Source organism: Diceros bicornis, chromosome 4, assembly GCF_020826845.1.
Source record: "Diceros bicornis minor isolate mBicDic1 chromosome 4, mDicBic1.mat.cur, whole genome shotgun sequence".
In the NCBI taxonomy this organism is placed as follows: domain Eukaryota; kingdom Metazoa; phylum Chordata; class Mammalia; order Perissodactyla; family Rhinocerotidae; genus Diceros; species Diceros bicornis.
The window spans coordinates 48241537-48385715 of record NC_080743.1 but is presented as its reverse complement, the minus strand read 5'-3'; the positions used below and the strand labels follow the sequence as shown (position 1 = coordinate 48385715).

The window sequence follows — 144179 nt, the reverse complement described above, 5'->3', positions numbered from 1 at the left end:
CCAAAGTATAGGAACAGAAATCAGATCAGTGGTTGTCTGAGGCTGGGTGTGGATAAAAGGATTGGCTACTAAGGGGTACAGGGAACTATTTAGGGTGATAAAAATGTTCTATATTTTTATTGTGATTGTTACATGAATGTATACATTTGTCAAATTCATAGAACTGAACCACTCTGAAGGTGAATTTTACTGTATATAAATTATACTTCAATGAACGTTTAAAAAAAATAAGCATCCAAAACATGAAAGCAAACCTTTTAAGTTTTTCAGTGATGCTCAAAATCATGCCATACTCAATCTTTGAAACATTTCACTAAATATAACAACAAAAGTTTAGAAGCCTTTTTTGAGGTTTCTTATTTTATAGCAAAAGCCAACCACTCTTGAGGAAAAAGCTGAAATAGTACGCAGAAACCAATAAGGTGAGAAACTACATGCATTCCTGTCAGCAGATTCTGTTGATAGACACCTGAGAAACACTGCTGAAGATCTGAAAAAACAAGTATTAGACCAATTTACATAGTGTTGGAAGTTTGCTATTTAGTCGGATGAAAGAATAGCAGCTATTTTTAACATGTTTCAGCTCATGGTGCTTTCTAGATTCTGTTTCAATAATGAAATACATGAAGAACTTCCCTTTTAAAGGGGGCATTAAAGGCAAAATGTATGGGAGAAGATATACACACAACTAAAATGATCTTTAATAAAAGAATGATTTATGGAAAATTGTGGGGGTATAACCACTAAGGAAATGGCTGCTTTAACGCAAATAAATACCATCACAAACAAAATTTATTCACTAAATAACTCCTATGAAAGATTTTCCATAAGGAAGTTGAAGCAGAAGTGTACAGGAAGCACCCATGTAGGTAGTTTTAGAAATATGAGTCCTTTAAAATATCGTTGACTCAATAAATTAAACTGGAAGAGACCGTGAAATTCTGCTGTCCCGCAAGGAGATATGCTGGTTAGCACGTGGCAAAGCACTTAAAGAGTTGTTCAACTTTAAGATAAGTGTTCCAAATTTATTTTTCTTTGATGTCAAAGGGCTGTCAATAGTATGCTACTAGCAGATTAAAAATAAATGCAAGCACACTCAATGTGTCTTTTAAAGTAAAGTACATATTTTTAAAAGAGTTAAATGGTAACTTTTTCAAAAGAATTTGTGCTATGGAGAAGGCATTTTGAAAAGAAATATTTGGAAATTTTTCTATTATTATGTGATTTTTGCTGCCCCAAATAATGGAAATATGCCACATATTAAAATATATTTGAACACTTAAAACACTTGGAAATAGAAATTTCTAAACTGTTAAAAAAAATTTCCAAATAAACAGTTTCAGGGATTTGAACTCATTTGTTAAAAATAATCACTAATTCACATTAGAAGGAAATTTGCTAACCAAATTTCAACAAAACTTTGGTATATTTGGTAGATAGGATAGAAAAGTGAGAATCATAATTTAGTTAACACAATCAATGATGAACTTCTATTTAGAACTTTGAATTTTTGCATTACATCTTTTTCTGCTTTGTTAGCTAAGAAAACCAGATTCTAAATAAATTGAGTGCAAAACCAGACCATCACATTATGGTACCACAAATGGTTAAGCAATGATTGTAATAAAATGAAGCTCATTGCCCTCAAAAACTATATATTATCAATAACACTTTGTGCTGTTAATAGGTTTTTGTACGTTAATAAATAAAATTAGTTGATAAATATTATTAATTTTATGTTTATCATCATTTTAAAATGTCTTTTTGTGTATGCTTTATAATTATAGAATATGTTAGTAGAGTAGTACATGTATAAAGTTTGTTAATAATAAACATACACTAGATATGTATGCTCAAAATTTTTACTGATGGGGTACAAAATTTAAGCAAATAGATTGGAAACAGCTATCTAGTGGAATTAAAAAATAATTATAAAGCCTTTGTTGTCCAACAGCATCTGCCAAAACGCTCGATACACAGTGAATATTTAAAACCATGTTGACTCACTGACCACCTTTGAATGCAAAAGGTGGTAATTTATATACATTTTGTGTGTATGTATATTTTTCTCTCAGAATATGCATTTCATTTGATGAATCTCTTCTGCATGAGTCTATTTGTGTAGGATACCGTGACCATAGAAGCAGCATATGTAGTGGTTGCAGTTTCTGAATTTAGACCACCTTTGTCTAATCTTGGCCCCCTCATAATTTATTAGCCATGTGAGCTTGAATAGATTACCATCTTCTCCGTGTCCCAGTTTCCTTATATGCTAAATTGGGGCAACAATGGAAACTACCTCATAGCTTTGTGGTGAAGATAAAAATGCGCTCATGTGTAAAGTGTGAGAGAATGCATGTGTGTGAGTGTGAATCCATGTTTGTGACCACGACCATGTGTCTAGGCACATATATATATACAAACACACACACACAATCTGTGAGTATACTGGATATGGCTATATTTCGTGTAATTTCATTTATATTTCTGGTTCTCAATATGTATTTATATTATATAATAGCAATAATATTGTTGACAATATTAATAGCCAATACTTATTGCATGAGTTCTAGGTATTAGTTTAAGCACTTCACACAGATTATCTTGCTCATCTTTGGAAAAAACATATGATATAATATAACAATGTAACATATTTTTGATATTCCCATTTTACAGTTTAGAAAACTGAGGTCCAGAAAGGCTAAGTAACTCAGGTAAATTCACACAGCTAGCATATGATAGAGCCAGGAAGTCTGACTTTTTAAATCACTGCTTACTTTTTCCCCACTGATTTAATAATACTATTTAATATTCCTCCTAATATTCCATATCTGTATTTGTATGGTGCTTAGTATCTTCTAAAATACTTTCACATACAGTGAGTCTCATAACCACCAGTGAAGTGAGTAGACCAGGATTATTATCCTCACTTTTATAGGAGAGAAAATTGGTACAACTGAAACCCTGAGTGTCTTTTAGTGGAAGTGTTTCTGTGTTACAAATACCCTGGGTGCCTCTGTACACAAGGGGGTCATGCACCATAAATATACTGAGTACTTATAATGTGTCAAACTCAGACATCAGTGCTGAGGGATGAGCTACAGACCTCCCCTGAAGTGCCACAGCCTAGTGGAGACACAGACATGGAAACCAAGAATCATCGTCCACAATATGTAGTCTCTAAGGGAGAGATGGAAAGAGCGCTTATGCAGCACAGAAGGAGGGACCATCTGTGCCAGGAAGGTCTTAGAAAAGGCAAAGGTGGCATTTGGGGAGGGGGAGGCTTTCCTGGAAGAGACAATGCATATGTGTGAGTGTGAGTCCATGTGTGTGACTATGACCGTGTGTCTAGGCATGGATATATATGGGTCTGCGTGTGTACCTGTTTACATGGGCTTACTCGAAAATTAATCTATCCACACGCAGTCTGTAAGCATGGAATCAGAAAGTCGGAATGTAAAAGAAGATGTCTGGATCCACACACACCATAGCAGAATCTGACCTGCCCTGGTATGTCCCTCATTTCCCCTTCCTGCCCCCAACACCAGGGTAACCAGAGGTACCATTTGCTTCCCATCCTAGTGGCTGCCTCGTGAACTATAGTAATTAGATTCCACCAGGTTTTTCAAGCTGTCAGTCTGACCGTGTAATGGTGTAACAGAGCCAGCCAGCTTGTGTGGGTAATGGGGGTGAAGAGTACAGGTATCTGTGGGTGTACATCTGTGTGCACACTTCTGGCTATGTGTGAGTGCTTAGCATTGGCTGCTGCTCACCAGACTGGGAAAATCTCCCTTCTCTCTTCATCTTCACTGCCTTGGGGAGTTCTTCCAATCACCTGTTTCTGTTGCCACCTGAATGTGGCTGGTCTGCCTCCACTTCGATGTCCTGGGGATATGTAAATATACTTCTGCGCTGGGGCTGGCAGAGGCAAGGCTGGAAAGAGCTGGCGCCCATTTTCTGTGGAGGCACTCCTTGATCACCCTCACCCTCAACTCCATTCTGGTCCAGGAATCTCCCCTAGGATGAAAAATGTGTGCAAAGGCAAATAGGACTGGTGGCAGCCATGAGGAACTCAAAGGGTCACTCCCAGGGGTGGGCTGATCAACTCCCTCCCCTGATGATGAAACCTGTGTTTGGGCAAAATTGATCAAGCAGGGAAAGTGAGGACTCCTCTCTCCACATATGTTCCCCCAGAGATTGGGGAGGTGTGGGGTAAGGCTACGATACTCTGTTTCTTTTAAGCTTGTACAATCAAAGAAGCTAAAATGATTGCAAATAATACATAAAATGATGGTAACAGTATCTCTATAAAGTGGCAAAATAATTGAACTAGATTTTCCCTTTTGTTATAAGGTATATAAATTCAGGGCCATGGGGTCGTGTAAGGCAAAGGCATTATGTGCTGGAATACACTGGTGATTTGTGTGTGTTTACATCCTGGTTCAATGCACTGCCACACAGCTAAATATTCGCATGTTAAAACAAGCAAGAATGAACTGCAATAATCAACACATGCAGTATGCCATATTTTAAGTTGAATGAATGAGTGGGTGGGTGAAGAGAAAAACAAACATATTCAGAAAGGTAGAATGGTTTCTTAGAATGATCCTTGAAATTACAATGCCTGGATTCTGTTCCCAGTTCCACCAATGACTTAATCTATTGAAAGGTTTTTATCAGATATTGGAAAATTAGTCCAGTGGCAGCCTATGTCTCAAAAGATGAATATGCTTAATCAAGCCTTGTTGAAGTGTTTTTTAAAATGTAAATGATAACTAATAAATGTTAGCTGTTGCATAGAATGTATATATACTATATATTTCCATGTTCTGGACACAAATATTTTCCTAAACATTAAGGAAATATACTAGTTTTATAATAAGCCAGGAGAATTTTTCCATAGTCAATATGCTGTTTATTTGCACTTAAATACTGCATCAATAATCTGAAAAAGAGAAATAGTCTGATTATGGCTAGAGATTCTGTTTAGAGGCTAAGGTTTCTATCATGGACTGCTTTCAACTGTTATATTTTATGGCACTGATTCAGTGGGAATCTGATCTGCTAAAATATTTGGGCTGTGAAAACTCCCACACTGTGACAGATGTCAAGTCCAATTAAGTGACTCATGTCCAGGTTTCTGTCCAATAGGATTTCCCATTAAATATCAATTTAGGGAAAAAAATTCCATCCCCCTTCTTAAGCCTTTATCTCTTCCACCATCTCCAGGCTGAATCAATTGGTACCAGGAGAGCCAAGAAGCCACACAGGCACCTCTGCCTCTTTGCTCTGGCTCTCCCACCCTCTCCAGTCTTTCTCCGCTTCCCTGTCACTGTTACTCCGGGAGACGTTCACTTTTCGCCAACCTTTCTCCAAGCATCTCCAAGCCACTGACTAGGTATATTTTGCTCCGAGGTAAAGAGAGGAGGGGTTGGGGGTGGGAGATGTAACCAAGCCTTGAAAGACTTTGAAACTGGAAATAGGTGTCTGTTTATACAACATACAAGTAAATGAGGGAAGAGGAAAAGGCAAGCTTAGCCCCGAGTTACAGTATTGTGTTCCTGGGAACTGGGGAGACATCAGCGGAACAAAGCCTTATCTCAAAAAAAAAAAAAATCACTTCTGAGCAAGATCGCATCTCTCCCTTGCACTTCCCAGTTTCTGCTCAGCCGTATTGAGGGAAGGAAAGGAGTCCTACAGGAGCGGAACCTTATCTTAACCATCGTTCTCATTGATTCTTCCGCTATTAGAAAGTGGAGGAATCAGCCCTTTGATGTGCTTGTGTTTATCTCTGCATCTCTTTTGTTATTTATAGAGACCTAGAAGAGGAAAAAAAGGCACGAGACTTTTCAACACATCCTTTAAAAAAAAAAACCAACAACGAATTTCCCGAAATGTTTGAGAACAATTAAAAGGAAAAGGCGTTTTTGATCTATACACTAAGTGAACAATCATTCATCTCGTCCACATCCCGAGATATTATCGGACACCAGCGAGATGACAGCTGCTTTTTCATTTTCGAATGTAATAAATATTTGCTGCTTTTAATATATTTCGGAATTTCTCTCCGCTATTCTCTGGAATTTTAAACTCTGAAAGATTGGAGAAAAGATTATCGAAAGGGCTTTCACAAGGTAAGGCTCCTTTAAATAATTTTTTTCCAGCTTGGAACTAAGTTCGATTATTCATGTTGCATTTATAGATGTGTATCGGTTCATTGTTAAAGAAATAAAATGCATACACCACATGCTATTTATGAATATTTTAAAAAGATGTCGGGAGGAGAATTTAACATGCTTTGAGGGCAACCCAGGAACTTTTTAGCCGAACTACAACTATGTTGTGGCTTATTGTGATTTTCCGTTGCTCGCCTATTTATTCATGCCCTTTCAAGCCGAATGTGTAGGTGCAAGTTGTTCCACTTATAAACGTTTCAGTGAAAGCCCGTGGGGAGTCACATGTAGCTCACTCGGAGCATTTGTTTTTATTTTGCCTTAGAGGACCTCTTTTTCTCGCAGAGAAATGAAAGCCGTCTTGGTGCCAAATGCGCTCCTAAGCAAGTGCGGTGCTAGGCACGGATTGCATATCCGCTGCTTTTGTTTCTCCAGGAGCAAACCCTCCTCCTACACGGCGCCGTTTTCTCCCGCGGCGAGCGTCGCTCGGGCTGCACACGCGGGGCCCGGGGCTCACAGCCTGGTCCTTCCTCTCGGCGCCCGCGGTCGGCGCGCGCTGCACCCGCAGGTGCCTTCCCCTCCGGCTGGCCCTTTTCTGGAAGCCGGAATTGCCCCGAAGCCCAGCGATTGAGAGCGGCCTCCTTCCAGAAGGCACGCGGTCGGGGGCCGATCCTCCAGGTGCCCAGGAGGAGCCGGGCCAGGAGGCCCTTCCAGGAGGGCACCGTTAGAGGAGAGCTAAGGCCAGACTAGCGCGGCCTTGGCCAGGCCGCCCGGGGGCAGCAGGCTCCCGATTCCGGCCCCCCCCCCCCCGGGGCACGCGAACTTTGCCCGCGGAGATGCAGCTCGGGCCGGAGCCCCACGCGCGGCGCCCGCCTCCTCCTGGCCCTTCCCTTCCCTCCCCAGCCTCTCCTCCCGCAGCGCCCCGGCCGCCGGCATTTTCCCGTGAGGTGGTCGGCAGACTGCCGGGCGCATTGTTTTCTCCCAAGTCTCCGCGTCCCTAGGTCCCCGATGTGTGTGGCTGTCTGCGTGACAGATGGTGCTTTGGGAGCCGGACAGGGCAGAAGAGTCAATTTTCTGTTGAAAGGAGCCTCCACGTTTGTTTAGTCGTTTCTTTATTATCCTGGAGAAGCGCGAGGGGGACGAGGAGGCCTGCCCGCTCCGGGCCGCTCGCTCTCTGTGCGCGCTCAGGGCGGGGGTTCCTCTCCAGCGCGGGGCGCCCTTCGCCGCCCGGCCGCTCCCCGCGCCCCAGGCCAGCGCGAGGCCCGCGGGCCCCGCGGCTCACCGGCTGCCTCCGCCGAGGCCCTCGGGGCGGGAAGGGCTCTCCGCGTCTCCCCGCCCCCCGTAAAACCCAGAAGTATTCGTTGTTCGGCGTCATTCATTTGTCAGGGAAGGAGACGTGCGGGAGGCAGAATGGCGATGTTGATATTTGGTCAGAGAAGGAGGCACAAACCCAGGCGCGGCCTGGCAGGCCTGCGGCCTCCCCGCCGGACCAGACCCACAGGCCGGTCTTGGCTTCCTGCAGGCCGAGGTGTCAGGTCCAGAATGCGTCCTGGGCCGAGCCCAGACCTCGCTCTCTCCGGCGCCCTGCGGAGGCGCGGGCCTCGGGCCCTCGGGCCTGCGCCTCTCGGCGCGCCCCCTGCCCGCGGTGCCAGTTCCGCAGAGCGCGCTGGCCTGGGGTGGGGAGGGCCCGGGACGCGCGGAGGCCCGGCGTGGTAGGCCCTTGTCCGCCCTCCCTCACATCAAAAGAAGACCCCGATTCCTTTTATTGATTGATTTTCTGACTCCCCCTCAGCCTCCAAAATGATGCTGAGTCCAGACCAAGCCGCCGACTCGGACCACCCCAGCTCGGCGCACTCGGACCCGGAGTCGCTGGGCGGCGCGGACGCCAAGGTGCTGGGCAGCGTGTCGGACCTGGAGCCGGTGGAGGAGGCCGAGGGCGACGGCAAGGGCGGCAGCCGGGCCGCGCTGTACCCGCACCCGCAGCAGCTGAGCCGGGAGGAGAAGCGCCGGCGCCGGCGCGCCACGGCCAAGTACCGCTCGGCCCACGCCACCCGCGAGCGCATCCGCGTGGAGGCCTTCAACCTGGCCTTCGCCGAGCTCCGCAAACTGCTGCCCACGCTGCCCCCGGACAAGAAGCTCTCCAAGATCGAGATCCTGCGCCTGGCCATCTGCTACATCTCCTATCTCAACCACGTCCTGGACGTGTAGGGCGGGGGGCGCCGCGGGAGGCCGCCTGGGCGCAAGTCGGGGAAAGGCCACCGACCCGGGCGGCCGCCTCGGGGATGGCGGCGGAGGGGCGGCCCAGCGGGGCGGCCGCCGCGAGAAACTGGGATGGGGGAAGAAGCTCGCCACCTGTTCCCTCCGGGCAGCAGGGCGACGAGGGAAGGTTTCCGACTCTGGAAGGTGGGGTTGTGTGGGGAGCCCTGGGGCTTGCAGGGGGTGTTTTCCAGGCCAAGAGAACCTCCTGGAGGCACCCGAGATGAGCCGCTTCCAGGCCTCCTCTCCGTGTGTTAGGATCCCTTTAAGGGTTGTTGCTTTAGCTCACTGGAGACTTCGAGTTCTCCTATATTTGTCTCCCACGGAGCTTGATGTTTTGAAAGAATGAGGGCAGAAGCTCAGAGTATATATAGGCTCATAGCTTAAGACGATCTGGAATTTTTCTAATTGACAAATCACCAAACATTCGGAGGGGAGGGGAGGGCATCTCCTCCAGCGTAGAGATTTAAGGCACAGAAAGGTGGAAGAGGAAACTCTCCGTTCCATTGTGAAAAGAAAGATTATATTAGAATCCAAATAAAACAGACAAACCCTACGGATTTGGTAAGGTTAAAAAGATACATTGAGAACAAACAGACACATTGTGGGAAGATTTGAACCTGGTGAGATATTAACCCCAAGGTATGACACTAATGTAGACAGGAAAATCCATATTTAAATGGAAAATTTAATGTCTGATTGCTTTTTCAGGCGAAGTGCCCCTTTATATATCCAAAAACATCTATTTGTGACCTTAAACATGTGGACCCATAGGTGCAGTTAGAAAAAGACAACCTATTTTTATTTATGTTAGAAGGAGTAGAGTATTTTTTTCAAGACATTTATTTTTCAGAGTGGTGATAATTTTACTTTGGATACTCTGTGCCAATTTATTTATAGTCGAGTGTTTACACTTTCTCCTGTGGAACAATTACGTCTAACTTTTTACGTGTTTGTTGAGATTCTACTGTGGTCTTTCTTTTTGCTCTAATTATATTGCACTTGTATAACAAATGTCCCACTTCTCCCTGTTTCTAAACATATTTTATATATTAAGACGTTTGTTCTTGAAAGGCTCTTTTGTTGTGAGATCAGCAACACTAGCACTTCACTATTATAGTTTTTTTCAAAAAAGTAAATGTTGTTATTCTTATCTGTAGTTATGTCTGAAGAGTACTTTACAAACTGTTTATAAGGAGAGTAGCTTCTTTGTGTGTGTGTGTGATGTTTGTGCGTGGGATGATTTTAGGAAATTAAGTTATTTTCCTAAGAAAAAAAAAAGAATTCAGAACTGCTTTCCTCTGTGACAACCAAAAAGAAAAGTCTATAACCTGAAAATGTTTCATGTTCTCAGCTGTGAAACTCTTAGAACAAGGAGTGTATTTTAGAGACAAGGGAAAAAAAAACCACATCTGCTATCCAAAGATTTTAGTCTTTTTCAGGGTTTTTGTGTGTCTCTGTTGCTTTATATAATGCAATATTTTGTAGTGAAAATAGATATAATCTGGTTTCTATCTGACAAATTTTTCATATCTCATGAATGGTGAGCTGTTTTGCATATAAATAAAGGTATCAAATAAAGTCCTCTCCTTTATTTTAAGCATGCTGTCTAAAAATAATGAACATAACTGGCTGAGCATGAAATATCTTAATGGACACAATTCCTCAGAAAGGAACTAGTAAAAAAAAACTTTAACATATTTATGTACTAAGATATTTGATGCTCTTCATAAACTCAGATGCTGATCAGTCTATAAATAGCTGCCCCATATATGATGGTGACAGAGATCATGTTTCTCTCAATGAGGAAAAAATTATAGTGTTTATTTACAAATATTACTTGAATCATAGATTCTTTTGCTCTAAAAGGAAGCTTAGTAACTAACCCAACCTCTTCAAATTAGAGTTGGGCAACTGAGGCACAGGGAGTTTAAGTGCCTTGCACTGAGTCACACAGCTACTAAATGGCTGTGCGGAGACCCGTGGTGTGATGACGCTCAGTCCTCATGGCATTTATTAAGAACAATGTGTATATTGTAGCTCTCAAACATCTAATCATCAGGACATAGATTCAGGACATGATACCTGCCAACAAGAAAAAAAAATTAAGTCCTGGACCAACCTTGGGATATGAAGAATGTCATCTACAAAAGCCTATAATTAGTATAAAAATGTGAAATAGTCTTTCTATAAGGAGAAGACATGAATAACTTTAAAACTATATATACGCACATATGTAGAGTATTATGAACTATAAGTCTGTATTACACCAAATCTCTGCTTGGTTTTATGTCTATAAAATATCTGGGATTATGAGCATTTTTTACTTTTCACCCAGGTATCTTGTAGTCAGGTTCATAGATCCCTAATAAGTGGGACTTCATTCTCTTCTTCACATGGAGGTGCTTAGTAGGAAAACACTTCGCAGGACATGAAAAAGAATGGTACATTCTTCGGCCTTGTATCTGGACCGAGTCCTGCCCGCTGCAGCGGTGGCTGGTTACTCCTGCCTGCAGGCACACGCTGTCTTTGGACTGAGAGTTTGCAGGTCTTCCCACCTCTGGGAGTTGGGAGAGATGGCTGCTCCTGGTCCTGATAGCACTTCTCCATGATAGGACAGAAAAATCGCCCCTGCTCCTGTGCGAGGGAAACAAAGTTAACTCTAACCTCTAGAAACCTTCCGAGGGCCTCCCTTTTCCTGGTTTATGAGCCAAATTTCCAACTGACCAACACAGTGCTCCCATTGACATCTAGGAGGGACCTATTAACTCACCTGCCTAGACTAAGGCCCCCACCCTTGGAGTTAACATAAGATGGACATGGACAAAGGACAGTATCCCTGCCCAGCCACACAGCCCATGTGATCCCAGGAGGGATCTCTGCAATGTCATTTCAAATCTGAGGCTGCTGAGCACCCTCCCAAGAGAAAGGCAGCACTGCGGCTCCTGCTGGACTGGAGGGTGACTGACTCATCCTTGGCGTGTAGCACGGACTCAGTGGCTGTTCAGCCGTGGGCAAGGGGGTAATGATTCTTCTCTGAGTAATGATGATGGTGATCATTCAGTCTTACATTCAACAAATATTTATTGAAGACCTACTGTGTGCCAGGCATTGTTCTAGATGCTGAAAATAGAACAACAAATGAGTCAGTCTAATGGAGAAGAGCAGTACACTGACAACAAATAAATAAACAATATTTAATTTCAGGTATTGCTAAATGCTGTGAAGAGAAATAAAGCAGGTTAAGGAAATAGAGCACGGCAGCAGGAATGCTGGTGGGGGATGATTTTAGGTAGAGCTGTTCCAGAAGGCCTCTCGGAGGAGGTGACCTCTGGGTAGAGACCTAGATCTGCCTAACCAGCAGCCTCCATGATTGCTGCCACTTGTAGAGCCCTTTCTTCTCACATCCTGTTAACACGTCCTGTGCTCATGCCACCACAACAGCCCAAGCCGATCACTGGCCATTTGCGCAAGTGGTGGCCTCATCCTTCACCCCCAGCTTGCTCTCTCTGTAGACAGACCTGGGAGCACAGTTCCTCCTGCTCTCCTGTCACCTCTGCTCTCTGCCCTCAGCTGCCCAACAACTGGCCCAGACATTGCTGCTCCCCAGAAAACCTAGTCCCACCTGGCCCAGCCGACAAGACCACCTGTGCTAAATATTTCTATGCCCAGATGGCCGCCTCACTTCTGCCACCATCCAGAAACATCCAGAGAAAAGGAGTAAAAGTCCTGGGCAAAAAAATCTTCCCTTGCAGGGAAAGGGCAAGGGGAGGATCAATGTTTGAGAATGTGGGTGGTGGGACGGATCAGGAAAGGAAGAGCAGACTGAGGACAGGGGAAGTGGGTATGGAAAGAAATGAGGCTGGGATGGAGGTAGAGGACTGGGGCAGGGAACGCCTACTTCCCATATGACCCCTGCTCTTGGGGCTTCTTCCAGTGGCCCTGCCCTAGGAGCAGGTGTCACTGGACTGCCATGATGAGGTAAGTAGACAGAGTCAACCTCTGTAATGCCATGATTTATCCAGTTCCCATCACTGCTATCAGTCTCTGAATGACAGTCTTCCTCCCACCAAGGTTTGGGGTGGCAGGGGTTAAGGGGGAGGGGACAGCGAACTTAAGTGCATACATAGTCAATACCCTTTTCCAGGCCTAGAAGGGCTCTCTTTTATTGTTGGTATAGTAGAAATATTGATAGCTAACATGTATTCAGTGTGTACTATATACTTACTGAGTTAAGTGCTTTGTGTACATTATCTCATTTAATTCTCACAACAACCCACTGAAATAGATACTTTTATTATCACCATTTAACGGATGAAGAAATTGAGGCTTAGAGAAATTAAATAACTTGCCCAGGGTCATGGAGCCATGTTTGTTTATCAAAACGCCTGCCTTTACCGGTCATACTCAGTGGTTTTCTTTTGCTAGAGGGGCAGCCATGCCATGCACACACATCCTACCCCTGGCCCCTGCACCCTTTCTCTCCATCCATGTGCTTGAGGGAAGCTTCGGCTCAGGAAATGCCTAAGGAGTACAGGATCTGCAGTGCACAGGGTCCCCCTAACCAAGGGGACCTGTGGAGGCTAAGCTGAGCCTGTGCTCCATTAACAGATCTAGAGTGTGCCCTGGCTGGGGGCTGAACTGTTGGAGGCAGGGGAGCCTCTTTCCACTTTGCAGGAAGACAGGCTAGTGGTGGCCCTGGATCAGCCCCTCCTGAAGGAGACTGGCGCTGACCTGACACTGTCCACGGCATTACTGTTCACCACCACGTGGGTGGGTCTGGCTCCTCAGTGTCCCCCACCCACACTGCTTAGCAAGTGGAGGCCCATTCTCACACTGCCTACAAACCACCTTTTAAAGTGGTGGGGAGAAGAAGGAGACACCCTCCGGAACTGACTCTGGAGCTGCGATATCTGGTGCACTGATGAAAAATAACAAAGGCTGGAGACCGTTCCGTGAACAGCGGGAGGGGAGCCGCGCTGCAGGTGGAGGTCTGCGTTGAGGGGGGGTTCGCCTCAGTTCAGGTGTGAGTCGATCCGGGCCTGGTGAGTAAAAATCAATGAGCATGAATTTTCTGAGCAACTGTACTTAAAAAACAGTCTTATGGAAAATTTAGGAACATCTACAAAAGCCCAGGGAATAGTCAACTGGATTCTAATATCCTTGATAGTTCATTTATACTCTATCCACGCTCTCCTTCTACCCCTTTGGGCTATTTGAAGCAAATCCCAAACATCACATCATCTTATCTACAAACGCATCAGTAAGTATCTCTAACAGATAGAGGACTCTGTTAAAAAAACAAAAAGTAATTAAAATACCATTATTACAGTGAAACTAATGAACAGTATTTTCTGAACGTCATCAGTGAGCACCCACATTTTTGAGGGGAATTTCACAGCTGGTCAACCCACCTTTCCCCATTATCTTTTTCCTCCGGTCAGTTGGCTCTTTTCTCTGGTAGTTCTCCTTCTGTTTTAAAAATTCACCCCCGTCCTCCTCACTTTGGCACGTTCTCTTACACTCATGTTGGACGTGATCGCCCCACCCGTCACCCTCCCCCCTGGCCTGTCATGGGCGAACATGCCTGAGAACTGGCTGCTTCAGCACAGAAGGCCCTTCCACAGTCCAAAGCCGCTGTGTGGGGTGTGCTGGGGTAGCTAGTGGTTGGCGGCCGGCCCACTACAGCCCAGGGTAAGGGAGAAGGGAGAAGGCAGCACCAGGACACGATAAGTGGGCGGAGCCCAACTTAGGCAGATTCAAAGATTGAAAGACAAAAGATCAGGTTGATTCTCTTAGCTGTTAGTCAGGAACCGGGGTGAGGAGGTGACCTGAAGTAGGAAGCTCGCTAGGGACTTGTGAGTGAAGACCAGCCAGCCTTCCCTGACAGTAGCACCTATGGAGGCCTGAAGGTCATTGACTACAGTAACAAGTGCCCCTAGCATGGTCCTTTCAGTTCACAAAGTCTGTCACTTGGGCTATCTCTGTAAGTCCCTCAGGTCCCTCGTACAGGGGGTATGACGGACACTCTGAGTGGGTAAGTGGCCCACCCACAGTCTCACACCTTGTCAGCAGCAACCCACCTCTAAGTCTTTGACACCAATCCCGTGCTCATTCCACACATAGACCCCACGCTGGCACCTTTGGTAGTAGCCTGGCGACTAATAACAACATCAGCAAAAACAACTGCACAGATAGAGCACTCACCCTGTGCCAGGCACTTCCCATTATTAACTCGCTCAATCCTCCAACAACTCAGTGAGGTAGAAGCTCTTTTTGTTCCTACATTACGCACAAAAACACAGAGAAGTTAAGTAAAATACCCAGGGTTACCCTGCTAGTAAGGACTTGAATGGGAAAATGAAGCTGAAAGGCAGTAAAACTCGAAAGCTTATACTTTGGAAAAAAGGGAAAAAATGCAAAAGTTTCTCTTGTGTGTAAAAACGAAACAAAACTACAACAATTGAAAGAAGAAATTTTCTCCTTTAAGCAGCCTGGGCCCTGGGCTAGACACTGGCCCGATTCATTGGACTTGTCCTCTCATGTTGAGAGACCACAGCATCACACAGAAGTGAAACAGGTGACTAAGGCATAGAGGTGGGGGTGGGTCCGAGTCTGGCCTTAGAAGTTTCTGTGTTGCCAACGTCGTGCCTTATTGCTCCGTATCAAGCCTCAGGAGGATCCGGAATGAGTCACTCTCACAGGATGGCCCTGAAAACACGCAGACTTTGGGGAAATGTTCAGAAAGGGTTAGTGGCTAGTTAGTGGCCCTGTATAATTCTAAATAAATGGAAAAAGAAATGAGTGTTGTTCTTACTAGAGAGGCTGTGTGTGGGCACTGAAGGCTTTACGCAAGGAAAATGAGCCCATCCGGGATTGCACATCTATTGTGTTATCCATGTGACAGACGCCACGGGCCTACAGCTGTCACACACACACCTGCATATCTCAGCTCACCTTGTTCTTTATACCTAGCTCTATTTTTGAATTTTATTATCAGTACCACCTAATGCCAGACAATTTGTTTTATTGTTCTGTGGTGTGAGTGAGAGGAGATATTACTATAATAGCTAATTAGTAATAAAAAAATAAAACCTTGAAAACCAAATTAAAGTTTTGGGTGATTTTAGTAGTTTGAACTTCAAGAGGTATTTGACTGTCTTGGTTTGTGGGCAGGATTGGAGCGAGGGCTGTGGCTGTGCTGTGTTCCTCTCCCCGTCGTATTTGCATGTGGGCCCGGATTTGTCTTTGGCTTCTTGTATGGTTTGGGATGAGACCCTCACGTCCCATGGGAGGGGGGCAGGTGTTGCTCCAGTCGAGCGAATGGAACCAAATTACAGGCCCGTCTGTCACCTCCTCTGGGAGAAGGTGGAGGGAGGGAGGAGGGCAGCAGGGAGGAAGGGGAAAGAAGGCGGGGGAGGGGAGAGGCCCTCTGCCAGGAGAACAGAAAGCCCAGAATCCTGCTCATGCCCGTGGGAGCCTCCTTGGCCTGAAGAGGACGGCCGGCAGGAGACACCCACTACGCGGGCCCGCGCCACTGTAGATGTGGAGCAGGGACAACACAGCCGCCCTGGGGGACACAGCGTGGACCTACGACCCCAGGGCTCTTCACTGACCCGCTGTGATCTGCAGCCACTTAGGCGCGTCTACGTGGCGCCAGCAAACACTCACACTGGAATTGGCTTTCACTAAATTGACTGATATATTTTCTGACTGCACTGACTGGGGGCTGTGTCTCTATTCCACCAAATCTACTGAAAACAGAAACATCCAACGGATCCATTCCCTTAATCTTTTGGTCTATAATAACGGCTTGCTCACACACATAATACACACACACAATTAAGTCACACCAATTTGCACGTGTAGACACGGATGCACCACTATGATTGTAGCCCCGGGTGGGCAAAGCCACGCACTTCTGCTGGGATTTGTCCTTCTGCGAGGGAGTTAATGCTGACACTACCGTGGTGACGATGTCCTGCAGCTTCATTAACGTTTGGAAGTTACTTTGAGGCTGCCAGATAGAGCCAGAGGTAACAATGAACACTCTGCTGTCTGCGACAGCCTCTAGGGATCATCCTTCTACTGAAGGCCCCAGTGGGGCAGAGCAGTGTTATTCTAAGCTACCTGAGAAAAATACAAGCAGATAATACGGGCCTTTTGTGGAACACAGAGGACGAGAATAATAAATTGCCATCATTTTGCTCTCTCTTGTAAATAGAGTGGTACAAAGAATATAAGAGAGAATGAGGGGGGAAAAGATCTCAGACCAGATAGAGTGGTTCTAATAAGAAACAAGTTCTTGTCAAATTCTCCAGACTTGCGTGGAGAAAACAGTGTTTCACACGCCTTATTCTTTCTCCCTGCCTCTGGGGTGGGAAAGGTTAAAGAAATTGTCAGTTCCTACTAGCTCTTTCAATAAGAAAAGAACTGAGGCATAGAGTGATGATGTACTGTGAGCCCAAGAAGAGACATATTTCTTCCTCTTTTCTTCGACAATAAAATGATTGACAGAGATAATTCCCCATGTGAGAGGAAAAAAGAATCGCTAGCAGATAATGGGCCATGCTTAGATTGTGACTGGTAAGACTCTGTCCATCTAATGTCAAGTGATGACTGAAAAGTGAAAAATTAATTCCATTATCCAGCTGTTGTTGCTGCTGGGTGCCAACCTATCCAGATGTTTCCAAACATCTGTGTATTTGACAGCATGTTTTTACCATCTATCCAGATGCTTGGTATTGTGTGGACAAAGGCCAAGCCTAGTCATGGAGAAGAAAAATAACTGACTGGGAAGAGAGAAGCCAAGAGTTGGCTAAGACAACAGTAAGAAGGAGGATTGAGTGATGATGGGGGAAGAAAAGGAGAAATTAAAGAAAACAGCATATGTGAAAAGAGGTAAAAAGTAGAAGCAAGTAAATGATCACAAAGAGCCCACACCTTGCCTTCGCTCTTCCCTGCTGTCATGAAAAGCATTTCTGCTTGTCCCTGTCTGGGTGCTAGGGGAAGGGTACAAGAGTGTCCTGGAAGTCACCCATAAGGAGACCTAGAGAAGCAGTCTGGGCCCAGACATACCCAGGGCGGGTGGCTGTGTGTCTCTAAAGAGTAGAGACTAGAAAGTGGAAAACTGATTAATATATTGAGAGAAGTGGTTATCACACACAGGAATGAAAAGTCAAAATTCCAGTCAAGGCTGTCCACGTTAAGCAATGCATTGAAATGTCCTGATTAGTCAACTTGGTTTCCAGTGGTCAACCAGGATGATGAGCTTCGTATAGACAGAACCACTGATGGTGTAACAGAAGGAAAACGGTAATTGACCGGGGAAAGGTTGTGCAGTTTGGTGACAGATTTAGAGGAGGGGACATGATGTGATTGAGGTGATGGTGGGAGTAAGTGTTAGGCTTTCAAAACAGCTCACAAAGCCTCCTGTAATTCCCAAGCTGTCTGTTATCTATGAAATGCAAATCAGGAGGGGAGTGACATCATGTCGGATTATGGCCACAGGGAGTAATTATTTAGACATTAAAGGCTACTGAAGGGAGTGGTTGACAATATTAATGATGTCCAGATGGACAGTGTGATGCTAAAATTATTTTCTAGTACAAAGAACAAGGGAATTTTTATCGGGTTTTCTCTTCTATTGGACAGTCTGTATCTCTTGGAGGTTCACCCCTCAAAGAGATGGTGACACTGAGAGATGGCCTCTGGAACCAAAGCACCATGGGGTTTGCAGAGGGAGTCAGTCTCCAGCTCCTTGGAGGAAAGGCACAATCAATACGTGAAACATTCAATAATTATGACTATTGACTATAAAAAGACGAAATAAGCTCAAGATGGTGTATGTAACAAGCTGGTGTTTGGAAACCCTTCTCTCTCAACACTCGCCCCAGCCATTCCACCTTTCTTACCCAAATACAGCAGCATCCAGCAACTTGTTGCTCTTCATGGCACTCTGCCCTCCCCTCCCCCTGCAATACCAACTCTAGTATAGACACCTTGGCCATGAATACTGATACTAACTTCATAATCACAGGTAATGGTATTCTCAGCCATTGATAAACATGAGAGCCTGGCTAAGACCGCAGTGTGAACAAAAAAAAGGAGGAAGCCACACCCTGAGATCCAAATTGGGAAAGATGCATAGGCAATGGCAGGTTAAAGAAAACCAGTTTCAAGAAGATCCAGAGACAGAGTTTGTTGATCTGCACTGTAGACTTGACAGTGCTGCCTGGAGTCCTGCTCTCTTCCAAAGCAGGCAGTGAGATTTGAATGGAAATTCACCAGGGTTCCAAACTGTCTGCTCATCTTGCTGACCAATGTGAGAGGGAATGATGCAGCCAGAAAAAACCAAAATGTGTCTCTTGTATATGGGGAGTTTCTGCATAAAATTAAAGGGATCAGCGGCACAGGTGATGTTTTAGCCTCTTACATTTGAAAGTCATTAAATGGGTAAAGAGGAGGATTCAGAAAGTGAATAGATAACTCCGAAGATGGTTTCAAAGATTCCCCTCATCTCTGCCTTCCAGAGGTAATGGCTTACAATACCAAAAATGCAAGAATTTTGGCAAGGGTCAGCTTAAATAGATCATGAGTCCCCTAAGTAAGGAACCTTGTAAATGCTCCCGTTACACCTTGTACCAGCCTCTATATTACACTGATGTCGCTGCACTGTTCTGGCCTGTTTATTTTTTTGACTCCTCCCCTAGGTTATGAGCTCCTTGAAGGCAGGCAATCTGACTTACTGGCCATTGAATCCTCAGCACCTGGGATGTGCCTGGTATACAACAAGCCCTCAATTGATATTTGAATCATGAACTGCAAGAACATCATGGCAAACTTTGCAAACTGTTCAGGAGAGTTTACATAGAAACCTGACAGAGAGGAAGACAAATGTTTATGAAATCATTAAATCCACTGTTATGGAGGGCATAATAAATCCAGTATTAGGGAGGACATAATAAACCCACTATTACAGAGGACGTGTAAAGAACAACAACAGTGGAGAAAGTACCTAGTAATTACTAAGAGAAAATAGCTGGGCAGGGGAATAGGAATGGAGTGTGTTGTCTCATCCATATGCCGATTCAATTCAGTTATTTGTTTTCAATTCAACAGGTATTTACTGAGTACCCATATGCTATCGTGCACCATGTACAGTATGAGTAATTGCAAAAAGAATATACAATTTCAAGACAAGAAGATAAATATTTTGCAGAAAGTGCTTAAGACTTTGGTGTTTGGGGACCTATGAATGGCAAGCGTCAGTGGTTCAAAGGGAAGGCAGTACAGTATCACGGTTTAGGTTAAGGGCCAGAAATACTCGTGATGTGAAAATGATATGAAATTCATATTTCAGCCTACATAAATAAAATTTTATTGGAACACACCACACCCATTTGTTTTCTTGTTGTTCATGAGCACCCTTGAGCTACAGTGGCAGAGTCAAGTAGTTGCAACAGAGACTTTATGGTCCATAAAACCTAAAATAGTTACTATTTGGCTCCTTACAGAAAGTTTGCAAACCACTGGTTTAAAGCAAGAGGTCTAAAATTAAAATGACTGGTTTCAAATCCCAGTGCCACCACCACTTGCTAGTCAGGAGACTTTGGGTAAATTACTTAACTTTTCTGTACCTTGGTTCCATCATCCATAAAATGGATATAATAATAGCTACCTTCTTCAAGGGACTGTTGAAAGAAGTAAAGTATGTAGAATGATGTTTAGAATGTATCTAAAATATATTAAGAGTTCTCAAAACTCAACAAGATAGCATGGAACCCAATTAAAAACCAGGCAAAAGATTTAAACAGCCACTTCACCAAAGAGATGTGGATAGCAAATAGCACATGTGGGGATGCTTCATGTCATTAGTTATTAGGGAAATGAAAATTAAATCCATGATGCAATATCATTGCACAACTATTAGAACAACTTAAACAAAAACAAAAAAACCAAAAAGTCACAATATCAAGTGCTGACAAGGATGTTGAGCAACTGGAACTCTTATCTATTTCTAGTGGGGGTGTAAAATGGTACAGACACTTTGGAAAACAATTTGGCAGTCTCTTATAGAGTTAAACATACACTTACAAACAATGCAGCAATTCCACTCCTAGGTATTTATTCAAATGAAATGAAAGCACATGTTTACACAAAGACATATACATGAATATGCATAGCAACTTTGTTCATAATAGTCCTAAAGTGGAAAGGACCCAAATGTCCATCAAACAATGAATGGATAAATAAATTACAGTGCATCCATGTAATGGAACAGTACACGGCAATCAAAAGGAATGAACTATTGATACACAAATTAACAGAGATGATTCTCAAGAGTATAATGCTAAGAAATCAGACACAACAGGCCACATACTGTATTGGTCCATAAATATAACATTTTAGAAAAGGCAAAAATATAGGGACAGAAATCAGACCAGGGCTTGCTAGGATTTGGGATGGGTCTAGGGATTGACTACAAAAAAGTATGAGGGAACGTTTTGGGATGATGGAATATTCTGTATCTTGACTGTGGTAGTTATGTGACTATATATTTATAAAAACTCAACAAACTATATATCTAAAAAGAGTAAATATTATAGAATGTAAATTGTATCTCTAAATCCAACTTTCAAAAATTAGCATCCTGAAAAAATTTCTGGAAAACTGAAGATTTGTTATAGATAAATTTTCCAGAATCATGAAGGGAAATACACAAATACTTTGTGTCCAGCACAAAGTAGGAGCTGGACAAATTTTTAACAAGAAAATTCTTATGTTATAGAATGACCAATGTGATACAAAGTCCCAATTAAAATTAAAAATCTATTACAGTCGTGTGTTGCTTAATGACAGGGATATGTTCTGAAAAATGCATTGATAGGTGATTTTGTCATTGTGTGAACATCATAGAGTGTACTTACACAAACCTAGATGGTATAGCCTACTACCCTCCTAGGCCATATGGTACTAATCTTATGGGACCACCATTGTATATGCAGTCCATCATTGACAAAAATGTCGTTATGTGGCACATAACTGGTATATAATACATGGTCTCAGAATGCTGGGAAAGGAAATATTATTCACAAAAGCTGATATAGTTTCAATAATAATAAGCCATGTAAAAGTAACTTTGATTTATTTTTTTCATAGGCTTGTTTTTGGATGTACTCATTGAAAGAAATCATCATCTAGACTGGGTCATTGCTTCATCCACCTCTCTAACAGATTCATACCAGAAGAAAATCAACATCTTTCCTATATTGATACCTTCAAGTTAGAGGACCACCTAAATTAAGCTAAATGGATTATCAAATTGACAAAAAAATGATTCCAAGTCTAAGTGTGACTGAGTCCTGGGATGCTTGATGACCTCCAGGTATACTGAGGAGCCAAGGCTTCTGCCCCCTCCCACTACTGGGGAGGAAGATGTATTAACTAAGCTAACACCCACCTTTCCTGCCCCCTCCCCCTCCCGCACCCCTCCCCTTCCCCTCCCCTCTCCTCCTCCTTCCCTCCCATTATGTGAGTGGCAAATCTTAAGCTCTACACTTTGGAAAGTCTCACATGTTAATAAGTGTAGGAAATATTTCTTACCATTCTAATAGGGATTATTTAAAGTTGGAGGGTAGAATTTTAAAAAGTAAGAGAGATTTTGGTCTATAAATGGATATTTTTCTCTACAGAACTTTTTCCTCTGCTTAAGAGAAAAACTAATAAAATAATGTTTCAAGTGTAGATATTGAGTATATTTTAGCTCAGAATGAGTCATGGAGCCACCAGTTTAAAACGGCAGACTGCTCCCACGTCTTATCTCCTCTCCCCTCCAAGTCCTCGTTAGAATTACAGTAAAGGAGTAAAAATAGGTATAAGCTCAGAACCATGGAGAAAACAGTAGGAGGTATCAACAAAAGAATGATCTCAACACATTTTGAGAGAAAGTGGCAGCATGTTGACAGATGAGCAGAACTGGGGAAGCTCCAGCCTAAACTACATGCTGAGGGGACTTCATCAGAGGACGTGTCCTGCAAACCCTGAGAATTTCGGGTCATGGATGGCAGATACAACGAAGATTGGGACTGAGAAGTGGGGTTGGAAATTGAGGAAGTATTTGAAGACTTATATATGCAATAGATGAACTTGTCTGCCATTCCCACCCTCATTCCTACCGCATGTGAAAAGGCAGATAGACATTTACTTTTACGCAAAAAATAGGATTCTTCTCAATTTCTTTAGAAAAGAACTACATAGCATGGGTGCCAAAAGCCCACGTAAATACTCCTTGTTTTGTCATTTATGGGGCCAAATAGTTCAAATTTAATGTAATATTAAATTCCCACCACTTTATTCTGAAATAAAGCCCAGCAATCAACCGATATCACCCACATGTATAGACCTCACGTTTAACCCTTTTATTTCCTCATTTAAAAATATACAAAAGCAACGAAATACCACCAGGCCTTTGAAGGACATCTACAGCATAAAAGAGAAACACTAAGATAAATAAATCTGATATTGGAATTAACAAAGATAATTCATAAAATAATAATAACTTTTAAAATATTTCTGAGTAGTATCCTTGAGAGATTATATTAATAAAGGTATCATATTCATTAAAAGAACAGGAAAATATAGGAAAAAGGAAAATGAGAGAACAACATAACTTTTTGGAGTAAAACAATATAATTGCTGAAGGAAAAATAAGTAGAAGGATTAGAAAATAAAGACAAGGAAATCTCTCATGGCAATGAACAAAAATATGGAAAATATGGAAAATATAAGAGAAAAGATAAATCATAGATTCATTTCAGGAGATCTAAAATAATTCTAGAAAGAAAAAATGAAAAAAATGGAAGGGAGAAAATTATAAAGAAGTAATACAATTAAATTTTCCACGGGTGAAAGGATACATCATTATTTTAATTGAAAGGGCCTTGTTATATAGCCTCTCTCTGCTTCCATTTTCTCATATGTAAAGTGGGAGAAATAATAATACCTACTTCACAGGGTTGTTGTGTGTGGTAACGCATAGAAAGCACTTTCAAAAATCCCTGACATATAATAAGTGCTTGGTAAATTTTATTTCATTGTAATTATTATGTTATTAAGTGTTGAGCAAGATAAATGTAGAAACACCACTCCAAGTACATCATTGGGAAATTTTAGATCTTTAAAGATATAGAGAAAATGCCAGGAGTTTCCAGGGAAAAGAAGAGATGTCCTATAAAAGAACAAGATTTGTATTGGTATCAGCATATATTATGTCAAAGAAAATAAAGCAATACTTTCAAAGACTTGAGGGAAAAATTATTTTCTTGTTTTTGTTTTGTTTTTTTGCTGAGGAAGGTTTGCCCTGAGCTAACATCCACTGCCAATCTTCCTCTTTTTGTATGTGAGCCCCCACCACAGCATGGCCACTGATAGATGAGTGGCGTAGGTCTGCACCCAGGAACCGGGCCTGGGCTGCTGAAGTGGAGTGCACTGAACTTAAGCACTAGGCCACCAGGGCTGGCCCGAAAAATGACTTTGAAATTGGAATTTTATACCCAGCCAAGTTATCAATCAAGCATAAAGACAGAAGGAAACCTTTTTTAAACATCAGAAAGTCTGCCTTCCACATATCCTTTCTTAGTAAAGTATTTGAATCCATACTGCAGGAAAAATGAGGGCTTAAACCAAAAAACAAAATAATATGAAACAAAGAGTAGGTCCTATTTAGGAGAGCAAAGAAAAGTCCAGATGACAATGGTACAGCTAACCTAGAAAGCAAATAAATAGCCCAGTGTGGAGCAGAAAAGGTGGAAGGTATCAGGATGGAGGTCTCTGATTATAAAAGGGACTCTGTGTGCTTGATATTAGGGGAAAAATAAACTTGAGGCTATACTGAAACAATTATAAAAGTCATTAGAAACATCAAAAAATAGAAAATTCCCAGATGGCCAACAGGCACATGAAAAGATGTTCAACATCATTAACTATCAGGGAAATGCAAATCAAAACTACAATGAGATATCGCCTCACGCCCGTCAGAATGGTTATAATTAACAACACAGGAAACAACATGTGTTGGAGAGGATGTGGAAAGAAGGGAACTCTCATACACTGCTGGTGGGAGTGCAAACTGGTGCAGCCACTATGGAAAACAGTATGGAGATTCCTCAAAAAATCAAGGATAGAACTACCATATGATCCAGCTATTCCACTGCTGGGTATTTATCCAAAGAACTTGAAAACACCAATGCATAAAGATACATGCACCCCTGTGTTCATTGCAGCGTTATTCACAATAGCCAAGACTTGGAAGCAACCTAAGTGGCCATCAAGGGACGAATTGATAAAGAGGATGTGGTATATATACACAATGGAATACCACTCAGCCATAAGAAACGATGAAATCCAGCCATTTGTGACAACATGGATGGACATTGACGGTATTATGCAAAGGGAAATAAGTCAGAGGGAGAAGGTCAAATACCATATGATCTCCCTCATTAAGTAGTAGATAATAACAACAACAAACACACAGAGACAGAGATTGGATTGGTGGTTACCAGAGGGGAAGGGGGGAGGGAGGAGGGCAAAAGGGATAATTCAGCACATGTGTGTGGTGATGAGTTGTAATTAGTATTTGGGTGGTGAACATGATGTAATCTATGCAGAAATAGAAGTATAATGATGTACACCTGAAATTTATACAATGTTATAAACCATTGTTACTGCAATAAACAAAAAATCTAAAAAAAAAAAAAATAGAAAATTTCATAAAAATGTCAAAGTTCAAATACAAAGCAAACAGTCCAAATATGAACAAGAAGTCAGTGGACTTCAAGAAGAAAACTGGACTCTATTCTGAAAGGTGAAATGTGTAGGAAAGGCATGGCGCAGATATGAAACACTAAAATATTGAACAATTAGTAAATTGTAAGAAAGGAGCATCTATTTATGTTTGTATTTATGTTTGTATCTATTACATTTTTTTGATATTACAAACATTGAAGAGACACAGAGACTTGGAACCATAGCACACTTCTCAACTTTGATGGGAATAATATTTTCATGGTGATAAAATGTAAATGTTGTTTGTAGTTTGTTTTTCTTTTTTTTTTTTATGGAAAATTCAGAACACATATAAAAATATTGTATAGTATAATGAACCCATAACATCACCCAGCCTCAGTGGTGATCCACCTCATGGCCGGTTTCATTTCATTTATATTTCCCACTCACTTTCTCTCCCCACCTCCTGTGTTGTTTGCAAATATATCCAAGTCATTATATCATTATATACATTAATAGTTCAGTTTTTAGCTCTAAATGATAAACACTTTTTCAAATAAGCTCTATACTTTGGTTGATATGCCCCTTAAGTCTCTTTTATCTGTAGGATCTCTCTCCATCCTTGCATTTTTAAAAATTTACTATTTTTTCTTTTGCAAAAACCAGATTGCTTTTCCTATTGAGTTTCTCATAGTTTGGATTTTTTTAAATTTATTTTATTTTATTTTATTTTTGTGAGGAAGATCAGCCCTGAGCTAACATCCATGCCAATCCTCCTCTTTTTGCTAAGGAAGACTGGCCCTGGGCTAACGTCTGTGCCCATCTTCCTCCACTTTATGTGGGACGCCGCCACAGAATGGCCTGACAAGTGGTTCGTCGGTCCGCGCCCGGAATCCAAACCCAGGCCGCCAGCAGCGGAGCACGTGCTCTTAATCGCTATGCCACAGGGCCAGTCCGCTAGTTTGGATTTTTCTAATTAAATCTCCACTGTGGTCCTTTGTCCTTTGTATTTTCTATAAATTAGTAATTAGGTCCAGAAGCTTGACTAGATTCAGGTTTGAATTTTTGGCAAGCCTACTTCTTAGGCAGTGGTGTATACTTCCATCAGGAGGCTCAAAATCTTTAGTGGGTCTCTTTTTTTGTGGTATTAGCAGCCATTAATGAACAGCCTACGTTCATTAACTCATTAGCCATTGTAAATTGGGTTTTCTAATTCTATCTTTCCTTCTTCAGTTACTATTTGGGACACTTCTATAAAGATAAACTTCTTGTTACCAACTATTTGGTTAACTTGAGGTATAGCTCAAATAGGAAAGACAGGATAAATTGTTGTTTCTTTCACTTTATTTACCAGGTTTCCTTAATGAGTTAATTCTTTAGCATCCTACAAAGATGACTAATAAGATTTTTTAATGTGTTTTTTTTAAATAAAATCATGGATTAAAGTAGTTGGTATATTTTCATCCATTGCATTTATTATCCTTATTAATCCTCAAATTGTCCCACCCTTGGCCAAAAAGAGCTTTTTCAGGTTGGCTTCTAGATCCTTTTGACATGATCTCAGTGTTTCACAATATTCGTGCTTTTGATATGACAAAATGTTCCAGATCTTGAACCGGCCATTTCTCTGAGATGCTCTGGTTCTCTTTAGTGCACAGTGGTGCTTATAGACAACAATCTGGTTACAGGGATTCTTGTCACTACTGGCTTGATCATTGTTACTGCACTTTTTCAATTTAAAGAGCTAGGAAATATTTTTGTTTTGCTTGTTTTGCTTTAGGATAAATGATTACTTCTAATTCAAATTTAAGACTACAGGGCTTTGAGTTGCTCTTTTTTATTTTATATCTCTATCTCCTTTTTTTCCAGGCTGAATATGCCAGTTCTCAATGACACCAATACAATTACTTATTTATTTGCCTTATCCTAGGTAAAAACACAATAAAATCTTAGAATAACAGGACCAGCGTTACTATGAAAAATATCACTGAAACAATCTAAGATTTTTTTTCCGGCAATTCTTTTTGTCTTAGAGTATATACCACTAGAGATACACAGCCACATATATTGTAGTTGAAAGTTACTTAAAACAGTCTCACTCTATGTGGAACACCACCAACTGGATTTGTAGTGGGATCATTTGTTTCATTTTGCTTTCAATTTTCCAAAATTGCTTCTTTAAATTTAATTTTGTTTTAGAATTATGTAGACTTATCTCAAAAACCATATCTATAGCATTGGATATATTTAAAGAATCAACTTTATATTCCCATCAACACCTCCACTCTATTTTCTCCCTTTCCCCACAGAAAACTTATTTTTATGGTTTATCCTTCAATTTTTTATGTAAGCAAATATATGTAAAAGAAAAATATATATATAAGTACAGAAATATAGATAGACAGATATCATATCTTTCAATTCCTTAAATGGTGGCATACTATGTATACTTCCTTTCATGTTGTGTTTTCATTTAATATTTCCTGGAAATCACTCCATCACAACATCTAGAAATATTCATATTCCTTTAAAAATATTTTTAAAGCTATAATTGAAAGATAATAATAAACTGCAAACGTTTAAAGTGTGAATTTTATCCATTTTGACACCACAACCAAGTTAACAAGCACTTCTACTACTGCCAGAAGTGTCCCTGTACCTCCTTGTAATTCATTCCTCCATCTACCCTTGTCCCCAGCCAATTTCTGATCTGCTTTCTGTCACTATAGATTTGATTTCACTTTCCAGAATTTTATGTAAATGGAATCAGATAATATGCATTCTTTTTTCACTTGCTTATCTCACTCTGCACAATGATTTTAAGATTCACTCATGTTGTTACATGTATCAGTAGTTTGTTCTTTTTTATTGCTGAGTAGTATTCCATTGAATGGATATACCACATTTTTACTCATTCACCTACTTATGGATATTTGGGTTATCTCCAGTTTTTGGCTATTACACATAAAGCTGTTATGAATATTCATGTGCCAGTATTTGTATGGACATATCTTGTTGGTTTCTTCTGCATAATACTCTGTTGTGTAGCTGTACCATAGTCTATAGGACAGCTCCCTATTGATGGACATTAAGGTTGGTTTTAGTCTTTTACTATTACAAATAGCACTACAATATATAATCTTGTGCATATATCTTTTGGTATTTTTGCCAGTGTATATTTAGGGCAGATTCCTAGAAGTTGGATTTTTACTCCAATTTTTCCAGAAGGAGCTGGTAAGCAGAGAAATCATTTAGTCCTGTACATTCTCATAGTGATTGGATTCTAGAAACTTATCAGAGTAGAATCCAAAAGTGAACCCAAAATATCTGAAATTGCAGTCAACTGCCTCCTAGTGCAAATGATGGCAAGATCAAAGAGAGAAGTGCTTTAAAATCAAAGTGCCAATAGGTTAAAAGCAAAAGGAGGGAAAACGGTGTACTATGCAAACAGGGATCATAAGAAATCTGATGTGGCTATGTTAATATCAGACAAAGTAGAATTTAAGACAAGAAGTATTACCACAGATGAAGAGGAAAACTTCATAATGATAAGAAAGTCAATTTACCAATAAGGCATAATTCTAAATGTGCATTCACCTAATAACAGAATTTTTCCTTAACCACATATTAAATTTCCATGTGCAATTGAACGTGGCTGGATTTCATAAAATCTTTTTCCATTGTTCTGTCTGCTCATGGGCAAATAGCATCCTGTCTTCATTATGGCTTAGAGAAGCTTTGCTGTGTGCTTTAATATCTGGTAGGTCTAGGCCCTCAACCCTGCCCCACTTCTCTTCTTCTCAGAGGTTTTTCTAGCTATTCTTGCTTGTTTTTTCCCCTCCAAATGAACTTTATAATCAACTTATCTAGCTCCAGGAAAAAAAAAAAGTCTGGTGGTATTTTTATTGTATTATATTAAATTTATAAACTAACTTAGGAAGAAAAGGTCTTTATGATGTTGAGTCTTCCTATTCAAGAACACATATTTTTTCATTGATTTGAGTCTATTTTGTTTATCAATTTTTAACCTATAGAATAAAGCTATTGATGAATTATGGCAGGCTTAATAATAGCTATAAAACAGAATGTTATCAATCTTGGAAATGCAAAAGAAAAAGCATAGCTGATTGTAGTTGAGGAGAGGAGGAGAGGTGGAAAGAAGCGTAGGGCTTCTAATATCCTTAACTTACAAAGTTAGAAATCAGAGTTGATAAAACAAGAAAGAGGGGTTTACATATTTTTGCTGAAGTTAGAGAAATTTAAAAATAGTTATGCTACTATGTTGTGGTAAGGAAGAAGGGCTGAGAAGGTGTACAGAGCTAAAGCATTGTCCACCTTAACAGGAGTTAACAGGTGATGTCTAATGGTGATAACCCGATGACTTAGCAATGTGGAAGAAACCATCATGAGAATTAACAACACAAACCATCAAAAGTGGTTGCCTCTGGAGAGCAGAGTTGGGTGGAGGGGCAAGGGCTTATGACATTTCATTATAAACACCTTTTTGTACTATTTGATTTCTTAACTATTTGGTTAGGTAAAAAAATTAAATAATTTTAATGCATCACAAATTAAAAGAAAGCTTTACATTGGTCAACTACAAGAAAAATATTTTGGTTTGTTAATTTATTTCCCCAAGTAAGAGAAAGTAGCTGAGTTAATAGTAACTAGACATCTCTTCTGCCTGGATATTAGGAGACAACAGCCAATTAAAGATAAGCCCCCCACTTCTGATATACTAGTCTTCATGAGGGAGCCAGACCATGGGAATATGATTATTTAATGGACAGTTATGGAAAGAAGGACACCCTTAAAGATTTGATCCCTGTTCTCAAACTTGGGTTGCTGCCACTTATGTTGCTTTCTTTTCATCAGGCAGACACCTGTAGACCCAACCCTATTTTGGATGTTTTCCGCCTAACAACAAAGATAGGAAGTTGCTCACCAATTCATGTGCAATAATCCCCAACCCTAGGGGAAGCCTGCCAGGGCCAGGGGTGGGGAAACAAGAACCAAATAATGGCTGTCTTTCTGTCTTTCTCATCTGATCCCTGTGCCCCAAGGGGGACTTTTTTTCTTTTTATTATGTTCCAGGAGTTAATTGATTCGATTACTCACGCATACTAGGGAAAAGTAAGTAGGCTACAAATTACTGAAGTGACTTTGCTGAATTCAGCACAATCACAATCTACAATCACAGGCAGTGATTTGGGCAAGTAGATGATGGGGTACAAGGATGAGGCTCCCTCAGTTAGGGCTTCAAAAAATCCCAGGCTCAATCACACCACCAGCCCCTAAATCCTTCCATGATCTCTCAGCAAAGCTTCTCCCCACTCCCACCTGATCCCCTCTGGCCAAGGGTTACTCTTCTATGCCTTTGATTTTTACCCTTTAGGGTTATCCATTTATTCATTTAGATAAAAATACATGGACTGGTGGGGACAGGGAGGGGGCCAAGGAACATGAGACAGAGTATGTAGTACTATCTGTTTCCAGTCTTATATCATTTCCCCTTTCTCTCCTAAGTCACAACCCAAGTTTTAAATTTATCATGAGGAATATGATTATTACGTAGCCTGGATTCTCAAGTCTGTTGACCACCACATCTTCTTCCTGTGGTGAGCCACAAGGTAAAGTGAATTAACAGCTGAAGAGTCCTTGGTGATCATGGAATAAAAGAAAAGAAAGCTGGGGAGTGCTGCAGGACGACCTCTTCCATGAGCAGAGAAAAGCTGCACTGACAGACACTCTCCTGGCCCCCAATTCTCTTCCTTTAGGGCCTCATGGAGCACTCCATGTATTAGCTTTCCAGGAAAGTTGTCCACCCAAGGCTGATTAAAGAAAACTGTGATAATTTCCTATGGAGGCTGTTCAAAGCCAAAGCAATAAAATGGTACATTTTGCATTCCCACCCTAGCCGTGATGGGAGAGTGTAGACGCAGTCAGCACAAGGACATTCAAACCCCAAAACCTTCATTCTCAAATCCTATGTAGTGGAAAACACTCCGCCTCATATGACTTTCCTGATATTTGTCATTGGGGATTACCACATTCTTACTGTAGGAAAATAAGTTATGTTTGTAAACATTAGCCTGGAATAAGGAAGCTGTTGGTTTGGGCACTGAGATGATTACTAAGGGCAAGAGGACCTAAGATGACTCAGATGTGGGAAGGAGTGAGGAAGAAGAGGAGAAAAAGAGTTAACAAGAGAAAGAGAGGGAAAGGCCCATCAGGAATGAAGGAAAAGTGAGGGAGTTTTGTGTCTGAGAAAGAATTGTGACAGAATATGGGTTGAGGGACATGTTTCGCTCTGCCCCAAGGCCTACACTTTCTTGCCCTCCACAGGCTGAGAGGACTGGACTCCCCTCAAAGCCGTGTGCAGAGGGAATCCCATCCCCTCCCACATTGGGTGCAGAGTTAGGTGTCTCCTCTCTCTCTAACACTCTCCTTCGCCTGACTTGAGGCAATGCTGGAGTTGGAGCCTGCGCTTAGCTCTATTAATTACTGGTGAGAGGAGGAGGGAAGCACAGTTATAAACTACCTCCATTTTCTCATGTCCTGAGGCAGCATGGCCCATGAAGCTGTGGAGCCAGTTAATCTTCAATCAGTCTTCACTCAGATAAAGTCCACATTCTCTGGTGAGCTGATATCTTCCTAGGACCAATGACCACCGGATATCTCTGGCACCTAGAAGCCCAGCTTGTTGGCCTTGACTCTGATAAGCTTCCCTTGGCATATTGCTCTCACACACCTTCTCTACTTCAACTCCAACAGCCTTCCTTGAATATCTGGTTTGCAAGCTTGGCCTGCCCCACTCACATATTTTTGATTGCTGATTGCCAGTGTCTCCTGTATTCAACAACTCAGCCAACGTGTGTTTGCACTGTGGGTTTATTCTCCAGTTGAATGAAGGCAAGAAGTCTGATAACAGAATTAGCTAATACAAACACAGGGTAAAAGGGGGCAGAGTGGAAATATAAATTAAACCCTATGGGAACCCAAGAGAAAAGGTGATTAATTACAACCAAGTGAATCAGGAAATGCTTCACGGAAATTGTATTTGAACTGGGCCTCAGTGGGCAGGTTTCAACAGGCAAAATGGGGAGAGGCATTCCAAGGGGAAGGAATGGCATAAGACAAGGATAAGCCTGGAGAAGTTCCAGGTAGGCAGAGTTCTGATAATTGAGGGCCTTGAATGCTGTGTTCAGGAATTTGGACTTCATTCTGTGGACAGTGGGGAACAAGTGAAAGCTTCTAAGCAGGGGAATGATATTATCAGATTTGACAATAGTGACCATTTATGGAGTACTCACTATGATCCAGGCATCATGCTAAATGTTACACAGGAATTCACGTACTTGGCCTTCATAATGACCCCATGAGGATGGTGAACTTGGACAGTAGTTTGAGGATGGACCAGAAGCAGAATGGTTAGGGGAGAGACAGTAGGAGAGGACGATTTCAACGGTTTAGAATTCAGAGATAAGGGCCTAAACTCTAGATTCTGCTAAAAGCAGCAATGAGAATTGGAGTTAGAATTCTGAGACGGTAGAATCAGAGGACCTGGTGGCCAGTTAGCTCCTGAAGTCCATGGAGGCTGTTGTTCAGGAGATCTAGAAGGAAACGTTCCAAACAAACAATGCCAGCAGACCTCAGTCTTGGGACTTAGCTTCCCTACGCGCTGCTAAAATCCCAACCTCAGGAGAATGGGGCATTTTGCCATCAGATGACTATGAGACTTGAAATTCAGTAGAGTTATAGCAATAAGAGTTTTCCCAGTTGGTCCAAGTGGAAAACCAGATAGGATGCAGAGGCAAATTAATGAGGAGTAATAGAAGCTCTTCCCTGTATGAAGCGCTAAGTATGTGGCAGCCCCTGTGCTTGGGCCTCATGTCATAGACCTCATGTCATTTTGTGTTAATAATAACCCTAGGATGGTCTCTGATTTGCTATAAGGAAACTGAGATTCCGAGAGGCTAGGTAACTGGGCTGAGTTAGCATAGCTACTAAGGGGCAGAATTGAGACACACACCCAGAGTCTATGCTTCCGACTGGTGCATGAAATTGCCTGAGGGGAAGACAGACTTCTCAAAAAGCAGGCAAGATGAGTCTGGCTCAAGTTGGGTTCATTCTCACATCTATTCATGCATTTATTAATTTATTCATTCATTTATTCATACACTAAGAAATTACTGAGCACCTACTATGTGACAGACACTGTGCTAAGTATTTAGGATAAAAATTAATAAGACATCATCTCTATCCTCAATGAGAACAGTCTGGAAATGGAGGCAGACAAGTGAACAGATGATTATAATGCACAAAGGAAGGCAGCTAGCCTGGCTTGTGGGGGTGAAGAGGAAATTGGAGAAGACTTTCAGAGATGATAACTGGGCTTACTCCAGAAGGAGTAGAGGGTGGCTAGGTTGGGGGGAGGAAATGAGAAGAGGGCAATGTTCTGGAAAGTAGGGCTGGTGCAAATGTACAGACCAGATGGAGAAATGAGGAGCTCTGTACTGAGAACCACAAGCACCTTAGGTTGCCAAAGGCAAGGATGAGAAGCAGAGGAGGCAGGATGCTGGAGTAGGAGCACGAGAATGTTCCGTTCAGAGTCATGGAGCTAGAACTTCACCCTGCAGGCCATGGGGAGACACTGAAGGGCAGACTGACACTCAATAAAGCTCACTCGAGCTGCAGTGGGGGAGAGACAGGAGGCCAGGAGGTGAAGGAGGAGGCTGCTGCAATAGTACAAGTGAGGGACGACAGAGGTGCAGAGGAGAGGAGAGATCTGAGACATGTTTAAGGGTAAAATGGGCGGCACCTAGTGAGGGGTGATCCTGGATGGGAACAAAGTGCTGAGACCCCCTTGAGGATGAGTCACATCCTCGGCTATATCCTGCAGCAGGTTTTCCACCCTCAACAGTTCTCCTCAGGTAGAGGTTACTAATCAATCCCTATGGCCCATGCAGACGGCCTGATTGGATGCCTGTGGTTATCAAGCCACTGCTGTTATGGGGTGCTGAGTCTCTGGGGAGCAGGTTTCAATCCTAGGGCCATCAACCAGGAAGGGTACCCCCTTCCCATGTGAGAAAGGGTTAGCTCAGGCGGTCTGGGTTTCTCAAACCCTGCACATTCCCAAAAAACGCCTGACTTCAAGAATGGCCCTTGGCCAGCTCCTAGGAGATGAGCGCCGAGTCCCTGGAATATTCTGCCTGATAAGAGTGTTTTCATGTGCCTGAGATCTTGGACCATGTATTCCCAGTTTGATCAGAGAGTTTATGCTAACAATGTGATTTGTGGTGAACACCTGTTCTGCTCTGGAGGCTGGAGTCTGAGTAGCTGAGGTCAGCCACACAGCAGCAGCTACGTGACAGACCCCCAGTAAAAACCCTGGACACCAAGGCTCAGGTGAACTTCCTTGATTGGCAACACTTCATATGTGTTCTCACACACAGCTGCCGGGAGAATTAAACATGTCCCCATTAGCTCTGCTGGGAGGGAACACCTGGAAACTTGCACGTGGTTCTCCTGGACTCTGCTCCATGTGCCTTTCTCTTTGCTGATTTTAATCTGTATCCTTTCACAGTAATAAACTCTACCCATGAGTATAACAGTTTTTCTGAGTCCTGTGAGTTCCTGTAATGAATCATCAAGCCTGAGGGTAGTCTTGGGGACCTCTGACACACTCCACTCTGGAGTGACAGCAGAAGGATCAGCTGGGAAAGCACACAGCCCAAACCTGGTATTTCATGCCAGAGTAGGCAACTTGAGAGTCAGGTCCTATGCAAACAACCTAAGTGGAACACATTGTGTTCTATACAGAACAGTGGGGCAGGAATGCCCGGAACTCTGGGAGGATATTTTCCAGCTTATCTAGGATCCAAGCTCACTCTGCTGTTCTCCCAGTGGCCCCAAGCATCTTGCTTTGATTCTGACCTCTATTATCCAAAACACACTTAACCTTTTCATTTTCAGCTTGAAAAAAAAGCCTAATGTCCTCCCTCCACCCTTCCAGTTTGTTTCTTTTGCCAGATAGTAGTGTCAAAATTGGACCTATAACTGTAGGCAATTTTCAGATACTGTAAAACAGAATTGACCCTAAACAACAGATGTGAGACTCTACAGTATGCCCTAGAAATGCAATACAGCGCTGTGCTGTAAATTTATAGGTTATTCGGATAACATGCTGTGATACAACAGGGAAATTAAACTTCTCAGCAATGGGTATGATCTACAGCCAGGAAACATGAGGTTTGATTTTATGTGAATACAAGCTTTTTCTGCACAGTCATACTCCTCACTTGTACCACTCTGTCGGTTTATTTACAGAACATGAGGTATAATGAATGAGTGGTGCCCACCTCTTCTTCACATTTATCCAGAAAAGGACTTAGATTAACAAGTGACTCTGCTCAAATGCAGTCCAAGCCCATCCTTTTTTTCAACTCCAAGTCTAGGCACTAGGAACTTTTCACAATATTTCAATTAAACTAATGACTTTTAAGAACATATCCTTGTACTTATTTGTAAAGCTGCTGCAAGGTTTCCCCACAACCAAGTCTAACAATACCTTCCCCTCCTCCAGGCCCTGCCACATCCTGGCCTAATTTCCTCTTCATTATCTCCCACTCTCCCCTAGACTGGGGCCCTCAGTTCTGCATCTAGATCAGTGGCAAACAAGACATCTCTTTACGATCTTGAATGAGGCAGAGTTCAATGTGGAAAACAGAAATTTGGGTATTTTAAGCAGAAAGGAATTTTTTTGGGGGGGTGCGGGTTTGAGGAAGATTGGCCCTGAGTTAACATCTGTTGCCAATCTTCCTCTTTTTGCTGAGGAAGATCGTCACTGAGCTAACTAACGTCTGTGCCAATCTTCCTCTATTTTGTATGTGGGACACCACTACAGCATGGCCTGATAGAGGTGCATAGGTCCACGTCTGGGATCCGAACCTGCGAACCCCAGGCCGCTGAAGCAGAGCGTGCAAAATTAACCACCTACATCACTGGCCCAGCCCCAGCAGGAAGGAATTTAATAAAGGAAGTGAGGTAGTACAAAGTTATTGGGAGGGCTGGAGGAGTGGATTCTAGGCTGAGCTCCAGAAAGCCAGCACTGGAACTGTTGAGTTCAAGTCCACACCGCCATGCCTGCTAATCAAGGATCCACATCCCCTGGTGCCTCCATCGCAACCACCTCCAGACACAAGGAAACTGGAGATGGACGTGCTGCAGGACACGCCTACGTCCTTGACCTTGCTCATCAGCAGCAACAGCCCATGGGGAAAGAAGACGGTTCCTGCCTCACCTCCACAATGCAAATCCTGCTCCTACATATAAGGGGCAGACCCTCAATTTCATGCAAGACCCTAGTGCAAGGAAAGCTGGGAAATGAAACGCTGAACTTTCCAGCACCCTCAGTACAGGAAGCATACTAGGAAGTGAGGATGGAGGCTGAGTCAGGCGATTTGCTGCATCCCCTGCAGGCCATTAAGATCCCTTCAAGACCTAACACTCCATGCATGACCAGGATCCTGAACGGGAAGAGATAACAATCTCTAGAGAAGGATATAGAAGAGAGAAGCATGGCTTCTGCTACCGTCTCCTCTTCCACTGCCATATCCTTAGGAAGAAGTGATTTCCAGGTCTGTCCTGGGGTGAGGAGAAGCCCAAAGAAATTTGAGCCTGAGTTCTGACTGAACCTGCCCTAATAGTTTAGAGGACTTCATGGGAAAGGTTCACAGCTTTTAAAACTATGATTTAAAAGTTGCAAGAAGATTTATGCCTTGTAAGATATTGAGAATATATATACATCACACATACTGTTCTTTTAATATGGGAAAACTCTTGGAATAGAAATTTAGATATGCAAATAAAAAGCAAGGCCCATAGACTTCATCAGACTAAAGAGCTTCTGCAAGGCAAATGAAACCAGGATCAAAATGAAAAGACAACCCATGAGCTGGGAGAAAATATTTGCAAATCATATATCCAACAGGGGGTTAATCTCCATAATATATAAAGGACTCACACAACTGAACAACAAAAAAACAAACAACCCAATCAGAAAATGAGCAGAGGATCCGAACAGACATTTTTCCAAGGAAGATATATAGATGGCCAATAGGCATATGAAAAGGTCAACATCACTAATCATTAGAGAAATGCAAATCAAAACTCACTCAACACTAAGATATCACCTTACACCCGTTAGAATGGCTATAATCACCAAGACAAAAAATAACAAATGTTGGAGAAGTTGTGGAGAAACAGGAACCCTCATTCACTGCTGGTGGGAATGCAAACTGGCACAGCCTCTATGGAAAACAGTATAGAGATTCCTCAAAAAATTAAGAATAGAAATCCCTTATGATCCAGCTATCCCATTACTGGGTATTTATCCAAAGAACCTGAAATCAACAACCCAAAGAGGCTTATGCACCCCTATGTTCATTGCAGCATCATTCACTATAGCCAAGAACTGAAAGCAACCCAAGTGTCCCTCAACTGATGATTGGATAAAGAAGATGTGGTATATATATACAATGGAATACTACTCAGCCATAAAAAAAGACAAAATCGTTCCATTTGCAACAACATGGATAGATCTGAACAGTATTATGTCAAGAAAAATAAGCCAGACAGAGAAAGACAAACACCACATGATTTCACTCATATGTGGAAGATAAACTAACACATGATCAGAGAGAACAGTTTGGTGGCTACCAGGGGGAAGGAGGTTGGGGGGTGGGCACAAGGGGTGAAGGCATGTATTTATGTGGTGACTCACAAACAATAATGTACAACTAAAATTTCACAATGTTATAAACTATTACAACATAAATTTAAAAAATTAAAATAAAAATGGAAACAAGCAACAAAAAAAAGAGCAGGGCCCATGATTGTGATGTGGGATGCTTGAGACACCATAACTGGAAGGACAGAAACATAAACGAACGGACAAAAGTTGTCTAGGCTTTAGGCAAAGTTGCATCTTTGCAGACCCTGCTTATTTTTGGAAAAAAAATTTCTAAAAAAGAGATTTCAGTTCTGCTGTTGCTTGTTTACGTGAGCCTGTGTGTGTGTGTGTGTGAGTGTGTGTACGCACATGCACATGGGTGTTCTTGGTCAGTGAGCTGCATGAGAACAGGGGCTGTTTTCCTGAGGGTCTTTTTTCAGCTCTGGGCAAAGCTTTGTGAGGCAGCTGCACAGATCCATACAGAGAAGAGGAAAGGATATTTTCCCCACTTTTCCATAAAATTCAGCACAGCTCTGGCACTTAAAGACTGGTGGTGACTGGGAGCATCCTGTAATGGGTCTCGTCTTCCTAGGGGAGATAGGACACCATCTAAAGTATCAATATTGCCACTCATTCTCGAGGTTTCATGAGTAGCAGACATTGCTTAGAGGGGGAGCACAAAAGGAAGAAGATGGTAGATGCCATGCGGTGGTTTGTGAGCTCATGTGGGCACCTCTTTGTGGACTATCCAAAATATGGGGGTGGCAAAGAGAAGGACTCGAAAAGATGAGGAAGGTGGGTGCAGGTGGGGGCAAAAATTAAAACTTCAGCTGATTGATAGGAACATAATTTTATTTACATCCACAGACTGAGAAAGCTGGCAGTTTAGACTGTTTGTAGTTCTGAGAGGTGACAGGGAAGAAATAGGAAAGAATGTGAACTCACCATGTGGCGTTTACCGCTATGGACCTCACCAGGAAGTGAGACTGAGCTTGTCAGCCCTGGGTTAGTGATGGCTGGTCTGCTTTTTGGGACCTTGAGACCATTTTTTGCTATCTCAGAAGTTCTCCTTCCATTTTACTCCCATCCTGAACTCCCTTCCTCAAATACAAATACATATACATTCTGCCTACCCTTGAGGAAATCAGTCACATTCTATGGTCTTTAGAAAATTATTTCAAAAATTGGGGATTAGTAGGTAAAGCATTAGCCCTTGGCCCATGGTGATGATGATGATGATTTAAGGAGATCATAATATTTCCAGGAAAAGGCATGAGGGGATGAGACAACTCTACGGAAACATCTTCCTGTTTGCAACCAACTTGTCATGCCCACTTAGTTTATAGCTCTTTCGACTAGTTCCAAGAAGACTTTCAATACAGCCCCTTGTTCCTAAGAGTGGGCACTGACTCCAAGTCTGAAGCTGGAAGGGATCCTGGAGACAACCCTTTATTTTACAGGAAAAGAGCTAGAACTTGAGAGTTTCAGGAACTTTCCAACTCCATCACTTGGGTTTTCCACCACCTTCATCAAAACGTTTAAGAGAACTCAGCAAAGGCAGAGATGACATAGCTCTCCGTTTTCAAATTCAGCAAAGGTTAAAACTTCCTAGCCTTTTCTGTCGAGTATTAATCTCTAAATTCTGAATGTAAGTTGCCCCCCAAAAGTGCCCTGGTTAATTGGACTTTGGGGGGACTTTCCTTAACTCTGAAATAGGGGATGTAGGGAGTATTCAGAGAGAATAAATATTTTAACCAGAGATATTTTTGTTTGTTTCATTAGTTGCTCTGTATATTTCTGTTCACTTTTTCCTAAAAGAGCATGAGGTATGAAACACAGAGTTTAAAAAACAACAACAAAAATAAAATGGAATAGAGTACTTGGGATGGGGATGGGGCAGAGATTTGGTGAGTAAAAGAGAAATGCATTTGGGACTTTTGATTTTGAAGAATATTACAGAACTGTTCTTTGGATAACTCTGAAGGAAGAGTCCAAGGAATTTGAGAGTGGGATTTTGGGAATTCAGGTAGAAGAAATTCAACTGAAGAGTCTGAGAGTTTGTACAGTTGAATGTGACTATAATTGATGAATGGACAAAAGATTGTTTTAAGGCAGGGTTTCTTAGCCTCAGCACTATTGACATTTTCAACCAGATAATTCTTTGTTGTCGGGACTATCCTGTACATTGAGAATGGTTAGTGGTGTCCCTGGCCTGTAGTCATTAGATATGAGTAGCGACTCCACAATCCTGATCACCAAAAACGTCTCCAGACATTGATAAATGTCCCCTGGGGGACAAAATTGTCCCCAGTTGAGAACCACTATTTTAAAGTACAGGCTTGTGACTCAATGTGTAGACTCACACTGGCGGAGGGAGTTATGGGGGGAATGAAGTTGCTGGCTTTTGGAACCTGGAAAGTTAGCAGCTCCCTTTTAATCCTACATATTTCTCTTAGGGGTGTCTTCAGGACCTCAGCAAATACCTCCTTTTAGCACTTCCTCTTCATTCCAAAACGCCACAGGCATCTTCACTGATAAGGGCTCCTTCTACTGGACATGCTGTTATTAATCTTTCAGTCTCCAAAAGCTAAAATCTTGCCCCTTGGGCTAAGATATTCCAGCAACCTCACCCCTTATTCTCTGTCACAAATGTGCTGAAGAAGTTCAAAGGTCATCTACCACCACACCAGTGGAACCATTTGGAAGAACTGTTTCCACATAAGGGCTGTTAAATTCATAAGATGTCTTGGAAGAAGGAAAAAAATTCAGTGTAAGCAGCAGTGATCCCTCCATGCAGAAAATAGGTTATCAGGGTTCAAATGAGCAAACAGTCCACAAGAAATTGTTGCCTGGAGTATTCCTTGCTTCCTCCCCAAAGCAGGCACTTCTCCGTGCCTCTCAGTAAGTCTCTGTCTGTGACCATGTATCTGACCCTGAGATCTATTTCCTTGACTCAAAGACTGAGAAAGCCTCTTTCATTTCTCTCCTTGCCTCCTCTGTGGCCTTACCTCCTGGGGCCAGGGAACTCCAGTCACGTCTTAAACACCTTGTCTCTGAGCAGTACCAAGCCCAATAGTAGCAGATTTACTAGAAGGAATGCCTTTGGTATTACTAAGAGTTTAAAAGTCCTGAACACCTCTAGAAAGAACGTAATCTAAGAAGCAATCTCTGGCAGGCATCCACTGATCTCAGCAGATGATAGGGGCAGAATTCACTCATTCAATAACTATTTATTGGGTATCGACTATATGGCACGTACTAGGTTGTGTGCTGAAGACAGAGAGGACATGATCCTGTCTTGAGAAGAGAAAATTGATGAATAAAGTGGTGCAATAGGGAAGCACAGGGTGCTACAGGAACACTTTCAAGGGTGCAAACAAGGGTTATCAATGACAGCTAAAACCAGAAACGAAAGTTGATGGAGAACTTTATAGTAGATGGTTCAAGTTAATGTCATCTGAACCCAATGATCAATCCTAACATCTCCAAAAGTGAAACAACCAGTCCTATGTTTCTTCCAATGTCATAGAGCAGAAAGCACATAGCATCATTTATGGAGTACTACTAAAGAAAAAAAAAATGTCCTGAATCTATTTAAGGCCCTGGATTTAACTACCTAATTACAGGAAATACACGGGTTAAAGGAACATGTTGAATTATACCAAAAGGATGCAATCAGACAAATTCAGAATGAAGGAAATTCTACAGAGTAAATAACCTAGTTTCTTCAACAAATAAATGGAATGAAATAGCAAAAAAGAAAAAAAATAGGAGAAGCTGTTAGAGATTAAAAGAGATTTAAGACACAAATCAACCAAATGTAATTTGTAGATCTGATTTGGATCTTGAGTCAAACAAACCAACAATAAAAAGACACTTTGGGGGCATTTATCTGAAATTGAACATGAAATAGATATTAGATGATATTAAAGAATTATTATTAACCTTGTTGAGAATAATAAGTGTATTGTGTTTATGTTAGTCTTACAAGAAAAGAGTCCTTATGTTAGAGATAGACAAGGAAGCGTTCACAGATTGACTGATATGAAATTTGGGTTGGCTAAAATATTCCAGATATATTCACATATTACTTGTACAGTTAAAAAGTAAGTGAAGATAAAAAAGAAAAAAAAAAGTGTAAGGACCAGGTCTTTCTTATTCACCATTAACATACAAGAAGGACCTCATTTAATCTAAGGTGGTTGGTAGAAGCCATGTCTACAGGAACCAGGTTCCAAGGATGTAGATTACTGCAGGGAAGGGTCTTCTGGAGGGGAAGCAGAGAACCATGTAGGATGTGTTCTAAGACCTTGCTACTCAAAGAGTGGTCCCTAACCCAGCAGCATTGGCATCTCCTGGGATATTATAAACGCAAAATCTCAGGCCCAACTCAGACCCACTGAATGAGAAACTGCGTTTTAACAACATCCCCAGGTGATTCTATGAATGCACATTAAAGTTTGAGACCTACTGCTCTAAGTGCATGCTCATCTTTTAATAAAGTTGCTTCATTATCCACCCCTGAAAGCTCCTAGTGACCAAATCTAAGATTTCATGCAGGATCCCCTGAGAGCAAAGATTTGTGTGTTAATCTGTTGCAACACCTACACCGGTTCCCTTACTAATGGCTGTTCCACCATCTATTCCTGGCCCCCAGCCACACAACATCCTCCCTGCCATGCTTCCTAATTGGTAATCTGCCACCCATGACCTTGACCAGATGGTGTACTGCCTTGGGACCCCTGGCCTCATCAGCTGATTCCACACTCAGGCAGAACCACACTACAAAGGGAGGCTAGTGCCTGGAGCATCCATGGAGATGGATGGGCCCCCAAAGATTGTGGCATGCAATTAAAGGGAAAGAACTCTATTAAGTATTTTTATGAGAGGCCAAGGCCCTTTACAGATAGGGGTCATCAGCCTTGCTATTAATCTAGTCTTGCTCTGTCTTCCAAATAGAATATACTTTACATATGAAGAGATACCAGGAGGGCACAGGGGCAGCTGTGGATGCTTCAAATTCATTCAGATAAGTGGGAATCTCTTCTACCATCTCTTTTCCCAGGACAGGAGGGAAGGTTTGTCTCCGCTAGTGCTATCTTTTCTTTTGGGCAGAGCCAACTTGGGAGTAGTGTCTATGTGATTGACTTTGTTCATGCACATGGCTGTCTAATGAATACTGATTCTGGTGATTGCTTTGATTAATAGGGTCTGAGGAATTTCACACTTAATATCTGAGTTGAGATGAGGCATGTGGCATCATTTCAATTCTCAGGGAATTGGCATCCACATCAGAGCCTCTTTTATGCAGCATCTCAAAAGAAATCCTTTCCGTAGTTCTGATTGTTTACCATCAATACACCCAACATCTTCAAGTCTGGATCTTTTAGTTTTTCTTCCACTTATTGGGGGTCAAGAAGACAGGGCTGAGCAGAGGGACTATGTGGGGTAGTGGTTTAGGATGTGGGCTCTGAGGCCAAATTGCTTGGGTTTAAATCCCAGTTTTTCTATTTACCAACTGTGTAACATTGGAATTAGTTACCCCCTCTATGCCTCAAGTCTCCTACATGTAAAATGGGGATGATAATGACTTCTATTTCATAGCTCTGTTGTGAGGGTTAGATGAGGGAATATCTGTAAAGCACTCAGAACAGTGTCTGGAACAGAGTAAGCTCTCATTAATGTTATTTATTATGACCTATGCAAATATTTACCACCTTCCAACACCAATCCTCTGACATCATCTGGGTGTCCTACAATTCACTTCAGTTCTGATGCTAACTACCCAGAGTTAGCACAGACACCACAGGCTAAGGACGAAGTCCTTCAATTCTAACACTAACTACCTGAAGTTAGTGTCAGATCCCACAAGATAAAGGGCAAGGTCCCCAACTGCCCCTACTTCAGATGCTAGTTGCAAGTGGAGTCCCCAGGATACCTGCACTTCTGTCTGACTTGGCTACAAATTCAGGGGTGTCTGTGACCCCCCTTCAGGTTTCATAATTCACTGGAATTACTAAAGGCTGCAACTCAGGAACTGCCGAACGGAAGAAACAACAGACACATAGGGCAAGTTCTCGGGGGGAGGGCACAGAGCCTCCTTGCCCTCTCTGGTGTGTCACCCTCCCAGCATGTCAATCTCTTCACAAACCAAGAAGCTCTCCTTAGCATTGGTGTTCAGTTTTTATCTGGGTGTCAATACATTGGTATGATTGTTTAAATCGTTGGGCACATGACTGAACTCAATCTCCAGCCCCCTCCCCTCGCCAGAGGTCAGGGTTGGGGTTGAAAGTTCCAACACTCTAATCATAATCACATGCTTGGTTTTTCTGATATGACCAGTTCCTTCCCTTGAAACTGTTTCAGGGCACATCAAGAATCATCTCATTAGCGTAAACTCAGGTATGGTCAGGAGGGGCTCTTATGATAATAAAAGACAGTAATATCATTCTGGAAACTCCAAAGATTTTTGAAGCTCTGTACCAGGAACCAGGGACAAAGACCAGCTGTATTCTTTATTATATCACACTCAACAAATATTCTTAGCACCTATGTTAGGCCAGGTACTGTGCTAGGCATTGGGGAATTATCTATATTTTAAATGGTTTTCATTTAACCAGAAGCCTGGAAGACAGTGCCATATCCAGACCATGAATCAGGACCACCACCATCGCTTCACCATCATGGCTACCGGTATAGAACCATATCTCAGGGATTTTGAAAATCACAACCTTTTTGAGCTGCAGGGCACCTGAGAATTTACTAAAACAACTCACTTCTTTATAGATAAGGAAACCAAGAGTTAATTGACCAAAGGTTATATTCAGTTAGTGACACATGTCATGACTGCCAATCTGGAGCTATTTCCATTGACCATGAGCCATGGGATCAGAGATATCAGCACCTGTGCCAAAGGTGGGAGGTAGATATTTACTGTCCTTCGGATTAAGGACTTCGTCATCTTCCTCTGCCCACTTACTATTACGGCCTTCAGAGCTGGCTTGGAAGATGCACAGGACATACTAGGGAGAGCTGCTGTTCTGAGGAATAGACTTTCAGAGCATGCTCTCTCCCCTCTTCCCTTCCTCCTAAGTCAATCAGCTATCCTACCACCGCCTTCCACCCCTGGAGGAAAGGTCCTAAAACTTTGGCAAGTCCATTCTACTCAATATTGGGAAGGGGCACCCACTATATACAAAGCATCCTGCTAGCTACTGAGTATACAGAGCTGAGAAAGACTTGGTCTTATATGACATCTACATACATAACTTGAATGTGAAAAAAATTGTGGGAAATATGGTACCAAAGCCATAATATATTATCAGTACACAGGGGAAAGAGAGATTAATTAAGGTGAGGAGTCCTAGAGTAACACTGCTTTTACAAGGTACTGACCCCTCTGCTAGTCTAAAGTCTAATGAGGAAGGACCAAGAAGCTAAAATATGTTGAGTGCCTGCCCTGTTATGCAAATACATATTGTTTTATTTACCTTCAATGGCTTAAATTAGAGGTTTTCAAACAATTTTGATCATGTACCCAAATTTACAAAACATATTGACAATGTCATAAACATATGTATATTTAGTTATGGATAAAATTTGAACATGTACTGATATATTGTGTAAAACACAGTAAGATAATACAAATGATAAATTTCGAAGATTGTATTTTCCAAAGATGGCCATATTAGCATAATCTTTTCCCATCTATTCTTTTTGCAACGTGGCATTGACCCTCCTTGATTGAAGGGTGATGTCTGTGTTCCCTCCCCTTGAACGTGGGCAGAACTTTGTGACTACCCAGCTAGACTAGATCATAAAAGGAGGTACTGCACTGCTTGGGTCTTTTTCTCTTGGGACATGTGCCTTGGGTGGCCTGAGGTGACATGTAAGATGGCCCACCAGAATAGATGGCCCACACGGAGAGGAGCTGACAGTCAGCATCAACTCCCTGACTTCAGATGATTCCAGTCCCAGCCTTTGAGCTGAGCCGGGTGACACCATGTGGAGCAGAGACAAGCTATCCCAGCTGAGCTGTGTCCAAATTGTAAAATGGTGAGCAAAATCAATATTGTTGTTCTAAGCCACTAGGTTTTGGGATAATTTGTTCTGCAATCATAATAACTGGGAAAACAAGAAAGATGGAGTAAAAAATATTTCTAAAGTTATTTAACTTTATTATTTATTTATTTATTTATGTTTTTTATGAGGAAGATCAGCCCTGAGCTAACATCCATGCCAATCCTACTCTTTTTGCTGAGGAAGACCGGCTCTGAGCTAACATCTATTGCCAATCGTAGTTGCACATCCTTCTAGTTGCTGTATGTGGGACGTGGCCTCAGCATGGCCGGACAAGCGGTGCGTCGGTGTGCGCCCAGGATCCGAACCCCGGGCTGCCAGTAGCGGAGCGCGTGCGCTTAACTGCTAAGCCACCGGTATTAACAGTACAAAAACCATTTATACTCTCATGATATTGTAATTCAAAATAATATTTTTAGTGAGAGCAACATAGTTGGATACACTTTATTAAAAAGCAAACAAACTTTGTTTAACATTTTACAAAGCAGTAATTCAAAATTGTGGTTCTACACCCAGTTTATTTCTCCACTAGGTTTTTTTTTATTGAGATATAATTGACATGTAACATTATATTAGTTTCAGGTGTACAACATAATGATTCAATATTTGTGTATACTGCCAAATGATCACCACAGTAAGTCTAGTTAACATCCATCACCACAGAGTTACAATTTTTTTCTTGTGATGAGAATTTTTAAGATCTACTCTCTGAGCAACTTTCAAACAAACATGCAATACAGTATTATTAACTATAGTCACCATGTTGTACATTACATCCTTAGGACTTATTTATTTTATAACTGAAAGATTGTACCTTTTGACCTCCTACTAAGTATTCATGGCAAACATGGCCAAAAAAATACCTCACTTCACGAAAACATGATATACACCACATAGATTGTACCCTGTGGTTAATGATACAAATTCGTATTTCAAAGAGTTGATAATTTTTATTTTTAGGCTGACTTTTTGTCAGAGCTAATTATATCCTTTTTGCTTTTACCCCGTAATGTGGCTGACAGAGAGTTCACACCAAGAGTAGAGGACTGGCTCTGCCATTCTGCTGTTTCTTTGCAGGAATCTCTCTATGCCACCCATTCATTTAGTGAGGAAGGGTTTAGTTAAACTAGATAAAGAATATAAGCACTACTGCTGCAGGGATCTGCTCACATCTTCTGTTTACCACCTCCAGCACCTCCTCATCACGCTAGGGATAAATATCCAAGCCCTAAACCTGGCAGACCATACCCTCCGCTCCCTCACGTGAACCTGGGCACCAGCCTTTCCAAATCACTTGCAGCCTCTGTTCAGTCTCTCACAATGAATGATTATGGAATAAATTGATACATCTGAATTTAAGTCAAATGCACAGAAGACCAAAGCTCTTTCAAATGCATATATACTTTGTCAATGACAGCAGAGAGAAGAGGTCCTATTTACTTGTATGACAACCTTCTCACACAAAACGATGGCAAAAACTAACAGAACATCCCTTAAAGGTGCCTGAAACTGCAGGGTTGGGGGCGGGGGCAGGGGAGTCCTTGTCATAACTAAGCAGACCATACCAACCATAGTATATCTGTCTCCTGTGACTTAGTGTGGACAGTATAATGATAGTCGCTCAACAATTAGCCTTGACCACCTTTCCTTTAAATGTGCAATCTTTAAAGCCTTATTATCTTTTAAGTATGCTTCCTATTATCCCCAAGAGCAAGATTTTTCATCTGGTACACAATTTTAGTTTTCAGATGGTCATCTATGGCAAAATATAATTCTGTTAACCAAACATTTCTTTTGTAGCCAAGTCTTGAAGAACTCATCTATTCTGTAAAGTAAGTATATTTATATCCCTCTTTTCCTTTAGGGATAGAGGAGGCAAATGGAGTAGCAAATGCATTCAGCTCACCAGTTATTAATGTTGTGGATTACACTCTCTGTGGATTATCGGGGGTGTGTTTTTCATTCTGGGCCAACACTGACCAAAGTATCTGGGGAATAAAACTCATTTTAAAATTAGCCCAAGCAAAAATAAATAATGAGAAAAGAAAATGCATTGTAAGAAAGAATAACATGATGCAGGTGAAAGCCAGATAGTATGGTTTTGATCAATCACCGCTTTGGACTGTCTCTTCCCTGCTTTCCCTTCTATTTGCACGCATAATTGAATGTTAACTCCACAGTGAAAAGGAACACTTATGAGAAAATGTTGCTATCAAGATTATCGAGATTTGCTAAATTTGTGCTTTACTAAACTTCAAAGTCCCCCTCTTAGAAAATGTCTCCTGTTTTCAGAGTCTGTGCCTCCTTAGATTTTAGGTCTGGTTCATCTTTCACTGGTAGCTGATGGACCTCCTAGGAAATGACTTAGCTCTCCATACCTCAGTATGTCCTAGGGCTCTCTAATAGCATTTCCTTATGAAATTTTCTCGGACATTCACAAATCCCTGGAGATCCTAAAATGACATTTCTTAAAGCTCACATTTGCTTTTTATTTCCCCCTTCCTTTCTCTTTTCCATTCTTTGGAAAATATTTTGAAGATGTGGTCTCCTTCCTTTCCCAAATATATAGCGATCTAAACATCTTAACTCCCTGGCAATCTCTGTTTGTGCGTCTCTTCATCTCTTTCTTATCTTCCTTGTCACAGGAGTGACAACATCAGAGTTAACTCAAGAGGAAAAGATAGAATTCATTTTATACACTTTCAAAAGAATGATAAGGCTGCCTGTTCATGATGGCAGGACAGCTATTGTGATGATTGATTTACTAAAACATAAGGTTTGTAATACAGATAAAAGAAAATTAACTGTTTGATGGCAAATTCACTTTCCCCTTTGTGGTAAGAGCGTCTGATAGCTCAGGCCTGAATTTGGTGGAGTCATATCCAGAGAGTCTTTTCTTCTCCTGCCTTGATAAGCAGCACCATGTATCAGAGCATCAGCAAACCTTGTAAAATCATCCCCGGAGGGGGTCCCATTGGGATGCTAGGAGCCATCTCCAGGAGCCAGTCAATCTCAGTGAACTGCTCTGGGGAAAGTTCTTCTGACCTTCAAGAGAGTTGCTTGCCTGGCTTCTGTTGACAAGCTATTGACCTGAGCAGCAGACGGCAACCTGTTTTCTTGTCCACACCTAGAAATTACAATGTTTTCATAGACTCTCCTTAGGGAGAGTGGGAAGTGCCTTCTTTTACTCCTTTTGTGATAACGTTACTTACTAGGGCCCTGAACTTCATGCAAAGTAAATGAAAATTTGTCTTCTATGACTGCCTATACATGTGGGTTACTCAGCAGATTTCACTACAACCAAATTGTTTTTTCCTCCCTTACATATTTTCCATTTTTTAATCTAGACTTACAAATGCAGTCATTGGGGAAAAAAAAAAACCTAGCATTTGGGCCTAATGCATTTTTTCTAATAATGGAACCTACATTGGCCTGACTTCCTTTTGTCTGAATAAAAGCTTCAGCACAGTATAAAAGGGTTGCATGTGCTGAAATGTTGCCCAAGGATATGTGTTATTATTCCTCCCCCCTTGACCAGCAGGGTCTCATTCTCTTTCCCTTTCAGCCTTTTGTTTGAACAGATGGGATTGGAGAAGCGAGGGAAAGAAAGCCATTCTGTTCTCATTAACTCTCCCCATACACAAACACAAACCTGGGCTTTGGGGACTCAGAAACAGGACAGCTCCCACTCCATTGCCATTGAGACCTGATATACTGAGATACAAAGAAAGCCTGGCTGAGGACCCACATCACCATATCAATGAGACTGCTAACCAGTGAAATTACATTTATATATGTTTTTATAAAAATATTCACAAACATATGTGCCTATATAATATACAACACAAGCAAATATTATACGTATAGAATAAATCAATCTACTATATATACTAAATATAATATATTATTTTCAGAAATTCCTTTATCATGTACAGTGATGTCTTAAGAGTACAAATAATATATTTGTGATGAAAGATAAAGGTATTCTGTGAACTACAAAAACCTTTTTCCTTTTATCATATCTTCTTTCTATACAATACAATTAAAATACATTGAGAATGGTGGAGTTCCTATTATTTCATACTCTTTTGTTCAGCTGTAATGTAAAAATTATTATTAAGGTTTCCAGTTTGGATGGTCCTGTTTGTCAAAGCACTCCTGACAAAGAAAAATGTCACAAAAATTTAAAAAATATGGTCCAAATATTGAAGGTGCTTTCTTTAGGGATCCTTATAAAAGTATAAGACTTTAAAAGAAAAATACTCAGAGAGAAAGTGAAAGGTTTTACAGAACTAGATGAGGGTGTCCCCCCCCCCCCCCACCCGTGAGCTTATTCTGGGAAGTGCTATCTTTTGTTCTGGATGCTGGATTAGGAAGTGATCTAGCCTGTTTGTTAGATCATATTTGCTTTTAAATCTCCGTCCATCCTCATTACTATGATGAGGGTACTGAGGCAAAGATAAACAGAGCCTGAAAAGATGTCTTCTTGTGGCCAGATGCTACCACCCGAGCTTTCGACTCCATGAGCCCCAAGTCTCGGGAGGGCAAGGAGAAAAGGAAACTCTGTCCAGGAACAGACGCATTTATATTTCATAGCACACTCATAGGTTCAGAATGCAGTCCCTGAGGAGTGAGACGCACTTTTATTCTTCTAGGACTTCTAAAAGTGTGGAATATGCAGAATAAAAACAAAATGTTTAAAACTATGGAGACAGGAAAAAGATCAGTGGTTGTTGAAGGTTGGGGGGAAGAAGAGGTGAATGAGCAGAATGAGAGGATTTTTAGAGCAGTGAAACTATTCTGTATGATACCATAATGGTGGATACACGTCATCATACATTTGTGAAAACCCATAGAATGTACACCACCAAGAGTGAACCCTAATGTAAACTATGGACTGCAGATGAGAAGGACGTGTCAATGTATGTTCATGGATTTTAACAAATGTACCACTTTGGTGGGGATGCTGATAGTAGGAGATAGTATGCGTGTGTGGGGACAGAGGTCATATGGGAAATCTCTGTACCTTCCTCTCAATTTTGCTGTGACCTTCAAACCACCCTAAAAAATAAAGTCTATTTTTTAAAAAAAATTTTAAAAAATCTATTTTTTAAAAAAAATTTTAAAAAATCTATTTTTTTAAAAAAATTTTAAAAAATCTATTTTTTTAAAAAAATGAAATGGATCTCCATGGCATCTCTCTGGGTTGGATCCCCAAACACGGGAGAATATTTGTGTTAAAAGACAAAAGCATTTGTAAGTGATAAACAATCTTTTGTAGTTCTATCAAATATTTCCTTGGAGTTCGTTATAAACGCTAATTAGTCAGTTTACTTTTTTATACTCAAAGAAAGTGAAGCACAAAATGCTCCAAGTCTGAGTTTGTGATCAAAAAGAGCAACTTTTACTCTTTATTAGCAATTGTTAACTCGAACACAGGATTCAAAAGAACCTGTTGAAAATAAAACATTTCGTCAACTATCCAGATCACATCAAAATATGCTGATATTTAATATCCTGTTAGGAAAAAAACCAGACTCTGTTGTACACCATAATTGTTTCCTGCTGTATAGAAAAAAACACAGATTTGGACTTTAACTGGAAAATCTTGGGATATCTTTCAACATTTTTATTTTCAAAATCGATTCAGATTGACTAGGCTGAGGACAGAGGGAGATGACTATAAATTGGCCAAACAACTGTAGGAAAAGAAGGCCAGTGATGAAAAGCAGCCAGTCCCAAGGGGGGTAGTCTAGCAGGACGCTGCAGGGGTCAGCGCTGGGTTTAGTCCTGTTTAATATTTTTATTACCAATCTGAAGGGGGAGGGGAGATCGCTTAAAAATGAAATCTGCAGATGGCCACTCATTACGGAGGATTTGCAGACCCCAGGAAGAGCAGGAATGAAATTCAGAGGTTCATTTGGAAAGGTGGTCAGAAAAGGACAAAGAAGGCTGGACAGCAGCGAAACGGTGAATCTGAGGGCAATAACTCCAATGCGGTAGGTGAAGGGGCTCTCGGCAGCAGGCATTCTGGAGGCATCCTAGCAGCAGTCATTCACAAGGCGAGTTTGACCCTTGCTTGCGGGGGAACACCTACAGCACTGTAGCTATTGGGACTGACAAGGTAAAGGTCTATGAGACTGTCTTTAGACTGCTGACTTTAGTTATAAGAAGACAAAGGGAATTTAAGTCAGGCTCTCTGCCTTCATAATTGCAGGTGCTCCTGCTGAGGGGTGATTTAAGGCATATGGATGATTGAAAGACCAGTGTGCAACGCGGTCCGTGCCATTCTTTGATGTGCACGGACAGCCCCCGTCCTCAGAGCCTGTCACTCTGTGCAGCTTGTCTCCTTAGACGCGCAGTTAGCGCAAAGCCTTTCTTCAGGAAGAGCCCTGCCCACCGGCCCGGCCTCCCCTTCCCAGTGGCCCCCTCATTGTTGGAAGTGCTGCCCCCAAAAGTTCTGCAAGTACTTATTCGGCCTTCCTTATTTGCTCAACAGAGAAGTCATCACCAACTGATCAGACCTCCCCTTTGCTCCCAATCCTCTGTGGCTCCCCACTGCCTACAGAAAACTCGCGTTCCTCAGCCTAGGATTCCAGCCGTCTCCCAAACAGCGTATAGGCTTACCGCACAATCACCGAAATCAGACTGATGGGCTTCAAACTGCATGACTCACCAAATGCCTGTTGTTTCAGGCACCTTCAACCACCAATTGGGGATGATAATAACATCTGCCTCACAGTGTTGTTCTAAGTGTTAAATGAGGTAAATATACACAAAGTGCTTACGTTGTGTCTGGCACACCAGAAATGCTTCATGGATGCCAGCCACGGTTTTTCATCTGACAATTATTCAAAATATGATACCACTGTATAAAAGGATCTTTTACAAGTTATCTTCCTTGGTTTATTTATGACATGTGTTTTATCTTCCAGAAATACATATTTCCAGGAAAAATACTTAATCTATCATATAAAAGTGATATTTTCCTGTAGAAGCTTGAGGACCTGCTCCGTTTTTGAACAGGTGCTGATGTTTGTAACCCTGCCTGCCTCACAGTGGACTAGCCCATCATAGAGCATCCTTTGTCCTCTGACCTCGGCCCAACTTTCCAGCCTCGTCTTTCACCCCTGTCCTCCCTGGGTGGGTCCCCTCAGAGCAGGTCTTCCAGGCACATCTGATCACCCGCCTTTCTCCAACCTGCCATGCACGTGGTTACCCATGCTGTTCCCCCTGCCACACACATCTTTTCATGCCTCTGTGTGTTACTCACACTGTTCCCTCTGTCCTTCCACCACTTTCTCATTTGGAAAAAAAATCTCATTTATTCTCTTTAAGGCTCAACCAAGATGGCACCTCTTCTGTGAGGGCTTCCAGAACTACTCTGCTCTGTCCCTTCTCTGAGAAAACGGATCTCTTCTTCTGGGTTGCCACTATTATTACTCCCAACCTGCTGCGTATCTGTCTCTACCTCCATTGTGAGAGTCTCTGGGGTCAGAACTGGGTCTGACTCAAGCTATATCTCAAGTTCCCAGCGCGGAAGTCCTTAACAAACATTTGCCAAGTGCTGTAGTTAAACAAATTCATGAATACAAATTGTTCTTGCTAGAGAGAGGAAAGAAACCCCAGGAAATCCAAGGATTGTCTAGGAAAGGGGCCGACCTGATGTCTGGCCAGAGATGAGAGCCTGGTCTATACACTAGGACCCCCTGCTGGAGAGAGGAGGTGAGCGCAACTGGCGTTGAAACGAACTGTGGAGCTGGGAGCCCTCCGCCCCCCGGGGTCGGGGTCTGGGTGAGCCACAGAGAAGTGTTGGAAGGGAGGCTCCAAAACGCAATTTCACAGTTGGAGCAGGCGCCCTCCTTCGGTGCGGCAGCAGCACATCTGTCCTGGGACAGGCACACTGACTGTGTAATCAGGCTCAGCTGGTAATCAGGGAGCTGCCAAGCAGACACGAGACTAAATTACCTCCCTGTCCCAGACAAAGTGGCCTTCTTGATGAGGGTTAAAGCCAGCGATGGTGGAGAAAACAAAGGAAGGAAAGTGACAGCTGCTACCAGACACCTGGCCGGTGGACGGCTCCCAGTCGCCCTCACTCACCGCAGAGCCGCTCAAGCCAGGTTGCTTGACAAGGGACGGGCGTTTCAGACCGAAGGTATTTGGTGCCAAAGTCACCATTAGAGGAGGAAAACAGTTTATGCCCACGGTGACAATGAAAGAAGCAGAACCAATTTCCTGTCACCAGCTCTAACACTTGCCTGTGGCTGGCCAAGTAAACTTGGGTGGGACAATGCGCCTCAGTTTTCCTCTTTATTAATTGAGAGGGATGTGCCCTCGCATCCAAGATACAGATGATAAGACCTTTTTGTGAGAGAAGGTTCCATTTCTGTTCCTGTGTGTGACCTTAGGGGGCTGGAAGGGACCTTGCAATTACGGTCAGAACCATATGAGTTCATGAGCTGTGGGATAAAAGGTGCTAGAGAAGAAGAAACCACAGGAAATCCAATAATTATGTAGGAAAGGGGCACTTCTGAGGGGTGGAGAGAGACAAGAGCCTGCTCTAGTCAATTGATATTTACTATGGGCTCTGTGCGCCAGGGACATGCTGGACACTGAGTACGTGGTGTGAGCAAAAGTGACCGGAAGCTCGCCCTTGCCTTCATGAAGCTTATAGACTGGGGGGCAAATAGACGGTAAACAGATCTTCCCACAAGTAAAGGTAAATTGCACCTCAAAGTGCTATGAAGAAGCAAAGAGTTGTGGGAGTGGCTAGTGGGGGACTTGATCCAGTCAGGCAAGGCCCCTGAGAAAGTGGCAACTGAGCTGAGAGTTGAAGGATAAGTGGCGTTAACTCCAGGAGGAAGGGAGGGATGAGCATTCCAAGCTGCTGGAACAGCATGGGCAATAAAAGCTTCTGTGATTGCAGGTATGTCAGGTCTCATTATCCACTGCATCAGTCAGTGTCTGGTTCAGACATTCTATACTACAGGTCTGTAGGAAAAGACCAAGGCTAGCTGCAAGGCCAGGCTGCTTTCCACTGTGCAGGTAGGTGGTGGGAGAGAAGGATGATAAACTTCCTCCTCTGCAGGGGGCGGGAGGCAGGTCCTGAGTTTCACTCAGCTGTCTGGATAACAGGAACAAGGTCAAGATGTCCTGATACAGCTCTTGGGTGGCAGACAGTGAGATGGGCAGGACTTGCTCCAAGGAAGGGATTTTAGACAGGACCTGTGACATTGCATCATGTGTGTCAGTCAGCTATTGTCACAATGATGCTGAAAAACAAGTCAGCCCAGCACTCAGAAGGTCACCACACCAGCATTTATGCTCATGCTCATGATCTGCAGTTTTTCTGCAGTTCAGCTGATCTAGAATGGGCTGCCTGGGGGGCTCTGCTTCAGGCTGTGGGTCAGCTAGGCAGGGCTCCTGGGTTCAGGTCTGTTCCATATATCATTCTAGGGTGCAGTCGGAAGAGGCAGTGCTCCCCGAGGCATGTTCTTCTCATGGCAGATCACTGGATGCAAAAGTAAAGCATGCAAGCACATTGAAGGCCTCTGTTCATGTCGCGTCTATTAACATTCCAACGGTCAACATCAAAGGGATAGGGGTGCATATTCCACCCACAGTGGGAAGGGGTAGGGAATAAATATTTGCTGAACAATAATCCAAATTATTACACCATCCTTAAGACCAGCATGTGGTTATCTTAGGATCAGAAACCGGTGCTCTGGAAACTCGCTATTTGTATTGTCTGCTATTATTTCCTTTTTGTTCTCCCTTAGTGTTTAGTTAAATTCTTTCTGAAAATGTCAGATTGTCTCAGCTGTGCTAGGAAGAACCAAGGGAAACAATTTTGTCCACCCTTGAGCCTGAGTTTTAAATGGAAACTGATGTTCCCCAGGGTGAGAATCCCAAGTGGAAGTGAAAAGCAGGGGAACAGTTTGTTCCTCAGTAGCCTCTCCCCCTTGTGTGGCTTCTCCTTCTAGCATTCTTCTCAGCTCACTCCTTGGAGGATTCTGGGGTCTGACTTCATAAGAAAACAGTTCCTTGCGGTGTGTGTGATGTGTCAGACTACAGCACAACAGATACAATGTGCTATATCCATCCTGTACCCAGATGCTTCCAGTGGCCTTGCCATCTGCAAGATAAGCCTCCATAAGTGATGCCAGTTGTCCTGACTATCCAGGCAGGAACCTACACACCAGGTTCCTGCACATCTTCATGACCAGCCGAGGCAAGTGAAGTTTACCAATGCTCTGAGTTTAGAGAGTCAAACTTTGGAAAGTTACAAACACCCCCATGCTGTTCCTGAGAGAGAACGCTGGAGGTGATCAGGATCTGCCAGTGAAAATCAAAATTCTGGTCAACCTCTGTGTCACAGAGAATATCCAGACCCTCTCTCCTGTCTTTCCCTATAGCCAGTGGTTCCAGTCTGCAAGAGTCCTCCTCAAACTTTAAGGGGCTGAAGAATCACTTGGGGTCCTGTTAAAATGCAGCTTCTGATTTGGTGGTCCTGGGGTGGGCCTGAGACTCTACATCTCCAACAAGTTCCAGGTGATGCTGATACTACTGGTGTGTCAGTCACACTTTGAGTAGCAAGGGTTCTGGAAACCAAGTTCTTTTCCTTCTAGGAAACTAACCTACAGAGGGAATGAAACTGCCGGTTTATGCGTATCAATATGTTAAAGTATGGGGTGACCTTTGCCAGGCTTTGGTTGGGATCAGGACTGGCTGCATCTGGTTTCGAGTCAAATTGGGGGCAGAAGAGCAAAGTGAGATAGAAGCTGATTTATACTCAGTCCCCAAAAGAATTTATAACCAGAGTTGTCCGGCAATGGATGGGGCTACTCCCGATGTACTGAGCCCCCTACTATGGGCAGCGCTGGAGAGGGTGCTAAGGGACCCCTGGTCGGAGAGGGTGAGGAGGACACCAGCAGGGTGTAGAACGTGACTGGAGGACCACCAGCCTTCATGCTCTCGGTCTATAATTAGATCGCACGTGAAGTTTGTATACCAGGTATGATTCTTTCTAATTTATGATTTATGATTTTTGTTGTGAAATGCTCAGAAATGAAAGATGCTATAAAGCAATGCAGTCAATGGAAATGAATTGTAACCACCATTCCCCTCATAGACTTTTTTAAAAAATTTTTTTGATAAGGAAGATTGTCCCTGAGCTAACATCCATGCCAATCTTCCTCTATTTTGTATGTGGGATGTTGCCACAGCATGGCTTGATGAGCAGTGTGTAGGTCTGCGCCCAGGATTTGAACCAGCGAACCCTGGACCGCCAAAGCAGAGCACAAGAACTTAACCACTATGTCACTGGTCCAGCCCCCCTCATAGACTTTTTATTCCTGAGTAATCACATGTTTCTTAGAAATAGGGGGCAGACGTGAGACTCGGTGTTTTGCACACTGAACTCAAGGTACTGACTTTGGAAGAATTCATGCGGAGTGATGTGGAAACAAGGCATGAGAGACTCAGTCAGTCAGACAGGAGAGAGCCCCCACCTGGGAACCAGAGCCAGTGGGCTCCACAACTTCCTAGCCGTGTGCCTTGGACAGGCCATGACCCTCTCTTTCTCTCTAAGGGAATGAGAGAATTGAACTAGATCCATTTGCTTTGTTTTCTTTCTTTTTAGGTAGTGGACTCTTTTGTCAAATAAAATCTAAAGTGGAACCCAATATAAAAAGCAAATCTTCTCCCTCTGGAGCGGGGGAGCCTAGAACCTCTCTGTCGGCCCTCAACACTCCATGGGGCACTTCTGGGGAAGCCAGCAGCTGCAGGGACACAGTTTGCAAACCACAACAAACCACCGATCTAGATGTCCTCAAAGGTCCCTCCTGTTCCAAGGCCCAGGGGTCACCTAAGATGGGGTGAAAGATTGGAACAAACCCTCTCCCAGCAGTAGGACACCTGTCTGTAAAAGGCTTGGAGTCCTTGCTCTTTGCTCTTCTACACGCAAATTCAGGTTTTCAGGGATAAAGAATCTATGTTAAAATCCTGAGCACGAAGTACTGTTCACTAATCTTCACTTGCAAGGGACAAAAAACAAATTTGATCCAGGTTAAGAAAAAAAAGGAGAATTTGTTGGCTTACACGTCCAACCTCAGGAAGGACAGGAGGAGCTGATCTAAAAACAACTGGAAGTAAAGACTCAAAACTTCTCTTTCTCTTCCTTCTCTCATCTCTGCTTCTCTTATATGGTGATTCCATTATCACATCCTGAAGAGGCTAGAATCAGCTCTGGACTGTCATTCTCAAGTTTAGTAACTAGAGAAGAGTGAAATATCCTTTGGCATACCATATCCAGTTTAAAAACATCAAAGGGGGTCCAGCCCGGTGGCGGAGTGGTTAAGTTCACACACTCCACTTTGGTGGCCCGGGGTTCGAGGATTCAGATCCTGGGTGCGGACTTACACACCGCTTAGTAAGCCATCCTGTGGAGGCATGCCACACACAAAAAGTAGAGGAAGACTGGCATAAATGTGAGCTCAGGGACAATCTTCCTCACCAAAAAAACCCCCCAAAAAAATGCATCAAAGGGAGGACTCCACTTGAACTATCCTGGGCTGTGTGTCCCTCCGTGGGACCTGTTGCTATGGACGGAAGAGGGGGTATGCTCTGAGATGGGCAGAGCCCACTGGAGCCATGTGGCTGGTTCCAATGGAAGGCTGCTATGAGAAGGAGGGGCAGGAGGAAGGGAAAAGAAAAACAGCAGACGTCCGTTGTACCTGACATTCAGAGCGTTCCTCAGTCTGGGTCAATGCACGTTCACAGCGTTTTTGCTTGCTGAGGCTGCACCCAGCCTTCACTCCAGCCAGACTGTCCCCTGCCCTGTGCTTTTGTCTCCCGGGCCTGGCACGCCCCTGTCTTCCTTCTCGGGAAAAGAAGATTCTCTCCGTTCTTCAAGGGTTAGTTCAAATCCAGCCTCCTCCAGAAAGCCCTCTTCATCCATCCTAATATTGTTTCTCTTCCCTGAGAGAGAATCTCCTAGGTATACATTCAGTGGTGTGTTGGCAAATGTTTAAGAAAAGCTCTCCTGAAAAACAAAGAAACAAACAAAACCTTGATTTTTTTTTGTGTGTGTGAGGGAGATCAGCCCTGAGCTAACATCCATGCCAATCCTCCTCTTTTTGCTGAGGAAGACTGGCCCTGGGCTAACATCCATGCCCATCTTCCTCCACTTTATGTGGGACACCACCACAGCATGGCCCGACAAACGGTGATAGGTGCATGCCCGGGATCCGAACCCCGGGTTGCCAGCGGCAGAGCACGTGCACTTAACCACTATGCCACGAGGCCAACCCCAAACCTTGATTTTTCATTTGCCAATTTCCATAGTGTAAATACTCCCACCATGGTCATTTCACGTTAGCAACATGACATTGCTGAATGCAGAGTCGGAAAGACATGTGTAATACTGCCCAGCTCTATAGAATTCCCACCATACAAATATAATAGATTTAAATAAACTTGAGAGCATATACATTGGTCAAGTGTAGTAAAACAACTAGAAAGTTTATGAGCTTTGAGTTTTTATTAACCTTTTAAAAATATAATTTATTTGTAAGTTTGTATAATTTAATATTTTAATATTCACTGTGTTTAATAGTCATCTCACAAAATTCTTAAAAAATTAACAGCTATAGTTTTGACTTTTCTAGAATTTTGTTTAAATAGAAGCACATAGTCTGTAGTCTTTTGTATTTGGCTTCTTTCACTAACATAATGCTTTTGAGATTTATTCATGTTTTTGCATATATTAGTAGTTTGTTCCTTTTTATTAATGAGGGATAGTCTATCACATGAATAATACTACGAAATTTTATCTATTCATAATTTTGATCTGTTTCTAGTTTTTGGCTATTATGCATAAAGCTGCTATGAACATTTGTGTATAGGTCTTTGCGTGGACATGGTTTTCACTTGTCTTGGATAAATATCTAGGAGATTGTTGTGTTGTATGGTAAGCGTATGTTTAACTTTAAAAGAAATCGCCAAAATATTTCCTAAGTGGGCTTACTATTTTGCATTTCTACTAGAAATATATGAGAGTTCCCGTTGCTCCATGTGCTCTGTAACACTTAGTGTGGTCAGCCTTTTTAATTTTACCCATTCTGGTGGGTAATTAGTGATATCTTATTCTGATTTTGATATGCACTTCTCTAATGACTAGTGGTGTTAAGTATCTTTTCATGTGTTTGTTTGCCATTCATCTATCTTCTTTGGTGGAGTGTTGATTCAAATCTTTTGCTTGATTATTAATTGGGTTGTTTGTCTTATCACTGAGTTGTAAAAGTAATTGATATATTCTGGATGCAAGTTATTTATCAGCTGTATGTTTTGTAAATATGTTCTCCCAGTCTGTGGCTTTCATTTTCTTAATGGTATTTTTTGAAGAGCAAAGGTTTGTAATTTTAATGAAGTCCAATTTATCAACTTGTTTTTGTTTATGGTTCTTTCTTTTTGTGTTCTAAGAAGTCTTTGCACAACCCAAAGTCACAAATATTTTCTCCCATATAACTAAAACTGTTATTTTTTAGCTTATATTTAAGTCTATCAGACATTTCTATTTAATTTTTATGTATGGTACAAAACGAGATTTGAGGTTCATTTTTTGCATCTGAATATCCAATTTTTCTAACTATATATTTTTAAAAGACTTCATTTTTCAAAGTAGTTTTAAACTCACAGCGAAACTGAGAGGAAGGTAGAGACTTTCCAAATACTCTCTGCCGCACACATGCATAGCCTTCCCCATTGTTAACACTCCCCACCAGAGGGTACATTTGTTACAACTGATGAGCCTACGTTGACACATCATAATCCCCTCAAGTCCACCATTTACACTGGGGCTCACTCTTGGTGCTGCACATTTTATAGGTTTGGTCTAACGTGTAATAACATGTATCCACCATTACAGTATCATACAGAGTATTTTCACTGCTCTAAAAATCCTCTGTGCTCTGCCTGTTCATCCCTCCCCCCACACCAATTCCTGATCTTTTTACCGTCTTCTCCGAAGTCTACTCTGCTTTTAATACTGTCTAGTGTCTTTTTATTTCAGATATTTTATTTTTCACGTCTATAAGTTCCATTTGAGTTTGTTAGTGAGGACCTGCTCTTGTCACATAGACACTTAGGTAATTTGACTAGTCCTGCCAGTATTTAACAAGGCCTGGCAATTTCTTGGAATAACCTAGCTAAGAGTAGGAAGTTTGAAATATATAAACATAGATCACCTATCTTATTAGCTGTGTCACCTCAGGAAAGCCACTTAGAGTCCGGCCGGGTGGCGCAATCGGTTAAGTGCGTGTGCTCCGCTGCGGCGGCCCGGGGTTCGCAGGTTCGGATCCCGGGCATGCACCGACGCACTGCTTGGCAAGTGATGCTGTGGCGGCGTCCCATATAAAGTGGAGGAAGATGGGCACGGAGGTTAGCCCAGGGCTGGTCTTCCTCAGCAAAAAAAAAGAGGAGGATTGGTAGATGTTAGCACAGGGCTGATCTTCCTCACAAAAAAAATAAAAAAGGAAAGCCACTTAACTTCTCTGAGTTTAAGGATTCTTGACTGTAAAATTGGAATGAGTGACAATAATATTAACTGAATGTGCAGGAATTTGTTGGAGCAGCAAACAGGTGGAGGAGGTATTTGTAGCCATGGGGCCCCTCCCTCAAGCTCTACGACCTCACCCCTTTGGAAGCTGGTTTTAGGTATGAGTCAGAGGGAGGGAGGATTAGCAGTCCTTTTGCCCTCGGAAGGAGTGGCAAAGGAATGTTTCTGGATGTTACAAACCCAGGCCACACATTGCAAGATACTGTGGCTATTCCTGGAACATTGCTGAGACAATGATCTAGAGGCTGTCATTCCTGCTTATGATAGCCCACAGGTCTCAGGGTGCCACTGCACCAACACCAGAAGGGTCTGCCCCGTGCTCCACTCTGGTCGTGTCCGTGTCCTCCTTAGGACTTGAGAACTCTGCCACAGGACAAAATTTCACAGAACTGGGGACCTCAGCTCCAGCAGGCTGGTCATGTGCTGAGGATGGATAATCAGGGAGTTTCACAGAATGGGTTGCTACTGCCACAGAACCCAGCAAACAGGACAGGCAGAAAGAGTAATCAGAGGGCCATATAGAGCCCAACCCCAGGAAAAGAACCAGGCAGGTGTGACCCCTTGTCTTGGAACAGTTAAGGATAGAGTGTCTTCCCAATCCAAACTTGCCTTGTAGCCCGTGAGGCAAGGAGACAGAGCTATAAAGAGTAATAAGCTATACAACCAGGAAAGACACAGGCAAAGCCAGTGCTTGTGTACTGAACAAGGAATGAAAGTGTGTCACATATTCTTCAGGTTCTGTGAGCAGAGTTAATGTCACTGCTACTCGAGTCACAAAGACCAAACCACCGGGTAATGTTCTCAGAGAAGTCCCAACTGGCACATCATGAGCTCTGTGTCAGTCTAGCCCAGGGTTTTTCAACCTTAACACTAGTGACATTTGGGGATCTGTCAATTTCTTGTTGTGGGGAGCTGTCTTGTGTGTTGTAGAAAGTTTAGTGCATCACTGGCTTCTATCAACTAGGTGCCAGTAACACCCCCCTACCCCACGCCAAGTTGTGACCATTGAAAATGTTTTCAGGCATTGCCAATTGTCTCCTGGGTTGTCAAATCGGCCTCGGTCAAGAACCACTGGCCTGGCCTTCTGGACTTAAGCCTCAGGAGAACCGATAGCACTTGTAATAAGATGTCCTGAGACTAGAGCTTGGTGTGAAATACAGAGATCTCTGTTAAAAATCCAACACTTATGTTGGTTTACTTATAGCTGTGAAGCCAAAAGCCATTATTTACATAAAAATTTGCCCCAAGCACTTAACTGAGGTGTACAATGGAGTGGTTAATTACACATACTCTGGAGCAAGAATCCCAGTGGCTCGGATCCCAGCGTCACTGCTTATTATTGTGTGACACTGGGCAAGGGAATTTCATCTCTTTGTGCCTCAGTTTCTTTGTCTATAAACTGTGGATAATCCCAAGGACTACCTCACAGGGTATCTGAGGACGTGTATTCACTGTTGCATGTAAAGTGCGCAGCTCAGCGCTTGGCACAGGGTAAGCCCTAAGGATGATCTGTTCTAGCACTTCTCAGCTAGAGGTTGTGACAGTGCTCCAAGTGTTCATGACATTGATGGAACTGAGATTTCTTTTTAAATTTTTTTTATGAGTACCTAAAATACTAACTTAAATATCTTGCCACTTAAAAGAAAACTTCTTGAGAGCCTCCAATTAAATATTAGTACACATGGCCCTTAGTGGGGTCAGATAGGCCAGCTCCTGGCTCAGACACTGAGATTGTCACTCAGCTGCCACCAAGGTTTTGGCTATTGCAGAGCTTTCAATTATCCTTACTCTCAGTCATTGTGTTTTCTAATTTGTGCCTATAACACACAGTTGTACAAAGATGAGAAATACAAGGAACATTGGTGCTGAAACACAACTAAGAGGAAGCGTATAAACATTAGTTCTGCAAATGAATCTGGAGGTGGTCTTCATAACTCCATAACATAAAGTTTAACTTATTCAACCCAAATCCTAATTTACGTACCCAGATATATCCAAAATTTCTAAAGCCAGAGTCCAAAAAACACTATCATAATTATGGTGAATTTGGCTTTTCATTTATTAGGAATAAAGAGACTGCTCACACCCATGTTGTGTTATTTGTCACAAATAGCCCGATGCTCACCCAAGTGGACATTGTGATTGCTTCCTCACAGTCCTCTGACTCTGACAATGACCTGAGTGTCATTTGGTATCCCAATCCTTCTTGGCAGCCCAGGGCGTTGGGGGAAGTTGACCCCACAGAGTCTCAGTAATTCAGTGTAAGTGCATCCCTTGGACTCCAGTCCAGTGGAAAAATACCCACACTCTTTTCCTGGAAGTGGAAGAGAAATCGTGGAGTCCAGGAGTTGTTTGCAGTCATCTATCAACAACCAGGCACAGCCAATAATATGATAAGGGTTTAAGATGAGAGAAGGCAGAGCAAAGAGCTGAAAACAGAAAAGACTCTGATGACATTGTCAAGCAGATGAGTCACACTGGCCCTACAGCCCTCCTGCTTCCAGTAATATAAGCTAAGCTGGCTGGCATGAGTTTTTGTTACTTGCATGCTAGCATAATCTCTCTGCTATACTTTTAGCTTTTCTGATTATTGAGAAATAAGCTAAAAAACTATAAAAACTACATTAGTTAAGTGCAATCTACGAGAATGACCAATATCATATCATAAAAGCAGTTTTTGTTTGTTTTTGCTTGTATAATCCATAGCTAAATTTCATTTCTCCAAGACTTCTGCTTCCAGCCAAAATGGAGTAACAGAGACCAATTTACTCTCCCATCTGAATCAACTAAAGAAAAAAAACCCAGAAAAACATTTGAAATAATAGTTTTTAAGACTCTGTACATCAGGCAATGAAAGACTATGATCCCTGATAGATAGGAAACAAATTATTTAAGTCCTACAATTGCCCCAGCATCCCGCCTGGAGAGAGCTTCTAGGTAGTGGTACAGGGTCTGGGCGGGGGCAGGGGGGTGGTGGTGGCGGGGGAAGAGGGGTAATCGTGGTGGAGTTCTTGTGTTGAGGAGAAGAGCTGAGGGTTCAGGGAGACCAAAGGGGCTGAAGTTCACAGACCAAAGCACCAGAGAAGAGAGACACACAGACAGGCGACCTTGAAGATCAGCAGAGGATCTCCCTCAAGTATTTAGAATACTGATGAGCCCATGTGTGTAAGGAAACTACAGGAGACTGGGCAAGAGAACAATCCAAAAGGATTAGACCGGGGGGACAGTATCCAGTGCTCATGCAGAGCCACTGAGAGGGCCTGTCTCCACCAGCCAGATTGGAAAACCTCATAATTCGTGGAACACTGGGGAGACTACTCAGAAGTCTTGCCTCAGTAGTGGAGAATAATTATTCTTAAGCTAATTGCTACTCTGGTCCTGTCAAAAAAAAAAAGAATCTCAAAATTAAAACCAGAATGGATTAAACTATTTCTAAAAAATTTAACTTCATCACAGAACAAAGTTGAAGAAGATTTATAAAAATAAAAAATAAAAAAATGCAGCACCCAATGAGGTTAAATTCACAAAAGTCTGGCATCTCATCAAATATTATCAGGCATTCAACGAAACAGGAAAATATGACCCATAATGATGAGAGTAATAATAATTGAAACTGACTCAAAACTGACTTGGATGTTAGAATTAGCAGACAACAACGTTAAGATAGTTATTATAATTACATTCCATATGTTCAAAAAATTAATTCAAGGAAGATACAAGAGACATAAATCAGACCTTTAGAGATGAAAAACATAATGTCTGAGATGAAAAATACATTGACTGGGATTAACAAAAGATTACCCATTGAAGAAGAAAAGACTAGTGAACTTGAAGACATAGCAATAGAAACTATCCAAAATGAAACACAGAGAGGAAAAAACAATTTTAGAACATTAAAAGAGCATCAGTGAGCTGTGAGGCAACCCCAAGAGATTCAATATATGTATAATTGGAGTCCTTAAGAGGAGAAGGAGACAGAAAAAAATATTTGAAGAAATAGTATTTAACATACATTTAAAAAATTTGATGAAAACTATAAACCCATACTTTCAAGGAGCTCAACACACCCCAAACAAAAAAATATGAAGAAAACTAAATCACCAAACCAAGGCACATCAGAATCAAATTGCTCAAAACTATAGGTTAAAAGAAAATCTTGAAAACAGCCAGAGGGAAAAAAGAAAGTTATGTACAATGGGACAAAGATAAGGATGACAGCAATTGCATGTAGGGAGCAACGCAAGGAAGATGATAGCAGAATAACAACTCTAAGGTGTGAAAGAATAAAACTGTCAGCCTAAAACTTTTATCCAGTGAAAATAACTTTCAAAAACAAAAGCAAAATGAAAACATTTTAAGACAAACAAAAGCTAGAAAAACTGTCATCAACAGACCTGTGCCACAAGAAATGTTAAAGGAAGTCCTTTGGGCAGAAGGAAAATACCAGATGGCAATCTGGATCTTCACAAAGCACTACAGACCAATGTCCTTCATGAACAAAGGTGCAAAAATTTTAGTAAATTGAATCCAAAATCTATAAAAAGGATAATATATTATAATCAAATGGGGTTTATCTTAGAAATCCAAAGTTAACTTACCTTTCAAAAATCAGTCAATTTGGTAATTCACCAAATCAACAAAGTAAAAAAGACAACCATACGGTCATCTCAATAGATGTAGAAAAAGTAATTTCAACATTCATTCCCAAAAGTACATTCAATATCTACTTCTGATAAAAATTCTCAGACAACTAGGAAAAGAAGTAAACTTCCTCAATCTAATAAAGGACATCTATAAAAAATCTATAGCTACTATCATACTTAGTAGTGGGAAGATTGAATTCCTTTCTCCTAAGATCAGAGACAAGGCAAGGATGCCCACTCTCACCATGTATCTTAACATTGTACTGGAGGTTCTCATCAGTGTAATAAGGCAAGAAAAAGAAACAAAAGCCATCCAGATTTCAAATGAAGAAATAAAATGATTTTTATTTGCAGATGACATGATTATTCATGTAGAAAATCCAATGGAATCTACAAAAAAGCTTCTAGAACTAATTAGTGAGTTGAGCAAGTTTATAGAATACAAGGTCAATATACAAAAATCAATTTTATTTCTATATACTATCAACAAATGGAAATAAAAAATTTAAAAATGTATCTTTTTAATACCCTCAAAAATATGAAATACTTCCAGATAAATCTGACAAAAACGTGCAAGTCCTGTATACTGAAAATTATAAAATATTGCTGAAAGAAATTGAAGAAGACCTAAATCTATGGAGAGGTGTAACTTGTTCATGTTTCAGAAAACTCAATATTGTAAAGATGTTGTTTCTCCCCAAATTGATTTATGCATTCGACATAATCAAAATCCCAATAGACTTTTTTCTTTTTAACTTGATGAGCTAATTGGAAAGTTCACATGGAAAAGCAAAGGACCTAGAACAGACAAAACAACTTGCAAAAGGAGAAGAAATTTGGAGGGCTAACACTACCTGGTTTCAAGAATTTCAAAGCTACAGTAATCAAGACTATGTGGTATTGACATTTAAAAAGATAAATAGATCAAAGGAATGAAATAGAAAGCCAGAAATAGACTTAAACAGGGCCAGCCCTGGTGGCCTAGTGGTTAATTTCGGTGTGCTCTCCTTCAGCGAGCTGGGTTCGATTTCTGGGCGCAGACCCACACCCCTCATCTGTCAGTGGCCACACCGTGGTGGCAGCTCATGTACAAAATAGGAGGAAGATTGGCAGTGGATGTTAGCTTAGGGTGAATCTTCCTCAGCGGGAAAAAAATAGCCTTACACATATGTAGATTAATTTTTTACAAAGGTGCAAAGGCAATTCAGTGGAGGACAGTCTTTTCAAGAAATGGGTGCAAAACCAACTGGATATCCATATGCAAAAAAAAAGAAACAACATGATTTGATCCATACTTCACACCATATTAAAAAATTAACTCAAAATGAATCATAGACCTAAATTTAATATTCATAGCAGCTTTATGTGTGAAAACAACCCAAATGTCCACCAGTGAGGAATGGATAAACAAATTGTGAATATTGATACAATGTAATTCTAGCTGGCAATAAAAATGAATGAACTATTAATATATGCAACATGATTAAATCTCAAAAAATAATTATGCTGAGTGGAAGAAGCCAGACAGATAAGGTAGGATTCCATTTACATGAAATTCTAGAAAACAAAAAGTAACCTATAGTGACAGAAAAGAGATAAGTGGTTGCCTGGGGATGGGGTGTGGGTGGGGGAGAGGAATGTCAGGAAAGGGGAGGAGGATGGGGATTAAAAAAGGATACAGGAAACTTGTGGGCAGTGGATGTATTCACTATCTTGATTGTGGTAATGGTTTCATGGGTATATGCTTATGTCAAAAGTTATCAAATTTTACACTTTAAATATATGCAATTTATTGTATGTCAACTATACTTCAATTTTAAAAATAAATTAAAAAAAGAAAAAAATTCAATTTTTATTTCTTATATATATTTGTTTCCCAAAATATCACACTATTTAAACACTTGATGACAAATCGATCTTTCTCCTGAATAATCATTTTAATGAAATTAAACAGGATGAATCATTTATACACTGGCAAGTTGAAATTTATCTTTATATATGTGTATAATGATTATTATTAGGAACAATATTAAAACAAACTTTACAATCGAGTCTGCAATAATATATCATTCTAGAAATGTTTGAAAATCATTTCTTTTTAAATGTATTATGCGAGAATAACAACTTTTTTTGATTCTTAAGGAGAGATATTGAGAGATTGTCTATTACTATGAAAAGATAAGACAAAGAAGTAGAGGAATGCTGATTCAGTTTATCTCCCTTATTTTACAAGTCTTGACAGATGAAGCCACTGGCTCACAGAGACACATGTCCCAGCTCCCTCGTGGGGTGGGGATCAAAGGAACCATAAGTGTTCAGGAGCCTGATCAGCTGCTGTGCTGAATTGTTCTCTCATCTGTTTATTGTAGGCAATGGGGCTGGGAGAAGACGCGGGTTATTTGCACAGGTGAAACCGCTGAGGCCACACGCTGGGCAGCTTTTCTTTATTTTAGGAGTCAGTTTTCATGATCTCCCTCTATATTAATTCCTTATTTCTGCCATAACAAATTACCAGAGACTTGGTGGTTAAAACGACACGATTTTATTATCTCACAGCTATGGAGGTTAAAAGTCTAAAATGGGTGGGCAGGGCTGCAGTCCTTCTGGAGGTTCTAGGGGAAAATCGTTTCCTTGCCGTGTCCACCTTTTAGAGGCCACCCGTGTTCTCTGGCTGGCGGCCCTGCTCCATTCCAACCTCTGCTTCTGACACCGTCACGTCTCCTTCCCACACTCTGACCCTGCTGCCTCTCTGTTTATGGACCCTATGATTACGTCGGGCCCACCAGGAAAATCCAGGCTAATCTCCCCATCTCAAGGTCCTTAACTCTTAAGTTCATCAAATGTGTAAAGTCCCTTTTGCCACTTAAGGTGACACATTCGCAGGTTTGGGGATTGGACCTGGACATCTTTGGGGAGTGGGGACATTACTCTGCCTACCACACTCTGCATTTGGACACTTTGACATAACCTCTATAACCAGGTCTTTTTCTGTTCTTTTACTGATTTCCCTGAGAAGTCTATTATTTTTCCTCTAGTTTCAGGACAAATTAACCTTAAGCTTTCCATTTATCTGCTCTTGTGTACATTTTCTTCTGGATTAAATCCCTAATTTACTTTCTTTTTGTTTTTAAAATATTTTCTCCTGTTCTCTCTTGTAGAAATGCCTGGTTTCTCTTTATTTTCTTATCCTGTAAATTCTGGGTGATCTAAGTTTTCCCGTTTTTGTTTTTCCCTGAAGGAGACAGAGAAGGCTCCTTCTTCTTACAGAGGGTAGCCTGGGGTCACGACAAGCCAGACAGACGTGGGTCCAAATCCCGTCTCCGTTACTTACCAGCTGTGTGACTTACATTACTTGACTTTGTTGAACTTCAATTTCCTTATCTGTGAAATGGAAGGAATAATGCCTAGCTTGACAGAATTTAAATGTAAAAAATGTAATAAGCCCAGTGACCGGCTCTTGGCAAGCACTGAAAACATTGTTTCCCTTCTTCCCTTTCCTCCTATTCATTCAGAAAGCAACAAGGCGATTCGGTGCAGGGCCAAAACCCAGGACCTATCCCCAAATGAGCAGTCTCCCATTGTGGCAGCCATCTGTTGTTCTGAAACAATTCCTGGCTTGTCCAAGTGACTCTATGAGGCCCCTGTGTGAGGCATCTAGCTGGTGGTTACAAGTGGTAGAGAGCAGACACAAAGCCCACCTTCTGGGTTCAAATCCCACCTCTGCCATTACTAGTCATGTGACCCCAGGCAAGTTAGTTAACCTCTCTGTGCCTCTGTTTACCCATCTGTTAAATGGGGATACTAAAACTACCAACCTCATAGGGTTGTTAAGAATAAATGAGTTAAATCTGTAAAGTACTTAAAATAAGGCCCGGCGTGAAATAAGTGCTTAAATTTTATTTAATAAATATTTAATGAGAATACTATAGGCCAGGCTGGTTGTGAGGAATACTGAGAACAGATGCTGTCCCGCTCCCATAAGGCTCAGTCTAGCTGGAGAATAAAGATTCCCCAGTGGAAGGAGTGTTTCCAAGGAGAATATGTTGTGTAAGGGGAGTGAATGTCAGTCCCTGGTCTACACTGAGGACCTCCCAGAGGAAGTGATATTTGTGAAAACCTGGAATTGTTATCAGTAGAGCTGTGGGGTTCTTTTCAACCTAGCACTGATCTTTTTCTACTTGGTTCTGTTTAGGAGTTTCCTGGTGCAGGGGACCAGCGAAGGCTCCTGGGGCTGCCTGATATTCAGAGTAAAGAGGAAGGGAGGCCTGGGGTTGCTAACAGGCCTGTTCTGACCAGACCAGAGGAAGCCTGAGGCCAGGGAGCACAGGGCTGTAGACACAAGCATTTCTGGGACTCTCTACCAGGCCAACAGGCTGTGCTTCCCCGGTCAGTGGCCTAGCTTAATGGGATCAAAGAAAGAAAGATGCCATACTCCGCTATGTCCACTGGGTGGAGTATTTTAGCCAAAGAAGGGACATTTGGAGGCAGTGCCTTGCTAGATCTATGCCTCGGAGAAAAGGCAAGCTTGGACTTGTCAAGAGTCACACCCATCAAAACCCTCCTCCGTAGGTAACATTCATCAGACTTCCTCAAACCTGTGGACTGTGCCAAAGCCTATCCCGGTAAAAGAAAATCTATGGGTGTAACAAATTTTAAAATTTTAGAGCCAGAAAGTGGCCATAGGAGACCATTGAGTCAGTCTGACCCTCTTTTCCACAAATTGGAAATGTGAGGGCTGAGAGGTGAGGAGACTTTACCGAGGTCGCAGAGCCAGGCTGTGTCAGACTGGCCCAGAACCCAGGTCTCCTGATTTCCTGGATGTGGATCTCTCCCTCCGACCTGCCTCTGAGTTGCTCAGATAGGTTCCCTGCCCTGTAGACCTTCCAATGTAGATGTGAGCCCATCTATTAACTGTTCTATGAAAAGATGAAGAAGTCTGAGAGAGAAAACTGGTGCTGATGTAGGAGGAAGGAAGAAGTGGATACAACCCCCTCTAGTGGTGAAATCCTATAGGTCTCCAGCATGGAGGTGTCCACCTCTCCCTGGAGCTCTCAGCAGCTTGCTCTCTGTCTCACCCTCTCCCCTCCCTTCTGCTCCCATGTTCCTTCCTCAAACACACTTTCCTCTACCACTGGTCCAAAAGGGCCACCCCTACCCACTGTCACACGCTCTCCCTCATCCTTCTCAGTTGTTCTTCAGAACACCTGCCTCTACTTGAGTTCATATTGCACACATGCATGTGCGCACATGCACACATTCACATGCACGCACACGCACACACACCACGTACGTTCTGTTTGTTGATTACTGTTTGTCTCCCCTCTAGGATGTAAGCTCAGTGAGTTCAGTTTACAATGTTTCTGTCCCTGGTACCCAGAAGAGTGTCTGGTACATAGAAGATGCCCAATAGAAATTTATTTAATTAACAAATAAATGAAAAACCATGGCTTCAAATCCTGATTCATCTGTAAAACGGATTATTGTTAAGATCAAAGTAAATAATATATGCAAAGTCACTCTGCCATCTGTCAAGAATGAGGAAATGAGAGCCAGCCCTGACGGCCTAGTGGTTAAGGTTTGGTGAGCTCCACGCCAGCAGCCTGGGTTTGGTTCCCAGGCACAAACCATGCCACTCGACTGTCAGTAGCCGTGCTGTGGTGGCAGCTCACACAGAAGAACTAGAAGGACCTACAACTAGAATATACAACTATGTACTGGGGCTTTGGGGAGGAATAAAAAAAAAGAGAGGAAGATTGGCAACAGATGTTAGCTCAGGGTGAATCTTTCCCAGGAAAAAAAAAAAAAGAATAAGGAAATGAAAGGGGCTAGGTGAGATTAAGGGACTGTAGGCAGTGCCCACTCACAGAGTGAAGGACTGGAAATCATTAGCAAAAACAAGGGGCCTACGTCATATATCGTGACAATTAACATGGATTTATATTGATTTGTTTTATCTCGTCTCATTCAAATAACAAAACAAAAAAATACCTGCTAACGGAACATAAACACACACACTCCAGCATGATCACATAAACTAGGAGTGCGTGGTGCACTGAGTTGGGCAGCAGCTCAAACTGGAAAGAAACAGCTGATTTGCTAGATGCGAAGTTGACTCAGAAATGTCAGAAGCATTCCCTATTTACAAAATACATTAATTAAAGTTGATGAGCAATAAGACAAAGGAAAGACAAAAACAGGAAAATAAAAGGCATTCAGAAAAAAGCTGGTACATAAAAAGCAGACCATGAAAACCTACCCTTCCTCAGAGTGAGACACAAAGTTAGGTCCTCGCGTCCACGCATGGATGGACAGTGGGAAGCCTGATCATCACAGCATATGTCAGCGGCTGTGCCGTCCTCAAGGCTGGGCTGCGTGGCCCCACATAGAGTCCAGGACTTGGGGACAGGAACTTTCCACACTGGGACTTTTTTCTGTTAATGCTCAGTTGGTCGTCAGCCAGACTTGTGGGCTAAACTAAATTTTAAAAAATTATCCCTTTGCTCTGGCACTTTTTGTCAGTTGCAAGTGAGTAGGAAATTCAAACACTCTGACTTTTAATATCTCTCAGTTTTTCAGTAACATTTATAAAACCCTTACATATTAAGAAAAGTGGAGCAAATTCTAAATAAAGGTAACCCAATGAGATGGAGACAACTGGGAACAGTTTTCGGAAGCTGACCTCAAAAAGACAAGACATACAATGTTTCACTTGGAAATCTTTTTTCCCCCTAAATTCTCTAAAGAAACCAGAGATCTTGAATGCTCGCCAATGACCTGGAAAGCTAACCACACTTCAGAATGGTTATTCGTGGCTCCATCTTTAAAAGCATAGAAACGACACCACAGAAAAACTGAATGCTATCACGGCTTTCAATGATGCATTCTCCAAGGTCCTAGCTTCCTGGACGTGGAAGTGTCCTGAAAACAACTCCTTGTCAGCCTGACTCACAGCATAAGGCCCTCTGGCTGCAGTAGAGGGGCCTGGTCTCACTCGCATAGGCCACTGAATTTGTCTTTCCTTCTATCCCCTGCAAACCTCGTGTGTGACTGAGTCCTCGCTATTTCCAAAGCTGATTTTCCAGCTGAAGGAAGGCACAAACTTGGCCCCCATCATAAGAGCCATAGACCACTCTGAAGAGTGGAAAGACGTGACTGGACTGTTGTTTGACCAGAGGAGATGATCAGGAGCCACTTAAGAAGATGGGCGTCTGCAGGGGAATTGCCCTGAGTCAGAAACGGAAGCAACCAGGCTGTGAGGCAGAGCTGAACGCCCACGCTGGCAGTTAGTAACATAATCTCAACCAAGTCGTGAATCTCAGTTAGCTCACCTGTGAAATGAGCACTAATCTGCCCCAATTGCCTGCTGGATTCAAGGAGAAAATGGACAAGAAAGCGTTCCCGGATCGTTACTGTTAGAGACTGGCGAGTAATTATTATAATAACCTATGTCCCACTGTCTCCACCAAAAATGAAGTGAGGATAACAGCCACCATGCTTGGGTGCCTGCTTTGTACTGTGCTTTTCCACTACACGTCTCAAACCTTACAATACAGTTATAATTGTCCCCATTTGACATGGGGGAACTGAAAATCAGAGAGGGGGAGTGACCCTCCAAAGTTCATTCAGCCTTTAAAAGGCAGAATGGGGATTTGAACTCTGATCTGTCAGCTTCTAGACCCTCTACACCAGTCTATCTCTACTAAGGAGGACAGGGGCAAAAATGATACATTAGGGGTTAATGTAAAAAAAGAAATATGACAGGGATGATAGCAAAAAACCTAAGAGGGTTTCTGAGGGAGACCATTGAATTTTTATTTTATTTAATTTTAAAATGGGGAGGGGTTCTCCTGCCAGCAGCAGAGGTCACCTGTGGGCAGGGGATGGTAGGGGAGGAATTGTGGCCTGGGTGGGCTGGTGCCTCTGGAGCCCTTTATGTGGGAGGCTGGCAGAAAAGGATGTCCCTTCAACCCTTGCCCGCTGACTGGCAGGGCCATGTGCACATGCGCAGTGACCCTGGCTGGGTTTCTAAGAAGAGAGGACAGAGGGAGGGAAAGGCATGTGCACAACGTGAAGTACACCTCGGAGCTCCGTTTTGTTCTCACGTCAGCAGTGAGTAGGGACGGCATGCATGAGCAGCCTGCCAGGAAGGGACGGGCTGAATTACCTTGCTAGACAACTGAATGGTTCAATACTGTCAGAGGGGCATTGTGTAGGCGCTAACATCTCCATTTGCCTATTGGCACCACCGTCCCATCTCTGTCTCCCCCATTGTCTCCTTCTCAAGGTTAGTTCTCTTCTTTGACCTTCCTGGCCTCCTTATTCGTGTGCACACGGTCTCCTCTTTTCCTCCTGCCTCCACCCTCTCCTCCACTCTGACAGACTGTATCAGCGAATCCCTCAACAGTGTCATATCTAACTTTTTTATTCATTGCATGATTTATTTTTAGCCTGAAACAACTGCATCCTAAAAATGGAGTTCCTGATGAGACAGGGGTTGGGCCGAGCTATGCGAGGTATCTGGGGCTTGGCCGCTCAGCCTGCCTCTTAGCCTACTCACGCCTCTGTGGGCGAGCCTGCTCTGTGCCCTGAGCTCTCACTGCACTTAGCTGGACCCCAGGAGGTGAAGAGTTGGTTCTGGGGCCCAGGAAGGGCAAAGGAGGGAGACGAAGCCAGCCTCTCTGCTCCCACTCCTCTCAACAAGTGCTCTAAGAGTCTCCGTCCTCTCTCCTGCACTCAGTATTGCTGGGAAAGAAAAACCTAACTTTTCCCAGATGAAGAGAACTCACCTGTTTGTAGTGGGGGTCTACCTGCTGTCCGCCTGCAGGGCAGAAGAAGGGCTGAACTTCCCCACCTATGACGGCAAGGACCGCGTGGTAAGTCTTACTGAGAAGAACTTCAAGCAGGTTTTGAAGAAATACGACTTGCTCTGCCTCTACTACCATGAGCCTGTGTCTTCAGATAAAGTCACCCAGAAACAGTTCCAGTTGAAAGAGATTGTGCTTGAGGTAAGCAGGGGGGCATGCTGACCATGTTGCCCAAGTGGGCACGGGCTGGCCAGCAGTTGGGGTGTGGGAAGGAGGGCACAGAGAACAGATCCTGAAGTCTTGCTGCATTTCGGTCTCATGTAAATCTCAAGATGTTCATGTTGCAAAGCTGGGATGTGTGAACGACAAGGATGGGTCCAGACTCTTAGAATGGGGACAATTCAATGCGTTACACAATGCAGAGGTCTGATTTAACGTCTGTCACATGACAGTCTCCTGATTTTTCAAGGGCAACAGTCCCAGCCTCTACTTTTCTGAGCAAATGTTAAAACTATTGTTAAAAAGACAGGCTAAAATGAAATTCAGGGATAATTTGCGGGTTTCATTCGGTGTGCTAATTCCCCACTCTTTGCTGTCTCAAGTCTCCCCACAATCCTGGAGAAACAGGAGTTGTTTGACCTTGCCTCTCTTCATGGGTCAGAGGGGGAATATCACTAAATGGATTTCCTTTCTTGTGCTTTGGTTTCAGTCAACATTACACAGCGTAGACGGCTGAAGATTTTTGCTGCACATTCATTAATGGGGATTTTTTTTTCTCAGAAAGTTCTTGGTGTGAGTTCAGGGCAGATGCTGAAGTCAGTTCTTATTTTATCTGCACTACATGCCTGTTTGTAAACCTGGCACAGGGGGCCCATCTCTAATCCTTCGTAATGCCCCAGGAACCGTTCCCGCAGCTCCTCTTGGACAGTTGAAGATCACTTACACTCAGGAGCACTGTGAGCGCCAAGAACTCTAGGAGTCCCCAAGATCCCTTCTCAGTCCCCACGCCCGCCCAGCCTAGGCACAGATCTGGGAAATGAGCCGTTTGAGACTTATAGCAGTTTATCAACCAACACAATCAGAGAGCTCCGCTTAATCAAACACTTTAACAGAACTACCACATAAAACCTGTGTGGATTTGAATTTTCAAAAAAAAAATTTGACTGTAATAAAATCCAGGAAAACCCTCCCGAACACATCAAAATATCTTTGATAATTTCAAAAGCACTTCAGCATCCTAAGTGTCTCTTCATCATCATCCTATTTTCAGAGGATTTGTATATGGTGGTGTGGTCATTAGAGAGAGCTCTGGTTGACAAAAGCCAGGCGTTTTAAAAACATCACCACTACCATCATATTTTTACTCAGGCTCCATCCTGGGGGCTGAATGTGGAAGTTCAGTTCCCTCTACAGTTTACAAGTAAAGAGAAAGCAGGGACATTTCTTTATTATTAGGTCTTTGTACTACATGTATGGGAAAAGCTCTGGCTGGAAAAACCAGGACATACGGAATAACTACTGCTTAGCCCATGAAATCCTCACTCACATTGTCTCCATCTCCAACTGCCCTACTCAACTATGGAGACATATCTTTATGAAAAATTTAATTGAAGGCATAAGGATTCTACTGTATACGCTCATCACTACCCAGTTAGCCACTGCAAGCAGTGACCCCATTTCTGATTCCCTATCATATGAAAACACATAATACATTTGTATGTATTCCCCCAAGAGTATATCTCCCCCAAAGACTAATTCTGGGTCCCCAAGCAAAATCATGGGAAAAGACTTTCTTCTGGGCTCCCCATACCTCTAGACACCTTTGATCCGAGAGTGCCTGGCAGAGATTGATGAGGTGGGAGTTCAGTATAGGAGATACCTGGTGCCCCACAGGGTCCTAATGGTGGAGTGGGCCTCATTAGGGGAAAGGAGCGTAGAATTTGGAGTCAGAAGGTCTGGATTTATAGTCTGGCTTTGCCTCTACTGGCCATGTGACATAGGGCAGGTTGCTCAATTTCTCTGAGCCTCGTTTTCTTATCTATAAATACGGAAAAAATAAGAACTATCACGCAGGCTTATGAGATGATTAAATAATAATAATTAACATTTATTGGTGCTTCCTGTGTGCAGGGACTGTTCTATGCACTTTGTATGTGTTAGCCGGTCTAATCTCTACAATATTTCTATGATGTAGGTACAGTTACTATCCCCATTTTACAAAAGAGGAAACTGAGGCGCAGAAAGGCTAAGTTGCCCAAGGTCACTCAACTAGTGCAGGTGAAGGCAGTCTTGGTCCTTACACTACACTACTGCAGGAATCGAATGGGACAGTGAACAAGGAGCTGCTGGGTACCCTGTTCAGGACTGTCTCACGAGTTTGCCTTAAATAGAGTCACTCAGCCACAGGCCTGCACCTGATGATGCCAGCTGTAGCACCTACAGAGCTGAGAGGCACAGAGCCCTGGAGGCACTTCTCACGCAAGTGTCCAAACCAGGGAGGAGGCTGGGCATCCTTAGTGAAGGCAGGGGAGGGGCAGGGGCAGGGGCGGGCCTTTGTTGAGGTATGTGTCAGGTGCAGGCTGTTTCTCAGAATCCAGGACAAAGTGGCTCCAGGAATCCTAAGGGTGGGAAGAAAGGGTGGATGTGAGCCTCTAAATTTTCTTCATCGTCAAAACAACAATTTTCTGCTCTTATTTCCCTGGACCCCAGACTTGCACTAAGGCAAATATTTTGCCAGTTCCAGGGCTGTGTCTGTTCGGGAGATGGAAGAAGAGGAGGCTGTTCCCAGTGTACAGCCACATGGCAGTGAGGTCTCATCCCCGGGCGGACAGTACAGGAAGAGCGGGGATCCTTTCCTCCAAGTAGTTTAGGAAGGTGGCTTCCGATGTTTTTTATCGTAACTCACGCACACACATATATACACAAATGAAACAAAAGTTTCACAGGACAATCCTTATCATTATTATTTGGGGACTACTTGGATTTTTTAAAAAATTCTTTTATCTTCTATTATGTTCTGTTCTGTTTCACTTAAAAAATATTGATCTCAACCAATTAAATTGATTTCCCCTTCCAATATTGAGTTGCCACCCCCAGGTTGAAAAATTGAGGGTTAGAAGTTTAGCGATTAGAAGTTCATAACTTGTCACATAAGGGCTATCTCATTCTGATAAAAGTCCAAAAATATTTTGGTCAGTCCTGTATATTTTGTCTGTTGCTCTAAGGAATGACAATGGAAAGGCCCAGAAACGGCCTCATCCACAGGGCAAGGAGGTCATGCTTGACTCAGGGCCTTGAAATGTCATCCAGTTAGTTCTACATCTGTCACTTACTCTAGGTTGGGCCTTGGGTGGATGCTGTGGATACAGGGAACATGAGACACTCAGGTGGCTCACAGCCTGATATGGAAGAAGACATACAAACAAAAAGCTACAGTGCAATGGAGTCACTGAAATAGAGCGACTTACAAGGCTCTGGGAATGCAGAGGAAAGAGGAGAAGCCCCACTCTCCGGGAGAGACATGGCAGACATGACAAGGAACAACTGGTTTGTGAAAACAAGTAGAATTTGCCAGGCAAATAAGCAGTGATAGGAGAGGGAACCACAAGAGCTAAGATTCTGATAGCTCTCAGATATTTTTCCATCCTGCTAGCTTTTTCCTAAAATTTGGCCATGAGGGCCTCATTCCTGTAGGGTAAGATTTCTCTCCTTACTTAGTCAAGCCCTCTGGGAGGGGTCGTCCTTTAAGAAGGTGCCAGTCACTTACACCTCCTTATGACCAAGTTTGAGTTCTGTGTGAGCACAGGCTTTGATAAGGGGAAGAGGAAAAGGGAGAGAATTTAAGGTCACTAGAAGCTTAGGCAGAAAAGGGCAAGTAAACTGACACCAGGAGGCTCCAAATTCAAAATCTGTGTTCCAGTTTGGTGAGAGTCTGGCTCTGGAGGACCCCACCAACCACCCAGGGTTGGTGCCCGGTACATAGTTGTATACAGATGTTCTGTAAATGCTTGTTAAATGGATGAAATGTTAGAGCCCAAAAGAACCTTGAGAACAATCCAGATTGTTCTGAACCCCTCATTTCATAGATTTGGCCTTGTAGTGATGTGACTTACACAGCTGGTAATCTTGATTCCTGGTCGGGCACTCTTCATCCACAAAATAGCACATACTTATTTAGAAATGTTAGAATGTGGGGAAAAGGAAAAAGAAGGCAATAAAAATAGCCACCCAGAAATAAACCTGGTTAACACTCTGATAGATTTCTTTCCAGTATTTTTTCTGTGCCTAAACACACATTTTCAGTTGGGTTTATACCATTTATACAGTTGTGTTTCCTGCTTTTTTCATTTCACTATATTGTGGGTGTTCTTATGTCATTAAATACTTTTATATTCTTGACAAACACAATGTTAATGCTGGCATAGTATTCCATCGTATGACCGTACATATTTTTAAAATAATTTCTCTATTTTTGGGTATTGAGAAAATTTTCAGAGTTTTTAAGATCTTTGTCTATTTAGATTTTCATTGTAGTTTGTATGAACATTCTTTGATTTCTAGCTAGATTAAATTTTTCGTAAAATTATTTGCCGTTTACATTTTTTTCCTCCATGAATTATTCTTCTGTGCCTTTTCCCCATTTTTCTATTGGGGTGTCAACACAAACTATAAAGGGAGTTGCAGTTTTGTGTGCTGTTTCCTTCAGCTTCAGCCAAGACAGCAAATATAGTTACACTACAGTGGCCAAATCTTATTAGCATTGCAGGACTCAGAGACACAAGAGGAGGATACGGGCAATGATTCTGTTCCTCCTTGCTCCTTGGGTTCCTGCTTCCTCTTTCCCCTAGAACCTGTGGTGCAAGCCACTGCTCCTATCATGTTCCGTAAATACTGCCAGAGAAAGTCTTCCAACATCGCCAACCTTCTCTCGGGTTGAAATGCTTGAGAGGTGGTGCGTGCTAACGTGGGCTTCCAAATCAGGTAGACCTGGGTTCAGTTCCCACGGGAGAAACCTGTCTGCACTCAGCTTCCTTATCTGGAAAGTGGAGATGGTGGTGTGGTGAAGTTTCGCTAAGGTAGATGGCAAGAACACGGCTTCTGGCACACAGAAGGTGCTCGACACTCGCATTTTCAGTCAGGATTTTAGACACAGCCCAGCCTGACCTATCATTTCCAGACTAAGGACAACAGACCACTCTCAGAGAGCTCGGGACTGATAATGCAGTGCATTATTGCTTATTCAGAGCCCGCTAAGCCCCAGAGATGGAGGCACTTGCCCATGATCCCAGACTCTTGATGTCCTCGTGTTGAGCTCTCCCTCTGATCTCCAAGGCTCTGCTGAGCTAGTGAGCATTTTAGAACATGAAAATAAGCATTGTGAACCCCTAAATAGAAATATTATTCATCAAATATACATGGCTCTTAGCAGACTCAGTAATCTTAGCAGGAATAAATGAATTGAATGTGTGAATGAATGGACGATGAATGAGCAATGCTTTCCACATTGTGAACAGTAAAAATTGGTTCATTTGTTTAGGGTGAACCAGGTCCCTTGGACTGGCAGGCAATCTGGGGTCTTGGCACAAAAATAGCCACATCATCCTGGTAGGTGTATGACAGGTTGACCTGCTGCCCCTGTTGTTTTTCAATGGGCCTCAGCGAGGGTGTGAGGTCCGAGACTGCTCCTCAGTGTCCCCTCTGCAGGGGCCTTCTGCTCTGCCTGCTTCAGGAGGCTCTGCTTTAGTTCACCCCTTGAAAGCTGCTGCCATCCACACACAGCCTGCCCAGGGGCTCTATCCCAAGCCCACTGGATATTAAATGGCAGGATCATCACCTAAAAATTATTGGAAATGGCCTGTCTACCAGCAGGAAGGGTTATTGTTATGACGAATTTTCCAGTGCTGGCAAGCAGATTATTTTCCAATAATCTTTTAGATGGTGATTCTAGCACAAATTATCCATTAGGCCGTATGGGGGTGGAGGGAGGCTGGCTCCATCATCTATGGCAGAATCAAGAATCAGAAGCCCGTGCAATGTAGGCCTCTGGGTTCTGCTGCTATGTAAGTCTCTTGATGCTGCTGCTCTCAGTCTGCCAAGGCCCCCAGCAGACTGAGATCCCTTCTCTACTCAGGTCTCAGTCTCCTAATCGATCTGTATGGGATTAGTGAAAATGTCTTTGGCTGGGAGTGACTGTAGCCTCTGCAGACAAGTGCCCAGTGTCATTGACATGGTTCTTGTGTGCACTTTATGTGCGTGGCCATCCTTACACATTCAACCTCAGACAAGGTAGCAGTGCTTGGGAAAAGCAGACAACTGGAGGTCAGAGGGCCCAAACTTCTCTTTTACATACTGACTATTTGATCCCGGGCAAATCATGGATATGCCTCTCATTTTACTCATCTGTAAAATCAACTATGTAGTTTCTACCTCAGTGAATTAAGAGAATTAAATGAAAGCAGGTGAAGAAAAATTTCTTGTAGAATTATAAGAAGCTGTACAAGTGTCAGATATTATTATTTTGTTATGCTGGTTACTATTTAGGAAATTAATCTATGTAGACTGCCTAACTGAGTGCCTGAAATATAGCCAGTGCTTATCACATGCTAATTCCCTTCACCTGTCACTTGAAATTTACAACATGTTCTTGGCCAATTGCAGTACTTCTCAACCTTGGCTGCAAATTGGAGTCATCTAAGGAGCTTTTTAAAATACTGATGCCTGGGTTTCGTCCCTCAGATACTGATTTAATTGGTCAGAGGGAAGAGATGATATACAGGTACCACGGTTTTTAAAACTTCCCTGGGTGATTCTAATGTGCAGCCAAGTTTGTGGAGCATTTGAGCCTTGATGCTCAAAATGTGGCCCCCAGACTTGCAGCAGTGACATCAATTGGCTGCTTGTTAGAGTTAAACAGGATCCCCAGGTGATTCATAGGCACAGTGAAGTTTAGAAAGCATTGTATTAGTCTATTGCCTGGAGACGCTTTCCAGATGACCAGATAACCAGAGTCATGTTGCACCTGCTTGATCTTAGGTCTATTGACTCTCCTGAATGATATTGGAGCCGTCAGCATACCTCTGATTTGGAGAACTGCAGGGATGTTAAGGTGGTTCTGGGGCTGCAGGGATTCAGGTCTGCTCTGGGACTCAGCCAGGCCTCCCAGGTTTCTCCCACCGTCCCTTCACTCACACAGTCAGTGATTAGTACTTTGGACCTCCTTTTAAGGAGATGATCTGGGCCCATGGAAAGCCTTACCCTACTTGAGAGGTTTACAGTAAAATTGCAGAGTGTTCTAAGGCCAAATCAGAAGATACTTTCCTAAGTAATCTTAGGTCAGGGTCCAGGATCTACCTTCAGAAAGAGAGGAAAAGCACCTGTTTGGTTGCTGTGTCACATTGCCCTTTTCCCCAAAAGAGATGACAAATCTGAGAACTCTGGAAGTGTATGAGTATGGGATACTAAGATGTTAACATATTTAATGGAAAACTATGGGAAAGCTTCTTAGAGCAAATGGGTGAGTGTTCTACAATGTGAAACTAAGTCTTGTGAACACCCAAATAGAAATAGTCACTCTTTCATTTATTCATCAAATATTCATGCACTTCTTACTTACAAAATGCAGATGACATGGCCTCTGATATCTAAGAAGGTGTTCATTCTTCTTTTATTGATGATACAAACTCACTTCCTTTAGGTCTATGCTTAAACATCACCTTATCAAAGAAGTTATCTCCCTGATCATCCATATAAATCATGCTCCCCAAGTGCTCCTTTTATCCCCTCTACGCTACTTTGTTTTTCTCCATAGCAGTCGGCTGACACATTGCATATTGTCTGACACCCCTTAGAATGTAAAATCCACAAAGGCAAAGACTTTGTTCTCTTCATTGCCGTACCCCAACACCTAGATCAGTGTCTGAGTCCTAGTGGATGCTCAACAGTATTTGTTGAATGAATGTTGAATCAACAGAAGAGGAAGGAGTAGGGAAATAGCACTTTTTATGAACTTACCATAAACCATGCCCAATATGGGTGCTTTACATACGTTATTTTATTGAATTCTTACAACATAGTCTCACATTACACACAAAGAAATGATCCCATAGAGCTAAGTAGAAATTGCCCCAAGTCACAAAGCTATAAAATGGTGGAGCATGAAGCAAGATTTGAACTCACATCTATTTGGTTCCAAATGTCATGTTCCTTCCATTACACCAGGAACAGCTGATGGGATTGCTTCATGTTTGTAAGCAGTGCCAACCTACAAAGGCACAAGGGTCTTTAGTTTGTATTCTGGATTTTCACCCACACTTGAGCAATGCTTAATTGTATAGCTGGAATATGTGTTGAACCAAAATGACCTATGTGAGTAAAGGGACTAATGCTTAGCACCTACTTGGTATTTGCTGGATGGATGGATGAATGGATGGAGAGAGACGGAAAAGGCAAAGAATTATAGATACATTGCCTATAGTGGAAATATATTTCTCCTTGATCTCTTTTTAAAATTAATTTTTTTAAAAAGAATTGAGTGAAATAGTAAAAACTTAGGTTGAATCTGTCAGGTTCAGGGACCTGTTTGTCATCTTTGCTTAATCCCACTGAAATATGGGTAAAAGTAATTTTTGTTTTAACCATGGGACTCTCAGTCCAAAATATATATACAGCATAGGCAGAAATCTCTGGGCTCTGTAAGGCTGATCCTGCCTTCAAATCTATTTAGCACTGGCAAATGTCCCAGTGATTGCATTTCTAAACCCCAAGAGAAGAAGGCAGAATGAAGTTGCTGGAGTCAAGTAAATCTACAGATGGAATGGTATGGGAACACTAGGCAGAGAAGAGCAACACACATAGGAGTCAGGCATTTCTTCCAACTGTTCACTGCCCAAAGATGGCATTCTCCAAACTTGCACCTGCTGCCCTCTGAAAAATCAGATGAGGTCAGGCTTATTTTGGATTGGCTTTGAGAATGAATCCTCACATAGAGCCACTACCCTCTCAGAAGATGTATACCCGTGCTCACTCTTAAATTGCAGATCTCCCCAGAGCCCAAGTGACGCCAACTTTGAGGAGCATTTGCTGTGCACTAATGAGTAATATAACTGGTGCTTGGGTGAGACGGTGACCAGACAAGAAATGCTACTGTAAGAGCATGGACTGAGTTGATTCAAGTTAAATTCTTCCTTCCGCAAATAGAGATTTTACAAGATGGAAAATACACTGTTGATTCAGACGTTTTTAGACCCTTGCAACCTTCTCTTAGTACTCCACCCCAAAAAGCCATCAATAATACTCAAGCCCCGTAGGGTGTCTAGTCATAGTATCCCTGAGGTAGACCTCCTCCCAAAGTTACACATTTTTAAATGGAGACATGAGATACCATGAAAGTCACCACTACAAACTATTAGAAGGACTATTATAATAGTTTTACTGCAAAGCAGTAAAAGAAAAAGCAAGAAAATCTGTTTCAGAATCATAAGATTTTTCTTTAAAAGCATCAGCCCTAATCTCTTGCAGTTTGAACTTCACTGGTTGGTGTGGAGGATTTTTGTATAATTACCAGCTCAGCCTTAGCATCTAAAACCACTTGTTCCACCAAGAAAGCCAGCCCCCGAAGTACTGAGTCGGTACCACGAAGCCTCTGAGGCTCTCTCCTCTGTAAACTGCATGTGGTTTCATCCCGATAAGCCTTTTCTCTTTGGACAGCCAGGCAGGAAAAGGGCCAGTGTGCCATCTTGCAGTGAGCCTGGCTGGGCAGGCCAGAGCCGCCTCTGAGTGCCCGGAGAGCCTGTTCCAGGAGCGCCCGCCTGCTGCCCAGTGCCCCACGCCAGGCAGGCCTCTCCTCACCATCTGCTGTGTGCTGGACAGGGAGGAGGGCCAGACGAGCCAACAGGTACTCCCTCATACTCTCACCTGTCTGTCTTACACTGACACACATAGCCACCCTGGTGCAGGACGCCAAAGCGTTCATTAGCCTGACAACACACACTCGATTTATTTATGAAGGAAATGAGAGCGCCCCCCCAGACTCAGAGGAAGAAGTGAATATAGCACATAAACAGCAGCCCGCAATATCTCCTGGCAGCATAAGAAGCACACGCGTTAGAGTTAGACCCACCTGGGTTTGAGTCCTTGACTGTCAAGTCCTTGCACTAACCATGTGACCACAGGCAGGTCACTTAACTCCTGCAGGCTGAGCACCTTCCTTTGTAAAATAGAAACACAACACCCTCATCACAAGGTTCTTGTGAAGAGAAAAGAGGTGGCGTGTGTAAATGAACCGCACACGTTTGGTGCTCAGTAAAGGGCTGGTCTTGAAATTACTGCGTATGTGAAAGCGCACTCCCACCTCCAGCTCTCTGTGCAAGTCAGTTATCCACGGTCCCTGTTGTCATTAGCAGATGTTATCAGAATAAACACCAGTTGGACATTTCTTAAGGTTCAGCCGAGCAGTAACAGGTTTCTCTTCTGCTTTTTTCCCGTGCGCTATGGGTAAGACAAGTCAGAGATCTCTCCTGCCAGTCATCGTTTTACATTGAGGAGGTCTCTCCATCAGCCGCAGCCCTCCCTCCACCTTTTATTTTTTTAATGAGGTGCACCAAACTAGGGAAAGTTTAGCCAGAAAAGGAATGATCTCTCTCTGGCTCCAAGAATGCAATGACTACTTTGTGGAACTCTTCCCGGGGAAGACTGAGGAGGGGGTTACTAGAGGATGTCAGGGTTCAGGCTGCCAGACTGTGTTTTCACAGGCTGTCAGGCACAGAGCTCTGCTGAGAAAAACTGGAAAAGGGCACGGCCTAGCCCCATATCAGTCAAATATAGTTTTTAAAAATCCCATTGCAACAATATTTTTAGTATGAAGAGAAGAAAACCTGGCCTCCAGGAATAGCCTCCCTCATTCAGTCAGTTTGGACAACACAAAGCGCTAGACAGTGAAAGATCGTGATTGTGTGTTGGAGGTGGTTGTAGAGCAGTGGTTCTCAATGTGTGGGCCTGGGACCAGCAGCATGAGCATCCCCTGGGCCCTTGTCAGAAATGCAGATTCTTGGGTCCCATCCCAGACCTGCTGAATCAGAAACTCTGGTGTGGACCCAGCAATCTGTGTTTTCACCAGGCTTCCCTCCAGGTGATGCTGATGTGGGCTCAGGTTCAAGAAGCATGGCTTAGTGTAATGGGTTTGTCCCACAGTGAATTCACAGAGAACAAACATTTACTAAGCACTTGCATACACGTTCCTCCTGCGAGAATTAGATCTCATGTTTTTAGATTAGAAAATGGAGATCAGAGAAGTTGCAACCTGCTCAGAGTCTCATAGCTGATAAACAGCAGAGCCAGGATTTGGGCCTACATCCCTCTGAGGCTCGGGTGTAGGGAGTGGAATATAATGAATGAGAGCTTGGGCTCTGGAGCCAGAGTGTTGGGGTTGGAATCCCAGCTGTGTCACTTAAGTGCTATGTGGCCCTGGCAAGTTGGTTAACCTCTCTGTGCCTTCGTTTCTTCATCTGCAAACTTATTTCATGTAGGTTTTGTGAAGATTCAATAAGACAATTGCTGTAAGGTGTTGGAGCAGTTGGAGCAAACACCCACGTGATGCTATTTTTATTGTTGTTATACTGCTTCTCAACGTGGTAGAGTAGAAAGAACACACAGCATTGGCCCTTGGGTCTCTTCCTTGGCATCGATCAAGGTGATAGCCCAAAAGTGCCAATAAAAACAATAGACAGCTTTCTTCTCCCCCAAGGCTCTTTCAGAGGCCACCCAATCCAGCATCGAGAGGCCCCAGTGTTCCCTTGAATCTCGTAAAAGAGCTGTTCCATTCCCTCGCCTGCCTCCTGCAAGGACACATCATGTGCCAGCTCCCCAACTATACATAGCCCAGGCCTCCTTTGAGGGCGGTGGAAAGTGACAAGAGATTACCGGAGATAAGCGTCAGCTCTCCGGTTTCGGAGGAGAACACACAGTTGTTGAATTGCTTGACATGCCGCCAGATGGTATCAGGGACAGTGGGTGTAGTCAGCCGTTTGGCTCTTGGCTTACACGGAAAGAGCAGGATCGCAGCCAGGGTATTTTTAATGACTAGCCTGAGGGACATTTACTTTGAGCAAAGATCTGTGACATTTTCCCCCAGGCTCCTCAGTCCTCGATTTTTTTTCAGACTCTCGACCTCGCAGAAAGTAACCCCCACTCAGCTCCCTTTGGTAAGTAACCACTCTCTTTTCTCTGCTACCCCACGCCTTCCCCACCTTGCCTCTGACCATGAAGCAAATTAGTCTTTCTTCTCCATGCAGACAGTTCTTGAGAAGTGGCACAAATGTAGCTTTCTTCCTATCTGGCCCTGGATTTGGGCTGAGCAGTCCTACAAAGGGACTGGACTTGAGGGGCTTACATAGACATGCAGTCCTGGCATATTGCGTGTCCTGGCCTCTGAGGGCCAGGGAGCAGTCACGCAGCCCAGGGAACGTGCCCCCGGGGCTGCTGTGTTAGTTTCCCCCTCCTTTCATGGGCAAACTTCTTGGACCAGTGATCCACACCTGCTCTAACGTGTCCTTGCCACCCACTCAACAGCTTAACTCCCAGTGCTTTGGCTTCTGTCCCAGCTCTTCTCTAAAAGGTCACCCGTGACTTACCCGTCCTGAAAGGAGACACCTCATGGTGGTTCCACCCTCCGTGACTTCCTGCAACATTCGATCCAACTGCCCACTCCTTCTGGAGGTTCTTTCCTCCGGTGACTTTGGAGTGACAGCACTCTGTTCATTGTCCTCCTCCTGCTTCTCCCACAGTCCTCTCTGCCTCAGGGGCAGGCACCTCTTCTTGCTCTTACCTCCTACGAGAATGCCAGTCCTCGACCCTGTGGCTTTTTCCTACACTCTCCTCCCTGAAGATGTCTCCCACCCTCACGCCTTCACCTCTCACTTGCACAACTCCATTTGGGACCTCTCCTCAAGCTCCAGGTCGGCACCTCCAGCTCTTGGCTGGACTACCATTGCCATGAACTCATTACATGTAAATCCAAGCTGAGAACCTTGCCCTGGGTTCTGGCATGCCCTCCTGACATCACCGTTTTGTCCTTCACTCTGCTGCCTGGCTGGAGACCCTGGAATCATCTTGCCTCCTCCTCTCCTTTGGTCCCCCTCCTTTGTCTCTCCAAAGCCGTGGAAGAGTTAGCAGTCTGATTCTCCACTTGTAACCACCTCACAAATTACTTCTTCATCCGCTGCCGCTGCCTTGGTCTGAGACCAGTCCTCTCCCATTCAGACTATGGCATCAGTCTCCCAACTGGATGCCTTTCCTTTCCACTCTCCTTTCTGTCTGTCTGGTCCATGCCCTGAGATCAACCCTCCCCAACTCATATCGGCCATATTGTTCTTCTCCTCGAACATCTCCCAAATCAGAACTGCTAGTCCTAATATTCCAAGTCCTGCACATTCTCATATGCCTTAAACACACTGCTCCCCCAAATAAGCCCTCTGCTCAGGTCAGTCAGCCTGCTCTCCTACACTCACCCCGCACCTTTGCGCTTCCAAACCTTCACTTCTGCCGTTTCTTCTCCCTGGGATGCTCTCACTGCTCTCCTCTGCTTTTCTATACTCTCCTCCTTGTTCAAGCTCTAGCTGGCCTCTTCCCTTCCAAGCAGTCTTCACTTTCATTCATTAATTTACTTGGAAACTAATTTTTTTTTTCCTGCAAGGTTCTGCTGTGGGTGCAGCTCTTCTGATTTTTCAAGGAAAGCTGGAAATCTCAATTTTCATGTGAAATTGCTTAATTTAAACATTTTCACATCATACTTTAAAGGTGGTACCTACCACATAGTTCCTTAAAATTACAACTTAAAGACTATTTCATGTGCAACATGCATATGATATAGTAGTACGTTCAGTATACAAATACAAAATAGAGTAACAATTCTACTTTTCAGGATGGGTTTCAGATCTGTAGATTTTCTTGAAAATCTGGAATTAAATATTCATCCTATGAATTTGGGATTTAAATGATGGGAAAAAATTTTGGCAGTGTTTATTACTTTTTCCTGTTGCAGATGAATTTAGCAATATAACATCTCCATTAATTAATGTAACCAGATGCCTTTAATATCTTCATGTTATTTTCACTGTACAAAAATGTTGAATGAAACAAATTTTTTAAATTGAGATATAATTGACATATAACGAACATAATGATTTGATATATGTATATATTGCAAAATGATCCCCACAGTAAGTTTAGTTAACATTCATCCCCTCACATTGTTGCAAATTTTTTTTCTTGTGATAACTTTTAAGATCTGCTGTCTTAGCACCTTTCAAATATGTGATACAGTATTGTTAACTATAGTCACCATCCCCAGGACTTATTTATCTTATAACTGGAAGTTTGTACCTTTTGTCCACCATCACCCATTTCGCCAACCCCCCAACCCCACCTCTGGCAACCTCCAATCTCTTCTCTGTGCCTATGAGTTTGGGGTTTTTTTGTTTTGTTTTGTTTTTTAGATTTCACATATAAGTGAAATTATATGGAGGGCAAGAAACTAATATTTTTTGAAATCTACTCTGCTCAGGTACTATACTAGATGCTAGAGGTAGCAGGGGAGAAAAATAGACATGGACATGGAGCTTAAAGGCTATCGAATGGATAGCTGATAGACAAATGATGGTATAAGCTAACGTGTACACGCAAACTGAGAAAGCGTTGTGAAGGAAAAGCACAGGGCGCTATAGGCAAGTGTAAAAAGGGCACCCAATTCAGCCTGGGAGTCAGAGAATGCCTTTTGAGGGACTGAGTTTTACACGTGGACTTCAAGGAAAGCAGGAGTTGCTGAAGAATGGAGGAAAGGGCATACGTGGGAGCAGAGCACGGCTAGTGCCTTCGTGTGAATTCAAACAAGCTGTCCCCTGAAGGCAGCTGCAGCCTGTGCCCAGCCCAGGGCTTGGGAGCACAGCCGAGCGACACGATCCTGTGCAAAGACCTCCTAAGGTGGAAAGAGCTTGATGTTTCAAGGAACTGAAGAAGAGTGTATTAAGTAAGAGGCAGAGGGGCCCCGAATGAGGTTGGAGAAGCAAATGAGCCAAACCATGCATGGCCTTGTTGGCCATGGTAGGGATTTTAGACTTCATCTTGAGTGCATGGAAATTAAATCCACACTGCTTATCACAGCCCACCAGGCTCTGCATGATTTGACCTCCCTGCCCATGAGCTCTCCCTCTCTAGGTCTCCAAAGCTCTTATTTTCTATCCTAGTCCTTCAGCAGCTACCAGCTAATTTTTCATTAGCTTCCTCCCTAATGAAATCACAAGTCCTTGACACTGAAGTGTATCTCACACATTTTAGTTTAGCACAGTAACTTGAACATAGTAGGTCTTCAATTAAGAGTTACTGTTCTCTTTCCATTCCAATACATCAGGCTTTGGTATTTTTGAATTGGCACAAGGTCCAGAACCCTATCCAGCTGTCGTAATATTATATGAAGAAAATCTAACATTTATTAAGCACTTCTGCATGCCAAGAATTGTGTGAAGGCTTTACATGCATTATATCATTTAATCTTCAAAGCAGTCTTATGAAATAGATACTGTTATTGTTCATATTTTACAGTGGAGTCACAGCACTTGTGACCAAGTCAGGAATCCACGTCTCTGATTTCAAGCCTTTCGTACTCTTAACCACAGGGATATATGATCCCTGGGTCATTTATTCACTTAAAGATGAGATCTACTTTGACCCCATCATTACAGAGGTAATGGTGATGCAATAAATACCTATACAATGCTATATATATATATATATATATAAATATAAAAGAGAGAGTAAGGGTATACTATGAATATCCAGTTCTTTACTATTGAATTATGCATATTATTTAATAGAACTTTTTAAAAAGTTATTATTGTACTCAAAAGAATCAGCAGTGTCCAAAGCAAATCCTGATGCTTCCATAAAGAATGAGCGCTGCACCAGTGTCCAGGGGCTGCACGTACCAACTGATGAGAGAGAACCCACGTTCTCTAAGATGGGCAATAGGCAAGACTGTCTGAGAAGTAACCAACCAACCCAACAAGCAAACAAACAAAACTAGCAGAACAAAGATTATAGGTCAACGGGAGAAAATTGCAGTCAGATCTGAAAAGTCTGCAGTTTTCTGAGAATTTAGGAGACATATTGACTCTATCTTTTCTCCTCCTCATATTTGTAATGCTTAATCACTATAATTGGTGATAATTGCCTCTTCCGTCTTTGGCTCAAAGGTCCCTTGAACTTGTGAACTACTCGGGCCAGTCCATCCATTCGTCCAAAGTATGCTGAGTGTCTCTAAGGAACTACACAAGTTGCAAAAGAATCACAAAATGGTGTCCTTCTTCTCAGGGAGGGAAGATTTGTAATACAGAAGGGACTTATACACAACTCTAACAATTGCAAAATAAGTGTCAGAGTGCTGTGTCCCTGTGATGGGCTATGGGAATTCATAGAAAGGAGGCTGGAGTGAAAGATGAGTCTGGAGCTGGGCTTTGCAGCCAAGAGTGGCCAAGGCTGGCAGCAACCTGAGAGAGCACAGTGAGAGTGGGTTGCAGGAGAGTGGAGAAAGGAACACATGAGCTAGAGATTTAGGGCTAGCGCAAAGGCAGAGATAAGATTGTTCCTAGTGTGAGAGGCAGACAATGTCTGGCCTGTTCTCCTAGCCCAGCAGGGGTTCCTGGTCCTGGGGGGTGCCGGTCATGTCAGGAGTCAGCCCAGAAGGCCTTGGGCTTTCACCACAGCCATTCTCCCCTCACTCAGTCTCATTGCACTCTCTTAGGTTGCTGCCAGCCCTGGCCACTTTTGGCTTAGACCCATGAAGGGTGCTTGCTAGGGCTGACGGAAGTGATGACAGAGCTCACGAGGGCAGACTTTGGGCCTAATCACAGTGGGAGGTGAGAGTGATGGGGTGCCGCAGAGATTATACATAAGTGTGCCAAGGAGGATGTGGGCAGGTCTCAGCTAGTGTGGGTTCCTGGTCCATCTGTGACTGCCAGCTCTGTCTATCCATCCATGCCTAGGACAGTGATTGGCTATGCTTAAATAGGAAACCAGGGAAACAGAATGAGATCATCTGAGATAACATCTTCCACTCATATGTCTTCAAAGTCGTATATAAATATCAATAAGGTAACTAGAAGGCCATGCTTTACATGCCTAGAAGAGGCACACATTTCTGTCTACATAAAAACCAACAAAACATGGTGGCGTGCCTTGAGAGGTCAGAGTTAAATTCTCTGTTTAATTCTCAGAGTTAATCTTTTATATTCTTACCATTGTTAATATTTCTCTCCTATGCCTAAGGTAAAGGGGCCGATGGGGCCAAGCATGGGCCTGTGGGTCACAGCTGGAAAACATTACGCCATATCACTTTTGGATGAAAGACATTTATAGCAGTGTTTTCCAGAATGTCGATGAGATCTGCTGTGTCAGAATCATCGGGTGTGGTAGCGTGGTTTGCAAAAATGTAAATTCCTGAGCCCCACCCCAGCTCTATTCTCTAATTTCTGTTGCTGAGGCCCAAGAAGCCCCATTTTAACCAGCACCCTAGGTGATTTTTATGCACACTGAAGTTTAAGAACCACTATTAAAGACTCATGCTCTAGGAATAGGGGTACTTACTAATATCACAAAGCCATTAGGTCTCGTCATCATTAATCTTGAATTATAGACAAGGGAACATTTAAGTTAAAGTTTTGGCAGCATTAAATAAGACATGGTGGCTTACACAGAAAACCAGAAAACTCATTCAAAAATGACCTTGTCTAATAAATTGAATGCAATAGAGTAAAGCCAAGTGACTTTGCAGAAAGACTGGCCCATTTAAGCATTGCAGGAAAGCTCAAGATGAGTCATAACATAAACACTGATGATGGTGTCTTGCATCCTAAGCCTTCTCTAGTCTCAGCCAAAATCCAAAAAAGGAGAGAAAACTGCACGAGGGATGGTGGTGTCATTTGTGACTTGCCCTTCCAGCTCCAGTCACCAGGGGCACTCCATAGAGCAGCTCTCTGTGCTTCTTCCCCATATCCTTATCCTTAGAGGAATGGGAGTGGTTAGGAGCCAGAGAGAAAGAAAGAGAATGGATAGCCTGTGAGAAGGTCAGGGAGGGAAGAATGAATAGGCAAAGAAAGCCCTCAGAGAAGTTATACAGGAGAGGAAATCCAAGGGAGAAGCCACATATGCTGGGAAAAAATGAAGGAAGACATAGGAAAATGAAGAGAGAAATGAAAGAAGCAACCATTGAAGAGAAAGTAGAGGGATGTATAGCACAAGTTGTAGAGCCAGGATCAATCCAAGAAAACAAGAAATGCTAAAGGTATATGTACCAAACAACAGCGCTGCAAAATGTGTGAAGTAAAAACTGATAGAACTGAAAGGAAAAATAGACAAATCCCTAAGATCGAGAACAAGGCATAGATGTCCACTCTTACCACTCTTATTCAACATAGTGGTGAAAGTTCTCTCTAGTGTAACAAGGAAATCCAAGGAAATAAAAGGCATACAGATTGGAAAGGAGGAAATAAACTTTCCCTATTTGCAGATGACATGATTGTCTATATAGAAAATCCCAAGGAATCTACAAAAAAAAAAACACCAAAAACCTCTTAGAATTAATAATAGTTCAGCAGAGTTGCAACATACAAGATAAACATATGAAAACCAATTGCCAAGTGTTTATAGGCAATAAAAACTTGGACACCAAAATTCAAAATACAATACTATTTGCAATCACTCAAAAATTTAAATACTTAGGTATAATTCTAATAAAACATGCACAATTCTTGTATGAATGCTAATGAAAGAAATCAAAGGTCTACATAAATGGAGAGACATACTATGTTCATGAAATAGAAGACTCAACATAGTAAATATGCTCAATTCTCTCCAAGTTGATATACAGATTTAGAGATTCAATGCAGTTCCTATCAAAATCCTAGTAAGATTTTTTTTTTAAATATATACAAGATTATTCTCAAGTTTATATGGAATGCAAAGGAATTAGACTAGCTAAAGCAATTTCGAAAAAGAAGAGTAAAGTGGGAAGAGGTAGTCAACCCACTTTTAAGACTTATTATGTAGCTGCCATAATCAAGACTATGGCAGAGGCGCAGAATAGAGAAAGCTGAAATAGACTCACATAATTGTGTCAACTGATCTTTGACAAAGGTGCAAAAGCAGTTCAATGGAGGAGAGATGGCCTTTCCAACAAATGGTACTGGAACAGTTGGACATCCATTGGCAAAAAAAAAAAGAAGACGAACTTCAACATAAGTCTCACACCTTACACAAAATTTAACTCAAAATGGATCAGGGACTTAAATGTAAAACTATAAAACTTTTAGGAAAAAAAATAGAAAATTTCAGGATCTAGGGCTAGGCAAAGAGTCCTTAGACTTAACATTAAAAGCAAAATCCATAAATAGAAAACTGATAAATTAGATTTCATCAAAATATAAAACTTTTGTTCTGTGAAAGATCCTATTAAGAGGATGAAAAGATAAGCTACAGAGTGGGAGAAAAATATTTGTAAACTACATATCTGACAAAGGACTAATATTAAAGAACTCTGAAAAATCAAAAAACAATCCACTTAGAAAATAAGCAAAAGACATGAACAGACGTTTCATGGAAGAGAACATACAGATGGCAAATAAGTACACGAAAAAATGTGCAACATCATTAGCCGTTAGGAAAATGCGAATTAAAACCATAATGAGATAGCACTACACATCTGTTAGAATGGCTAAAATAAAAAATAGTGACAACACCAAATGCTGACAAGGATGCAGAAGAACTGGATCACACATCACCACATCGCTGGTGGGAATGTAAAGTGGTACAGCCACTCAGGAAGACAGTTTGGCAGTTTCTTTAAAAAGTAAACATGCAATTAACATACAACCCAGTGATTGCATTCCTCAGTCTTTATCCTAGAAAAATTAAGACTAGCCTTCACACAAAAACCTGTTCACAAACATTTATAGCAGCTTCATTCATAATAGCCAAAAACTAGAAACAGCCCAGATAGATGTCCTTCAATGGACGAATGATTGAACAAACTCTGGTACCTCCATACCATGGAAATGCTCCTCAGTAATAAAAAGGAATGACCTACTGATACGTGCAACAGTCTGGATGGATCTCCAGAGAAATATGATGAGTAAAAAAAGCAAAACCTAAAAGGTTACATACTGTATGATTCAATTTACATAACATTCTTGAAATGAAAACAATTATAGAAATGAACAGATTAGTGGTTGCCAAGGGTCAGGGAGGAGAGGAGAGTGGAAGTGAGTAGATGTGACTATAAAAGGACAATGTGAGGGATCCTTGTGGTTATGGAAGTGTTCTGTATCTTGACCACATCAATGCTGATATCCAGTTTGTGATATTGTATTATAGTTTTGCAAGATGTTGTTTTGGGGGAAACAAAGTAAAATGTACATGGGATCTCTCTGTATTATTTCTTATAACTGCATGTTAATCTACAGTTACCTTTAAAAAAAGCTTAACTAAAAAAAAAGTAATATTAGTACTTCATGATTCTCTGGTATTGCCTCCACTCTATTTCTACTTCAAGCCCCCATTCAGCTAGATGGCAGGAATTAGATCTCAGTCAGTTGCGAGTCTCCCTATCTGCTTTTATCTAAGTTTCAGGGATTCATTAACTCGATGCTAATCTTGTGCTTGGTATCATCATCTATGCTGGTGTCCACCCAGAGTAGTCTTCAGCCGTCTGTCCACCTAGAACACTGCTGCCTCCTCTTCACCTTTGGAGCTGATGGGTCCACTCCAAGTATCATATTAGTTCTTCCTCTCAATGGGCCGCAGGAAACCTTGAGGCCATTTCGGGTCTATTTGCCAGATACACCCAATGGGCAGTCCTACTCCACAAACCCAGTGATTGGGGGGACTCGAGGACTATGCTTGGGTATTGGGGACACAGGTCTCCTTTATTTTAAGGTCCCTCAGCCTATCTGGAATCTTCTTGTGTCCCCACCCCCGCTCCCCCCGGGTTCATTTGGTGGCTGAGGAAGGGCTCAGAGCCCCGTATCAGGTATGCATGGGTATCGAGTACTCTTTGCTTCCTTTCTGGTTCTGCTCTCTCACAATTCTGAAGGCAGAGAAGGGTGTGTGACAGTGGATATATTTTTCCAAATCTTATATCTTCCTTCTGGTACTCACAGTTTCTCTTCCTGGTTCTCAGCATTCTGTTGAATTGTCCTTCTCCTGAGGGGTTGAGCATAGAATCCATTTGCTACTGCTTGACTTGGTCACAGAGTAACAGGAAGTATGAGGGAAACTCTCCTGTCAATACATCGATATTATCCCCTGATATTTTCTACCATCTTTCTGCCCTCAGCCCGCTTACTCTCTGACTTGTCTTTCCCTTCAGCTTGTGGCCCAGGTCCTGGAACATAAAGCTATAGGCTTTGTGATGGTGGATGCCAAGAAAGAAGCCAAGCTTGCCAAGAAACTGGGTAAGTGTGATTTCTTGAGATATATCAGGAACACAGGTGTCTTGCAAAAAAATGTACAGTTTCATTTCTTCTTGCATTATAACTGGACTATTTTTAAATAAATATAAAATGATCCTGCATACCTTAGTCTTGGGTTGGGGAAGAGTTTCATGACAGTAAATATTGGCCTGAATTGAATAGTTTCACATCAATCATCTAATATTTCTTTGTATCAGTTCGTTGAAGAGAGTTTCTTCCTGCAGAAACTGACACTAAAGATTCCAACCTCAATTTTCAGCTCCTAGAGCAGGTTAAAAGGCTAGCTTCTCGTTCTCACCGCCATGGTGATCTCTCCGGGGGAGACCAAATCTCTGCTTCCATCACCTGTTATTTCCTTACCTCGTGGCTGGTACAAAAGATAGGATTAATCGTAGTGACTCTGGGGTGCCAGTGGTTTCCAAATTTCAGGGTAAATCCCAGCTGGGCAATATCACCAAGGACGAGAGGGAGGATTTAGATGAGGTACGGTTAAGTGACTATGCAGTGCAAGATGTAATCTCTTGTGTCAATATGTCACGCTTAAGTGCAGATGCACTTGAAGATTCTTACTCCTCTAATCCCAAGGAGAGCGAGTATAGGTAACTCCTCTGGTGTTCAAATACCCACACACATGTGCTGCCCATTTTGCTTTTTCTGCATGACCAGTGAAGAATGGCTATTAAAAAAATAGCAGGAGGTTATAAAACAGGACCTTTGAAGAAAGGTTAATTGGATTTGGAGTAGTAAGCACAGGGAAAAAGAAAGATTAGTGGTGGCTCAATAAATAGCTTCAAGGTACATGAAAGTTCATTACCATAGAGAATTAAAAACAGCTGTTTTCTATTTTATTTTCAAGAAGACCAGAGCTTTTTTTTTAAGATTTAAATTTTAGGACATAGCGTTTAAGTTAGACACAAGGAAGAACTCATGACTATAAAATGATAATTAATTATTAAAAATGTCTGGGGTATCTCTTTCCCTGGAGACAAATTAAGGAATTTTTTTTCCCCTTGAGCAGGGGAGCAAAATATGTTAAACTCTTTCCCTAGCCAAAAGTGATTTAATGAGTTCTTTCTCCTTCCCCAGCACCTCTTGATTCCCTAGTCTTCTCCTTTCCCATTGTTTTAATGAGAAGTTGAATTTGGGGGAATTTCTAGTAAATTTAGCTGGAGGAAAACACTAATGTTCCAGCCATCTAAAAATTTAGGAAGGACAAGTTGGCCAAGCGTTTGTAAGAATGGACTGGTGGATATTCTCCCAGTGGAGGGCGTGCTGGGGCTCCAATGTCTAAATAAACCTTTCTCCAAGCTCAGCCTGGAGGAACCTGGGCAGTTCTTTATATGATCCTCTGAGTTTGTAGGACAGTTGTATTTTCTGAAGCTGCTCCTTCGTCTTCACCCTCTCTTCCATTTGCCTGAGTTTGGTCTCCATCAGGCTGTGCCTGAACTAGTGCAGTAGCCTCCTGACTGGTTTTACTCAGAGAAAATCCAACAACAGGACACTGGCTGGTGCTCCCCATGGTCCCCTCTGTGATCAGTCATTCCCACTTCAAGGATACCTAGCACATTGCTCCTTTAGATTTACAAATGGTGCTCTGTTATGTGCCCAGGGCTCTTCAGATGTGCCCTGGGACACAGCAGGCAGTGGGCCAGACTTTCTTTCCCTAGAGGTTCTTCAGAAGAGTTCATTTGGAGAAAGCATTCTCCGGCTACTAGAGAGTTTGAAAACAATTAATCTAAGGAATTAAGGATGCCATGCAGTTGGACTAAAAGCCAGCCTCAGCTATTTAGCATTCCTGGGGGGAAATGCAGTTTTCCAGCAAACGTTTGTTAAAGTACACAGCATTATGCCGAGAGTGATGGAGAGTAGAAAAGAAGATACCGAACCTGCCCTTGCAGCATTATCAGCTAACTGGGAGAATAAGATGTGCAGAATTCAGCTGTAATAGAAAAGCAAGCTGTTCATTCTGGCCACAGACATTTATGGGGTGCCTAATGTGTCCAGGCTCTGTGCTAGGCACTGGGATACCAAGGTGATAGTGGTCCTACCCTTAGAGAGCTTACGTTAGAGTGAGTACCTGTAAATGGAGCTGAGAGAAGATCAACAGTGGCTAGGGAGATTGGGGTGGCCTTCTTGGGAAAAATGAGTCCTTAAGCTGAGACCTGAAGGAATTGACCAAGATGGACTGGGGGGTGGAGGTCACTCCAAATTTGGGGAACGAAGAGAACATCTGCGTAGAGAATCACGCTCTGTGACCTTTTCACATCAGCACGTGGGCAAGAAGCAAAGGGAGTACACAAGGATTAAGAAAGCCATTCTTAAAGGAGTGCAGGGCTACCCAAGGGAGAATGTGAAGGCTACGATTAGTGCTAGGTTGTGGAGGGACTTGAATGGCAGTCTAAGGAGTCAAGTGGGCAGTGGGCATTAAAACGTTTTGATAAGGAGAGTGGGGTCAGCAATATTTTTGGAAAATTAAAGCAGTGGTAGAGCGGAGAATAGACTTTTCTTGCAAGTTAAAGTCCAGTAGAATTGTTGGTTCCTGACTATTTCAATTTCAATTTCCACTTTGGGAGCCCCTCTGAAGTGTGGTTTCTAGGGAACTGATCCTGAGGTTAATGCTGGTTCCACTGATCATGACCCCACTGTCACCCAGGGACCCTGAGCCAGACCTCGGCCAACAAGATGGCTCTTCTTACGTCAGGATGACCTTGTCCTGGGGACTCTTGTTTCTTCCAGGTTTTGATGAAGAAGGAAGCTTGTATATTCTCAAGGGTGATCGCACAATTGAGTTTGATGGCGAGTTTGCAGCTGATGTCTTGGTGGAGTTTCTCTTGGACGTAAGCATTTATGCACAGTGGCCCTGCGTGGAGCTGTTTGGGTTCAAAGATAGGGGGAAGTAAAACCCCAAAGTAAGAGTAGAGAAACTAGCTAACTTGACCTGGTCAAAGACAGATTTCTCAGGCTTCACAAAAAACTGAGTGCCTGCATCTCAGCACCATTCACTTCTACTGGGAAGCTGGCCCTTAAGTCACCTTAGAAACAGTTTTATTAGTGACCAAAGGGTCACAAATCAGGACTTTGTGGCAGTAACATGTTAATTCTCTTAGCAATTATACACCAACATCCCCTGAAATCCCCCTGGCTTTGTTCTAGGGCTTCTGAAGAGGAGCTGGGGAGTGTGGGAAGGAGAGGTGGATCTTCCCCTGAAGATCAGTAGGGAGAGGAGTAACAATCAGCTGAGTTACCCTCAGGGCCCAATAAAATAGGCAGGGCTAATGAGCCCCCCAATATCACACTCCATCTCAGCCATGGAGGTACAACACCCTCAGATCCATATGCTCAGGCAAACAGAGGAACAAACACTATAAAAATATTTTATCCATAGATAAACTTACACTTTCAATAACAGCTGTGAAGTGAAATGCTTTTGAACACAGATTCCTGAACAGATAAGGGATACCAATACTGATGGTTCCCTATCTACCAGCTAGTCGACAGTGGCCTGTTGCCTCTTTTTCACAGTCTCAAAAACCCAGAGAGAGAGTCAGAAGTGAGTTGAAGGCCACCTCCTACAAAAAAGTGCCCATAGATTCTGCTTGCCCCTCTCATTGACCCATACCCACAAGCCCTAAAAAAGTTGAGAGGGCAACAGAACAACTCTGGGCCAACATGACACTGTCCTAGCTCTATCGGCTAAGTGAAGGCTTTCAGATGCACGTCACAAACTAGACTCAACTACCTTAAACAATGAGCAGTGTGATTGACCCACATACATGGAAGACCAGAGTGAGGGCAGATTTAGATTTGATCGAATCAGGACACTAACTCCATTTTTCTCTGTAAATCACAGAAAATGCTCTTTTCATTACGTTGGCTTTGTCCTCAAGCTGACTCTTCTCAAGTTGGTTATAAGATAGCCAGGAGCAGAAGCTGATACATCACATTTCCTCCAATGAGGGGAAAAACATTTGGCCTCCCATTGCTCTCTTAAAAGGAAAGGAGAAATTTCCCAAGGCCTTCAGCCAGTCTACCCTGGAGAGTCATTGGCCAGAATTGGGTTGTCTGCCATTCCTGAATCAATAACTGGCAAGAGAAATAGAATTGCCCCCAGACCAATCAGCTAACCCCTTGAGGTAAGGTCAGTTCCTCAAAAGGCACTACTGCTGAGCTCACTGGGGGATAGTGGGATGGATGCTGAGGCACCAAGCACAAAATCCATGACTTCCCTCCAAAGCACTCTACACATGTGCCTCATTTCCCCACTGGGCAAGGAACAGTTCTCTTATTTCAACATATTTTGTGTATGTGTGTGGTATTCCAGCTAATTGAAGATCCTGTGGAGATCATCAACAGCAAACTGGAAGTCCAAGCCTTTGAACGCATTGAGGACCAGATCAAACTCATTGGGTTTTTCAAGAGTCAGGACTCAGAATGTAAGTTGTCTGTCAACACCAGCCTGTCAGTCTAAAAGCTATTTTCCCAGCAATTTATAATAGATTATCCATAAAGAGGATGGGCCATCGGCATATCCTGTGCTGCGTAGAATAGAGGGAGAATCTTCCTTGCACCCTGTGCAATGGGACACGTGCAAAAAATTATGCAAAACAGGAAGAGGAGCTGAAAGAACATTAAAGACTGAGCCATGTTCTCTGGCCTTGAAGGGGAGTTGAGCGTTTTAAAGAAGAGAGAATAGCCCTTCCTCCACTTTTTCCACCTGCCCACCTACCAATGGGATTCTTCCCCCAAATGAGACAAATAGTGGGCTGTCTCCCTGACATTGGCAGCTCCCGTGGTCACCAGTTGGAGAGTTTCTCAGTCACTTGGACAGCATTAGAGGAAAATTGGGGTAGGGATGGGCTTAGCAGCTGCAGCACAATGTGGAAAATTGCTAGTCAAGCCCCGCTGACCACCGAGGCTGCCTGCAGTGGCACGGCCACACCCTGGGTATATTTCCTTTGAAAGCTTTGTGGCCAGGTTTTGGGTGGGCACAGAAACATACCATAGCATCACCACAACCCATACAGGGTGAGAGGGTGGTGGGTGGGAGTTAGGAAGAGTCAGGAAGAGAAGAGACCAGGAAGGCTAACTACTTGAGCACATTTTTTTAAACTGCTTTAGCAGCATGGACCCAATGAGTTAAGCTTTTTTCTGGTGTCTCAGCCTTGGAGGGAGGGAAAGTATTAGGGGGAGTAGGCATAACCAGGAAAGAGAATCTGGTTGCATTAGTACACGGGGGAGGTGAAAATAAGGGCTGATTACGACCATTTCTGGAAACTCCAAAATATTTTGAAATTACTTGCAAAGCTGTTTCTTTACCCCATCTGCCAACTGGCATCCTTAGTCATCTCATCGACAACCCACCAATTTTCTGTCTCCCACGACCCAAACTTAACTGTCTTCTCATTTTCTACATAAAAGCCTCTATTCACCCTCCTTAAGAGTGTGCTGGGGGAAGGAGGCTGGCCGGGAAGTTTCGCCCCCATTCTTCTTTAGGTGAATTTCTTTCAATTTTCACATTTCTATATAGATGCTGACTACTCTGGGGTGCTTCTCCTGCCCCCCTCACTTTCGCCTCTTTATTTCACTTCCTTCTATTTTCCTTTGTCTTTTTGTGTCTCCCCCCTCCCCCAATTGTTTCCATTCCTTTCCATCCTTCTATTTCTCTCTCCTCCCCCCTTAAGCTCAGGATAGCAGATAAGGAGAGAGGCAAAGTAAGATTGGGAAAAGAGGACGTCTTCCAGTTCCTATCTTCCCCTACCCTAAACTAATAACAGTAATAGCTCCATTTAATTAACACAAAACACCTGCCAGGGCCTATGCAGGAGCTTTATGTAGATGCCTTAATTTCATTCTCACAACCAGCTTGTGAGAGAGTTACCATTATTATCAGCGTTTTAATGATGAGGAAATAAAGGAACGGAAAGGTTGAATTAACTCACTCAGTATCACACAGCTAGCAAATAAATAGTAGAGTCAAGATTTAAATCCCAGGAATCCGATGTTAGAACTCATACCTTTACCACTGGGCTGTACTTTCCAGACTTCACAAGCTTGGTCAGGTCACGGCACACACAAAATGTGATGATGCCTGTACAACACATAGGAGTAAACTGGAAGAGATTTGGGCTTAGGGGGAAAAAACATTTTTTTACTTTCTTTATATAATATAATAATAATATACAAAATAATAAGAAAGATATCAAATATTGCATTGTAAAAATAAAATCTTTTTAGATTTTGAATGAGAATCTTGTGCTTGCCCCTAAGAATATAGCTTTTGATAATTAGGTTTTATGCTTGAAATAGCAACATGCCATTCCTGATGAAGGCTTTAAATAATCTCTCCAAATTCTTGATAGTCACCATTGGCAAGAGACTTTGCTTACACATGTGGATGGTGGCAAATGACAGGACAACATTCATTGCTTTTTCTTGGATTGATGAACAGTCTTTTTTCACCATTTAACAGAATTTAAGTAATCAACTCTCTAAATTGCCCTTCAAGGATGTAAGCATTCTTTCAATCTAACAGCTATTACTTTCCTGTTCATTGACAAATGTAGTGTGAATATTTCTTATGATAATTTGAATAGATTTCAAATCCAATTGAACTTTTTCATATTATGTATTTCATAATAATGATGAGGCATTTCCTTAGGAATACGCAGTATTGCTCTACTGCTCTTACAAATTTTTCTTAAAATTTAAATAATAAAGTTACTAGTGAGCCATTTCAACCTCCTTTTGAAGGTTGAATTTTTGCTTTTAAATTGATAAACTTTGTCAGTACGTTGTGTATTTCACATGGTCCTTGCAATTTTCAGTTAACTTCATTCAGGAGCTCAGCAAGGTCTAGCATGTTTTGAAGCCAATAATTTATCCTTCAAGAAGTTTTTCAAAGTGAGTATAATTCACAGTTTTTTTTCAATTCATGTCTTAGCTCGTAAACTCTCAATAAAACTCTCCTTAGACAGTTAGCCTGCTTTAGTGTGAAATAGCAGAGACAGGTCTTCTGAATCCATTTCTTCACCTAGAGGTAAAAAGAGAAGGGGATATGGAGGTTTAGATGTTATTGGGGTCACATTTTTTTATCACAACGTTTTATGTGGAATTCGGATCCACAGACAGAGTTTATATAACAAAGATTTTCTGTGAATAAATAACGCTTGAATCTCAAGATTTTCAGAATGAACTCAATGACAGTCTTTTTTTTTTTTTTTTTTGTGAGGAAGATCAGCCCTGAGCTAACATCCAATGCCAATCTTCCTCTTTTTTTTATCTGAGGAAGATTGGCCCTGGGCTGACAACCATGCCCACTTTCCTCTACTTTATATGGGACGCCGCCACAGCATGGCTTGACAAACTGTGGTCTGTGCGCGCCCAGGATCCGAACCTGCCAACCCTGGGCCACTGAAGCGGAGCGTGCACTTAACCGCTGCGCCACCAGGCCAGCCCCAATGACAATCTTTACACCTTCTTGTCATTACAGCCTCACCATCAGACATGAATTTGGGGGGTATTTCCAAAATCTGTTTCAAAGTGTTCATCTACTTCTTTGGATGTTTCATCCTCAAGAACTTGGTTTGGTTCTTCTTTGCAGGACAATTGTTGTTGTTCCAAGCATGTCTCAGCAGAGTTTCTTTCTAACTGGTGCTATTAACCATGTTCAGTTACTAATGTCTGTAGGCTCACCAGTCTATGAGACTATTTTGATATGGTCATCTTCTGGATCAGGGTTAAAAAAAACAAAAAACGTAAAAACAAAGACAAAAAGAAAAACTCTTGTTTTGGGTTTATTTTTTTTTGCTCCTGTCTAAACTTTAAAACACTTAAACCTTTTTTTCCCTTGAGATGAATGTTTTGTGTTAAGGAGCCAGCTTGGTTTGCAGTGTGGTACAATTTCTTATTTTGATGCTTCCACATAAACAAGATATTTAAGCTGAGGAAAAGAAAAATAATCAGTGCAGAGAAATCCAAATTTGAGATAATACTCATTATATTGCCTAATTAGTGACAAATGATTTTGGACTATTTTATCTTGTGAATATGAGGACTTTCCAGCAAATCCCTTACTGTGGGAAAATAAAATAATCTTAGAAATGAAATATAGTTAAACAAAAATACTTTAGAAAATTATAAGCCTTTATGGCTTCAGAAATTGGCTTTTTAAATAATGTATGTTACCCGCATTTTAAGACTTGGATAAATATCAAAAATTAAGCATAGAATAGGCATTTAAATGTTAAGTTTTATTTAATTCAATGTTAAAATTATGGAAAACTGACAAAATATAAATATTACTTTCATTCATGTATGATCAAAAATATTTTGAAAATTTGGCTTTCTGAAGCTGTAAAGGCCTACAGACACCTTTAATGAATTAATTTAATTAAATTATGTCCAATTACTATTTTTGAAAGAAATATTTTTTAATTTATAAAAACAAACAATAATACACTATTAAAATCCATCAAGAATCAGAGAGGTTAGTAGTTAATATCTATAGGCATTAGAAAAAAGAAAGAAAGAAGGAAGGAAGGGATAAATTAAATAATTCAGAAAATTAAGAAAATCAGTTTTATGCTCTTTAGGAATACCTCATACCAGATTATGTTAGTAATACTGATTATGATGACTATGAACATAAACGGATAGCAATCATACATTCCATTGATGTTCATGGAAAATATGAACATTAGAGTAAGTTAAATCAAAAGAAAAAAATTTTTAGAGTTTTACAAACCAAAAAATATCCCTGAAGACAAACAAACCTGGACTAAAGTAAACAATCACACTCTAAGAAGATTCAGTGGGGCAGTCAGGGGAGCAGCCTCTCTAGCTGTGTTGCTTGGTAAAGTCTTAGGCAGAAAATAATTGTTGTTGAACACAGGGAGTTTTTAGAGGGAGCCATTGCTTTCAAATATAATTTTAAATACTATAAAATTTTGAATGGTTGTAGAAAACATTTTGTAAGTTTTATCACCATAAATAAAAAATTTGTCTATCAAGCCATTTGTGATACACCTGTGGTTATCACACACCGACTGAAAGCATCATGGTGTTCTCCCAGACATCCGTGTTTCTCTGTCTGTTTCTTCTTGCCTTTGAAAAGAGGATGGGATCAGTGGGTGGGGAAGCTAGGAGCTGGTGAGGCACCCAGGGAAGCAGTTGTTGAGGATCCTGTATTTCTGATGTAGTTTGAGGATGATTGATCAAGGAAGTTTAATGGCACAGAGGTCATTGGCTTTGCAAATGATCTCAAGCTTTTCTATAGAGCAAAAACAATGGAGAGACAGTGGAGAAACTGGAAGAATTTAAAGCGGAGGTAGACTGGAATGGTCTTGGGAGAGAAAGATCCTAAGAGATTTGTGACCAAACTAGAAGGATCTGGAAGAACCAGGAGGCTACATCTTCCAGGGAGGTTGGGCATGAAGGTCCATATCCAGCTTGAGTGTGTAGCTATGGATGCTGGTGTTGAGAGAGCCTGACAAGAGCTTCCTGGGGAACTCAGCTGATGGTTAAGAATGCCAAACTAGGGACAATCTGGAGCTAAGGGGTCAATATCCAGTATGGAAAACCATCTGAGATGGAGAAAAATGGTGAGGAAATGTTAAGGTAAGTCTACAGTAAGCTAGAGGTTGAAGGCTGAACTGTTCAGGAACCTACTCCAGAAGGGGAAAGAAGTATCAAGGTAACTGGAGAGTCAGACTGGGAAAAGCCAGGAAGGAGCTGGTCAGCATCAAAACAAGACATGAGGGCAGAAAAAAGCCTCATGATCACAGGAGATCAGACAGAGTGGAAGACTAGACCAGGTTTCCTAGAAGACAACTGCCGTTTGGGTGAGTCTAAGGGTTTAACTACAATTTGAAGCACCAACCTGGGGTGTTAGCTTGCTCCACCTTTCTTCATCTTAAAAAGGATATAGACTGGCTCCCCAAAAGAAGGGAGTTCTCCTGACATGGGTCTAGGCCATGCTTTGCATCAGGTAGAAGTTCATGCAGGTGGGGAGAGGTCCATCAGGGACAAGGGGGTCAGGGAGGCAGGGAACAGAGCATTCTCATGGATCCCGCTGCTGCTTTAGACGGAGATAAATGATTTAGGTATGGCTTTAACCATTCCACTTTCTATACTCTCCCACCTCCCCTCTATTCATTCTCCAAATCTCCCCCCCATCTTCTTCCCCTCCAATCCTCTACCCCAACTATCAGGCTATATAACATATTTTCTGACAACCCAATTACTTTTATGAGAATGAGTTCAGGTGAATGTGTATCAGTATGTACAGATGATCTTGTAAATTTTTCAACCCTTCTCCCGTCTGTGCTTATTGCACTTACCTCTATTCTAGCAACTATCATATTGCATTGTGATTCTTTAAGGGCCCATAACCCTCCTTGGGCTGTGAGTCTTTGCGATTAGTGTCCTTGTCTTACTCGTCTTGGTGTCCCCTGAGCCAGCATTATTCTTGAAATGTTTTTGATTGAGTATTAGAAAATTCTGCATGCTCCCGGAATTCCAGCAAAAGCTTAATGCTCTGATGATTAAGGGATATGGAATTCCATGAAATGGAAAAAAGCTAATCTTCTTAAGAATGAATCATAGGATCATTGACTCTCAGGATTATAGACTTTATGCAGAATAATCACCAACACTGCCACCATTACCATTACCAATACCCTCACAACTAAGGTTTGAATATGAATGTCCTTACCAAGTAACTGTCTAGGTGGCATAAGGCACAGCATGGCCACACTCGCCTGGTCTCATGACTATTTTGACCAATTTAGACTCAAGTTTGGGACCAGAGTCAAGCATAGGCTTGATTAATTTTAAATCTTGCTCTCAAGTGATCAGAATAAAAAAAAGAAAACTTAAAACGAGGGAAAGAAAAACTGGGATTTACCAAAAGAGACCCTCCTGCTAAGAAATTTAAAATATTTCTGTGATGTCATTTTTGAGTGAGATTCCTTTATGTACAAAGGTGGATTTTCTTCTTACTTAGTGTTCATGTATACAGCAGGCTGCACTCTCTCTAGAGGGCACACTTATAACCAGCAGTGAGTTTGATTGAAAGAACTTTCTCTTCTGGTTTGGAATTTGACATTGATTTTTCTCTCTCTTGTCCTCTCTTGGTTACTTCTGTATTCTCCTTTCCATCTACAAATTTCCTAAAATGCATAAAAGTGTGGTAAAGAGCCTTTTTGGATGATTGAATGCCAGTCAATTCAAATTCCTTGGGGGAAACTGTGGGTTTAAATAATACCAAACAATTATCTATCTAAATAATATCTACTAAATAATAATAATTATTAATATTAATAATTATATTAGATGTTATATATTAATAATCATCTATTAAATAATCCAATCAGGATTAATTGGCTTCCCACTCTCTCTACATTATTAAAAAAGAGAAATTTCTGCAGTATGCATCTTGAAAATATCTCTCCATTTTATCTTTTTCCTCTTAGATTATAAGGCTTTTGAAGAGGCAGCTGAACACTTCCAGCCTTACATCAAATTTTTTGCTACCTTCGACAAAGGGGTAAGTTTCTATGAAACCTCAATTTGAACGCTTTTGTAGGCACAAATATTGAAGTTTGTACTTTCCACCACTTTTTCTTTTGGCAACATTAACCATCTTCCATCCATTAACACTTTCTCAAATGTTAGAAATAAGTCAGTAAATCACTATTGAATGAGAGATGAGAACAAAGATGATTAATTCAGAGGATGGAAGGATATTTCTGAAAACATCCAGTGAAAAGTGATGAACCATTCTTTATCACCTTGAACACTAAGAATGGGAAGTGTGTGAACCCAGGGTGTGCCGGGATGCTGGTCACTGCTTCCTTTTCGTTTAGAGCCATCCTCTCCCTTCCTGGGGTTGCATCCTTCCCCATCTACTGTGTTAGGATGGAGAATAGAATGGGGAGGAGCCCTGGGTGCTTCTGAATGTTACCTGCATCTTCAGGAGATGGCATTGATGTACTTGTCTTAATTCAGTTGCTCTTTATTTTCTGGATGTGTCAAGTGCTTTTATAACCCAAAGAACAGCAGAGCTAGAGGGACCTTGGATCAATGGGTAATTTATTGGGGGTCTACTGTGGTCCGAGTACTCCAGTCTGGCGCCAGTTGCTACTAAAATGGCTACTATTTATCGAGTGCATTCTGTACGTTGGGCACAATTTGATATGCTGCATTTATACTATCTCTACTCTTCTAAACTCCAAAAAGTATGAACTTCCACTTCCCAGATAAGGAAAAAAGATTTACAAAGGTTAAGTAATAGCCAGAGTCTCCAGCGAATTAATGGTAGTGCTGAGATCCCAATTTAGGATCATCTGTGCCCAAAACCTGTGCCCTTGCCTCTGTACCACACCATTATGTAGACGACTCTGTACCTGCCCTTGAGATTCAGGGCACATACCCACACACCCACACGCATACTCACATCCACACCCACATAACATACAACATACACATAGCATACCCAACACATACATACATAACACACACAACACACACATACATAATATATATAATATTATATAATATATAATAAATATATAAGTAATATATATAGTTACACAACACAAACATAACACACCTCCTCACGAACACCCACACTCACACTCGCACACATATAACAGCCCCAGTACACACACACACTCACATCCACACCCACACACATATAATTCACACACACCAAGTAAAAGCCATAAGTCACCGTATTTACTAGAACAAATAAATCTAGAACAAACTAAGTCCTGATTAAATTCAAGTAAAAGTTAATGAGCAAGTGGCCCACTGAGGAGTAAGGCAATTGGTGAGCAATGCTCATGGGCCTTTATACTATGAGGAGTTCAAGTATTCTGTGAAAAACAAGAGGAAGCCTGTAGGTGCTGAAGCACGGAAGGAGTATGATGAAAGGAGATTGCATTCAATTCATACATATATTGAACCATCTCTGTAGATATGACCCCTGTCTACAACCCAGAAGAGAAGTCTCTAATCTAAGTAATATAATCTAAACTTGAAGAAAGTTTACCCTAATTGGTTGGATTAGAGTTGAGAGAGATCTTGAGCAAGAATACCAAAAAAAATAATCACTGTCATTTATTAAGTGCTTTTTATGTGCCAGACTTTGTGCTAAGAGCTTTATGTATGTTTTCTCATTTAATCCTCTCACCACCCCATAAGAGAGGGATTAGTATTCTCCATCTACAGAGGATGAAACTGAGACCCTGAGAGATTAAGTGATTTGATCCTGGTCACATAGTTAGTGAGTAGTGAAGCTTAATATAATCTCAGGTCAGCCTGACTTCAAAGTCAGTGCTCTGTACTGCTGTACTCCAGAGAAGGAAGCGACACGTGTAAGATGCTCAGCTGGCGTCTGGTGCATAGTGAGCATTCAGTAAATGTTAGCTAGTACTGTTGTTGAGAAAAGGCAGTCTCTAAGCCCAGGAAGGTGGGGCTTGGGAGAGGATGTTGGTAGAGAAGGGGAGATACAGGGAAGCTAAGCTGAATACATCACTGATGTTTAGTTATGATGGGCCAGGAGTGACCACGGTGGCTCCTGGGAAAGAACTCATCTGAGGGAAGAGAGAGTCAGGCAGACAAGCTTGGCCAAGCAACAAAGCCTTAGTTCTTAGAAGGGTGGTCCCATGCTGAGTTCAGAGTAGTGTCTGCTTTCAGACGTGCCTCCCAGCCCAACCATATGGCCTCATGTCTGTGGCCCATGAAGAAGGGGAGGTCAGGCTATAATTAAAAACTCAGAAGGCTCTTCACCAAAAACTCTGTGAGACATTGAGTCATAAGTGCCCCTGTTCATGTAGCCTTGTGGGTGCATAACATTTAGTCATACGCTGCTTAACAATGGGGATACATCCTGAGAAATGCATCATTAGGCAATTTTGTCATTGTGCGAACATCAAAGAGTGTATTTACACAAACCTAGATAGTGTAGCCTACTACACCTAGGCTATATGGTACTAATGTTATGAGACCACCGTCGTATATGCAGTCTGTGGTTGACCAAAATGTCATTATGCAGCCATGACTGTAAGAAGAGAAAGGCACACTCTCTACCTCTATGTGGAACACAGAGGGAAGGGCTGTTGCACTGAGAGGATTTGATGCCATTTCAGACCCCCAGGAGCAGCAACCTGGAGTTGGTACCCCGGCAGAACTGGACTCAGCAGTATGGCTTTGTTGGTCATTGATCAGTGGTAGTGATGTTGCTACATTTTCTGATTTGGGGTCTACACTTTCAAGCAGGGTTAGACCCCCTCTCCTAGGTCAGCAAATCCCCTCAAAGTCAGAGTAAGATATAAGTAAAATTGTACAATAATAACGATAGTGATTTGGTGACAGCCCCCTATATGCCAAGTACCATGCTAGGTGCTCATGGAGACACTGGTTGTATAGTTGCTATACAACTGGTTGTATACTGGTTGTATAGTTGCTATTTTCACCCCCACACTCCCCACCTCATCATCCACACCACCCCCTACCCCGTAAAAGAGGGAACAAGTAAGAAAAACCCCACACATTCCTTCCTCTTAAAACAAAATCAACATGCCCGTAAAATCTCCTTTGACTGACTGTAGCTTTTAACACAGACTGTTTTCTATAGCTCTGAATAGGATGCTGGAGTTTCATGCCCTTAAGTACTGTCAGAAATGTCTTGGAATATAGTGACCTGTAATTAATGGCAATTGATGACGAAAGCCATACGGATACCAGCGTTTGCTCAGAATGGACCTCCTTGTGTAACGGCTTATGTAACACCCGGTTCCTCCCCCTCCCGAATTAGTCACCAGTGCCCTGGGCCTCTGCACCGTTGGTTACCACCACAGGGCGTCAGCTCTTAGGCAATTCCTCTTTAGTTTCAAGGGAACCACTGTTCATCCCTGTGCTTTCTTGGACCATAGCTCTGAACTAGAAAAGAATGGCATTTGGTTTTCTACACAGCATTGCACATTCCAGGCCTCTCCAATCATTTCACAAAAAGAGGTCTGAGTTCAGCAGCCCTGCAGGCGAACACAGCAACCATTCTGCCCTGACAACAGACAGTGTGGCCACTTTAATCAAGAGAGGAGATGTCATCCAGGCTACGGGTTGGCTCCCTGAGCTTTTTATCTGGTATGGGGTGAGCAACTCATCCTGGCTTGCTGAGTACTCTCCCAGTTTTAGCACTGAAAGCCTGAATCTCAGGAAACCCCTCCACTCTGGACAAAGCAGGATGGTTGGTCACCTTATGACTGTTAAAACAGCAGGCAGTTCCTAGAGGCTGAGAAACCATCAGACGAGCCCAGGACTGAGAGATAACCCTAGGGCCAGTGCTTCAACCCAAACAGCAAGTAGGGTTTGTGAGCTGATCAAGGACAGTTTTATGGGTTGGCCTCTGATTCTGAGTGCCTGTATGCTTTAAATGGTTTCCATCAATTGCCTATTCTATCAAAATTGATTCAATTAAATCCATACAATCCAGGACACTGAGCATGCTCTGTTGACATTTGCTTCCTCCTCCACCCCTGGCAAATACAGTGGAGTGATGGTGACAGTAGAATTAAATTTCCCACTTTTCATTCCGACTGCTCCCTGCCCCTGCTTGGACCGCTTTTGCCAGATAGGTTTTTTCTCCCTATCTGTCCTTCTTTGGTCAGTCCAGTTAGACTTTAGGTGATGAGTTCCTATCACTTCAACATTTAAGTTAAAACTGTACATACACTCTCGTGTCTTTGCCAGAGAACACACATACTTCTTATAGACGGACAACCCACTGCTACTCTAAACTAGCATTCAAGGAAACTATTGTCTTATTTCTGATTATTACAGGTTGCAAAGAAATTGTCCTTGAAGATGAATGAGGTTGACTTCTATGAGCCATTTATGGATGAGCCCGTTGCCATCCCCAACAAACCCTACACAGAAGAGGAGCTCGTAGAGTTTGTGAAGGAGCACCAAAGGTGCCCCAGATGGCATGCAGGGGATTGTGGGGGTGGTGGTGGGCTCCAGGGTCTGGGGAATAGAGGAGGGCCACTCAGTCTTGACATTTCAGACCCCCAGGAGCAGCAACCTGGAGTTGGTACCCCGGCAGAACTGGACTCAGCAGTATGGCTTTGTTGGTCGTTGATCAGTGGTAGTGATGTTGCTACATTTTCTGATTTGGGGTCTACACTTTCAAGCAGGGTTAGACCCCCTCTCCCAGGTCAGCAAATCCCCTCAAAGTCAGAGTAAGATATAAGTAAAATTGTACAATAATAACGATAGTGATTTGGTGACAGCCCCCTATATGCCAAGTACCATGCTAGGTGCTCATGGAAGCTATTTTATCTAATCTTCAACACTTTTACAGTTCAAGGAATTGGTCTCAGAGTAGTTAAGTAACTTAGTCAAGGGTGAACATTCTATACATAGAACTTCTGGGAGAGAAATATTTGATACCACTTGGAGTAGCTCTAGCATAGATTAGTCAACTTTTTCTGTACAGGGCCAGATAGTAAATATTTCAGGCTTTGTGGGCCAGATGGTCTCTGTTGCAACTTCTTAATTCTTTTGGCAGTAAATGTGAAAGCAGCCATGGACAATATGTAAACAAATGGATGTAGCTATGTCCTAATAAAAGTTTATTTATAAAAACAGGAGGCACTGGCTGGATTTGGTCCACCAGCTGTAGTTTGCTGACCCCTGCTCTTGAGGGAAAGACAATATTAGAACATGGAACATGGTAGTGGGATCACCACCTTGCCCACCTATCCTCCTGACACGTGCTCATATAAGTTCATTGAACCTGGGCACTATGATTCCATCACCCAGTCAGTCTTAGTCCCTACAGGGAGGCAGTACTTGGAGGAACAAATATCAACAAGTCTAACACTATTTGCCAACATTCAAAAAGAAATGAAACCATGAGCAATATATAAATCCTCCCTACTCCTCCAAACATCCCTAAAGGACTTTTGGTGGATGACCCTGATGATAAAACAGCTACAGTTCTGAGTTAGGAAAACCAAGACTTCCTGTTTTCTCTCCCAGGTCTCCTCATTCTGGGCATTCTCTGGGTTCTCAGGAGTGGTATCTGACTGTGAGGAGGGAAATGGCTTCTTGCCCTGGGAATGAGCTGACCCTGTACCCTCTGACCAATTGTTTGTAATAGACTTTATAACTGTTGGATCAAATGGGTCTATGAAGAGGCTGAGAGCATCGGGCTCAGCCCTCAGTGTGACACAGCAGGGTAGATCTGCTCTGTCTCCTCAGGGGAGAAACCGGTTTGCAGAGCTCCTCATGCTCTTGCAAATGAACCAACATCTCGTTTTACATTCCTTATGCTGAGACTGCACTGTCTGCCTTGGTAGTCCCTACTCAAGGAAGTTCATCTTTTTTCTTTTCAGACCCACTCTACGTCGCCTGCGCCCAGAAGATATGTTTGAAACATGGGTAAGAAAGTGGCAAACTCTTTCTGCCATGTAGAGATGGGTATATTCCCCAAGAGGAATACTCCTTTGAGTCCCAAAACTCAAACCAAGTCTTATTTGGCTGGGGTGGATGTCTGGATAGTGGAGTATTTGAAACATGGACAACGTCTCTCTCAATTGAACCCAGTTCTCCTTGGATCCAGCTTAATCCTCTTTGGTCTACCCACTAGGCAAAATTACTCTGTCTCTGAGTTCATTTCCTACAGTGACTACTGGCTTCCATCAGTTGGCTGCCAGAGACCCAGGGTAACATAGTGGAAGGAGCTCAGGCTATGGAGTCACAGAGACTTGGGTTCAAGTCCAGAATCTGCCACCAAGTAACTTTGCATCCTACATTGAGTCATGTGATCTTTCTGAGCTTTAGTTTCTGCATCTGAACTCAAGGCTTTCTGTAAGGATGAGTAGATTGAAGAGCCCAGGACATGGTAGGTAGGTGCTTGATTAATGAATGGTAGCTGTTTTTATAAATATCAACCCAAGGCGCTGGAAAGCGCTGGGTCGGATTGTCCCATAGGTCTAGGTCATAGATAGTATGTCAGATGGATCAAATGGTATTAGAAAGAGGGCTTTGGAGATACACCCCCCACCCCACCCCGGCTTTATACAAAATTCTGGAAACAATAACAACCAAAGTCTGTGGAGCATTTTTTAAAGCATTTCATGTATCCTTTTACTTGGCTCTTTCAACAGCTCTAAAAAGTGATGTAAAACAAGAATTATTTCAGCCCCATTTTACATGAGGAAACTGCTGATCATATGGATTAAATTAATCACTCAAGGATATATAACTAATAAGTATTAGATCCTGGGACTTAAATTTAGGCCATCTAGAGCCAAATCTCATGTTCTGTCGAATATACCTCCCTAGAGTGGGCCATGTCCTCATAAGGCACCATTTTTTGAGGGGGTGGGGGGCCGTGCAGAGAAAGGGATTAACATGGAAGCATTTATTTATTAATTCTTTAATTCAGAGTCTAAAGTGACAGATGAACAGAATCATGGAGTAACTTGACACTTCTTGTTTCACTGGCGTGTAACTTATTCGGATGTCTGAAGGTAGAACACACATTTCACACTGAAGGGCAAATAGTCCAGTCTAGAGGAGTGGACTATTTAAGAACAACACAGCATAATAGAAACATATTTTCCTAACATTTAAACCTTTCAAAAATTTAACCTTTAAAAGGTCTTGTTATTAGATTTAAAAATAAACAAGGGTATAACAATGCTTTAAATATAATATTCCTTTTTAAAATATTTTTACTTTTCCATTAAAATAATTGCAGACTTACAAAAATAGTACAAAGAATTCCATTATCTCTTTACCCAGATTCTCAAATGTTAACATTTTACCGCCGTTGCTTTATCACGCTCTCTTGATAGAGAGATAGATATAGATTATTTTCCTGAACTGTCTGAGAGTAAGTAGCAGATACAATTCCCCTTTACTCCTGAATACTTTCAGATGTTTTATAAAAACAAAGACTTTCTCTTACACAACCACAGTATACTCATCAAAATCAGGATAATAATACTAATACAATCCTACTATCCCATCTATGGACTTTATTCAAATTGACCAGTTGTCCCACTGATGTCCTCTACAGCAAAAGAAAAAATTTTTTTCCTGGCCCAGGGTCCAATCCTGGATGGCACACTTGCATTTGGTTGTTATGTTTCTTTAGTTGCCTTTAATCTGGAATAGGTTCTTGGTCTTTGTCTTTCATGACACAGGGTAGCATTTTAAATTGAGAGTGATTATTATGGTTACATTCTGCTATGCCTTTATCCTTAGTTCTTTTTTTCAGTTTCTCCGTCTCTAAGAGATAAGTCTCAATTATCTAGTCTCCTGGAAGGGAGAGACTACGAAATTTAGAACCCTCCTCTCAGGACTTCCCTCACTGACACAGCAGTATCACATCCAAGACCACCACACCATAGCGGGAAATGTCCTGCCCCTCTCCCCACCACAAACACCCCCAACACCCCACACTGCCCTTAGAAATGCTCCCTTTGACCGTATCAGAAGCAGGTGTTCAGAAAGAAAGGTCGCTCTCTAACTTCATTGGAACTCATTCTCTGCTTTCTTTTCACTTAATGAATAAGTTACAGCTTTAGCTATAATATAAAATAACAGTGATGGCTCATATTTTCCACATTACTATATATTCAATTGTTTTCTAACTGGGAAGGGTTGAGTCGTGAATTTAACCAGGTAGAGAAAAGGGCAGCTAGACTGCGTTACTACTTTCCAGCATCCCATCATGCAATACCCACGTGGCTTCTCCAGAAGCCCGAGCCGTGCTCTCATCCAAGTCTCCAATTAGGGACGAAGGCAAGACAAGCCCTCCAGGGTCACCTTTACGTCCTGAAAAGGGAGAAGCAGAAATCAATCTGTCAGAAGGATCTCTGGGAGCTACTCTCCCTACCGCGACCCCATCACCCATGCCTACCCAGGAGGGCACCACTCCAAAAGAACAGCATCTCCATGGGCCACATGGCCGCAGCAACTTAAACCACACGTGTTGGGGAGAATGACCAGTTAATGAACTTAGAAGTCTTTATCTTCAACCCCCACTTCCCTAGTCATTGCAAAATATTAAATAAGATGGGAAAACTAGGTAGGGCTAAAGCAGCTATTGACCTTCTTGTGTCCCCAACTGTGCAGGTTTTTTTTGTTTTTTGTTTTTGTTTTTTGTGAGGAAGACCAGCCCTGAGCTAACATCCAATGCCAATCCTCCTCTTTTTTGCTGAGGAAGACTGGCCCTGTGCTAACATCTGTGCCCATCTTCCTCCACTTTATATGGGACGCTGCCACAGCATGGCTTAACAAGTGGTGTGTCGGTGCGTGCCTGGGATCTGAGCCAGCGAATCCCGGGCCGCCGCAGTGGAGCGCACGCACTTAACCGCTTGCACCACCGGGCCAGCCCCCAACTGTGCAGGTTTTTAAAGTAACAAATCACAGAAAACACATAATTTACTATTACTAAAGAAATTGGTGCTTAGCAATATTTGCTGTATGTAAAGCAGATAGCTATTTATTTATTTAGAATATTCAAAGAATGTCAACGTGGGGCAGGGTGGTCCAGACCTAGTGCTGACCTGTCCTTCTCCTTTGAGATTCCACCTTCTCGCTGGCTTTGCATCCCGACAAATGGTCACCCAGAGTCCTGGGCAAAAGCCCACAGGGATGGGAGTCTGCAATTCCTTCTAAAAGAATCCTCCCTCTGTTGCAATGGTGAAGTAGTTCCAAGAGGGGGCCAGGGACCTCCTGATGAGCCCCTGTGTCACTCCATTGTGTCTTAATTGGGGAATCTGCTAGTTTTACCTGCATTTTTTTCTCCGCATTTCTTCATTCAGCATGAGAACAACCATTAACAGAGACTGGAAGGAAACAGAGCCAAATATGAACATTGGTAATATAGCTGGTTGGTGGGTAATTGATGTTTAGTTTCTTCTTGGTATCTCTAATATTTTCTTCAAGAGGTATATAAGATTTTTATCACCGTACTCTTTCTTTTAAGTCAATAGACATTGAGAAGAACCTATTACATTGTGCTAAGCATGGAGGTTATAACAATGAACATTGCTGTGCTGTCCTTAGGCAGGCAGGGTTGAGTAGATGAAACAGTCTCAAAACATCTAACACCAGTCCAGTATGCTCGCTGCCACGCCAGAGGGATATACAAAGTGCTAGGGAATCTAGAGTAAGGTGTTCACCAAAGTAACTCCCAAATTTCCACTTCTTTTGGAGACCTGGGGCTCAGTCAGTTATAGAAAGTCCTTATAGAAATGACCATTATCAGCCTCTTTTACCTTAAGCAAGAGTCATTGACTTGACTTTGCAACATCTTCTGCAAACTCTGCAGGGAACAGTAGATTCATGGAGCCTATTCTGCTGCTGTTGGTGATATCAAGGAGGAAAATTTTTTCATTTATCCTCTTAGTTCAGTATTAGAGGTCTGAAAATTAAACTGACAAATGATAGATTAGCAAGAGAAAAAACAGTTTTAATTACCTATTTATGCATGAGAATTCACAAAGAAATGTGACTGCAAGAGGGGCTTATATACTGTCTTCGTAGGGGATTGGAAGGGGCAGAGGGGCACTTCTGGGAGAATAAATTTAGAAAGGGAGAGAAAAAGGATGCTTAAGGAAAAACAAATGACTTTTTGGAAAGACAAATGGGCCCTTAGAAGAATAGATGGGAGATATGATCATTTTGTGATAATGTCTGTCTGAGACGAGAAGGTTAGAGCTGCTCCTGGGGAGTGGATTTATGACAATTGAGTTCTTTTGGGAGACTATGCTTTTAGGCAGATAAGGAATTTCAGGGATTCAAATGTCTTCAGCTCAAAATAATTTTTATGCCACAGTGGCTTATTCTGGACCCCTTCAGTCCAGAGCAGAGCATGGGCTTGGGGGCCAGACAGAACTGGCTTGAATCCCAGTTGTCTTATGTACTAGCTCTGTGGCCTCAGGTAAGTCACTTCAATTCTTTCAGGATTAAACAGGAATGACTTCTATTTGAGATTCATTTGAGACTGATACAAACAGTGGCAAATGGCAGATATTGTCACCCTTTTAATCATCATTGTTATTTTAAAGTATAATCCCTTCCCTCAGAGAGCTTGCCATCTGGTTGAGAAGGGAAGATTGGTACAGCTAAAAAGATAATTTCCGAGGCAATGTGATCTAAAGACCAAGTGGGTGACCTGGGCAGCAAAGGCTGTGGGTTCAGAGAAAGCCCCTGGGGTGGCCCCAGTCCTGCGGGTGGTCAGCTCAGCTCATCATCACCCACGCGCGTTGGATTCTCGCTGAGTAACCCGGACTCACAGGCTTTCCCATGCATTCTTGCTCTGTGAGTTTATCACTGGGAATCCCCGGCGCCGAGCACACGCCCATTTCTCTGCAGGTGTTCACTGCAGGTTGATATGCTGAATCTTTGAGACCTACAAAGAAACAGGCTCTTTCCGCTGGTTACAGCTCTTCATCCAGAGACCATCTCAGGCCTGGGGACTGACAGCCATATTATGAATGGCCTCTTGGCAAACGAATATGGATTCTTAATTTTAAAACCAATTTCCAAATGCGTTCTAGAAGGGCATACAGAAATGAAGCCTGCTTCACAGAGTTAACACCACTTGCTTCCAACTGATGGCAGGAGATAGACACACAGGGCAGCCTAATGAGAACTGATCAGGATGTTCTGTCTGGCGATAATAGCAAATGTAAAACAGTGAAACCTGCGACTCCCCTTCTGGTCGCTGTCGGATTTGTGTAATAAACCTGCACACACACTCGCACACACATATATCTGTAAAATTCAATTCCCCAGAGAATCTGACCAAGGCAGTGCCCACTCTCTTGTTTTTAATAATAATATTTTCCATTTAATCTTGCTTAGAATTTTTGGAGGTTTTGTTCATTCCAAACTCAAAGGAAAAAAATTAGCATTTAGATAGAATTGCACTAGCATTAAAATCAATTGAAATGAAAACAGGGATGATGGGAGGGTTGAGATGCCTGGAGTTTTTTTTCCATAGGATGATCCTGATATGACATTCAGGGTGCCCAATGCACCCCTCTCCCTGTGTCAGCAATAATCAGTATTCACTCAGATTTGTCCCTGGTGCCTCATTCTCCCATATCTTCCTCTCCATGTCTCCTGAGGATCACATTGCTTATAATAGAGGCACCTCCAAGCCCTCACTCTTCCTTCTGCAGGAATAATCAATGCAAAGATGACACAATGCAAGGCATATGGTCCTTTCTGTCCAGGATGTAGAAACATGGGATGCCACTTGCTTGCCCATGAATTTGAAATACTCTCCCCAGATTTTTTTTAATGCTTTGTCCCGGGCTCCACAGCCTTACCCAGTTTTCACCGTCACACCCTCAACCTTCCCTAGCCCCAGTTCCAGATTCTTCCTCCCCCCACACTCACAGACATGCTTTAGCGGCCTATACTGCTTCAGCAAGCTTTGGGTCCAGCGCAGAAAGGACCTCAAGGAAACAACCTGGAGGTCACAATCAGCAAGCCACCCCCTACTGACTACACAGGTTCTGTTCCTTCAATAAGAGATGTCTTAACAGATAAGGACAGGTGTATATGATTCTTGTGTGGCCAAAACAGACCCACATCCTAATTTGCCTCAAAGAGTCCTGTCTGCTGCCTGTTTGGGGAGTTTCAGGATCTGTAACAGCATTCAGAAATTTCCATGATCTGGTACATCGCTGATCATATTTGCTGGGGATGAATTCTTGAACAGACTGACATCTGCCTTCACTGAGCTGCGTTCAGAGTGTTTGTTGCCCTCAGAGCTCCCGACGAGCGAGACTCACATTCTCCCTCCTTTTGCCTTTCACTGCTGCTCTCCTGGACCCTCCAGACCACCAGAGTGAGGCCCATTCAGTGCTAACGTCACATGTGTAGTTGGTGTTTCTCCGTCTTGCAAATCCACTTATCAAACTCCACGCATTCCTCCCAGCTGCTCATCAGTATCCCCTTCCTTAACAGGTGCCCTGCTCTGCTCCTCTGTGCCCCCGTGTCCACTCCCCCTCCACTGCCTCCCAGCCACCTATTTCCTTTCCAGCCTCTGAGTCTGTCCCTGACTTGCTCCTTTGTATCTCTCCAACTGGGAGTGTAACCTTTGGCTCTTTTCTCCCACAGGAAGATGATTTGAATGGGATCCACATTGTGGCCTTTGCAGAGAGGAGTGACCCAGGTAGGAAACCCTGACTCTGCTCCTTTACACCTTAAGCAAGAACTGACATCTCCCCTTTGTCAGCCCTCACCCTTTCCCTTCCCTAAGTGAACCGCAAGATATTGGGCGCCCCCTGGTGGTCGCCTGTGCAGTAGGAATCAGCTTTCAATTGTACACACAGCTAGAAGACATGTGGATAGATCAGAACCTCATTCTGCTTAGCTTTTAGAGTAGGAACAAGCACTGAGTACTGAGGAGGATGTTGGAACATCGTAGCTTTACAGGCTGTGTGTTGTGTGTGTGTGTGTGTGTGTGTGTGTGTAACTTCTGTTCACATTAAAAGTTTATTTACCAATTTTGTGATCTAGCCTAAATAACAATCCTACCTTAAAATAATAATAAATGTACCCGGGGCCGGCCCCGTGGCTTAGTGGTTAAGTGCGCGCACTCCGCTGCTGGCGGCCCGGCCTGGGTTCGGACCCCGGGCGCGCACCGACACACCACTTCTCCGGCCACGCTGAGGCCACGCCCCACATACAGCAACTAGAAGGATGTGCAGCTATGACATACAACTATCTACTGGGGCTTTGGGGGGGAGGGAAATAAATAAATAAAATCTTTAAAAAAATAATAATAAATGTACCCGTATTTTGTAAAGTATTGTCCATGGTTAGTAAACATAATAGAAAATATTCCCCTAAATAATAAGAACTGGGCAAAATGAGCAGCTTATTCCTAAAGTGCAAAATGACCCTATAAATGGATGAGTAACTATGTTTTATTTTGGAACTTGGACAACTTTTTCCTGGTTTCACTCTTTTTAACATCAGTAGAGAGCGAAACACAGGAAAAAGGAATTTTCCTTTTAATTTTCATTTTGCAGGTGGTAAAATGCTGGGTCCCTTTGGTGGTGCTCTGTGAGATAAAGGGCCCCCAAAGGGAAATTGTAAGTGGAGATTCTGAAGTGTGTTTTGGGAGACCTAGAACAATCCAGAATGCAACCAGAGAAGGCAGGGAACTTCATTTAGGATGGCTGAGCAGCCAGGCCTTAGGCTACGAGGTGCCTGGGCAGGGGTTCCAAACCTGATGGTGCAGAGAACCACAAATGCCAGTGTCACCTTGGGCTGACTGAAACGGGGCCTTCTGGGACCTCCAATTTTACAGAGCTCTGAGGCAAGTTCTGATGCCCCATTGAGTTTGGGAACCACTGCTGCAGGTAATATAGATCTGCAGGGAATTTGTCTGGAACTTCAGCATCATGTACATTTATAGGGACAGATGAGGAAACAGAGGCTCAGAGAAGTTAAATGAACTGCCCAAGAGGGCACAATGAGGTAGTGGCAGGCCATGAAGGCAGGACGGATTGTCCCGCTCATCAATATAGACCTGGTTCTTGCACATGCCTTGACACATAGTAGGTACTCAATAAATACCTATCAGGCAGATGGTTAGATAGGCAGATGACTGACCAAGACTGAGCCCCAACTCTTCACTGTCAGACCAGCTTAATTTTTTGTAATGCGTTGTCAGCCTCCGTAGTTTCTTACAGACTGAAACCCAATGTTATCATACAATTTTTTAAATTGAGATATAATCCACATACCATAATATTCATCTTTTTAAAGGGTGCAAGTCAGTAGTTTTAGTATATTCATGAAGTTGTGGAAACATCACCACTATCTAATCACAGAACATTTTCATCACCTCAAAAGGAAACCCCATACCTGTTAGCAGTCACTTCCATTTCCCTCTCCCCCACCCCCTGGCAACCACTAATCTACTTTCTGTCTCTATGGATCTGCCTATTTTGGACATTTCATATAAATGGAATCCTGTAACATGGGATCTTTTGTGCCTGGCATCTTTCACTTCGCATAATGTTTTCAAGGTTCATCCTTTATGTAGCATGTATCAGTACTTCATTCCTTTTTAGGGCCAAATAATATTCCATTGTATCAAATCCAAATTTATGCTCCAAATTATCCCTTCTTTTTTAATTAAAATTTTCAAATGTCCATTGATGTCCCAGTTTTCCCATCGTTGACTTGAAGAGTTGGAAAAATTCTTCAAGGATATCTAGTCCTTATCCAAAAAAAAAAAAAAAAAAAATGCTGGTGTAGTTCTAGCTTCTTTCCACAGCTTCTGGCCACCCCTCTGCCCCTGGAGAAGAAAATAGCAAAGAAAGCCAGTCGCCGAAGGTTTACAAGCTATAATCAAACAGAATCGAATCCCTGGTGTTGTGTGACAGAGATGAAATTGCCATCAGCAGCAGCCTGCTGGCCAGACTCCAAGGGGCTTCCTTCTCCACCCCACCTGCCCCCTTCCAGGACTGTGGAGAGGCCTGTCTGGCTCTCTGGAACAATGGAACAAAGAGGCCTCCGAGAAGTTGCAGGAACCTGTTTGACCGAGATTGCTGCTGTCATGAATCAAGCTCCTGAAACCACTTCCACCTCCTCCCTTCACAAATATCCCTGGGCTCCAAGCTGTGTGTTTCCCCAGAGGAGCCCAAGCTGGGGCTTGTTACTGGGAAGCTGGAAGAAATGCGCTGGGGGTGGGGGGTGGGGAGGAGGGGCTCAGAGCATCTTTTTTCATCAGGAGGGCCTGGCCTGCTCAGGGCTGGGAAAGGGAAAGGCTTTTCTGTGCGAGTCCCTGGCTCTGCCTCTAGTCAGTCATTACCCGCAGGTCACTGATGTGTAACCTGGGGTGGAGAGGCCTGGCTGCAGGACTAGGAATTTCATTCCTGCCCAGACAGCCGTTCCTCATATACATACCTTTGCTCTTGCCAACAAGCTCTATCTACATGGCCTATTGCCCCAACCAAACCCCTACCCACTCACCAATGGAATAAGGTCCAGGAAAATAATACAGCTCTCCCTCAAGAGCTAATAGTCTTGAGGAACTGTGCTCTCTGGAGATGACCTCATTTGGTCCCTAAAGCTACTCTGTGATATTTGCATGATTATCATCATCCCAGGGTCAAATGAGAAAAGTGAGTCTTAGAGGTTAAATGATTTGCCCGAGTAACTCACTGGGAGTTATCTAAGCCAGGATTCAAATTTTAGCAGGCTTTCTTGACCTCTGAATTCATCACAATTATGATGAAGATGGTGATGATGATGATCACTTACTGTATGATTATGTGACTTACGAACCCCACCTAGGAGGGGCTAGTTCTATTCCCATTTTACAACTGAGAAAACTGAGGCCGAGAGAGCTTGACTTGCTGGGAAGCAGTGGAGCTGGAGTGAAGCTGAGGACTGTCTGGCTTCCCAGCCCACACCCTAACCGCCAGGTTCTGCTGCAGACTTGTCCGCCCTCAGAGTTACCACCCCTGACGACATCCCAGTGATCATTCAGCCTGCCCGCCTTCCTCTCTGCTGTCCTTCATCCCCCCTCTACCCACGACATTTGAAAGACCCAGAGAAGTTCAATGGCACACTAGAGATCTCACGGTTAGAGGCACAGAGGACACACGAGCTTAGATTTCTTGATGGCTCCACTGGGCACCATCCACCCAACCACACTACCTCCCCCAGGCTGCCCAGCCAGCTGCAGGCTCTGAGCATGTGCACTGCTGCTGCAATGTAATGGGGCGGGGGGAGCAGATAGAGCAGGAGAAAGGAAGAGGGAGATGAGAAGAGAGTGGAACCACCTGGAAGCTTGCGAGCCCAATTAATGAAGAAAAGTCAAGCTTCTTCCCCACTATCCACTGATGTTCTCAGATTTGGAATCTAAGATTATGCAGCAGCAACAACAACAAATGTCTCTGCATGACCTGGGTCCTCCCAGGACTCTTCTAGCGGTTCGGACATCCCAGCCCAGAGCTTGTGTTCAAGGATTTCAGACAGTGTCTGCCATCTTGGCCCTGGAGCAGAATCACTAAATCTCTTCTGCAGCAACTCACATGCCACTGCCCGCAGGCAGGCCTGGTTGGGAAGGACATTTCCAGTTCTCTGCTCTTGCCGGGTGTCATGGGTGCCGCTCGTCTTTCTCCTCCAGCCTCCTCTTGGGCCCCTGCACTCAGAATGCCGCTGGAGCTGCTGTTTGACAGGTTTGAAAATGAGCGACTCTCCCCTGTCGCCCCTAGATATGTCTGCATCAGGCTGACATCTTCTTTGTAACACTTGATGAAAGGTTCGCAAAGTGGTGTTTCTGCATGAGTGCGTGCTGGATGGATATCCTCCAAGGGCACCAGGGATATTAGCACTAACCAGCTGGAAATACAAGGACACACTGCTGGCTGCGCATGTGGAACCGCCTCGGGTTCTTGTAAAATGTTTTTGAGTCCAGTTGTCTCAAATAGGAATGTTAACTGCTTATTTGAGCCTCCAAACCTAAATTCAGTTTATCACACTTAACATTTGGTTCTTTAGTGCTAAACGTTGTTCCAAGCACTTAACAAATATCAACACATCTAATCTTCACAACAACCCTATGTGGAAGGTACTGTCATTGTCATCTTCCCAATGTACAGACGAGGAAACAAAGGTGTGGGGACGTTCAATAATGTCCCCAGATCATGTGGCTAATCAGTGGTGGCTGGGCTCTGTAACCACCACATTATGCTCCTCTCCATCACAAAGCCATGTCATGTGCCTTTTTCACCAGTTCTGGGCCCGGAGGGCTAGAAGACAGAGCAGAGAAGGAGGACTGCAGGAAGGAGAGACAGGGTGTCAGATGTCTTAGGTGCCATCTCGGGACCATGGGGCCCACCCAATGTCCCCCTCTTCTAAGCGGATGTCTCACTCTAACAGGTGGCTGCGTGACTCTGCCATGTCGGGGGGAGTTCCCGACCTTGTCTGTCCTCCTGAGGCCCCCAGAGGGCCCAAGTTCAAATGCCATGATGCTGCCCTTTGAGAATTCCACATTCACTGAGTGCGCTGTGTGGCCTGAGCACCGACCAGGCCTTTCTGAGATGGGACCAGAGGGCAGTCACCTGCCATACACACCTTTGTATCCCAGCACCTGGCTCTGGACCTGATACGTTGTGGGCACTCAGAATATACCTGCTTGATGACACATGAATCCTTCCCATCAACGAAGGATGAGAGTTGTGAAAAAACTGAAAGTGAATAAAATGAGGCAGGGGAGGCAGGGAGAGAGAAAACAGAGAAAACCTTCCCAGTCTCTTCTGCAGGTGCCTCACATGATAACAATGCCATGGTTATTATCAACGAGCCCCCCAGGTAATGAGGCAGCTGTTCGCTCCATTCTCAGACCAGGATATGGAGGTCCCAGAGAGGTTAAGTGACCTGCGCAGGGTCTTCAAACTTCAGACCAGTGCCCTCTCCAGACAACCTCCAAGCTTGGTGATGCCCGCCCCACCTACGTATCTGTGTTGCCTGCAGGACCCCACCCTAGCAGCCTGGCTCCCCAAGCCTAGGCCTCTCTCTGGGAGCGAGACCCTGCGTAACTCCATGTGGCGTGGCATCGGGGAGCGTCCTTTCTGTGTCTTTATGGAATGAGCATGGCCAGCTCCCTGAGGAGCAGGGTCACAAGGCTGGGCCAGGGCAGGGTGGGCTGTGTGCTGTGGGCCTGTTCCTCCGAGGCCATTGCTTAGTCTGAGACCCACGAGTCTCTGCCAGACAGAGCCCTGGCTCCTGAACTGGCTGTGACTGGCCTGGAACTGGTCCCCCAGGGCTTGGTGCAGCCTCATTCCCACCAGTTCCTCCCTGCCTGGGAAGGAGGAGAGCATAATCACCGGCCTCCCCTCCCACAGAGTTGTGATTCCCAGAGGCCTCTCGCTTGCGTGGGAAACCTGGCTCAGCGTGAGCCCTCAGCCCCAGGTCATGGGATCTCAGGGCCCAAGCCCATGTGGAGGGAAGGAGTCCCAGTTCTCACAGCGCCAGGTCCCTCTTCTTTATTTAGGTTGATCTCTGAGACTCAGGGACATCGCTGGGTGAACCAAGCAAACAGGTTGTGGCTGTGGGGAGGGTGTGGCTCAGCAGCATGGCTGGAAGGAAAGGAAGGACTCTTGACTTCTCCAGGGGAAGGCAGGCCGGCCCCCCAGCCCCAGGCTGCACCCGCCTGTCTCCTGCTGCCCTGGGCCTTGCCTCTCTCTTGTTGAGGCTTTCACACTTGCTCTGCTGGGGGATCTCAAGCACTAACTTGAGGAGGGAAGATACCAGCAGCTTTGGTGCGAGTGCCGAGACCTCAGGGGGAAAGTGGATTGTAGAAGTGCCTCTATGGAGGCTGGGTTAGAATCCCGGCTCATCCACCTGTTGGGGCGGCATGCTGGGCAAGTCAGTACTCTTCCTGCATCTCAATTCCATCCTCTTTAGGATGGAGATAACAAAATCTCCCTCACCTCCATCAGGACCAGACATAAAGATTAAATGCAAAATACTCAGTACCCAGTAAGTGCTCAATAAATACTCATAAAATAAAGATTGCCTGACATCGTTACAGACTTCCTACATGTGAAGAACCATGTCTTGTTCATAAAGGAAGAAGTTGGGAGATGAATTTCTTATGAAAAAGGAGATTTCAGTTGAATGTAAGAAAAAGACTCTTGGCTGTGAGGATTATCAACTCTGTAGTGGGCCTTAGGGAGGTCAAGGGGTCTCAGCCCTGGAAATAGTCAAGAGAAAAGACAAAGTGTTCTGGGTGGGGCTATTCACCTGCTGGATATTTCGGATGTTTGGGAGTCTCTTCTGGCTTTGGGAATGGGTGCTTCTCTAACTAATAACTGCAGAGAGTAGTCCTCTAGTTTGTATGGCTAATAACTGCTAGCCTACAAATCTCTGAATAATATTTCCTCCTTTTGTTTTACCTGCTCTGTTTTGAAGTATGGGCTGTTCCTTCTGAAAGATACATGGCCACAATCTTAAAATGCCTCTAAGGTCAGTGCATCACTGATAAAGGAAACATTCGTTTCAAACTCATTCATTCATTCGTGTAATGCCAGATATGGACTAGTCTTATGCTTAACACTGAATTACAAAAGTGAAATGTGGCTTCCTCCACCTGCCTTCCTGGTCAAAGACGGAGGGTCCACATGGATGAGTCTCTTCCAGAACACCTGCCAGTTTTACAAAGAAACAGAAGCTCTCCCTAAGAGGAAATTGAACTTGTAACTTACAATTTTAGCAACTGAATACATGTGAAACCAGTGTCGCTGCCTTAATTCAGCTTTCCCCACTGAACGAGAATCCATTCCAACAGGTCTACATTCAAGGCTGAGGAATAAGGTGGGGAGAACAGGTGGGGCTTGTGAGCCTTGAATCAGGAACATCCAAGTTTGCTCAATGACTTTAAAAGAAGGGAATTAAACCTTTCTCTAACTGATATATTGAGGCGGGTTCTTCTCACAGTCACATCAGCTGGCACAGCCACTCCTAAAGCCTTTAGTCACTGAATCAGTAACAGGAGCCAGGAGGAGTCACCCCATGACATACTATCTCCTGGTATAACTTCCTCCGAGCATGTCTTTTCTAACACGTGGGACCAAGATTGTACATAACCCACCCCTTGTGCCAGATTTGCACTTGATACATATGCGTTGAATGAACAGATGACTGGCCAGGTTCCTTGTATTCGGGAAGAATAATGTCAGATCATTTAGGAAGAAAGATGCGTAAACCTCACTATGTATCAGGCACCGTCTCAGTGCTTTAGAGATACTAACTCATTTAACTCACAACCATCCTATGAGGTAGGCACTGTTATTACCATCATCCCCATTTTACAGATCAGGAACCAAGATTTTAAATAACTTGCCCTAAGTCACACTCTAAATGGCAGAACCAGGATTTGGACCAATGTCGTTTGCCCCAAGTGTCCGTGCATTTAGGCATCATGCTGGGCTGCCTCCCTGAAGAACAGGCTCTGTTCTGTTCTTGAAAATATCCAGGGATGCAGAAGGATTATGCCCATTACAGACTCCATCATCCTGCAAGTCAAAAAGCCGCCCTTGAATCTGGGTGAAACTTCTCCGGCTTTAACGTCAACCTCATTTATTAATTTATTCTGTGCATGTTTTTGAGCTTTCCTTGATGCTCCATAAACAACAAACCTTTAGTGTTCTTAAAAATAGGCATTAAGCCACAATTTTGACTTCTCTTGTATACATAAAAACTCCAATCCGTTTGATTTTTCTTGCAGAACCCAATTTTTATTCCTTCAGTCTTTTTCTATCTCCAAGCCTGCTCTAGAATGTAGAATAGAAAAGATTCCTGTATGTACATTTCTTTTTAAAAATCTCAACATTATGGGTCTTTTTCTATCAGAAAACAGCAGTGCTATCTTGTGTTCCACTTCTAGTTCTGATCGCAGATCTTACCCCTCTACAACACTTGTGCCTGGACAGTTTCTCCCTTCCCTTTGGGTGAGTTAGTCTTTTTGCACTTTTGCACCTCAAGTTTACTTTCTATTTGAATTTGGGTCTATGTTCTTGAATTTCCTCCTCTTTGTGAATTTCCGATTTGTCAAGGTCACTTTTAAAGTTGATTTTCATCTTCCAGAGTACTGGCAACGTTGCCTCATTTATTATCATCCCTTTCTTTTTCGGCTGCTCAAAGTAGTCACTGAAGGTGTTTTGGAAGATTCCCCCTTGTGGTTTCTATATGATGATACATAGATCCCTGGATAACCCAGGTGGCACCATAGTTCCCTGTCCTGTGACACAGCAACGTGCCCAGAGGAGGGGGAGCCGCAGTGTCCAGATGGCAGCAGCCAATGGCACTCTGGAAGGGCTTGACCTTCTCAGTCACACTTACAGGCAGCAGGAGAAATATCCCCTAACCCCAATTCCCACCAGTCCCCACAATGATAGATAATGAACTCTAAAGCACATGGCTCTAGTGATCTTGGATGTCTGTCATACAATCTAATTTGTGATATAATTTGGAGCATAGATGGAAAAATCACCCAGGCAGACTGCATCTCTGCAGGAAGGGGCTGCAGGCCATGAAGACCCTCTTCTCTACTAGTAGTAGCTCTGTTCCAGGTAACAAGGCCTGAGGAGGCCCAGTCCGAATCTTATGAGTTAGCAACGTTTAAAGTGACTACACTCGCTCAAAGCACAACTGCTAAGAATAGTATGCATTTTGTCTGGAATGTATTAGAGATGAGGAAGTGCAGAGAAAAGCCTTTACCATGAGGCCCCAAGTAGCCAAACAAAGGCTTGAGTGCCTGGAGAGAGGAGGGGCTTGTTAAACAGAGGCCACAGAGTGGGGCTCAAATTGGCTGGGACCACCCTGCCCCCTTTACAAAGAAAGGGCAGTAGCCATACTGAATTCCTAAGCAGTTGGTGAGTTGCTTGTATGGAAGGTATACATTTCAGGCCACAAATTCAGCTATGCAAGAAATATAACTTTTGTTGTCTAGAACTGAACTTAAATTTTACCACTGGATGGTAGAAACTGGGTCTGACAATTAATGGTCCCCCCACTGTCACTCCACCATCCCTAGGGGTCCAGTGTCTTGCTGGTTCCCAGGCGTAGAGCAGTGGAGTATACATCTGGTCAGGGTCATCGTCATGGTCACCTATCCACACTGGCATCTGCAGAGAAGTCTGTCATTCTGTCTGGCCTCTAGCCCTTGTTCCAAGCAGGTCACCACTGGTCATCTCCATCCCAACTGCAGGGCTTCTTCAGATCTGCCTCCCCTCTCAGCTTCCTCCATGTTCCTCAGAACCACAGAGAACCCAGTGAGGCCTCCTGACAACTTTTCTGCCCTAGTGCTCCTGCACTAGAGGGTTTTCCAAGAGATTCTGGATCTTTCCATTTTCCTGAGTTTCGTTCAGAAATGAGGCATGGGTCCCCTATGCTCTGGGATTCCCTGAAGCTGTGGAGTTTTTGTATGTGGACGTGTGTGCACACATTGGCTTGTACTCGTGCACACGCACGTGTACACAAACACGGACACACAGCCACAGAGCTTATTCTCAGGGCCTTTTCAAAATCTAAATTCTCTGTTTCTAGTGGGGTGGGGATGCTGAGGGTTTAGGGTATGCTGTCTCTTACTGAACAGTCTTTCAAAATTTTTGTTTATGGCATAAATTTTATGCTCCTAGTCCTTCAAGGTTTAGGCTTTTAAAGCTAAAAAAGAAAAAAAGCTGTGTTCTTGACGCTCACAAGGCTTGTCTCTGCTTTTCTTATGAATCATCCCTCCCCTGGGGGCAATGAATGCTGCTGACTGAATAGGGGGAGGGCAGAGCATACAAGGAAATGATGAAGGAGGGAGGGAAACCCCATTTACTATCTCAAAGCTATGAAACCAACCGTAAATCAGAAGCTCACTTAGTTTGAAGGTTTTAGGAATTCCAGGTTATAGAAAACTAAGGGTCCAGGCTAAATGTTCTTGTCCATAGAACTCTGAGATGACTGAGAAATTTCAAGGGATGGCACAGAGCTCTGAGGACCAGGCAGGAGCTCCTCTGTTCTGGGATTGCGCCTTCTGACTCAAGGCGGGTCAATTTTCACATGCAGATTAGTAAACGGAGCTTGGCTTTTAGTTAAGAACCAGCCACTTCCCTGTGAACTTTTAATTTTTTTATTCAAATTTTTTATTGTTTCCTTTGAATAAGCTGCTTTGTGGCTGGAGTTCTCATCTGACTCATTTTATAGAATGATCCTATAATTGAGGGTATGCCCCAAATGGCTTAAGAAACCCTCGTGGAAAAGCCACACTCTCTGCTCTCCATCTTAGAAGCCATGTATATGCAGGGGTTACTCAACCTTCTCGAATCCTACTTCAGATGGCTATGAGTTCCTGGAGATCCTGAAACAGGTTGCCCGGGACAATACCAACAACCCTGACCTGAGCATCGTATGGATCGACCCCGATGACTTTCCTCTGGTGAGTGGCTCCGACTGGGGCACCATCCTTGGTCACCTTCAAAGTCTCATGTTGTGTTTGGCGTGAGTCTCTGAAGCTTGAAGGAGGATGTGCACCTGCAGAAACACAGTGGCCGCCCCCATCCAGTGTGGGAGATCTTCGCCACTGGGGCACACTGCACTTCGGGCCTGGTGCTGACACGACATGGTTAGACTCACTGTTCTCACTCCCCAGAGACCAGGAATCCCTCTGAGGGGCCCACTCAAGTAAGCCGGGTGAAATTATTCTGCCAGCAGTTCCATAGCTGCCCCTCATCCCACCACCACCCTCACTAGAATCTCGTTCATTTTCTGGATGGGGACCATCATCTTGAGGCCACCTGAGTAATAAAAACCAGACATGAACATTTTGCATAGAGTTAATAACTTCATGGAGAGAAGGAGCAACCACTTGGAGGGCAGAGATTGCCTTGTTCATTGTGTTCTCTCAGGTCCTAGCATAGTATCTAGCACATGTTCAATGTGTAAGAACCTCAAAAAGTCCAAACTCTTACTAGTGTCAGTGATCAGTGGCCAGCAATACTTGATTATGCTTAGTTTTAAAGAGAATAAATAGAATTTGTACAATACACGGGCCCAGTGGTAATGATAATGAATGTAACTAATATTCTCTACTGTATGCCTGGAACTGTAGTAAGTTCTTTACATGCATCATCTCATCTAATCCTCTCAACGACCCTATGAAGCAGGTTCTGTTATAATCCCTATCTTACAGACGAAAAGAATGACAGCTGGAAAGTTTAAAGCTAGTAAGTGGTAGAGGTGATATTCCCACCCAGGTTTATGTGATGCCAAATCTTTGTCTATTAGTCAATAGACTTCAGGTTGAGCTAACTGCTGGTAATCAGTACAAGTTTAGTTATCATTAGGTTATAAATGATAACTCTATCTTCTTCCAAGAATTATCATTTGTTGCATAGGTCACAACTGATCATACTATGATTCAGTAGACAAAATTGAGGGGTTTTAGTGAACTCAAGGGTCCTGAAACCCAATCCTACATACAGGATGAATGAGTCAAAGGCAGAGACTTCCATGATACCTGAGACCAATGTCATAATTCTGGGTAACCATAACAAAGTTATGGCCTCATAGGACCCTATATACTGTAGCTTTGTTTAGTTAGCCTCTGTCTGGTTGTATTTCTGATTTATCTGGACTATTTTGTTGTGCAAGCTTGCAGATGGTCTGCAGTTCTCCTGACCTGTTCTATGTTTGCCTTAGTTTTTGCGAAGGAGAAATCTTTAGACTATTTTGATTTCCAGGTTCCTGACTATCCCCAGTCTCCATCAGGCCATATATTTGCTTGGGAGACTTTCTACCACTGAACATCTCCATTTTCTTAGCCTCATGGCCCCTTACTCCTTTAGTCCTGCCCCAGTCAGAGATTAGTCCGCATGGAACCCAAGCCTGGCTGAGTGAAGAAGCTGTCTTCTTCCTTGTATGACAGTGTATGGCACATCGCTGCTTTCCCAGCCATCCCATGTAGCAGAGTGGTGCAAGGTAAGGGATTTTTTAATTGGACATTGAAAGAGAGGGGCAGGGCAACGGCTCTTTCACCACAAGTCAACTATAAAAGAGCCACAAATAATTTGGGAACCAACTTCGGACCATCTCTGTAATATTCTTCCTTACAGCTGTAGAAGCTATTATAGTACATGTTTTCATAATTTGTGTTATGACATCTTTTTTTAATGCTTATTTAAAGTGCTTGAGGGCTGGGGCCAAGTCTTCAATTTCTTCGGTGCCCACAGCTGTTTTGGAGACCTTTAACCAAGGGTGACCTAATTACTATGATGGCATGGCAGGTGGGTCCAGCCACAAAAAGTGGCTTTCACAGGGAATGCCCTCTGCCTGCTGTCTAATTTTAATTTTTGTTGCTACAGCTTGTTGCCTATTGGGAAAAGACTTTCAAGATTGACCTATTCAAGCCACAGATTGGGGTGGTGAACGTGACAGATGTGAGTACACCCCATGAAAGCTTGCTTGGGCACCCTCAGCCTGCCCTGTTTCCTGCCATGCAGTCCAGACTGTGAGATCATGTATAGGCGGCCAGCCCCTCAAGAAATGAGCAGGACCCTTCGTCCTGCCCAAGCTCAGGAAATGTGCCAGTGTGGCCCAATCCTAGTCTCTGAGCCAAGTCCAACCTATGGTTCCATGGCTCTCTTCCATGGGTACATTTCCTTGCTTATGGGGCCACCCTGACCTGGTTCACTGACTATTTGGAAGTAAACTCTCCTGTATTTTCCCCTAAAGCCCAACAACAAAGTCTCTTTACACAAGGGAACCCACACCTGGAGTTGCTATTGCTCAGGTGATGGGGCAGCTGTGGCCCAGAAGCCCATGCAGGCAATCACCATTGTGCATAAATATATATATATATATTTATATGTAGTTTATGGGAGGATAGCCAGGAAACTACCACCAATAGTTCCCTCAGGGAACGAGACTAGATATGGGGTCAGGGCAGTGGGAAATGCTTTTGCTTTTTACCTTATATCCTACCATTGTGTTTTAAAATGTTTTAACTTGAGCAATTTTAAAAATCATTATTATTTTAAAATTTAATATTTTAAAAGTCATTATTATTATTATTATTTAATAAGTAGTTTGCAAAATAAATAAATGAGGAATTCCCCAGATGATCGATGATCTACCAACAGGGTAAAAGAACATTGCTAACTGTCTCTCTCTATATATACGTATATGTATACACACAATGGAATATGTGTGTATACATATATATACAATGGAATACACATTTTCTTTTATACAGCACAAACAGGTTACTATACATACCATTCTACAACTAGGCATTTCCATTTAACAATGTGCACACAGTCCTAATAAGCGTAAGTGACCTGGAGCCCACTCAGCACAGCTACTCAGAACCCTCTGGTCTGGCTCATCCTTCATGCCTTCACTCACTCTCTCATTCCGTCCCTCACTGCAGGCTGACAGTGTCTGGATGGACATTCCAGATGATGATGACCTGCCCACAGCTGAGGAGCTGGAAGATTGGATTGAGGATGTGCTTTCTGGAAAGATAAACACTGAAGATGATGACAATGAAGATGAAGATGATGAAGATGATGATGATGACAATGATGATGATGATGATAATTCTGATGAAGAAGATAATGATGACAGTGACGATGATGATGAATAGCCCCAACTCCAAATGATTTTGTTGAAAACAAAATCACAGCTACCCACTACCTTACAGACAGCACAAGGTGGCAGCAGGCAGCCCTGGCCCACGCCCAGCCAGCTCCTTTCCCTTTTCCAACCTCTCTTTTCCTGCTCCCTTCTCATCAGGAGATGTGCAATTCAGCAAATGCCTTTCTAAATCCAGCAATTCCACTCAGCAAAGACAAGTGGGGAATTATTCCCATGTTGACTGTCTTGATTGTCATGGAAAAGCTCTTGTTCTTTGCCAGACCATCAGCGGTCATGGCAGTGCCAGAATCTGGCAGACTGGGGAGAATAAGCCCCTAACACCTCTACTCAAGTTTACTTGTTGTCTTTGGCTATGACAGTAACAGAACTGACAGCTTGCTAACTCACTAGCATAGAGTGACCTTATAATCAGAGCCCAGGGAAGACACAATCCATCAATCCATTTAGCTGCCAGGCCTAGACCATCAGTTAGGATCCCGTCTCAAAACAAGAGAATCCATTTTAGGGAAGTCTCAGCTTTGGAAACAAGTTTATAAATCAGCTTCTCTTGGCTCTATTAAATGTATTATTTTAAGCGTAGGTCAGACTATTATGAACTCAGATCTAAGCTTTGGATGGCTACTGAGAGGCCTTGAAACACAGGTGTACAGATGTCACCACCATTTCTATTATATTAGGATACTGGGATAGGAGGTTGATTTGCTCTCTGAACTTCCCTCTTGGTGACAAGTCTCGCATATACACATGGGGGTGGAGGGAACTGGAAGGATTAAAGGTTTTTAATTATTTCTGATGGCTTCATGTCTCTGATTGGATCAGCTGGTGTCCTGGCCTGAGCCAGGATCTGGATACCTCTTCTCTGTCGCTGATAGCGAGCCTTCCCATTTGGAGGAAAGGTTGGTTTATGCAGAGGTCGGTTAACTCTCCATTCATCAGCACTCCCACAGTTGAGCAGGACAACAGTAGTTAGTGTTCAAAATGATGCCGGAGGCACTGAAAAAAATCCCCAAGTGCCTTCCAAATGATCTAAAAGTTATATTGTGCTCAGTAGTTTTAGCATTAAGTGTGCATTATAATGTTCTAATTTATTTTCTCAATCTTTTAACACATGTTTAAGACATTGCAAATTCTTTGAAAATAGGGCAATCCTTTTGTGGAATAGTAGCTAACTCTGTCATTAAAGTCATAGTTTGAAAATATGAGACTATCTTGAAAATCTTCTCTTGATTTTTCTGATGCTGCTCGTTCTCTCTTGGCTCCTGTTCTACCTCTCTGTTCCTTCTCCATTTTCCTTTCTGGCCCTTCTTCCTCTGCCTGTCCTTTAACTGTTAGTGCTTCACAGTATCTCTCAACTCTGACATTCTTCCAAGGTGGTATCACCCACGCCCGTCAGCTACCACCTATGTGCTAATGACCTACAAGTCTGGGTCTCTAACCTTGACCTCTCTCCTTAGTTTTAGAACCACTCGTTCAACTGCTTCTGGACATCTTGGTTTGGATGTTGCACAAGCACTTCAAACAGCATAACAAAACCCAAACTTATTACCTTCTCCCCTAAACTTCTCCTCCTCTTCATGGAGTCCCAGTTTGGGTGAGTGATATCACCGCGTATCCAATGGCCTGGGTGACCTAAAGGGGCCCCCTTCCCCTCTGCTCCCATGGCATTTTGTGCATACCCCAAATCATGGCACTTATCATTTAAATTGTAACGCATATTTGCATGCCTGTCCTTTCACTAAATTTTAGGCTCCTTGGAGACAAGGAATTTATTTATCTTTGTATCCCCAGCACCTAGCACTTTGCTCAGCACAAAAGAGATACTCATTTATTGAATTGATGGGTGAATAACCGATTAATCAGCATTGTTGGATAACAAGGCTTACAAGGCCTCCTTACTTTCATTTCTCCCCCTCACAAAACAAGGCAGACACTTCCCAAGCTGGGCTACATTGCCATCCAGCCAGGCCCAACCACACCTCAAGTAAGCTCTTGGGGCGGTAAATTTTCAAAGCAATCTTTGAAACTAGCCTTTCAAACAGTCAAGGAATGTGCTCTGTCATGAATGTGCTTTATTTCCCAGACCGGGAAAATTCCCTTGTTCTCAGAGTTCTGAGTAATATGCTAAGTTTAAATCATGTCATGTTGCTCCTACATTAGAAGCACTGAGTGTTCGTTCAGCTAGTCCTATCTGTAAGTAGCAGTGCTATTTGGTCATTGGTCTAAAACTTTTTAAGCTGATATTTATTGAATGTTTGGTACATGCCTGGAACACTATGCTATGTGCTTTACATGTATTATCTCATTTAATCCTTACAAAGTTCTTATAAGATGGATCTTGTTAGTATCCCAGTTTTACAGATGAGGAAACTGAGTGACACGGGGGGCTCAAGTAATTTTCCCAGGGTCACACAAACACTTTAAAGGAGTGTAAATGTAACCTCATTTCTGCACTTAAATCAAGGATTTAAACTAAATTAAATTCCTTAAGCAATCAGAGGATTCCATTTCTTTTCCTCAGACGATGTCTAGAGACGGACTCAAGTAAATTTCCCATAATCCTTTTTTACTGCTTAAGTCAAGATGCCTTTTCCTTTTTCATTCTGGAGGCCATAATCAATTTAAACAGTATTGGAAAGATAGGCTAGTTAGAACTGTGAGATCTGGCCATCCTATTAGGAAAAAGAATTCATGGTGTTATCAAAAATGTACAATCATTTTCAATGTATTTCTTTAGAATATCATCTCATAACTTGAAATGAGCTTGTCTTTTCTGTAACAAGGTTGTGTACTGTCTAGGCCCTAGTTTGTATCACTTAGAACCAGAAGGAGGTCATTATCAAATAGCTTTGGATCAACAATCCCTGATATACCCAGACATCCACATCCCTCTTAAGCGCTAATGGGTTCTGAGGCTCTGTCCTTGAACTTCTCACTCTCACCAGGGCTTCTCAACCCTGCTCAGTGAGTGTAAGAATCATGTTCAAGCTTATTTTAGAAAACACAGACGCCTGTCACCAGCCTAGACCTACTGATACACCATCTCCAGAGCTGGGGCCTGACCATCTGCATTTTAAAAAGAGTCACTGGGGACTGACACAAGCCAGGGTTGGGAACCACCCCTCATCCCACTCCCCTGGGTCATCTCCTCCAGCCTGTGGCTTCTAACACCATCTCTCTCTAGCCAGGCCTCTCCCAAGCACGAAGCCCCTCACTCCAACTGCCTCCCCTGGACAGCTTCATCTGGGTGTCCCATAGGGACCTCAGATCAACCCAGCTGTGGGGCTTTAAAGGGGTGTCCTTAAAAAGTAGCCCTCTTTTCCTGACTGAGATTTGAACCAACTTAGAAATTAGGCCCAAAAGTCAGCAGTCCAAAAGATCACCGTTATTATGTAAAAGTGGTAATTTGCAGACTCGAGATTAGGAGAATGGGCTTCCCAGTTTCCCGCCTCCAAGTGCAAGCCACCCAGGGTATCAGATGTGCAGAGAGGATCAGGCCATTGCCTCTTAGTGGGCAAGGATGGAGAGGGAGGAGAAAAGGACTGGATCCCCCCACACTAACTTCACCCTAAGAACTTCATCCTAGGAAACATGGACAAATGGCTGTTGCCTGCTAACCAGGTAACTAGCTCCATCTCAGTACAGGAATAGGGGCTGGCAAAAGGCCAGCAGCATTTAGGAAAGGGTCCTTCTTCATAGACGCAGAGGAGTGGGGAAGAGCCATCTCCCTCTGACAGTGTTCAAGCCAGAAACCTTAGTGACATTTCATTGTCCCCACTCCCACATCTAATAGGGAGCAAGTCCTGTCCTCGTCTCTTCACCCACTCCAGCTGTGCAACTGAGGCTTTACAATCTCTCAGCAGCGTTACTGCGAGGTTCTGACTGCTCTCCCGCCTCCAATCCAGCCTGCACACTGCAATCAAGTGATCTTTCTCAAATGAAAAACTGATCATGTCACACACCTGCTTAAAATGCTTCAATGGCTCTCTATTCCTCATAGGTGTTAAAAATTTTTTTTAAAGACTAAGAGGCCAGAGAACGATGAATGGCTATGAATGGAAAGGTTTTGACTGCCAAATGTCAAGTCTAGGCTGTGGGGTAGGAAGTTGGGGAGGAGAAACGAGGTAGATCTTGTAAAACCAAAAGTCCTTGAAGTGTCTTTCCTCCATAGGAGGAAAGCAAAGCCTGAGCAGTGCTGATGCTGGCGGTATCTGGGCTCACTGGGCTAGCTGGGGTGATGCCTGCTGCATATATGGAGCATCAGTCTTGGAATTATGGTGTCCAAATGCCTCATTTGGGACTATGGCGTCCAGTTGTTATTTTAGCAGAAGTCGAGTCAGCACCACAGGCAATGAGCTAGGGGGTCAGGTCTAACCTTGTCATGGGGCAAAAGCCAGTTTGCTTTGCTGGACACTGGAGGTCTGTGTGAGCAGTCTCTTATCAGCCTCATCTCTCAAAGTGCCTCCTAACCACTTGCCCCCTCTATTCTTAGATGCTGAGGGGGGCGGAAGCTACCTGGCTGCTTAACACCTCCAAGCCTTGGCTCACGCTGCTTCATCTACTGGAATGCCTGTCCTTCCCCATCTGTGCCTGCCTGGCAAACTCCCAGCTGTCTTATTTTTTTTTTTTTTTTTGTGAGGAAGATCAGCCCTGAGCTAACATCCATGCTAATCCTCCTCTTTTTGCTGTGGAAGACCGGCTCTGTGCTAACATCTATTGCCAATCCTCCTCCTTTTTTTCCCCACAGCCCCAGTAGATAGTTGTATGTCATAGCTGCACATCCTTCTAGTTGCTGTATGTGGGACGCGGCCTCAGCATGGCCGGAGAAGTAGTGCATCGGTGCATGCCCGGGATCCGAAACCGGGCCACCAGTAGCAGAGCGCGCGCACTTAACCGCTAAGCCACGGGGCTGGCCCCCAGCTGTCTTACTTTAAGTAAAGGTAAAATACATTCTGTGACCCTTTTCCAGTCATGCCCCAGGCAAATTGGCCACCTCCTCTGCTGAGCCCTCACTGCACCCTGTACAGAGTTCTCTTACAGAACCTGCAATTTATTATACTTCTAAGTGTATGTCTTCCTCCTATCAGTCTGAAAGCAGCCTTAGGGAAAAGACTTGGCTGATTCTGTTCTATCCTCGGTGCCTAAGTTCTGATAGGTACTTAATAAATCTTGCTTGACTAAATACTCTCTAAGCCCTATGTAAAGCTAATTTAACAGCTATTAGTACCATTAAGCATGTGCTAGTGATTATCAAAAGTCAATCTTATCCCAAGAAGTTTTTGGCAACACAGTGTCATCTGTTCAGATTTGCTTAGGACAGCCAATTGCTAAAGAAATAGGAACACAGAATCCTCTTGGCTCAGTAAGAATGTTTCCAATGCAGGGTGTTCTCATTCCTCAAGTTAGCCAAGTCCCCAAGAAATACAGCCATCATGATGGGAAGCAAAGCTATGTGGGGGTGAAGGCAGAAGTCCCAGGCCCCACTCTCTGGGAATGGAATGATCACAGCCACCTAAATGTCAATTCATTTATTTGAGTTTGCACCTGCAGACTCAAATGTTTGCAAGGTGAATTAAGGACCTCTTTTGAATTAATCTGGTATTTTATCAATCTGAACTCTTTAGAGCAGTGATGACTAAAATTATTAATGCACCTGCAAAATGCCAATGATTCCCCTAAAATAATCATATGTGATTAGGTTATAGTCACTAATTTTAGCATTGAATGTGCTGTCATATTCTCATTCATTCATTCGCTCATTCAAATATTCAGTCAATGGATTCTTAAAGCTTTACCACATGCAGATCACAGAAGGCAAAATTGAGTGGGAGATGGGAGAGCTGAGCAAAAAGCTAGAAAAGAAAAGCTGTCTAAAGCACTTGTGTCAGTTCCACAAATGCATCATCATTTTGTCTGAGATATTATGAATTTTCAGAACTGCAGAAACACATTCAGATGTAAATACAGAGAACACACCCAAAAGTCGAATACGGTTTTGATTCTCCGTGTCAACATCAGCCGGTATAACTAGAAGATGCTTGCGTGAGATGTTGACACCAATAAAGAATTACCAAGTCTCCCTTGAAGCACGGATACTGCCCTTTCCCACACTACTGCTGATGGGCCTTGTCTCGGCACTGGGCCAGCAGGCAGTGGCTTTATCTGATGTCATCGTGATACCCCCCACTCCACTTCCATAATCTGATAGTTCATCATCTGATATTCTCAAAACTCTTCCAAAATTCTATAGCTGTATCGTGGGTAATGAACGAAAAGGATAAGAGTCTTTGGTTGATGTCTGCACACAGCTTTGATCTTTTCTCTAGTAGGATTTGCTAGTGCAGATAGAAATTGTACACATCTTTGCTGATGGCCCAGAGAAACAGAGGTTATCAATAATCTATACAACGAATATCTTCAAATCAATTGCTTTCTCTGAACCTTGTCTATGCAACAGCTGAGAATTTGATCGTGTGCCATCAGCACTCTGTACAGGTAAAGGATAACTGGGTGTAGCAGAAGGCAAGTACCAGCATTTCTTTGTCAAATAATCAAGCTCCCTTTAAATGAACCTATCTAAAGGAAGTTAATAATTTTAATAATTTAAATTGAATTACCTAGCCACTGGCAAAAATGAGCCAATATTTACCGCCTCACAAATCCAGAGTCTGACACTTGTTTCCCTCCTTACTTAACTCAAAGACATTTTTTCACTTGCTGATTTACTCAAAAGGCCTGTTTCACCTCCCTAGAGTAAGAATTTAATTTTCAGTAATCTATTCATTTAAAACATTCTCTTGACCATAAAATGATTGCAACTAGTAGTTTTGTTACAACAGCAATTCTACTTTCCCATTTAATCGATCAATGGTTTTCATAGAAACCTGACGGGTTATCTTTAAGAGGGCATCAATGTTATTGCAAGAGTGAAAATGTTCTGTAAAAAGCAAAACTTTTTAGATTAAATAATCACATGAAAAAAGGGAACGATTTGGGATTTCAGTTTACTTGCCAAGTTTTATGGTATAAAAAATGTAACGTGTAAAATGTTTTACAGTTAATTGGGAGGAGGGACCCAGAAGAGAACAAAATGACTTGGATACCAGGTACACTATGTCCCCTACAGATGCTAACATTGTTACTGATATTGCAATGAGAAGAGGTTTCATAGCAGACACTTATGAATGTATGTAAACGTACTTGCACAGATGGTTGCTGGAAGTGTAATTTATTCATTTATATGTTTGAAATGTCTCAATAGAGCCCACCACACAGTTTATGCAGGAAATCACATTCAGACTTTGTCATGCACATACGGTGATGTGACTAGAGGCTGGTTGGCAAAACTGCCCCTCCTGGTTACAAAGCGCAGTATTAATTAATAAAAGAGAACACGAAAGACCCCCGGCCACATCTTTGCACAACAGTTATGGCTTCAGATGGTTTCGTCACTGAACTTTCCAGGTTGACGCTGGATTATAAATCCAGAAATGTAAAGTTCTTTCAGCACAAAAGAGATTGTCAAATAAACTTCTCTTGAATAAGAGCCGGGCTAGGCTTCTCTGGCCTTCTCTAGCATCTTTGAGGAATGGTCAACCACAAGGCAAGTTACACTCCCCACCCCAGTGAGCCAGCATCCAGCACCCCCTGCCCTCATTCCAGCTGGTGTTTTGCACTCTATGCAATAGTTGTGCTCATCAACAACTGCTTGGAAATCAAATTTGGTAATTGTCATAATGAAGGGGTCCCAGAGGAGTCTGCTATTTAATTAAAGCCTACTGTGAATCCATTATAAAAATAAGGAATTATCAGCAAAATTTGGATTTTCTTATGTTCCTTTTTTTTTTTAAGAATGATGAGCAACACTAAGTGAATATTCCATTATTTCCATAACTGAGGGGCATTGGCAAATCAAAAGCCACTGCCAATTCTTTCCACCTGGCCCCTGGGATGGTGATGATGTGTGACTGTCTAAATTCCCTACAACATGAATTGATCTAGACTTGTCACCTGCAGATCAGATGCCCAAGTCCCCTTACTAATTCCCTGAGCAACAGTTTCTGGTCCTCAAATGTGAGGCTTTCCTAGGCTGAGGGCTTTGCGGGGGTTAAAAACTCCTTAACGATGAGCTCCTTCAGGATGAAAGCTCATGTCCATAAGGGAAAGCTCAGATAAATATAAGCGAATACAAAACCAGACAGCTGTGCATTCAAATATTTTTATCCAAATATTATTTCAGTGCCAAAAGAAGTGACAAAGACACTCAAAGCTTGGGGGTCGTCACATTTGTCCCCAAGGCTTAAGAGTGTTTTTATTCCACTAAGACAAGGACAAAACACTGATGTTCTCAAGCTGAGAGAGACACATCAATTATAGATGCTTAGCGCCATCTTGGAAGTAACTTGTCTCTGTGCTGCTTCAGGTGTTAGAAATCTGTTGTTGTGTTCTGGAGACTCTACAACAACCCACTAAAGAGATTTGTTTTACACGTGAAACAAAACTAATTGGGTTATCTGAGTAGCAATGGGGCAGGCCTGGTAAAAGGGACTCCGAGTCCTAAAATGTCATTTTATTCAGGAGTTTTACATTTCTTATCTACCCTTTGAAAATCTGTCCTAATTCCTAATGAGCAGCAATGCTGAGAGCTGTGAGCAGCACCTTCCCTTTCCCATCCTCCACTGACAGCAAACAGCAGGAGAGAAAAAGGTAGTTTATGCACAACCAAACCAAAACTTAAAGACATTACAATAGCGGAAATAGTGTTTTCAGAGTCCTGTTTTACGTCTGTTCTGTTAAAACTCTTGAGGGCAAATGTGTGGAAAAACAGTGGGATGCAAAATGCTTGCTGAGAACACCACTGTCAAGGATGGAAGTGTCAAGGATGGAGACCGGGGACTCCAGTTCCAACCTCCCTAGGCTGATCCTGCAGGCGTCCCTCCCACCCCAACCAGGGGAAGCGGTTGGGGATAATGTTGACAAAGCACCGGGAAGAGGCTTCCTCAGCTCAGGAGGAGGCCAGGTCAGCCCCTGCACAGCCCCCAAGGTGCACACCTGCCCAAGCCAGTGGGGTAGGGGTGGAGGGCGGGAGGGGTAAAAAGCAAAAGGTGGCTGCCAGGAACAGCAGCACCGGGTCTGTGCCACACTGCAGGGCTGGTTTTCCTGGAGGAAGGGGGATTCTCAAGTTCCTTCCATTGAAAATCCTAAGAAATCTGCCAGCACAGGAGAAGCTTCCCCTGGATCCACACCTGTGGTGGAAAGCCCAAGTGAACGAACAGAAGCCATTCCACCTCCGACGAACCCCCGCCCCAGATTCTGATTCAAGGTTAAGCGTCCTCAGTTCCCTCCTCCACATCCCCAAATGCCAAATCATTTA

At 42.9% G+C, this 144179-nt stretch overlaps 2 protein-coding genes across 2 annotated transcripts; both read left to right on the top strand.

Annotated features, from left to right (window-relative positions):
- The first annotated feature begins 7973 nt into the window (after positions 1-7973).
- On the top strand, positions 7974-8381 carry NHLH2 (nescient helix-loop-helix 2). The gene has a single exon (XM_058537233.1). The coding sequence runs from the start codon at positions 7974-7976 to the stop codon at positions 8379-8381; it is 408 nt and encodes a 135-aa protein (XP_058393216.1).
- Positions 8382-74935: 66554 nt separating this feature from the next.
- Positions 74936-135046, top strand: CASQ2 (calsequestrin 2). Its single transcript, XM_058537231.1, has 11 exons — positions 74936-75290; positions 96499-96583; positions 99338-99438; positions 100923-101034; positions 108073-108146; positions 112445-112575; positions 114001-114046; positions 120758-120812; positions 131491-131591; positions 133516-133590; positions 134583-135046. The coding sequence occupies exons 1-11, from the start codon at positions 75057-75059 to the stop codon at positions 134796-134798; spliced, it is 1230 nt and encodes a 409-aa protein (XP_058393214.1). The 5' UTR covers positions 74936-75056; the 3' UTR covers positions 134799-135046.
- The last annotated feature ends 9133 nt before the right edge of the window (positions 135047-144179 follow it).

What these genes read in the sequence shown, in the direction of transcription:
- NHLH2 (XM_058537233.1), top strand. Translation starts at nt 7,974, where the DNA reads ATGATGCTGAGTCCAGACCAAGCCGCCGACTCGGACCACCCCAGCTCG.
- CASQ2 (XM_058537231.1), top strand. Translation starts at nt 75,057, where the DNA reads ATGAAGAGAACTCACCTGTTTGTAGTGGGGGTCTACCTGCTGTCCGCC. An exon ending in TGAAAGAGATTGTGCTTGAG is followed by an intron (nt 75,291 to 96,498) that starts GTAAGCAGGGGG and finishes CTTTCCCTTCAG; the next exon opens with CTTGTGGCCCAGGTCCTGGA. An exon ending in TTTGTGAAGGAGCACCAAAG is followed by an intron (nt 112,576 to 114,000) that starts GTGCCCCAGATG and finishes TTTTCTTTTCAG; the next exon opens with ACCCACTCTACGTCGCCTGC.